Source organism: Ylistrum balloti, unplaced genomic scaffold (assembly GCF_031769215.1).
Source record: "Ylistrum balloti isolate Yb309-2 unplaced genomic scaffold, AGI_CSIRO_Ybal_v1 Utg369992, whole genome shotgun sequence".
Classification (NCBI taxonomy): Eukaryota; Metazoa; Mollusca; class Bivalvia; order Pectinida; family Pectinidae; genus Ylistrum; species Ylistrum balloti.
The window spans coordinates 1-110,000 of NW_026782074.1; the positions used below are offsets into that span (position 1 = coordinate 1).

Consider the following 110,000-nt stretch of genomic DNA (forward strand, 5'->3'; position numbering starts at 1 on the left):
AGGAGTAGATGCACTTTGGCTCAAAATTGGCCTCAAAAAATCTTTTTTTTAATTGTTAGAAAATTCTTTAATCATGTACCCATTTGTGTTATTTAACAACTTATCAGTTGAAATGCAGATAAAAATAGGTTCATAACGCGTGTGATGACGTCACAGATTTTTCACAGGGAAGCGCAAGCATACGAAAAAAGTCACGATTTTTTTCGATATTTTATGACTTTGAACGAAAAAATTAACTACCTCCCCAAGGGTGTACCAATTTTATATTTATCAATGAGAACAATTTCCACATTATGTTTGCGATGCTCAAATATTTTTTTGGTACATGCCTGGGTAGGTATTTAAAATAACAAATATCTTCTGAATTTGTAACCACATTTCACGATTTTGGTGAGATTTTGACGTTGCCCAGCGTAACGTTAGCGTCGAGACCGACTACAAGATTGCGGAAGTAAATGGATGCTGAAATAAAAGACAAAAACATGAAAAATGACTTGACTTATGTTTGTTAATAAAATTAGATAATAATAATGAAAAAAAATGTATTTTGAAAAATGACAAAAATATCCATGGTAACAACTCCTAGATTTTGCAATCTCCTAGGCCCGAGTCTAATGCGCTACATTGTACGTTAGTCTAACTCGTACAGAAGATCTTGCAAGTTTCAGCCTACATTTGAAGTATGTATACGTAGAAGAGCTGTCAACACATCTGCACATCTTGTAGAAGTTGTCTACTTCTTTAACAGGTATGTAACAATATTATGTAGAAGATATCCATGTTGTGTATTCGCGACATTGTCGCGATTTGTTTACGTTTGTGCATATGAGCAGACGTCAGATCTGACTTCGAAAAAAAAAATAGTCATTGTAGATATTGCTAGTGTTTTGATAAGTATGCAGTAAGTAAAAATACAATAACAAGTATAAAAAATAAAATAAAACCTTTTCTTTTTTTGTTTGTAAACGGTATTTTCCATAATAACGTTGTCTGAGTCTGCGTCTAAAAATAGAATTTTGCAACCAAACAAAATGCAGGGATTTATCGTCAGTAAAAACATAATGGCAAAACTGTATTTGCTACAGTGTTGTTTTCAAAACATATCACTGACATAAAAAAATTGAGAAGTGTTGCTATTTCAAGATGACTTCAAGTGTCAATTCAGCCACAAGCCATCATAAAATATATGTACATTATACAGAAGTGTGTTTGGTTTTGATTTATGCACTGACTGAAGTATTTGTACTGTGACGTAATCCACACTGTAGTGTAATGGTGAAGGTGCAATGCTCTTGGGATTGTATAGCACTACATACACATTCAAATCGCGGGCACACACCATATTATTTTTTATTCTTATTTTTTTTCTATAACTTTCACCTCAATTATTCTGATTTTAATAGTTCCCTATATTGCATCAATCACAATATCTACTGATAGAATTAATAATTATAAATATTAGAATATTTTCAGGACGTTATATCATGTTGCTACATGTATTGGAGATTTTATCGTCCATGTAATTATCTTTGACGGAAGTAACATGCCATTTCAAGGGCGGTCACTCCGACTTTTTGGGAGAGGAGTTCCGGATAGCACTATGCCAGTGAACAGGTAAGAAAGGTTCCGATGTCATTACGCGCGTAACTTCAAAATAGATATTTTTATTTCTACAAATACATTTGCGGGGATGGAAAAATAATGGCTGGGCAAAAAAGTCCACATTTGCCAACTCGGATACAATATCATGGTAAGGGATTATACAGAATGCATCAACTTTCAATCAAGCTGGCGGTAATGAGAATTTTTTTTTCAAAAAAAAAATAAGAAAAAAATCATGCAGATAATGAAATATTACTTTGACATTATATTCAAGGTCATGGATAAACCCTTAAATAACATCTTCTGATAACCAAAAAGGCCTTGGGTCATGATATTTGGTCAGGAAGTCCATTGTATGGATGTTTGCCAAAACATACAGTACCTGTAGCAATACAAGCCCTTTGGGCCTCTTGGTTAATAAGTAATATGTATTTCTTTTCAAATATTCTCAATAACTTGACAAAAATCACTATGGAAAAAATCATTTAATTTCCAATTTCTAAGTTAATATATTTCCCCCACGATATTTTTCATAAATTGCGCCCTTTTTTCATTATCTGCATGATTTTTTTCTATTTTTTTTTTTTTTTTTGAAAAAAAAATTCTCATTACCGCCAGCTTGATTGAAAGTTGATGCATTCTGTATAATCCCTTACCATGATATTGTATCCGAGTTGGCAAATGTGGACTTTTTTGCCCAGCCATTATTTTTCCATCCCTGCAAATGTTTTTGTAGAAATAAAAATATCTATTTTGAAGTTACGCGCGTAATGACATCGGAATCTTTCTTACCTGTTCACTGGTATAGTGCTATCCGGAACTCCTCTCCCAAAAAGTCGGAGTGACCGCCCTTGAAATGGCATGTTACTTCCGTCAAAGATAATTACATGGACGATAAAATCTCCGGTTATTGAGATGTTAATCTCATGTACGTATTGTGAATTTCTCGTTGCCTGTAATGTTATGCACCAAATAAAAGGTAAATATACACACTACCTACGGATACATATTGTTTTACAAGGAACTTATCATAACTACATTTTTGAGCCAGTTTCCAAGCGAGGGGTCGATTTTTTAAAATCTGGAGTTGCTTGCCTTGTGTATTTTTAATGACCGTGGACCTCGGATTTGTCAACCGGCACATAAACTTGAATTCTGCTGATATTTCGTTTAAATAACGTCAGTTATGAGTGCTAAAACAAAAATCAATGTTTAAAAAATAATATCCTGGCCTCGAGTGCCTGTGTGTGTGAACGGATATCTACATTCTAACTTAAGATAAATAAAAAAAAAGAAAAATTCCACGGTATAACCATCTGAACCGGGACTTTTATTGTTTTTCCGGATTTTAAGGGTTGCTGCCATTTCAGAATATGTGATAGGTCCCTCTAGTGTTTCTGAATCAAAGGGAGATAACTTTGGTACTTCAAAGTTTCCTATTAAATCATCTAGATTACAATCTTTTAAAAAATTCCCATTGATCAGATATAGTCCTTTGTATTTATTTTTTATATGATTTTATTGATAAAATTGCTCGAATGTTAAGTGATGAAGCAGACTACACACACAGGCCGTTGATCCGGTTTATTTTATGTTTGACAATCTTCCTAGCCCATTTGTGATTCCTTAACCTCCGTTCCTATTTAACTCATATCCGTTTGGACGCTAATAGCAAAATCAAAATCATATATATCATTATCTTCTACCAGATTTCAGTTTTACTTCCGGTTCCTGTTCACGCTTTCATTCCCGAAGAGTGTCGTGTTTTCCTGACAATTCATAGTACCTGTATGATTGATATTTCTTTTATCTGTGCAGGGATCGCTGTTGTCTGTTAAGCTATCAGCATTGGTCCTATGTCATCTTTGTGCGATTCAAATCGTCAGCGTTATGTTAAGGCTGCGTTAAAACGCTTTCGTGTTTGCAGACACCTGTTTTATATGACTCTACGAAAACACGTACATTGGTCTAAATTACAGTCCCCTTTTATGAGATTTTTATTTGTTTATAGCATGTAACAAACTGACTCTGAGTCAGTCCCTATTTCTGGATATGCGGAAGCGCTTTGACATTTTGCTTCGTTTGAAATAAATCAAAGACTATGTTGTCACAGCTTGTGGAATTTCCTTTTCTTGGGCGTGCCCGCTTGCCACGCCTTGTTGTCGACAATGATAACACAGTTATCTATTGTACCATCTGAATACCCTATACCACGCCTAAATTATCGATGTCTTATAAGTGTAAGACCATTTGAATTATCTACCTTTCAGAAGAAGTATCCACAGTCTTCCTGATTGAAGAGAACCAATCTGAATCGAAATTAAGTATTAGAACTTCGATCTTCGACAAATTCGCGATCTCTGGCGTCATCGATGTCGATTTTATAACAAAAAATGTATGATATTGCAATGCGATTGACCGAAAACTAGACGTTTGAATGAAAAGAAAGACTTTTTCCGCGTACATTATTAAGACAAGGAAAACGTGATCAAGACTTAAAACACATTGTATCTTTACGAACACATAAAGTGATATTAAGACTAGACAACGGAATAGTGACCCCCCCCCCTGTTCCTGCCACACACATCTTTTGATAACGAAATGCATACTTAACAGTGAAGTATGAAATACAATTCCACAGGTGTTTAAGTAAAGTACTGAATACAATCTTGAAGCAGGTCATCATTGTCCAATCGTTTCTCACGCAGCATCATTATAGTATCATAAAGAAGACGCGAAAATAATAAACACACAACATCTGTTTCCAAGAAAACATATATTTCGAGTCTAAAAAAAACTTCAAAGGACAAACATCAGAACTAAAAATTCCAAAACGATTCCTTACAGAAAACAAGGGCGAAACAGAGGCGCTTGAGATAAACGTTGCAGAGTATGTAACCGGACAAGTGACGCTTAACCAAATATGGATAAATACTAAAACGGTATAAGGAGCTCTACAGAACAAAACTCATGTATAATAAAACCATCAGCCAGACGCAAAGTATCCATGTAGAAAGTCCGAACAAGACACAGCAAACCAGACAAGGATTTCAAATCAGGGTGCTGTAGGGGGTCCGATTTTGTGTAGAATTCACACCCGATCTAAGAAAGGTAAAAACATCAGATTTATCTGACAAGAGTATGGTGTTAGATGTGGACATGTTTTGATGCCAATAGTATTGTTTCTGGTATACGAGTAGTCAACTAGCTTTTGTTGTAAGGTCGGACTTAAGTCATCCAGCTCCGTTAAGTGTCGTAACAGTTGTCGTTTCATCCGATAGAAGGCTTAACATCATCAAGGTCACGAGGACTTGATTGTGCATGCGCTACTCGGTTATTTCGAAATACGACGACTTCCTGGCGAATATACCACTATCGACTGACTGTTCCATCCTGGAAATCTACTTGGAGTCAAGATCGGAACGACTCGAATTGTGCGCAACAAAATCGTCGCATTAACATGACCGTTTCGCTAGTAAATGGTTAATATTTCGTTTCTATGCAGATTTTCTGGGAACACAAATCGTCCCACTGTTTGACTGCCTTGGTACGAAGCACTCCTGAAATGTCAAAACGCGGACGGTGTATTCGTTTACCAGGTTTATCAGTGTTGGGGAAACCGTCGAAATTGTGTCCATTGCTCTTACCTTCGAATTCCGGGAACATTTTCCGTATAGTCGAACAGACCTAGATTTAACAGTCTTGGACAATATTCGGAGATTCTTGTATGCGAAATATGACAGCCAAATCTGCAGTATACCATATATGTACAATATTACAAATCCTCATTTGTCGCAAATACCAAAATGAATGCCACGAAGATTTACAAAATATTTACCGACCGTGATTCAAGTCGAAGAGAAAACAATACACAAATAAAATATCCATTCCAAAATGTTGATGGAGAGTGAAATGTCGAAAATATTTCTTTAGATTATGCTATTGTGTCTATATCTTAATATCGAAATGTAGGCGATTCAATGCATCATTTGAGTCCACACAGGTTAACAAATAAATCATTATTTTCTTCTTCTATGGTATCGTCCACAATTCATGCCATTTTGATGTGAACTTATGATTTTGTTCAAAAGGCGCTATTCATTTTTTTATTGAAAGGAATAAAACCTGGATCCCTCAAAACTGTAATCTAACTCCCTTAAGTTCCAAGTTTTTTTTTATAATATGATCCTCCATTTTTTTCATTTTCTGAAATCGCAACAAATAATCCATGCATTGCTTCCAGCCGCATTATTTCCTCAACGATTTGAAAATGCTTGTTTTTCAGCGCACGGTCAATCCTCAGAATGAAAAAGATTTGACTTATGAACCTTAAGCAGTCGCGATAAGACTTCCTTATTAACACGGAATCGTAAATTATAACCCTGTAATAGATATCATTTTCTTCCCTCACTTCCTGTGTTGTAATTCACTTGTTTCTACGAGGTTGTGATTCAGATGTGTGCCTTTTGTATCTTTGTGATTGCAGGTGGCAGACACTGCTGGCATTTAGTCCCAAAAATATCCTGCATGCCACGTTTTTTATTCATTCAAATAGTGACACGATTCTTGTGAAACCGGTCAAAATTGAAATTACAAATTTTAATGAATTTTGGGGTTCGCCTTCTAAAGTTAATCACTGAAGAGTGCTTGAAAGAATGATGCAATTTGTCTCCACTGTATCTAATTCTAAGTTTGTGTTGTTCACTTCTGTATAAATTCCAAACCTTTAGGTACTGTTTTCACTGACGAGTCCTTGAAGGACAAAACAGCTGTATGAAGCCGTTTATGATTAGACTCTACTGTATCTTTCAGTGTATGGAAACGTGACCCTCCCATTTGTCTTTTGTACAGTTCTTTAAACGGTACTAAAAATGAAATTTTACCCTGTGACATTTTTATTTGTGAATTTAGTAGTCTGTGAGGTGTAATCATCAAGAACATCTCTGTTGATATTTTATCAAATCATTTTCTAGTTTCGTACAAATAATGGGGTAACAACGTCCTCACAATGACTATTACTATGACGATGTAGCAATACTACATGCCATGATCATGGCGTATTGTAAAACCTTTCGTCTGTAACAGTTCACTTTGAACAAAACATATACCAGATATTATACCATACAATCTAATATAAGCCTTTTTTAATGCTGTCTTTACTTCCAAAGTATGGATAACATCTGCATGTAGAGCTGTTAACTATTTTTTTTATAAGATAAATTGTTTTGGTAAACAGTTTCACGCTTGTACTGAACATATGACAATATGATGTAGAAAACAATTGACCACATATCATGCTTTAGCTAATCGTAAGTTTGGCCTCTTCATTTCCAGGAATCCAGATATCATTTTCTTATCACTGATGAAATTGACTAAGAAAATCTTATAGATTATTTTTTAAAAAAATTCCAATTAGATTCTGATCCTACCTTTAGAAATGTGTCACAACCATGCTAACCTTTTCCCTATATGAACCCAATAATCTATTGTTGACAAGGCTTTGACAAATTCCAAGTATTGCTATTTGTCTGTAATTAGGTTTGAAGTTAATATCATTACACACTTTGTAAAAACGTTTCACCATGTGTCTCTTTTATCAAAGTATCATTATTTGTTTCACTGTGTAACATCAAAAATGTAAGCGACACTTCATCATCATAAATCCCTATAAACATCCATTTAGAAATCAGAAATTATCATGTTTCATTTAATATCTTGAAATATGTTAAATTACATTCGCCACAACCCAAATTCATAATATTTCATTTTCGATACTGAATGTACATTGGATAATTTATATATAAACTTTCAGCTTCAACAAACCAGAAGTCTCTGTTCTGTTACTATGGTTACTTTTACTGATATCTTGTACCTTTAAATGACAAATTATAATATATTGGTAAACTTACAACCCAAATAAACATAGAAGCCATCAAAAGGGTTTTAACTATTTCCCCAAAAATTTGTAAATGTGAATTGTTACCATCCCAACCATAATTTTCCAGATGACTAAGGTACTATCATAATTCACAAGCATTACTTGGGGAAAAATAACAAGAAGATCAGCTTGATAGTCTCAAAGGAAACTCAGTGCTGTCAGACAAACATCATCAGTACATTAATACTATATGGCTGTCTCACTATATGTGGGATACTAATAATTACATTATCACTGTGTTTCTGTAACTTTGTGTCACTGCTACAATTAGGTACACATCCAGATGTACAAGTGTTGTCATATTTCTCCACTGTTTTTGACTTTTTTAAATATGAACTTCATGTTACACATTAATTATACACAATATACATGATTTTTATTATTTTTTTTTAACACAGCATAACAATTCTATAGAAGGCTATGACAACCAGTGCAATAATTACACTGTGTCTCAATTAGTTATCTTTGGTCTGAATCAATCAACAAAGTGAATCTTTTCAGTAACGTTTTGATACATACACACAGCCTTCAACTGTCCACATAAAATTACATGTCAATTTTCATTCAGTAGTGCAAAATTTTGCAGTTGCAATTTAACACGACATACAACCTCACTTTCATTCTTCCAATTTTTAAATAATCCTATGATCTTCAATCTTAAAAAATGTGAAATTTGCTAGATACAATGTTGCATCCTAATCTCATAGTGAAAACAGTAAAACAATGTCTTTCTTATGGCTGATTAGAGTTTTTTACGACAAGCCCCTGCCAAGATCAATCACATTACCACTAAATTCAGCAAAACTGGAGGCGATGAGGGATAGAAAATGTGCCACTTACACATAGTCTCTTACAGAATAGGAAACAATAACAAAACCAGATGTAGCTGACATGACTTGACTTCCAATCTCATTTTACAATAGCATCACAGATTATACCCTTGTGAGTGGAATCTTCGGTCAGATTCATATATATACTCAGAACTCAGACTCATATGTATACTCAGAACTCAGACTCACATATATATACTTGGAACTCAGACACATATATATACTCAGAATCATATATATACAACAGATTATCAAGAACATGTTTGTGAAATTTCCATGACCATGGAACTACTTGAATTCTACAAAATGATAAAGCCAAATTGCATTTCTTGTTAAGTAACAAAATTGTGAGTATGCCTGTTCAGTATGAAATGGCATCCATAGAGCGACAACTCCATAATCTGGTTTACGAAGCGAATTAACAGCAACTCTACTTACCTATTTACTAAAACCCACATCTGTGATAAATGGTAAACATATTTCATAATAGTAAGATTAGAAAAGGACTTGTGGAGACATTTATAACAAAATATGTTGAGAGGATATAAACATTTCAGAATCATTTAGATGTGACCACTTGTTATCCAGTGAACTAGCACATTTTGTTTTTTTATTTAGTAAAACCACAATAAGCTTCTAATAATAGATTCTGTATCAAAGGTATGAGGCATTTTGTGCAGTTATATCTACAAAAATAGAAGAAATGTTCTCAGAAAAATAAATAAAATGCTATTCTGGTTAACTTGTATCAAATATTGTTTAAATCAGTAATATAAACAATATTTTTGTCAATAAATGAACTCAAAATATCAAACATGTTAACAAGTCTCACATTCTGGTTGTTCATGGAATACACATCAGGCAACGCTACTATATTTAAAAGCATAATATCATGATTAAGTTGTTGCTAAGTTAATTTTCTATTAAAATATAGCAACTTTATGACATACTAATGGCATGGCATGATATCATGTTATACTGCAGAAAAGTTCAAAAGACAGTGTTAATATATTGTAGCTAGTCCCATTAATAGCCAGTGTCATTTAAGAATGTGCCAGGTTAAGTTGCTGGAAGAAATCCAGAGAAAATCCACTGACCTGTGGCAAGTACCTGGCAACTGTCCCATGCAGGCCTCAAATATGTGACCCATAAGTGGCTAATGCTAAAGTTGGTCTGATGATTTCATCACTTAACCACCATGGCCCCTAAAAGACAGGATGTTTTGCTATTGTTATGATTCATTTTGTTATCAAATATACTTCTGATAATATTCTGAATATAAGAGTCATTGTTTTCACATGAATCTGTCATTCAGTGATCTTAACGACAATATTCACCTTTTATTGTATGATGTACAGTGTATATGTAAAGAGTATGTCTTCATTAAACTCCTTAAAATTAATGAAAAAAATATGATCTGGTACACACATGACTTGACTTAATCAGTGATTCTAGAACAACTTACAAGTATCAACAAAAGCATTGTCAATTTAAAGAATCAACACACAGCTGTGATATAACCTGATCATAGGCAAAAACGTATAAATATGAACAAAAAATTTATAAAATGAATGTTAAGTACATCTTAATCTGTGTTTGTGTAATGATATGCAGACTTATATTTAATGATGTCATGACTCAATTATCTGAACCTGATCCAGAATCTTCAGCTAGTTCAGATGTATCTGTCTTTTCATGTAGTAAGATATACTCCCTAGAGCTGAACCCAAATTTAAGCATGTCTTTCTCAAATAATTCAACATATCGCTGAGGGTCTATTCTTTGATTATTTACATAGGTGCCATTGGACGAGTCAAGATCTATGATATAGGGGGCAACCTTACGTCCTGTCGTACCATCTTCACGCTCAAAGTTCACAAGTCTGTATTGAAGGACAGCATGTTGTTTGGAGCATGAGGGATGATCTGTGGGAATGTCCACCACAAGTCTGTCTCTTCCCATTAAATAGGCACTCATTCTGTGAATGTGTAATACTGGCAGGGCTTCATCTCCCTTAAATGGATACAATCTCCACCGTTTCTTAGGCTTTCTTGCCTCTGGAGGTTGATTGTACTTAATGACTACACCACGGTATGTATTTGTATCCTCTGTTAATTTCCCTGAGAGTTTAAAGTCTGGTTTATCTTTGTCTTTTGGTTCTTCTGTCTTTTTTTGACCCTGTTCTTGTTGCTGACCATACACAAACCCATCATCTTCTGTCCTGAAAGGGTTATTTCCCCTTTGTCTCCTAGCCTCTCGCCTCCTGTCATCATTCCTATCTCTTTCTCGCCTTTGCTCCCTCATTTCATTGTCTCTCCTGTGCCCTCTGGCATCATCATCTGGTTCCTGTTTTATTCGACGATGTGGATCAAATCTTTCTTCATTTCTGTGTTTGTGTTCTTGTTTTCTTCTGTCTCGATCCTCTCTGTGATGTTTCCTGCTGTGAGTTCTCTCTCCTTGTTCATATTCTGGTGATTCTTGTTCCATTTTTATCTTTCGTTTTGGGGGTGGGCTTCTACTTGAGGATCTTGATTCATCAAATTTAGATTTCTTTTTCTTTTTTCCGTGTTTAGATTCCTGAAATGACCAAAAGTAAAATTATGGTCACTTGTCTCAAAATATATTATAATGTTGCAAGTTTACATGAAATTGAATTCATTACTTTCACTTTTGTTTTTTTGATGTGTTAACATTATGTTATAAAAAAAATTATAACCTACTGATAGCAACTAAATTTTACTTAGATAGAAGAACATATAATATCATGATTATTGTAACATGGAGAAAAAAGTCTATTTTAATTCTTTGTTACTCCTTGACCTCTTTGGCCATTGTGATATAATTACTGTTACAAGAATAAAAAATATGTCAATCAATGGTACCCATAAGATAGTCACAGTAATATTAATATTGATATTTATTAATCATGGACCAAAATATTGAGATCGTGCCGAATTAAGTTTATCCTTTGCTAAAAACACCACCAAAAATGTTATCCTTTAAAACAACTTTGTTTTGCCCAATTCTATCCTATTATTTGTAAGGAAAAAAGACCATATTTGATGTCTGTTAGTATTAAGTGCCAAGATGAACTTTCTTCACATGTCAAAACCTACATTTTTTAAAAATTTCTGTTTTAAAGAGTTTTACAGATAAAAAAGACCTTTAGTTCAAATCACATTACATCAACCCAATTTCATAAAAAATCCTGCATTTCAGATATGTTTTTACACATCCCTTTCAAATTATTAACAAAAAAAAAGATTTCTGAAAAAACAAGAACACAGTCATCAAGATCCTCACCCAAGTTTATTTGTAAAATATAAACATTTAAAGTGAGTAACGTGGAAACTAAAGCATTGAAACCATTTATTGTTTATGTTCAGTTTAACATTCAGTTGAACATGATCAATGCAAAATGTATAATAGCCATTTAGTAGCATAATACTGTGAATATCAAAATCAGCTTATTGTACCTTTAAATTCCTTTCTTTTACCCAATGCTAATGTTCAGAAATTACCATAGAGTGATGAAAGAAACCCACCAATCAGGTCACAGAAGCCTCCTGAAGTATGCACAGAATTTGCTGTTAATCAAATTTGGGCAAGGGATTAAGGTAACAAGTGTACCAACCAAGTTTTAACAAACTCAACCAGACCTTCAAAAGATATCATGCAGAAAGCAGTATCTACATGGAAGGACGGAACTCATTTGAATATCACCAACCAACCATAAAAGATACCATTGGTAAAACATTGCTGTCAAGATATGCTGGCTTTAAATAATTATTTCAGTGAGTCAGTCAAAGGAAACAGTACCCCTATACCAGAGGTTGCTCTTAGTCAAATGAAAAGATTTTTTGCATGTTGTTACACATGGGTGTCAAGTGAGTTTTACAGAAAAAATATTATAAAAAAAAACACATTTATAAATTCATGGGCTTACAAAATGTTTCTCAGCACTCACTTGTATGTGAAACTGCTAATAGTGCATGTTCAATACTCACTAAACTCCAACTATGCATTTCAATTCTTTGCACTTGGTCAACTAAAGGGATTTTTTGGGGTTTTCTTAGACATGAGTTTCATGTGCATGGTACAAAGAAAAAAAATTAAAAAAATTAAAGTAAAAAAATACATGAATAAAAGCCTATGTGTACAAAACACCTTGTAGACCTATTTCTCCCTAGGCATTCAGTAAGTACACCAGGCCTGTTTGCCAAATTATTATCTGGCATTATTGTGTCAATTTCGACAAAGCGTATGTCATACATGTAGGTTTCTTGCTGTGTAAACTCAATGATTACTAAAACATTTGAGTACCAAGTTCAAGATTTTCTTTTGGGACTCACTCAAATGTTGAGAACCTATGATATATCTTTGTAATTGTGTAATAGGAAGGAGTAATGAAAAAATAACTGCAACTAAATTGATATTCCCACTAGCTATGGCAATCTGTACTTTCAATATTTACACTACTCCCTCCTTCACAAAATCTTTGACAACAACTACCCAGGTTTGATACTTCAGAGGAAGCATCACAATATGTAATAGCTATTACTCTTTTAGTGGTCGACAACACCAAATCTGTAAAAGGAGGGGGTACTGAAAAATGTACCCACTAGGCATGACGAGTGAGTAACTTTTACAACAAACTTTTTCATCAAAAAAATCCTATAAAAAACTGTAAAAATCTAACTTTATTGCAGCAAGGAAATTGGAAACTGTCCAACAAGGCATGATACTTCGTACTATGATCTTTCATACCCCGTCTCTTTCGTTTCAACCAATAAATAATGCCAATATGTCAGAAGTCTTGTTTTCGAGGGACAATATTAAATCTTACTACTGAAAAATGTATATGGTTTTTCGTGTAAATGTATCTTTTTATAAAAGTGTCTTCATCGCTTTTAATCCTCGTAGTTTATGTGAGAACTAGAAAAAACAAACAAACTTTAAATGACTTTCCCGTATCACAGTCACTGCTGATGTGCTCGAGTTAATTACCCTCTGAACCTGCGGAGAAACTTTACGAGAACAATAACTTAATTGTGTTACCCTTTTCGGACTTCTAGAGTGGGACTGTCGTTTTTGGTGTTTTCGTCGAGTCCTGGTTTCCTCTTCATCGTCACTTGATGTGTAGCTTCTCACCATCCTGCGTTTGTAGCGGAAGTGTACGTAAGTCTAACGCTGTGTTTTCTGTTTCGAAATGCTCTGTTCGAACCGGAAGTATGTTCTTTTGCGATTGTAGCGCCACCACATCTGATATTCTAATTGCTAAACATGATATACATTTTTTCCGGATTTTTCGATGATACGATGATGTCAGATTGGAACAAAGAAAAATCTGAAATGGTACAACAATAAGAAAAAAAATTAAATCATCAGCATGTCATTAGATAATTCAGTGGACATGTTAGGTAGCTTCAAGTTAATCTAAGAACGGCATTGGCTACCTCTGTTGATATATCTTCTGCTCTGCTGCACTTCGCCACTGAACTATGAAAAGGAAATGCTAGCTAGCCGAGGCTAGTAAGGGGACGTGTGCTCGTTACTTTTACATATACATGCATAATTGGCATATGCTTTGGCAATGAAAATACGCAAATCATCCGAGCTACATTGTTAGTTGATTAAATGGCTCTGTTCTACACGCTTTCCCGTTTTACAAGTTTAATTTGAAAACATCACCAAGAATCTCTGCGTGGTGTAGACTGAGTTATCATGACTCAAGAGTAAGGTCATTCAAGTTTGAAACAAGACTGCTGAAAGCTAAAATTGACGTTACGCATTTTCAAAGAGTTGCGATACATCACAAAGATAATGATATATTTTTTTCTCACTTTGTATTTCGAAAATTGACGAGGTAAATGATTTAATGACACATGAAACATATGTCAAAATTAAATGACTGGTTATGATTTAAAGTAACGTTTTGATATAAAGAGACGTCATGATACAAATATGACGCCACAAATTAGTTTCATAAATTAGAAACAATGTCATTTTGGACGATCGCTGACCAGTTATTTCCCATGGGATAGGGAAATAAAACTTACAAAATAAGTCACTATTCATTTCTCCAATCGATTACTACCATGCGTAGTCATATAGACTGTATCTCCTCTCCCGTGTTGGTTGACAGGTTTTCCGTCTCCGCGACGCCACCCTCTGCCAGGTATCGTCTCACCGGTATTCTGGCGATGATAATGATGATGATGATGATGATGATGATGATGACGTTGTAAGTATTTAATTTCTGCCCTCCTTTTATACACATTTTCACGCTGAAACCACCGGGCCCTCGGGCCTTCTCAACTGTATATAGCCACCGAAAGTAAACTATGACAACTAGCGCTAATGTAAGTTTGAAAACTAGCTGTTAGTAAATGTAATAAGTCATTTGATGCATAAACTATCATTATCTTCTGAACTGTCCTTCAGCTAATTAACTAACATCAAGTCTAAAGATACTAGTCTAAATCAGCCTAGCTCACGGAAATTTTCCCCAAAGACTAATATAACTGAATGTCGGCATTACCATTTCAGAAAAAAAAATCTGCATTAAATATTTGGCTTATTCCATATATTGTAGGATTATTGTGCCTCTCTATCTACCAATCACATTTAAACTTACACACGATATTTGTAACTATGAGTCGACACCGGAATGAAATGATATCTGAAGACGGTAGTATTGACAGGTTTCTGAACAAATTATAAGCAGCAAAGTAGTACACAAATGTTAAAACACCGTCGCATGGAGCTGGTTAGAATACAAAACCATCGTCCTAAGAAAGGGTGAAAATATCGCTATTTCCCTCACCTTAGCAGAAAAGCCCACTATTCATGACGTAACCACTGCGTGAGACATTGCATCATTCTGTGCACTTCGACAAAGGAAACAAGAGACAAGGGTCAGTATAACCTATTGACACCATATTCCGTCTACAGCCTTGCGTTCACCATGGGTTTCACATTTCATATGTTTAAATTACGGGGAAGTTTTATGGTCGCCATAGTGATATCACTGAGAAATATTCTATTTCTTTGAGCGACATCAAGCTGGACGTATTTGATGCTCGTTAGTTTCAGTTTACCTGTTGGTTCCGTTGTCGTATACCTTGTTCTCATTTGAGAACGTGACTTACTTGGATTGACCAAGGTTTACATGGCGGGTGTCGTCGATGAAGCAGAAGACGCTTACTCTTCCGAAACATCTGGTATTATTCTATTTGTACTTTTCAGGAGTCTGTGTAAATCTTTCTTTTGTTCATATTTTGCCCTAGTTTTATGAATTATAATTATGTTGCCATGTTGGTATTTTGTTGATTTTTTACCAATATCTGCTTAAAATAGGTTGGTACATTTTAAAAGTATTCAATGTAAAATATTATTTGATGTTTGGGGCAATGCGGTCAAGAATTGTGTAATTTGCACCTTTGTGGTTCAAAACAGTACAGTCACGTCTCGTCCGCTGTAATATAGAAGATAGTTTTCTTGAGTTACTGACCAGAAGTTTAAAAGTTTGCTTTAGCACAATTCAGATGCTCAGCCTGTTGTTCAGATGGCAGCAAGTGTGGTATCCATGGGATACATTTTTTTAACCTCAAACACTTGGGTTGCCGGAGTTGTCTGACCGTTTTTCCTCTTTCATATAAGTTTTTTTTTCCATTTTTGAATTTACTGTCCCACATGTAAACATATTTTACCAACTTTGAATTTACTGTCACACATGTAAACATATCTTACCAACTTTGAATTTACTGTCACACATGTAAACATATCTTAATAACTTTGAATTTATTGTCTCACATGTAAACATACCTTACCAGCTTTGAATTTACTGTCCCACATGTAAACATATTTCAATGATGGCGGAGGCGCCATGTCTGCTGTACAACTGCATGCTTATGTTAAACAAAGCGAGTTTGAACAGCGTATTTCAGATTTACGTTTTTTCTTAAACTTCATTTTATTTTCTTCGCATGTGTTTTGTTAGCACATATGTTTTGGTATTTACTGTATGAGGTTTGATTTGATGTAAGTTAAGCATGTCTGTAGAATGTTCTTAAATGAGGTACAAAGTTGATACTTTGTAGTATCATTATAAACAAGATAAATAAAAACATGACTATGTTTATTCCGACTGGGACGACTTGCCTTGTTCACCTTTCATTGTTATGTATTTAGGCGATTCAATGATCGAAAGGGTAAACAAATACAGTTATAATAAACAGGTCATTCGGGTCATGCTTTTAACAAAAGAGACGATAAAAAATATATATAAATTTTATTGAAATATCATTTAATGGAAATGAAAGCCACTTTGTTATAAAATATAATGCTGATAATTTCATTAATTGAGAATAACAACGATAACCAATTTTCTCAGTTTTCAAATGTTACGTCACTTAAACTCGTTTCGGGTCCTTCGGCTTGGTCGCCGCTAGGAGTCGAGTGGGCAGTAGATTTCGACTGCAGAATCTCAAGGATGTTTTGAACATTCTCTCTGCAAATAATAAAAAGACAAAAAATAACATTATAATAACAACGACATATGCACATTAATGGAAACTGAGAATGCCCTTTTCAGGTTTACTGGATACATAAAGAAACAAAATGAATTGAGACCGAAGAGCGATATTTCTAAAACCAAAATATCTGGCTGGTTGTCTTTCATGTGATGAGGTTTCTGGCTCAGGACAAAACGCATTCCTGAGTGAAATGTTTGACCAATGCAATCCTTGGTTATAATTACTGTCGTTTTCAATTTCTACCACAGTTGTCGTTCCTTGCAGTCACGATACACCTATGTGAATAGCCATGGACTTTCTTGTTTGACTTCAAGATCATACATATTCATAATGTAAAAAGATGGCGGCGATTGTTAACTACAGATAAATTCAGTTAAAAAAACATCTGTGTCATATAATCCCTATGAATGACATCCACACTATGTGCATCATTTACAACGTTACTACTCACCAAATGAAGGCTTAATTTATGTAGATGTTAAATTGTCTACAGGTAATTAGAATTTACGTATATTTTTTTCATATACAGAAAGGAATTAAAGTTCCAACGCAAAGTACATTTATTTACATATTGCATAAAGTCATTCCCATAAAATAATTCAAGGTATTCGTAAGTGAATTGGACCTTGTTTGTACTACAATGTAGAATGAAACAATGACTATATTGAATACTAAAAAAGCTTTTTAACGCATAATAGCAACTGTGTTCTTAAAAGAACCCAATTAAAACCGAGAAAATACCAACGTGTCAACATAATACGATCAAAAGAAAGATTTACACGAACACTAAAATGGAAAAGTACAAGGAGAACGAGACCAGGTGATCCGGAAGAGTAAACGTCTTCTGTTTCCTCGACGACACCCGTAATGTAAATTTTGATACGTTTTAAAAGGATATTGAAAAAATGTGAGCAGTTTACAGAGGTATTACGTAGGGTACAACAATGCATCATGGGCGAAATCCTGACACTTGAAAAGAGGTTTAACACATAATGACTCACTGCAACTTGAGTAGGGCTGTTTCCTGGCGTGCCAGTCTGTTGTGTACAGTGAGTACATTGAGTTTGTGTGACTGAAGGGAGTCCCAGATATCCTGAATGTTTTTGTTCATTTCGTTCAATGGCGGGGTTTCCCAGCGCTCCAGTACATGTTTTATATCACAGATATCCTCGTAATCCTTATAGTAATTGGTACGGTGATCCTGTAAATATGAATATTCACGAAAAGTTTGACTATGTCTTTAATGTCCCTTTAGAAGGAGACAGGAAAAAGAACCTCAATTCTGGAGGGGGTCCCATATTTGTTTACCAACTGCAAACATACAGTGGAATGCAGTATGTCTTATTCTTTGTCTCTCTGATGTTCCCTAAATAGAAGACACCAGGGTGCCCCATAATTAGTTGTATCTTGCGACATGTAACGTCAGACATATTCTGAAGAATCTATTCTCTATCACCTGCCCAGGTTAGTCGTAAAGGTGGACATCTTAAAAGCCTTTAATGTCTCGATGTTGATTTGGATCGCCAAAGATACGGTTATTAATAAAGTTTTTCAAAGACAATTTAAAAAAAGAGATTGTAACATGTTATTATATATGATCGCATAGTGACATATTGACAAAGTAGATCGGTACCTTTCCAAGTATGAAACTGTTGAGTTCCACTCGAGCGACTATCCACGCCCTATTGACCTCTAACCCTCTTTGTGCGTCTTGCTGCACGTGCTGGTATGTGTCGCTGAGTTGAGCAATGAGGATATTAAGCAAGACAACACAGCACGTGAACAGAAACAGGACCATCAGGAGGCAGCTCATTGGTCTGACAAAGGATATAAAACCAAGATAGTTTATATGTGTGGAGTATGGAATGCATAATGTATCTCGTACTTAAACTGTCTCGTGGAGTATGGAATGCATAATGTATCTCGTACTTACACTGTTTCGTGGAGTATGGAATGCATAATGTATCTCGTACTTACACTGTTTCGTGGAGTATGGAATGCATAATGTATCTCGTACTTACACTGTTTCGTGGAGTATGGAATGCATAATGTATCTCGTACTTACACTGTTTCGTGGAGTATGGAATGCATAATGTATCTCGTACTTACACTGTTTCGTGGAGTATGGAATGCATAATGTATCTCGTACTTACACTGTCTCGTGGAGTATGGAATGCATAATGTATCTCGTACTTACACTGTCTCGTGGAGTATGGAATGCATAATGTATCTCGTACTTACACTGTTTCGTGGAGTATGGAATGCATACTGTATCTCGTACTTACACTGTTTCGTGGAGTATGGAATGCATAATGTATCTCGTACTTACACTGTTTCGTGGAGTATGGAATGCATAATGTATCTCGTACTTACACTGTTTCGTGGAGTATGGAATGCATAATGTATCTCGTACTTACACTGTCTCGTGGAGTATGGAATGCATAATGTATCTCGTACTTACACTGTCTCGTGGAGTATGGAATGCATAATGTATCTCGTACTTACACTGTCTCGTGGAGTATGGAATGCATAATGTATCTCGTACTTACACTGTCTCGTGGAGTATGGAATGCATAATGTATCTCGTACTTAAACTGTCTCGTGGAGTATGGAATGCATAATGTATCTCGTACTTACACTGTTTCGTGGAGTATGGAATGCATAATGTATCTCGTACTTACACTGTTTCGTGGAGTATGGAATGCATAATGTATCTCGTGCTTACACTGTCTCGTGGAGTATGGAATGCATAATGTATCTCGTACTTACACTGTTTCGTGGAGTATGGAATGCATACATGTGTATCTTGTACTTACACTGTTTCCGTTGACCGATTTCTATAAGTTGGTGTAAGATACATTCATCACTGGTTTTTGATTTAATGTATCCAAAGAAGAAATCAGAACGTTACTTTAAAGATACAAAATACAAGATAGGGTAACGAGTAACGGGAAAATAACATAAAATGAAAATATGAAATATTTATAAACTTACGAAAGCTCGGTGTATTCAATAATTCTTTCAGCTTCGATAAGTATCCGGACGCCAAGGAAGAGAATGTTCCAGAATGAACTGTAAATAGATTCAAAAGCTATTGAACAAGGTTAAGACTACATTGATGTGACGACTGTAAGTAATAAATACTAAGAAATTCAAAGATAAGGAGATAGATTGTTGTTGTTGTAATTTAGTTTGTACATCATGTATTGATTATCTAATATATCATATTATGTCGTAATATTGCAATCAAACTCGGCCAATAACAATGGATTTGTCGATTTTCCACTGAAACTGGCCAAAGAACTTATTTTAGCAATTCAGTAAATTGGAAATTAGGAGAATACCGATGTTGTTCCCCAAGCAGCAGACATCTCTACATGGTCTCAGTGATCACTTATCGTGTATCTTTGTGTGTGTTGAGCGGGTCCTTACCACTTGTGTCTCTGTGTGTGTTGAGCGGGTCCTTACCACGGGTCAGTTACCTTGTGTCTTTGTGTGTGTTGAGCGGGTCCTTACCACCAGTCAGCTACTTGGTGTCTTTGTGTGTGTTGAGCGGGTCTTTACCACGAGTCAGTTACCTTGTGTCTTTGTGTGTGTTGAGCGGGTCCTTACCACGAGTCAGTTACTTTGTGTCTTTGTGTGTGTTGAGCGGGTCCTTACCACGAGTCAGTTACCTTGTGTCTTTGTGTGTGTTGAGCGGGTCCTTACCACGGGTCAGTTACCTTGTGTCTTTGTGTGTGTTGAGCTGGTCCTTACCACCAGTCAGTTACCTTGTGTCTTTGTGTGTGTTGAGCGAGTCCTTACCACTTGTGTCTCTGTGTGTGTTGAGCGGGTCCTTACCACGGGTCAGTTACCTTGTGTCTTTGTGTGTATTGAGCGAATCCTTACCACCAGTCAGCTACTTGGTGTCTTTGTGTGTGTTGAGCGGGTCTTTACCACGAGTCAGTTACCTTGTATCTCTGTGTGTGTTGAGCGGGTCCTTACCACCAGTCAGTTACCTAGTGTCTTTGTGTGTGTTGAGCGGGTCCTTACCACGAGTCAGTTACCTAGTGTCTTTGTGTGTGTTGAGCGGGTCCTTACCACGGGTCAGTTACCTTGTGTCTTTGTGTGTGTTGAGCTGGTCCTTACCACGAGTCAGTTACCTTGTGTCTTTGTGTGTGTTGAGCGAGTCCTTACCACTTGTGTCTCTGTGTGTGTTGAGCGGGTCCTTACCACGGGTCAGTTACCTTGTGTCTTTGTGTGTATTGAGCGGGTCCTTACCACCAGTCAGCTACTTGGTGTCTTTGTGTGTGTTGAGCGGGTCTTTACCACGAGTCAGTTACCTTGTATCTCTGTGTGTGTTGAGCGGGTCCTTACCACCAGTCAGTTACCTAGTGTCTCTGTGTGTGTTGAGCGGGTCCTTACCACGAGTCAGTTACCTAGTGTCTTTGTGGGTGTTGAGCGGGTCCTTACCACGAGTCGGTTACCTTGTATCTCCGTGTGTGTTGAGAGGGCCCTTACCACGAGTCAGTTACCTTGTGTCTTTGTGTGTGTTGAGCTGGTCCTTACCACCAGTCAGCTACTTGATGTCTTTGTGTGTGTTGAGCGGGTACTTACCACCAATCAGTTACCTGGTGTCTTTGTGTGCGTGAGCGGGTCCTTACCACGAGTCAGTTACCTTGTGTCTTTGTGTGTGTTGAGCGGGTCCTTACCACGGGTCAGTTACCTTGTGTCTTTGTGTGTGTTGAGCTGGTCCTTACCACCAGTCAGTTACCTTGTGTCTTTGTGTGTGTTGAGCGAGTCCTTACCACTTGTGTCTCTGTGTGTGTTGAGCGGGTCCTTACCACGGGTCAGTTACCTAGTCCACCAGTCAGCTACTTGGTGTCTTTGTGTGTGTTGAGCGGGTCTTTACCACGAGTCAGTTACCTTGTATCTCTGTGTGTGTTGAGCGGGTCCTTACCACCAGTCAGTTACCTAGTGTCTTTGTGTGTGTTGAGCGGGTCCTTACCACGAGTCAGTTACCTAGTGTCTTTGTGTGTGTTGAGCGGGTCCTTACCACGGGTCAGTTACCTTGTGTCTTTGTGTGTGTTGAGCTGGTCCTTACCACGAGTCAGTTACCTTGTGTCTTTGTGTGTGTTGAGCGAGTCCTTACCACTTGTGTCTCTGTGTGTGTTGAGCGGGTCCTTACCACGGGTCAGTTACCTTGTGTCTTTGTGTGTATTGAGCGGGTCCTTACCACCAGTCAGCTACTTGGTGTCTTTGTGTGTGTTGAGCGGGTCTTTACCACGAGTCAGTTACCTTGTATCTCTGTGTGTGTTGAGCGGGTCCTTACCACCAGTCAGTTACCTAGTGTCTTTGTGTGTGTTGAGCGGGTCCTTACCACCAGTCAGTTACCTAGTGTCTTTGTGGGTGTTGAGCGGGTCCTTACCACGAGTCGGTTACCTTGTATCTCCGTGTGTGTTGAGAGGGCCCTTACCACGAGTCAGTTACCTTGTGTCTTTGTGTGTGTTGAGCTGGTCCTTACCACCAGTCAGCTACTTGATGTCTTTGTGTGTGTTGAGCGGGTACTTACCACCAATCAGTTACCTGGTGTCTTTGTGTGCGTGAGCGGGTCCTTACCACGAGTCAGTTACTTTGTGTCTTTGTGTGTGTTGAGCGGGTCCTTACCACGAGTCAGTTACCTTGTGTCTTTGTGTGTGTTGAGCGGGTCCTTACCACGGGTCAGTTACCTTGTGTCTTTGTGTGTGTTGAGCTGGTCCTTACCACCAGTCAGTTACCTTGTGTCTTTGTGTGTGTTGAGCGAGTCCTTACCACTTGTGTCTCTGTGTGTGTTGAGCGGGTCCTTACCACGGGTCAGTTACCTTGTGTCTTTGTGTGTATTGAGCGGGTCCTTACCACCAGTCAGCTACTTGGTGTCTTTGTGTGTGTTGAGCGGGTCTTTACCACGAGTCAGTTACCTTGTATCTCTGTGTGTGTTGAGCGGGTCCTTACCACCAGTCAGTTACCTAGTGTCTTTGTGTGTGTTGAGCGGGTCCTTACCACGAGTCAGTTACCTAGTGTCTTTGTGTGTGTTGAGCGGTTACTTACCACCAATCAGTTACCTGGTGTCTTTGTGTGCGTGAGCGGGTCCTTACCACGAGTCAGTTACTTTGTGTCTTTGTGTGTGTTGAGCGGGTCCTTACCACGAGTCAGTTACCTTGTGTCTTTGTGTGTGTTGAGCGGGTCCTTACCACGGGTCAGTTACCTTGTGTCTTTGTGTGTGTTGAGCTGGTCCTTACCACCAGTCAGTTACCTTGTGTCTTTGTGTGTGTTGAGCGAGTCCTTACCACTTGTGTCTCTGTGTGTGTTGAGCGGGTCCTTACCACGGGTCAGTTACCTAGTGTCTTTGTGGGTGTTGAGCGGGTCCTTACCACGAGTCGGTTACCTTGTATCTCCGTGTGTGTTGAGAGGGCCCTTACCACGAGTCAGTTACCTTGTGTCTTTGTGTGTGTTGAGCTGGTCCTTACCACCAGTCAGCTACTTGATGTCTTTGTGTGTGTTGAGCGGGTACTTACCACCAATCAGTTACCTGGTGTCTTTGTGTGCGTGAGCGGGTCCTTACCACGAGTCAGTTACTTTGTGTCTTTGTGTGTGTTGAGCGGGTCTTTACCACGAGTCAGTTACCCTGTATCTGTGTGTGTGTTGAACGAGTCCTTATTACGAAACTCTTACCTTGTGTCCTGGTGTGTATTGAGCGAGCCATCGCCACGAAGCGACAAAAGAAACGAGCCACTAAAAGCCAAGAGGATCACCGTAAACACGATGGTGAACTGGATGAAGTCATGTGCTAGAATTCGCCATAGGATCTGGGCGTATGCACCTGTCTGTCTGCAGAAATTGAAAATATTTTTCATAGAATAAGAGCAATCAAATGTATTCAAGATAGGACCAGGTATCAGAGTAATATAAACAGCAAACTTTTTTCTACAATGTAGCTAAACCTAAATCACATCTTTACCGTTAAATTGTTTTTACTGAATGGTCTATGGTAACCTCACATCCTTACCGTAACTGCCCTATATTATTTTAATGGCAACCCCATATCTTCACCGATAGACTGCCCTATAGTGTTTGGTCTATGGCAACCCCATATCTTCACCGATAGACTGCCCTATAGTGTTTGGTCTATGGCAACCCCATATCTTCACCGATAGACTGCCCTATAGTGTTTGGTCTATGGCAACCCCATATCTTCACCGATAGACTGCCCTATAGTGTTTGGTCTATGGCAACCCAATATCTTCACCGTAAGACTGCCCTATATTGTTTGGTCAATGGTAACCCCATATCTTCACCGATAGACTGCCCTATAGTGTTTGGTCTACGGCGACCCCAGCTCGTCACCGTTAGACTGCCCTATATTGCTTGGTTAATGACAACCTCATATCTTCACCGATAGACTGCCCTATAGTGTTTGGTCTATGGCAACCCCATATCTTCACCGATAGACTGCCCTATAGTGTTTGGTCTATGGCAACCCAATATCTTCACCGTAAGACTGCCCTATAGTGTTTGGTTAATGACAACCTCATATCTTCACCGATAGACTGCCCTATAGTGTTTGGTCTATGGCAACCCCAGCTCTTCACCGATAGACTGCCCTATAGTGTTTGGTCTAAAGCAACCCGTGCTCTTCACCGTTAGACCGCCCTATAGTGTTTGGTCTATGGCAACCCCATATCTTCACCGATAGACTGCCCTATAGTGTTTGGTCTAAAGCAACCCCATATCTTCACCGTTAGACTGTCCTATAGTGTTTGGTCTAAAGCAACCCGACATCTTCGCCTATGGACTGCCCTATAATGTTTGGTCTATGGCAACCCCACATCTTCACCGTTAGACTGCCCTATAGTGTTTGGTCTAAAGCAACCCCATATCTTCACCGTTAGACTGTCCTATAGTGTTTGGTCTAAAGCAACCCGACATCTTCGCCTATGGACTGCCCTATAGTGTTTGGTCTATGGCAACCCCACATCTTCACCGTTAGACTGCCCTATAGTGTTTGGTCTAAAGCAACCCCATATCTTCACCGTTAGACTGTCCTATAGTGTTTGGTCTAAAGCAACCCGACATCTTCGCCTATGGACTGCCCTATAGTGTTTGGTCTATGGCAACCCCACATCTTCACCATTAGACTGCCCTATAGTGTTTGGTCTAAAGCAACCCCATATCTTCACCGTTAGACTGTCCTATAGTGTTTGGTCTATGGCAACCCCACATCTTCACCGTTAGACCGCCCTATAGTGTTTGGTCTATGGCAACCCCACATCTTCACCGTTAGACTGTCCTATAGTGTTTGGTCTATGGCAACCCCACATCTTCACCGTTAGACTGCCCTGTAGTGTTTGGTCTATGGCAACCCCACATCTTCACCGTTAGACTGCCCTATAGTGTTTGGTCTAAAGCAACCCCATATCTTCACCGTTAGATTGTCCTATAGTGTTTGGTCTATGGCAACCCCACATCTTCACTGTTAGACCGCCCTATAGTGTTTGGTCTATGGCAACCCCACATCTTCACCGTTAGACTGTCCTATAGTGTTTGGTCTATGGCAACCCCACATCTTTTACGTTAGACCGTTGGTCTATGATAATCACACCTGGTTTAATACTCACCTGAAGACAGCAGCGTATTTGAAAATGCGGAGCGTCCAGAGCAGAAAGCCTATGGAAAAGACTGGCCACTGTTCAGACCTCTCCGTGAATCTGAGAGGTACCGCTGTTGCCAGTAAGAGGGACGATGACATATCTATCCAATTAAAGGCGTCCGTCCAGTACTCTAGTCGTTGCCTGTAACGCAATCCAACATTTGTCACTGAGTATTTCGCTATTGTTTACAAGTCGGCATTTTCTTGTTATTGTAGGGTTGGTAGTCAGGCAATGATGTCCATCGAGAAATTATAATAAAACGATCAAACACCCAACCATTGAAGTGATGTTCGCGGTATAAGCTTATGACATATAACGATATTTTAGCAGGTATCATCACGGAAATGAACGGGGACAAATATCTGCAAATTAATGCATGAAATTTTCTATCTTCTCAGCAATACATACATCAATATGTATATATGTTTATATTAAGAAACTGATCGATTTAGTTAAAAAAAACTTTAACTATATTATAATTTCCTAAATGAACACCAAATGTACATACTTTCGGAATTGGTTTGCCTCCTGAAAGATAGTCATTAGTATGATGGTGACAGTCCACACCTCACAGACACCTCTCCCAATCTGGAGTGGCAGATCGTATTGAAGTGGGTCGGGACACATAGCGGCCACAACAGCCGAGAACGTCATCGTAACCAGGGTGACGAAATACACCAGCGAGTTCATTCTTGAAAAGTAAGTAGATTGATCTTTAAGAAAAGACAATAATTCAAACCTTTCCGGTCGTGTATAAGATGAAAATATATGTTAATTTATCATCGGAATGCATGAACCTAATTGTTAAAAAAACACGTCTAACAGGGTTTTTCATGTTTTTTACTGTTAGATTGAAAAAGAAACCAGAAATTTGTATATTTATCTTTCTATACAATCTTCCCTTAAAACTCCCCCACAGTTTTGCATAGTTCCATTGATAACCTTACCTAGAGGCCTTTAAGAATATATCAACTGTTGAAACAAAAACGACCAATGTTCTGCCGTTACATTATCGGACGCTACTCCTTTAAGAACGAACTTACCTTGATTATCTAAAACAAGCCGAATAATAACACTGAACCAATTACAGACAAACACTGTCGACACTGAACCAATTACAGACAAACACTGTTGACACTGAACCTATCCTTGTACAATCAGGGACACACACTGTCGACACTGAACCTATCCTTGTACAATTACAGACAAACACTGTTGACACTGAACCTATCCTTGTACAATAAGGGACACACAATGTTGCCACTGAACCTATCCTTGTACAATCAGGGACACACAATGTTGCCACTGAACCTGTCCTTGTACAATAAGGGACACACACTGTTGACACTGAACCTATCCTTGTACAATAAGGGACACACAATGTTGACACTGAACCTATCCTTGTACAATCAGGGACACACAATGTTGACACTGAACCTATCCTTGTACAATCTGGGACACACACTGTTGACACTGAACCTATCCTTGTACAATAAGGGACACACAATTTTGACACTGAACCTATCCTTGTACAATAAGGGACACATAATGTTGCCACTGAACCTATCCTTGTACAATCAGGGACACACACTGTTGACACTGAACCTATCCTTGTACAATAAGGGACACACACTGTCGACACTGAAGCTATCCTTGTACAATAAGAGACACACAATGTTGACACTGAACCTGTCCTTGTACAATCAAGTACACAATGTTGCCACTGAACCTATCCTTGTACAATAAGGGACACACAATGTTGACACTGAACCTATCCTTGTACAATCAGGGACACACACTGTTGACACTGAACCTATCCTTGTACAATAAGGGACACACACTGTTGACACTGAACCTATCCTTGTACAATAAGGGACACACACTGTTGACACTGAACCTATCCTTGTACAATCAGGGACACACAATGTTGACACTGAACCTATCCTTGTACAATAAGGGACACACAATGTTGCCACTGAACCTATCCTTGTACAATCAGGGACACACAATGTTGACACTGAACCTGTCCTTTTACAATCAGGGACACACACTGTTGACACTGAACCTATCCTTGTACAATAAGGGACACACACTGTTGACACTGAACCTATGCTTGTACAATAAGGGACACACACTTTTGACACTGAACCTATCCTTGTACAATAAGGGACACACACTTTTGACACTGAACCTATCCTTGTACAATAAGGGACACACAATGTTGCCACTGAACCTATCCTTGTACAATCAGGGACACACACTGTTGACACTGAACCTATCCTTGTACAATAAGGGACACACACTGTTGACACTGAACCTATCCTTGTACAATAAGGGACACACAATGTTGCCACTGAACCTGTCCTTGTACACAATGTTGCCACTGAACCTGTCCTTGTACAATCAGGTACACAATGTTGCCACTGAACCTATCCTTGTACAATCAGGTACACAATGTTGCCACTGAACCTATCCTTGTACAATAAGGGACACACAATGTTGACACTGAACCTGTCCTTGTACAATCAGGGACACACAATGTTGCCACTGAACCTGTCCTTGTACAATCAGGTACACAATGTTGCCACTGAACCTATCCTTGTACAATAAGGGACACACAATGTTGACACTGAACCTGTCCTTGTACAATCAGGGACACAATGTTGCCACTGAACCTGTCCTTGTACAATCAGGGACAAACACTTTTGCCACTGAACCTATCCTTTTACGACAAGAGACAAACACTGGCTCTTACATTGAACATTTCCTTGCTTGAAATTTAGAATTTAAATCATACGTTACTCAGTAAAACCTTCCATTGTTAAAAGCTGAAGCAGTCACTGAAACCAATATTTTCCAAGCTACCAAGCTAAGGTTGTAGACACTTCTGGTGGACATAATCTACGGGATGTACCGTAACTTGTATGCCATTTAATTGATATAATTTATGGCGATGTTCAGAACATACACATGTATTTGACGTCCTTCCGAAATCGTTCAATGATGAAAATGATTAAATGTATTGAATCAGTGGACCAGCGTACCTCCCCATCAGGTTCGTTTCTTTTGACATTTATCTTGACAAAATAAGATTTCCTCAGTCACCTCCTCTGTTTCAACAGTTAAGGCCCTTACGATCACTGACAAGTCCTAGACGGATGAAACAGCTGCATGATGCAGTTTCAATGCTTGATTCTATCTAGATTTAAAGATGTTTGGAAAACTGTTATTTACAGTGTAATCAGCGAAATAGTAGCGAACGAAAAAAACAACCCTCCTAATCAATAAAACAAGGCCAAATCCCGAAACAATGATCATTCGATATTTTAGGTGAATAAACACTGATCAGTTTGACTTTACAAGACAAAGCACTGTCAAAGTATTAAGATCAACAATTTCATAAATTTGTCACACAGTCACACAAACGACAATCTATTCTGCTTACAGGTGTAGCTCTTCAGCAGCCGTATATTCATTCGTTTACAATAAAGAATACGATCCCCGGGCTATTAACAAATGACAAATCAGAAAATTGTACGATTCATACTTGATGTAAACTTACTCGAAGCGTAACCTAGCATATTCTTTCCACTTTCGCCGGATAAGAAGACGGACCACGTCGTGGTAGACAATATTCTGAAAAAAAGGAAAATCACGTCTTATCATGTAAATTATGAAAGTAACGACATTTCTATTGATGAGTGATTGACAATTAAAAACATGAAATCTACAGACGATAAATCACAAACACGAAGGAAACGTCTTACCTTATTACCTCCCTTGGCTAGAATTTGGAGTGGTGACTTAGAATTTCTGTTAAAACCTTCCTGTAGAGGTGACCTACCCTCCTCGTCCCCATCCAGCACCTGATAGTACACGCGCAGGTGACCGCTTGGACTTCGACGGTCAATCATACAATCTAATACCGATAAAACTGTTTTCTGTGGAAAAATTATAGAATTAGTATATATATTACCAGGGACGTATAATACATATTGATAATTAGTATATATATTTTTATCTAATGATATAATTAGTATCTTATTGTGTTCTATTACCAGGTAAAATTACTTAATAAGAATTGTTTGGTTTTTGATATCACATACACTACATTTCTGTAGTTGACGTTTCCCATTTTAAGGTAATCAGGATAATTTTACCTGCATGTTTTTCTGTAAAAGCGTGTGAAAACTGAACTCCGATATCTTGTGTCCATCACTGGTATATAACTGCCTCACTCTGAAGACAGTAACAAACAATGAATGGTGCTTTGAAAAACGATATCTAATACACAGTGAATTTAATTTCCATAAGCCATATTTTCCATTGTTCTGCTGCTGATTTCATCGACAATAGATACTAATATGTCAATTAAATCATAGCATTGTGTCATCATTAAGTAGTATAAACGTGGAGTTTATCGACATAGTGATTTGGAATTGCTTGAGAACAGTAAATGATCTCTAACTGTATTTGTTAAATCTAAGTAGAAAACACTTATGACCTCACACACACTGCATTTTTATAGCTGCGATGTGAAACGTTTTATAATGATTTCCTGTCTACAAACTGAACGACAATCGTGCGTTATCGCACAACGAAGGGTAAATAAAAATGATATTTGAACCAAACGAGATGTCTTGTTATTGTCTTTCTATGGTACACATCCATATAATTCAATGATAATTTTCAAATATTATTGATTTAATTAAAAAATAAGTATTTTTCAATGTGTTATTGCGTATCGATATCGGTTTTTTTTTAAAAATGAAATTGGTATCAGAATCAATACGTGGTTGATACTCTCAGATAAAAGGTTTACATACGGTTTACTCACTCGCTATTAGGCATGTACAGTATCAACAAAGATGCCACCTCGTCGTTACCGTTCTCATAAGCTATCGTATACGGCATGATATTGTCATGGTCTCGTGCATTCGGCCACGCGTCATGCTCCAGCAGTTTTGTACACACACCCTTGAAGTTCTTCTCCACGGCGTAGTGTAAGGGTGTCCGAAGGTGTTGGTCGCTGGCGGAAGGGTTGGCTCCTCTATGGAGAAGGGTGTTGACTAGCATCTGTACCTATAAGATTGTAAACAAAAACAAACAAATGAAAAATAGCAAGAGAATAGCACATTTTCATTCAAATTTATCATTAGATACTGTAAATCCAAATAATGAATTTAACTGTGTTATACAGCTGTTTCCTCCCTCCAAGACTTCTCAGTGATGCAAAAGGCCTAGATATCAATACTTGTTAGGTGACTGAGGCACATCCGAAGCGATCGAAAAAAAAGTCAAAATCAAGACAGAGACATTATTGATATTTACAGATATACGCAAATTATGAAAATAAGATAAAAAATAAATAATTAATAAAAAAAATACATTTTCGAAATTTACACCGCCTCGGAATTAAACATCAGACCTTTATATATCATGTTTGTGGTACTCACTCTTGGTTCATTTTCAATGGTTGACACCACATGTAGTAAAGCTCTATCTTTGTTGCCTTCACGCGCTATAATCCTATCTATGAACACCTCTATTTCCGCTTCCTGTTTTCCAATGAAAAATAGTTTGGTCTTCTCTGCAACCTTCATGAATGGAAGCGTATAGGCAAGTTCATATTTATAATAGGACAAAAAGTAGACTGTCTTTAGAGACACATATTTTTCTTTATATTTTATAGGATAGGAATTCGATTGAAACTGTAAACTACTGAACAGATGTTTCTTTACTCTGCGTAAGACATACAGTCAAATCAACGTTATCAAACAGTTGAGATACCTTCATTTAAATTGAGAGAGAGAATGGTGACATATCTCGTACTTCTTCAAGAACCTACCTCCCGTTGAAAGGAGTCGTCCGTAGCAACATCCCCGAGATCTGCCGCCATGGATGTCTGGGAGGCGCTTGGTCGTAACTCATCCAATATACTTCCATCATCATTGAGGACTGAACGAATATCAACATCAAGGCTACATACATATATATCCATGATGAAATAGCATCTAATGTTAAATATCTATCACAATTTTCACGAATATCATTATTATAGTGCGGTGACGTTAGCTTTAGTGCTTAAAAGTGTTACTAACTGTAAGATGTATGTAATATTTGCATGATTTTTAATTTGCTACCGAAGAACATTTGTTGAGAAAATTTCGTCTGCGTGATATGGTTTTGAAAGTGGGATATCAAATATATTACCAAGGATTCTATGAGAATAATTAAGTCTATCAGTATGTCATTTTTTTATCATATAACTTAATTTTGCGTCGATGACATTTAACACATTTCCTACTCTTGGTATACTGATGCAGTTTGCTACACACTCTGTACCTATAGAGTCAAACTGCTGTAAGGGAATGCTGAGAGGCCGTCTGTGTTTCCGACAGTTCATCCTCATTCTTGCATCATGGCCTCCTTCGCTGATTGCTCGTCGATGACGTCTCTTCTGCGACTCAATCGTCATCGTCTGTAAAAATACACAAAATATCATTTTGAAAAGAACATTGAGCAATTCGACATATTTGGAATTGTTTTGATAACTTCAGAAAGGAGAAGACAAGAGTGTACATTTTGATCACATACTCTTATTCCTGACTCGTGTGGTTAGAACAAATTACACCCCCTCCCCCCTGCTGCAGAGTTTGCCATATCACACATAAATAAATAACATTTTTCGTATGAACTTAACAATAGATACACAATATGCCGAAGAATGAATGAATGACATTCCCTTTAATGTTCATTTCTTAGCAGCAAGACGTTGTTTCACAGCACTGAAAACAATTTTCTGTTGTATTAATAATAAAACAGTGATTACAATGGACAGTCAATGTGTTATAAACATTCCAGCATGTTCGTTAAAGAAGAAAACTCGATTGTAAACACAACCGTCGTTTTTAGCTCTGAAGTATCGCCATGGTAACCACACCGATACAACCTGCCTTACAAACAAAGTTATCGATTAAATCTGATAGTGATATCTTAATAAGGCTGGACTTTATTATGGATCATGCAGAATCTGAAATACAGCTGAGTTACTGTGCTTACTAAACTCACGAAAACAATGCGTTTTATGGGTAGGTGTTTATGATGTAAGGGTTTACGTATGAGGGTATACATGTTGAGGGTATACGTATGAGAGTATATATGTTGAGGGTATAGGTATGATGGTATACATGTTGAGGGTATACGTATGATGGTATATATGTTGAGGGTATACGTATGAGGGTATATATGTTGAGGGTATACGTATGATGGTATACATGTTGAGGGTATACGTATGAGGGTATACATGTTGAGGGTATACGTATGATGGTATATATGTTGAGGGTATACGTATGATGGTATATATGTTGAGGGTATACGTATGAGGGTATATATGTTGAGGGTATACGTATGATGGTATATATGTTGTATATAGGGTATACGTATGAGGGTATATATGATGGTATATATGTGTATATATGTTGAGGGTATACGTATGATGGTATATATGTTGAGGGTATGAGGGTATACGTATGAGGGTATATATGTTGAGGGTATACGTATTATGGTATATATGTTGAGGGTATACGTATGAGGGTATACATGTTGAGGGTATACGTATGATGGTATATATGTTGAGGGTATACGTATGATGGTATATATGTTGAGGGTATACGTATGATGGTATATATGTTGAGGGTATACGTATGATGGTATATATGTTGAGGGTATACGTATGATGGTATATATGTTGAGGGTATACGTATGATGGTATATATGTTGAGGGTATACGTATGATGGTATATATGTTGAGGGTATACGTATGAGGGTATATATGTTGAGGGTATACGTATGAGGGTATATATGTTGAGGGTATACGTATGATGGTATATATGTTGAGGGTATACGTATGATGGTATATATGTTGAGGGTATATATGTTGAGGGTATACGTATGATGGTATATATGTTGATGGTTTACGTATGAGGGTATATATGTTGAGGGTATACGTATGATGGTATATATGTTGAGGGTATACGTATGATGGTATATATGTTGAGGGTATACGTATGATGGTATATATGTTGAGGGTATACGTATGATGGTATATATGTTGAGGGTATACGTATGAGGGTATACATGTTGAGGGTATACGTATGATGGTATATATGTTGATGGTTTACGTATGAGGGTATATATGTTGAGGGTATACGTATGAGGGTATATATGTTGAGGGTATACGTATGATGGTATATATGTTGAGGGTATACGTATGACGGTATATATGTTGAGGGTATACGTATGATGGTATATATGTATGAGGGTATATATGTAGGGTATAGGGTATACGTATGATGGTATATATATGTATGATGGTATATATGTATATGATGGTATATATGTTGAGGGTATACGTATGATGGTATATATGTTGAGGGTATACGTATGATGGTATATATGTTGAGGGTATACGTATATATGGTATATATGTTGAGGGGGTATGATGGTATATATGTTGAGGGTATACGTATGATGGTATATATGTTGAGGGTTTAGGTATGATGGTATATATGTTGAGGGTATGAGGGTATGATGGTATATATGTTGAGGGTATACGTATGATGGTATATATGTTGAGGGTATACGTATGATGGTATATATGTTGAGGGTATACGTATGATGGTATATATGTTGAGGGTATACGTATGATGGTATATATGTTGAGGGTATACGTATGATGGTATATATGTTGAGGGTATACGTATGATGGTATACATGTTGAGGGTATACGTATGATGGTATATATGTTGAGGGTATACGTATGATGGTATATATGTTGAGGGTATACGTATGAGGGTATATATGTTGAGGGTATACGTATGATGGTATATATGTTGAGGGTATACGTATGATGGTATATATGTTGAGGGTATACGTATGATGGTATATATGTTGAGGGTATACGTATGATGGTATATATGTTGAGGGTATACGTATGATGGTATATATGTTGAGGGTATACGTATGATGGTATATATAGGGTATGTTGATGGTATATATGTATATGGTATATATGTTGAGGGTATACGTATGATGGTATATATGTTGAGGGTATACGTATGATGGTATACATGTTGAGGGTATAGTTATGAGGGTATATATGTTGAGGGTATACGTTTTAAGGTATATATGTTGAGGGCATACGTATGAGGGTATACATGTTGAGGGTATAGGTATGAAGGTATACATGTTGGGTAGGGTTGGGTGCTTTTATTTTGGTACTATAGGAGAATAATGATATTTTATACTTATAGAAATTGAAGGCTACTGATAACCTTTGATGTGATGTGCTTCAAATTTGTATAAATCGAATGTAAAGACAGAAGAAATTCACAACAAATATGAATTATGAAATTTCCTCCTGTCACGAGCCGGTGTATCAATGTGTTTGATAAATGTCGGAATCAAATTTTGATAACTTTAAAGCCAATCATCAGTAAATGTTGCTTAATGTTTTAATGTCTAATATATCCATTCTATATATAATATATATATACGTATCTATGATGATATATTATATCATTGTCCATTATATAAATGATGTATGTTATATCTATGGCATTTATGTGCTTAGTGTTGCCTCGTATATAAAATAAATGTATTGTTACCAAGCCATGTAACCATAAATGCTGTTTGTTAACAATGTCATACATGTGTTTTTGATTAAACACAAAATCTAGTATTTTATAACCACAAAAACGAATATTTGTACGTCAATTTTTCCTTTTCATCGGCAAGTTTCACAATAAATAATAAAGCTTTAATATTTTGCATTATCATTAATGGCTATGAAACAACTAGAGATACGTCATTTTCAGAACGTCCATCCTACACTCTATCTCGTTCTCGTTACCTAACATTTTAATTTTCAACAATAAAATACCAACCTTTTGTTTATCAATTATATATTATCGTATAATGCAATATACATTGTACCCTGTACACGTGATAACAATAGTAATGAACGTAAGTATAGATATAAGTATAACAAGGTGTGATCAGCACCGTCACTTTCTGGTTTTGCTTCACTCTGTCGAGCCGCGAACTTTGCTAGGTATATAGCATGTCACGGAATTATAGGCGTTGGCTGTGAATTCTGTAGATAAACTGAAAATTCATAAGGATAACCTAGTTCGATAACCATTATCCTGTTTCCGCTTGATGGTCGATCAAATGCTCAGGGTCAGAATGTCATGTCTATACAACATAATGGTCACGTGATGTCATGTCTATACAACATACGGGTCACATAATGTCATATCATTTACAAAATACTGTCCATTTAATATGTCTCTAAAAGATATTGGTCACATTATATCATATCTGCATAACACATTGGTCACATAATATCATGTCTGTATAACATACTGATCTCATAATGTCATGTCTATATAACAAACTGGTCTCATAGTGTCATGTGTATATAACCAACTGGTCACATAATGTAATGTCTATATAACATACTGATCTCATAATGTCATGTCTATATAACATACTGGTCATACAATGTCATGTCTATATAACATACTGGTCTCACAGTGTCATGTGTATATAACCAACTGGTCACATAATGTAATGTCTATATAACATACTGATCTCATAATGTCATGTCTATATAACATACTGGTCACACAATGTCATGTATATATAACATACTGGTCTCATAGTGTCATGTGTATATAACCAACTGGTCACGTAATGTCATGTCTATATAACATAGTGGTCACGTAATGCCATGTCTATATAACATAGTGGTCACGTAATGTCATGTCTATATAACATACAGGTCACATAATGCCATGTCTGTATAACATACTGGTTACATAATGTCATGTCTGTATAACAAACTGGTCACATAATGTCATGTCATGTCACTTCATATATAACATATTTGTCACATAATATAATTTCATGTCACGTCTATATAACATACTGGTTACATAATGCCATGTCTATATAACATACAGGTCACATAATGTGATAGCATTTACAAAATACTGTCCATTTAATATGTCTCTAAAAGATATTGGTGACATTAAGTTATATCTGTATAACACATTGGTCACATAATATCAAGTGTATATAACAAACTGGTCACATAATGTCATATGTATATAATTTAGTGGAAACGTAATGTCATCTCTATATAACATACTGGTCACATAATATCATGTGTATATAACAAACTGGTCACATAATGTCATATGTATATAACATAGTGGTCACGTAATGTCATCTCTATATAACATACTAGTCACATAATGTCATGTCTATATAACATACAGGTCACATAATTCCATGTCTATATAACATATACGTCACATAATATCTAGTGTATACAACATACTAGGTACATGATGTAATGTCTATAAAACATAATAGTCACATAATTTCATGTCGTTATACTACAGTGGGCACATAATGTCATGTATATATACGAAAGGGGGCCGCACGTGATGTCAGTTAGCCTTAACTGGCACTGTCATTGTCGATGTTCACCTGCTATATATAATCACTTTTGTACATTTGTAATAATCACCTTGTATCTTCTAAACATACTGGTTACATCATATGAATTGTCACAATTTATTTGCTCTCTTTCGCATGTCATTGTTATCAAAAATTAAAAGTTACTTAATGGATACCGGATGATATTATTGGATAAAAACTACATTATTAGATTCTGGTTTAGATCATTAATTTAAGTACCATTCGGCATTTTCTGGTTCATAACGGAAATCGAAAGTGAAAATACGATTGAGCGACAGTATAATTTTGGAGAAACAGGAACTAGAAGAGAAAGCAGATATACATTCTAGTAATTTAAGAAAATTTCCGGAACTGAGCTGCTATTGAAAAAGTTGTCCATCCGTAAGTAGAGCTTATCTTTATACATTTTCCAACCTTTTTATGGTTTTTCGAGTGCTTATCTTCACCGTAGTGGTCACATAATGTCATGTCATGTAAGATAACATACTGGTCTCATAGTGTCAAGCACGTGTATATAACATACTGGTCACATAATGTCATGTGTATATAACATTGGTCACATAATGGCATGTCTGTATAACATACTGGTCACACATATGTCTATCATGTCATGTGTATATAACATTCATGTTATATATAACATACTGGTCACATAACATAATGTCATGTCTATATAACATACTGGTCACATATAATGTTATGTTATATCATGTTATATAACATAACATACTGGTCACATAATGTCATTTCTATATAACATACTGGTCACATAATGTCATCTCTATATAACATACAGGTCACATAATTCCATGTCTATATAACAAACAGGTCACATAATGTCATCTCTATATAACATACTGGTCACATAATGTCATCTCTATATAACATACTGGTCACATAATGTCATCTCTATATAACATACTGGTCACATAATGTCATGTCTATATAACATACAGGTCACATAATGTCATGTCTATATAACATACAGGTCACATAATGTCATGTCATGTGTATATAGCATACTGGTCACATAATGTCATGTCTATTTTGTATAACATACTGGTCACATAATGTCATGTCATGTGTATATAACATACAGGTCACATAATGTCATGTCTATATAACATACTGGTCACATAATGTCATGTCTATATAACATACTGGTCACATAATGTCATCTCTATATAACATACTGGTCACATAATATCTAGTGTATACAACATACTAGGTACATGATGTAATGTCTATAAAACATAATAGTCACATAATTTCATGTCGTTATACTACAGTGGGCACATAATGTCATGTATATATACGAAAGGGGGCCGCACGTGATGTCAGTTAGCCTTAACTGGCACTGTCATTGTCGATGTTCACCTGCTATATATAATCACTTTTGTACATTTGTAATAATCACCTTGTATCTTCTAAACATACTGGTTACATCATATGAATTGTCACAATTTATTTGCTCTCTTTCGCATGTCATTGTTATCAAAAATTAAAAGTTACTTAATGGATACCGGATGTAATTATTGGATAAAAACTACATTATTAGATTCTGGTTTAGATCATTAATTTAAGTACCATTCGGCCTTTTCTGGTTCTTAATAGAAATCGAAAGTGAAAATACGATTGAGCGACAGTATAATTTTGGAGAAACAGGAACTAGAAGAGAAAGCAGATATACATTCTAGTAATTTAAGAAAATTTCCGGAACTGAGCTGCTATTGAAAAAGTTGTCCATCCGTAAGTAGAGCTTATCTTTATACATTTTCAAACCTTTTATGGTTTTGCGAGTGCTTATCTTCACCGTAGTGGTCACATAATGTCGTGTCATGTAAGATAAGATACTGGTCTCATAGTGTCAAGCACGCTTATATAACATACTGGTCACATAATGTCATCTCTATATAACATACTGGTCACATAATGTCATGTCTGTATAACAAACTGGCCATATAATGTTATGTCATTTCACTTCATATATAACATATTTGTCACATAATATAAAGTCATTTCACGTCTATATAACATACTGGTGAGAAAATGTCATGTCTATATAACATACTGGTGAGAAAATGTCATGTCTATACAACATACTGGTCTCATAATGTCATGTCTATACAACATAATGGTCACGTGATGTCATGTCTATACAACATACGGGTCACATAATGTCATATCATTTACAAAATACTGTCCATTTAATATGTCTCTAAAAGATATTGGTCACATTATATCATATCTGCATAACACATTGGTCACATAATATCATGTCTGTATAACATACTGATCTCATAATGTCATGTCTATATAACAAACTGGTCTCATAGTGTCATGTGTATATAACCAACTGGTCACATAATGTCATCTCTATATAACATACTGATCTCATAATGTCATGTCTATATAACATACTGGTCACACAATGTCATGTCTATATAACATACTGGTCTCATAGTGTCATGTGTATATAACCAACTGGTCACATAATGTAATGTCTATATAACATACTGATCTCATAATGTCATGTCTATATAACATACTGGTCACACAATGTCATGTATATATAACATACTGGTCTCATAGTGTCATGTGTATATAACCAACTGGTCACACGTAATGTCATGTCTATATAACATAGTGGTCACGTAATGTCATGTCTATATAAAATACAGGTCACATAATGCCATGTCTGTATAACATACTGGTTACATAATGTCATGTCTGTATAACAAACTGGTCACATAATCTCATGTCATGTCACTTCATATATAACATATTTGTCACATAATATAATGTCATGTCATGTCTATATAACATACTGGTTACATAATATCATGTCTATATAACATACAGGTCACATAATGTGATAGCATTTACAAAATACTGTCCATTTAATATGTCTCTAAAAGATATTGGTCACATTAAGTTATATTTGTATAACACATTGGTCACATAATATCATGTGTATATAACAAACTGGTCACATATTGTCATATGTATATAATTTAGTGGAAACGTAATGTCATCTCTATATAACATACTGGTCACATAATATCATGTGTATATAACAAACTGGTCACATAATGTCATATGTATATAACATAGTGGTCACGTAATGTCATCTCTATATAACATACTAGTCACATAATGTCATGTCTATATAACATACAGGTCACATAATTCCATGTCTATATAACATATACGTCACATAATATCTAGTGTATACAACATACTAGGTACATGATGTAATGTCTATAAAACATAATAGTCACATAATTTCATGTCGTTATACTACAGTGGGCACATAATGTCATGTATATATACGAAAGGGGGCCGCACGTGATGTCAGTTAGCCTTAACTGGCACTGTCATTGTCGATGTTCACCTGCTATATATAATCACTTTTGTACATTTGTAATAATCACCTTGTATCTTCTAAACATACTGGTTACATCATATGAATTGTCACAATTTATTTGCTCTCTTTCGCATGTCATTGTTATCAAAAATTAAAAGTTACTTAATGGATACCGGATGATATTATTGGATAAAAACTACATTATTAGATTCTGGTTAAGATCATTAATTTAAGTACCATTCGGCCTCTTCTGGTTCATAACAGAAATCGAAAGTGAAAATACGATTGAGCGACAGTATAATTTTGGAGAAACAGGAACTAGAAGAGAAAGCAGATATACATTCTAGTAATTTAAGAAAATTTCCGGAATTGAGCTGCTATTGAAAAAGTTGTCCATCCGTAGGTAGGGCTTATCTTTATTCATATTCAAACCTTTTATGGTTTTTCGAGTGCTTATCTTCACCGTAGTGGTCACATAATGTCATGTCATGTTACGCCTTTATAACATACTGGTCTCATAGTGTCAAGCACGTGTATATAACATACTGGTCACATAATGTCATGTCTATACAACAAACTGGTCACATAATGTCATGTCATGGCACTTTTATATAACATACTGGTCACATAATGTCATGTCTATACAACAAACTGGTCACATAATGTCATGTCATGGCACTTTTATATAACATACTGGTCACATAATGTCATGTGTATATAACATTGGTCACATAATGGCATGTCTGTATAACATACTGGTCACATAATGTCATGTGTATATAACATTGGTCACATAATGGCATGTCTGTATAACATACTGGTCACATAATGTCATGTGTATATAACATATTGGTCACATAATGTCATGTCTATATAACATACTGGTCACATAATGTCACATTTAATGGTTTTGCGGGTACGTATCTTCACCGTAGTGTTATATAACATTAGTCACTATATTATGATCATGTATATTTTTATGTATATAAAATGTTCTTTACAATTGTCGAATTTACAATAACGTTTACCACTATAATGTCATGTCTATAACATAGATCATACTACAGTGTCATGTTTACATGTTTACGTTTAGGATGGCTGTGTCGTGTTTATGTAACATTGGTCACGTAATGTCATGTCTATATAACATCGTGTACGTAATGTCATGTCTATATATACGGCTGTGTCACATAATGTCACGGCTGTGTCTACGTATAACATACGGCTGGTCACATAATGTCACGGCTGTGTCGTGTTTACGTAGGACGTTTGTCACGGCTGTGTCGTGTTTACGTAGAACATTACAATTGCGTTATTGTGGTAAGAGAGCGATTACCGTAACGTTGTCTGCTTTCAGAGAATGTTCATCACAGTATTGTCGCGTGGACTTAGAACATGGCTGTGTTGACAGAGAAAATTACCACTACAATGTCGTGTTTAAATAGAACGATTACCACAATATTGTCGTATTAACAAAGAATTAATTAGCAATTTAGACTCCAGAAACATATACGTCTAGATACTTGTAGTGTAATTCTGTCTTTTGAAATTCACAATGACTGGTGTTATTTTTAGAAACCGCAAACCTCATGTGTGTGGGTATCCTAATACTTGATTTTAGAAAAACGGGAAACCGAAACAGAAAATAGATATATATTCTGGGAATCTGAGAAATTTCTGAAAATTGACCTGCTATAGGAAGTGTTGTCCATTCGTAAGTAGATTTTATCTTTAAACCTTTTTGAAACATTTAATGATTGTACGAGTTGTTGTGTCTGCTGCTAATAAGATGTTCCTACAGGTAGGGACAGCGTGCTAAACCACAGGGGTAGACATAACACAACCAAACACGTGGTGTCCATGTTGACGAACTGCTTTTTATTACACAACATACAGGATGTATCACTACGCCAGGCGATTATAATATTAGTGACGTACATTGCAGATTATTATCCGGAAATACATAACACGAGTATTTCACAGGAGTGTTTACAGAAAACGATTAGCAATACGTTGTCATGTTTACTCAGAACATTGTCGTGTTAACAAAACATGATCACCGCCAGTGTGGCATATTGACATAGAACGATTACCACTACAGTGTCGTCATTACATAAATCAGTCCAGTCTTATAAACAAAAAACACCAATAAATATTTGTTGCTAGCTAATTTCTATCGAATAAACCCGACAGATTATATCCCAGACAAACAGCAAAGATTTAGTTTCACCTCATAATCTATTATACATTAATAGAACAAATGTTATATTCTAATTATACGCTACAGATATCTACTAACTTGCTCACGTCTAGGGTGTGTATGTTGAGACTGCTACCGTGTCCCTAAGGGTAACATTTCCAATCAATATCTGAAAGGCAGCAGTTAATAGTTTAACGAATTGAACCACATTCATAAAAAAAAACAAAACATGTAGGAACAGTGTGTACTAATTTGAGTATGTTATTCAAAAGTTCATTTTTTTTAGAAACTTAAAAGATAAATAAAAATGACTCAACTTGTCTTGGTTACCCCAGTAAATATTGCTCGAAGCGACTTTTAACTTGCACTAAGGCTTATATGTATAACGTACCCATCCGAAAATGCAATAAAGAGATCAGCTAAAATCTAAGGTATATTTTTCATATATTTTAAGGAAATATAATACTGTTATTGAATCATAATCTTGGTATGAGCACTTTAAACAAAGCCATTTTCCATCTCGGGAAAAATCTTATTTGTTAGTACCTATCTAGAAAAATAATTCCCGTACGAATTTAAAGGAAAACAATGCAGCTAATTAGGCAATTCAAACATTATGTTAAAGAGTAGTTGTCGTACTTCAGATCATTTCAGATGGCCTCGACACAGAAATTATTGGTGGTGGCCATCGACTTCGGGACGACATATTCCGGCTATGCCTTCTCCTTCTACAATGAGTACAAACTGAACAAGAATGCAGTGCACACCACTCTTTGGCAGGCGGGAGAAGGACTAGAAAAGTCTACTAAGGCACCAACTTGTATACTGTTTGACTCCAGGCAGCGGTTTCATTCCTTCGGATACAATGCTGAAAACACTTACTCCAGGCTTTCGGATGAAGCGCAAAAACAATGCTTCTTTTTCAAAAGATTCAAAATGAGCCTTTTCAAAAACGAGGTGAGTATTTAATTTCACAAACATTTTTGACATCCTTTCTTGCCATGGTATTCATAATGTAAATACATGTCATACTTGTGATGTTGGCCTTTCAAATCAGAACGTTATCTAAATGTACATTTTCATCGTCTTTGTAAACTCGTGTCGGCCGAGAGACGACCTCGTTGTACTTCCTACTAAGACTGCTTGGAAGCAAAGACCAAATCGCGGTATTGTCAAAAACGTATTAGTTATCAAAAAGATAGCTCGGAAGAAAAACATTCAAAATGTTGCAAATACAGCAGATTTGTTTTTTATTTAATTTTTTGTTTGTTTGTTTGTTTCTTTAATAGTTGTAATATCCACAAGCAGAAGGCACGTTAAAAGTTAGTTTAACCGTTAGTTTGTTTCAATCCTCGGCCTTAAATGTTGCAGAAGCGAGGCAAATCATGTCAATTTTCTTTTCAGAATCTGAATGAAAGGACCATGATAAAAGATGTATCTGGAAAAGATATGCTGGCAATGAACGTATTTTCAGCCGGGATCAAGTACCTTCGGGACCACTTCCATGAACTGTTGCAGGAAAGGTTTAGCTCTGTATTAACAGAAGATATACATTGGGTCCTAACAGTGCCCGCTATCTGGAATGAAGCTGCAAAACAGTTCATGAGAAAGGCTGCTCTCAGTGTAAGTTGTAGCTGGTGATGAGGTAATGGACATGATTAAAGCCCTACATGTGTTTGGTATTGTTGTTTTGTTACAAGACTATACTATAACTATGAGATACGTGACAGGAATATTTTCATAATTTCTATCTGAAGTACACTATCACTATCAGATACATGACTGTCTAGAATATTTTCATAATTTCAATCTGAAGTATACGCAACGAAAAACGAAAGTTGTGATGCTTAAATTTTATTGTGAACCACTCAGTAATTTCCAAGCAATGCAGGTAGAAATAAACAAAAATAATTAAAAACAAAAACAAAAAAACAAAAAAACAAAAAACAAAAACAAAAAACTGTGGTCTTGGGGTCATGTCGTTTTCCTGAATATATACTTAATTAATAACAATAATGTGTCTCCTCTCTACTTTAGTATCAGTGTTTTGACACTTTAAATTAGTAACAAAGAGGTATTCACTGAAAAAAAAACAACTAAATTGAACAAACTTATTTGTTTTAGTATCGAATGTGACGACGATGAGCGTCAGCTACAGCTGCATGTCTGCGCATGACCCGAATGAATAGTCTTTTGCTCTAGATATTGATCTTACCATTTTGTATGTAGCAACAGGCTACGCCATGCAAACATTAAGACCAAACCGAATATTATACAATACTACTCTATGTTGTTCCAGCATACTTATGAAATAAAAGTTGAATGACCTATATCACACTTCCCCGTTAAAAGTATAACCCCTTTTCAATGCTTCTTCAGGCTGAGATAACTGAAGCTCGCCTCACGTTGGCGCTGGAACCAGAAGCTGCTGCGTTGTATTGTAAATCCAACATTCACCAGCTGGGAAAGTTCGACAAAGGCAATACTTTCATGATTGTCGATGCTGGAGGTAATATATACATTTTAATATATACATTGGTAAGCAGTTTCTTCACCGATAGCACTTTGGTTTCGTCTATAACATGGGCAGAGACGTACTGGTGGAAGTGCTTAAATCTGTTTGGTTAGCTGTTCTTCACCGATAGCACTTTGGTTTCGTCTATAACATGGGCACGTGATGTACTGGTGGAAGTGCTTAAATCTGTTTGGTTAGCTGTTCTTCACCGATAGCACTTTGGTTTCGTCTATAACATGGGCACGTGATGTACTGGTGGAAGTGCTTAAATCTGTTTGGTAAGCAGTTTCTTCGCCGATAGCACTTTGGTTTCGTCTATAACATGGGCACGTGATGTACTGGTGGAAGTGCTTAAATCTGTTTGGTAAGCAGTTTCTTCGCCGATAGCACTTTGGTTTCGTCTATAACATGGGCACGTGATGTACTGGTGGAAGTGCTTAAATCTGTTTGGTTAGCTGTTCTTCACCGATAGCACTTTGGTTTCGTCTATAACATGGGCACGTGATGTACTGGTGGAAGTGCTTAAATCTGTTTGGTTAGCTGTTCTTCACCGATAGCACTTTGGTTTCGTCTATAACATGGGCACGTGATGTACTGGTGGAAGTGCTTAAATCTGTTTGGTTAGCTGTTCTTCACCGATAGCACTTTGGTTTCGTCTATAACATGGGCACGTGATGTACTGGTGGAAGTGCTTAAATCTGTTTGGTTAGCTGTTCTTCACCGATAGCACTTTGGTTTTGTCTATAACATGGGCACGTGATGTACTGGTGGAAGTGCTTAAATCTGTTTGGTTAGCTGTTCTTCACCGATAGCACTTTGGTTTCGTCTATAACATGGGCACGTGATGTACTGGTGGAAGTGCTTAAATCTGTTTGGTTAGCTGTTCTTCACCGATAGCACTTTGGTTTCGTCTATAACATGGGCACGTGATGTACTGGTGGAAGTGCTTAAATCTGTTTGGTAAGCAGTTTCTTCGCCGATAGCACTTTGGTTTCGTCTATAACATGGGCACGTGATGTACTGGTGGAAGTGCTTAAATCTGTTTGGTTAGCTGTTCTTCACCGATAACATTTTGGCTTCCTGTTTAGATTTCCTCTTTCATTTGTACCTCGGAAGTGTAGTTGTAAAGGCTTTATAAGGCTTATGTCAGGGATTAAACTTCTAGAGGAGGTTCAACAAAGAATTTTCATAGGTTTAGAATATAAGTATACACTTGATGCCCTTTTAAAAAACATTCGATTAGTGTGAAATATGAAATTTAACGATTTATTAAATTTATGTAGCAGATCATTCAGTCAAGATTTGTACGTTCTTTTGTCATTTCTTTTTTCCCCAGATAGGTTTTTAGATTTTAAAACTTCGGGGACTTATCATCACTGACGATAGAGCCCTAAAACAACAAATCAACTGAATGATGCAGATATTATTGAGTTCTTCTGTATCTTATACTATATTTTCATTCTGTTCAGTCATATGGCTGACAATCGGGTTAGTCGTTTGTAATATTTGTTTTGCATTAAGAACATTGTCTATTTATATTCCCAGGAGGTACTGTAGACGTGACTGTGCACAAGGTTCATCTTTCTGGTGTGCTTAAGGAAATCCATTCACCATCCGGAGGGCCGTGGGGAGGGACAAAAGTAGACGATGCATTCCAGACATTTCTTTTGAAGGTCTTTGGAGTCGGTGCAATCAGGAGAATGTCAAAAACCGAAACTCTGGAGATAGAGAGGGAATTTGAAATTTTCAAACGATCTTTCGATCCAAGCGCAACAATGTCGTCTGTAAATATCCGGATTCCATATTGTTTGAGAGAATGTCTAGACGAATCCAAAGCACGTTCGCAGTCTATCAGGATACGGGGAGACAAAATGATTGTCCCACACCATACTGTGAAGACCTTCTTTCAACAACCAGTCCAAAAGATAGTAACACACATCAGGGAACTGATAAATAAACCAGGTGTGTCGTCTACCAAAGATATTTACTTGGTAGGAGGTTTTTCAGAAAACAAGCTTCTGCAGAAGGAAATAGCACAACAATTTCCATACATTCATATACACACACCGACGGAGGCAAACTCGGCTGTGATCAAAGGAGCTGTCATCTTTGGTCACGATCCAGACATCATTGGGTGGAGAATTTCGCCATACACATATGGCATAGGGAGTTGTTGTACATTTGACCACCATAAACATCCAAGGTATAAACTACGAATACTCGATGGGGAAGAATACTGTTCAGACATCTTCACAAAGTTTATAACCATTGGCACAACCATGAAGAATGGTCGGGCAACGCCCTATCAACGTTTCTGTCCAGTTTCACGTAACCAAACGGTCATGTCCATCGAAGTTGTAACATCACCCTCCGAAGATCCAACTTACACCACAGAATTAGGATGTCAAGTCCTTGGGACCATAAAGGTAAGGATTCCTGACCTTACGGGTGGAACACACAGAGAGGTCAAAGTCCGCATGATAATGGGAGGTACGGAATTACAGGTGGAGGCAGAGGATGGGAACACTGGAGCGACATATGCTGCCAAATTTGATTGTCTTTAAACAGTGCTAAACTGTTTAAACCATTTCCAAAAAATGTTATGGAAAATATACGGTTGGGAACATGTATGTAATATATAATATATATCATGATAATACAATGCCTGACTTTAAATTGGCCACCTTGTTTACTGTAAGTAAACATCAGTATTAACATGAAAGTATTGTGGATTTAGTTAGAAATGGTTTCGTTTTAGGTTGTTTTAAAGAACTATAATCACTTGTAATATACTTATTTTGTCATAAGTGTGCAATAGAAAACAAGAATGATTCTGGATTTACCAGATTACACACTTGACGCTACATAGAAAATCTGTGTATTATTTGTAAAAAAAAAAAGGTGTTAACTATAAAATATATTGCTGTTTCATACAAAATTTGTTACATTGTGTTTTCCTTACATGAATCTTTGGTTTGATTTTAAACTTTCATGGAGAATTTGATCATCATCATTTTATATACTGTTTTAGTATAAAGTACATTTGTACATCTGCTTATCCTATATGGCAGATTCAACATGGTGTATATTCATATGAGCCAAATGAACTAGCTCCTATATGACACTGCGAGACAATATGCCTAAGAAACCTCCACGGTACTTCAGATGTGGAGGTAGGATATTAAGACAATATTCCGTATTCCATACCTAACGTGGAAATTCTTCATGATGTACAGTAGTCCCTCCCTTAAAGTCCACTCACAGGACTTAAATCAACTTAATGGGGCAGTCTTTCCAGGGAGATTTGTTATCAATGAGGACTATAAAAAAACAATTGATGCCATATATACATTAATTTGCTATTTTGTTCTTGCGAATCCATTTATTATATAGGAAATGGAATCCGATACAAACTTTAGAGACCTATATTTTGGTACTTAACCTTGATGTTAAATACATGTATCAGATAAAGTCAAAACTCCCTCTCATGATCTGTCTGTATTACCAGAAGCATGTGTGAACTATTCAATGCTATCTGCTCTTGAAAACTCAATCTTTCTGAATGTTAGAACCAAAGTCAATAAGAAGCTATGATGAACCCATTTATGTGTACAAAATACAAGCCTACTCTGATGTGTGTTTTCAAAACATGGTGTTCATCATGTATGAAAGATACAACTAACCAATTATGGAAAACTAGGAAAGGCTGGACTTCAGCATTGTCAGTACTGGTTGCAGTAATCCATTTTTTTATAATGGCACAGCATTGTCTGTCTGTTATAAATATTCATTTGTCTGGAGATCTCCTTTCACAGTTGTAAACTATCTTTTTTCAAACTTGGTAGGCTTAATAACCATAACATGAAGTTGTGTGTTTTCTTTAATGATTCAAATGTATTTAAAGTTACAGTGCTTTGTTGTTTTCATATATGAATCTTGCCCAGAGGTCATCTCCCTCAATTTTCAACAGATTTCTTCAAAACTTTGTAGTCTTTATATCTATTGACTTGAAATGTGTTTTCCTAAACAGCAGCTTGATTCAGCATTTTTCAACATTTAAAATTTGTACTGCAATCTTTCCCTCTGTTTTTTCATTATTTTAATTTTGTCAAGATAACCTTCCTCAAGGATTTTTGCCTTTTGTTCTTTTCAGTATTCTAATCTTGTCCAGATATCCCTTTATTCAGTTTTAAACTAATAAACAAGAGGCTTTTAGGGCCTGTATTGTCCCACTTGGCTTTGCTTAGCTAAAATTGCTTCATTAAAACTTTAGGAAAAGGAATTCTAAATATCCAAGAAATCCCAGAGGGATCTTGGTGCCCACCATTGTTTGATCTTTATTTGCTCTTTGAAAGCAGGATCCTTTTCCTTCTTTTCTCTTCTCTGGTTTTGCTGTCAATGATAAGAAATTTGAACATTTGTCTGCAGAAATAGCAATGAAAATCTTTACCTGCTAAATCAGAGATGGTTTCCTTAAAGCCATTTTGTTTTTTCTGGTCAGTCCCAAAATCAAACGGGCATAAGACGAGACCAAAAGGAACATACATATAAAATATGAGAGAGATCCATTTTGTACTACTTAAGTAATAGGGATAAAAATCTTTACTAGGTGAAGTTCAAGATGGCTGCCTGTCGGTAAGTCCTAAACTCCAACAGGTACAACTAGGGACAAAGAGGAACCAATACATGAAATTTAACAAATATCTATTTCTCAGGAAGCAGTGATAACAAACTTTCAAAATCAAAATCCAAGATGGCCACTGTGTTGAGGGTGATGGAAGAATGATGAAAGATTAAGTCCAGAAGTGTATTGAAGTGCTCTTGTTTATTAGTGTATGTGTGATACATGCAGAGAGTGTTCTCTAATTTGTATCCGGATACTGATTCAGTATCAAGATACAGAAACGGTTTACATACCATTTCTAACATGGATGACTGATCCATAAAAAGACAACAAAAAGGGCAACACGTATTTCTGCCATGTAAACACATAACCTGTCTAAAGCTTTTGGGCATAAATGATGGCTTTGGATATAACTCATATTCATATTTTGCTAATTCAAAATATGAGTATTTACTAATATAATTATTTTGATATTTTTTCAGAAATTATGTATTATGGTTCACTCTTCCCTTTGTCAGATATGATTTCAAATTAGATGTAATTTTGACATCATGCATGAAATCATACTACTAATAAATACACATAATGAAGTTACAAAATACAAAAGGATATTGATGAAGTATTGTTCACAATGTCCTTGAGAGAAATCTATCCAGAACTTCTCAAGAAATAGCGATAACAAACTTTCAAAATCAAAATCAAAGATGGCCAGATGTTGGCCATTTTATTTTTCTGATCAGTCCAAAATTTAGGTGGATTTTTGCTTTTTTCCCCTCTTTGGCCCTGCTCCTGGGTGCCAAGACCCATTGTTTATACAAATTTTAATCCCCTCCACCCAAGAATGCTTCAAACCAAATTTGGGAAAATTCAACCATTTGTACAGGAGGAGAAGGATTTTAGACTAAGCTCTATTTGTTTTTTCTGGCCTCTACCCTCCCAACACAGTGGGCCAAGAATGAACATTTATACAAAATTGAATCCCCTTCAACCAAGAATGCTTCAGATCAAATTTGGGCAAAATCCAATCATTCCTGCAGGAGGAGTGGGATTTCAAATATTTCATCTATTTGCCCTATTGGGTCCTTCACCTCCCACCCAAGGGTTCTGAGACCCATTTTTTACAGATAATTGATTCCCCTTCACCCAAGAATGCATCCAAACATATTTTGTCAAAATCCAATTATTCTTAAAAGGAGAAGTAAGAATTTTAAGAATTTGCTCTTTTTCCCTATTGGGCTCCTCCCCTCCTGCTCCAGGAGGCCAACAACAACTGTTAAAACAAAATTCATTCCCCTTCAACCAAGAATGCTTAAGACTAAAATTTGGGCAAAATCCAATCATGCATACAGGAGGAGTAAGATTTAAAAGAACTTTAAAACTTAACTTTACTTTAACTTAACTTTAAAAGAAAATTTCCCCTTTTGGCCCCTACACCTTAGGCCCGTGCAGTCTGAAACCAACATTTATACAAAACTGATTCCCTTCCCCACAAAGATGCTTCTGAGAAAACTTATCAAAATCCATTGTCTTTAATGACTAGTAGTGTTTTGTAGAAAAAAACCGGTGGACAGCCGGACAGCCGCAGTATGCCTTCCGGCCAGGAAAGCTAAAACTTGGTATGATAAAGCAAATAGGCACTTCATATCATTTTTTTATGTCTTGATATTATGACTTGGCATTTCCATATTTGTATTGTTTGTGATGAATTAAATCAGTAATATGACTTTGGTGCATATTGTTCTACCCAATGATACTCTTGATGACAAACTCTCTGACCAAGACATACATCAACGTTTTGTGAGGTGTGCACTGGAACTCTGCATCCATGCTGGTCAATAAGGTAAGTAATGTATTAACCTTACTTTCCTCAAGCTCCAACACAAGACAATTTTACAGCCAGATTGTACAGGGATTGTGTGGTTGGACATGTGCAAAAAAATCTTATTTCACATTGGCGTGCATTCTGACCCTACACTAGATAAATATCTTATATTTGGTGTTAGGGCCAGATCAGTAAACTGTATTTTCCTGACTTGAATAACAGACAGTCAACAAGTCATGATAAAAAACTTGAGACCTGAGAATATTTAGAAACATGGATGATTATAATTAATGACAGAAAAAATACTGTTAAAACCAAAGTATCAGTCTCCATAACCTCTTTACTAAACTTCATAGCATGACAGAAAATACATTTCTAGAGAGAGAATAACTGACTTCAGAATTGTATATTCAAGCAATGAGATGAAATGGCTTATTGACTGCATTTTCATTGGAAATGGAGCCTTTTTTAAAAAAGAAGGATCCTCTGTCAAACAAAATCATATTTCTTTTCAAGATATCTGAATAAAACTTATGTACAAGTAACTCATGATAATGAAGTAATATTTCAGATTGAATCCTGGCAAGATAATACATTAGTGAAGATTGAACGATCCTTCATTTTCAGAATATACGCCAGATAGATTCGGAAATAAAAATACGCTCACAACTGTCATTCCTTTTAAAACCACACATATCTATTGACGAAATGTCTCATGGTAAAGTTCTTCAGTTCTTTTGCTTCCTTTTTAAATCCTTATACAAATTTGCTTTCTTAAGAGCTTTAGTCCGCCATGATAAACGTTCACCAACTAGTGAGATATCTTCATCAAACTGACATTCTAATCCTCTAATGCATGGGCGCTCTTCATCTTCTGTTACATTGAAAATGGTTGGACGAATTATTTCTGCATCCCGATGTAATTTCTTTTGTATTTCTTCCTTGCCATCTGTACTAGCATCAAAGTTCATCACAAAATAGCTGTAAGGGCAAAACAACACAATTTTCAACTAGAAAAATGAAATTTGTTCTGTAAGAAGTGACGAAGATGTAGGACGATTTGATTAGTCCACCCTCTGATGATGGTGGGCTAAAAACAGACTGACAATGACTTTAAAAGTGTCAATACAAGATTCCAGATTACGTCTTAAAGGGATATTCAGCACAAATTAGCTTTCTGGCAGTTTTGTACTTTGTTTGAACTCTTTCTTATCACTTCAGTCTACCATTGCCAAGTACTGGGTAAATATAATTTCTGCTGGGATTGGAATTTCATTGCTTTGTTTTGCTTATTTCTTGTCAATTTTAAAATATATAAAAGTATGTCACACTGTTTGGCTAATAAAAAGTACACCTGTTGTGGCTCAATCATAGCTGAGCCATTGTTTTGTCAATTGATCAAGCAAAATTCTATAAAAAATTTCTACAATTGAATATCATAAGTTTGTTTATGTGGTGAACTGAGGCATAGAATTTGTATCGTAAGATATGTTAATCCTTATAATATATACAGAATATCCCTGTAATCATCCATGATACTATCGTAAGTTACAATATAGTTCCAACATCAAAGAAATGAAAGTTACAGAAAAACTAAAGGATGAAAGTCTCATTCTGATTTCTTATCAACGAAAACCAAAACACAAAATTTTGTAATCTTCATAATGATCAACAAAAAGTCAGGATCTGATGGATTTTTTAAAGTATGCATACAAGTTGTTATAATCAAAGACCTTGAGGTCATTTCAAGAAAGTCTATTTCTACAAAAAACAAAAAATAAAAATCTGTTGTATGTTAAGACAATTACTTTTTATTTTGGCTTCACATAGTTTTCAGGATGTCATAAACTCATGTGTATGTGTAGGCTACCCTTGCAATTGATTTTAAATGAAATGATTTTCACCATGTTCCACCCAGAGTTTCTTTTTCAGAATTACCAATACAAAAAACACAATGTGTTTTTCTTTTGAAGAAAGTCAGGAAGTTTAGCAAGAATAGTATCTGAATTTTCTTTGTTTAAAACTTAAGTCACTAATATTCAATTTTACAAAAACAAATTCAATAATTAATAGGAAACATTGAAATATTTCAAACATAAGTATATTTTATAAACCTGGCTGTATGCTTTCTGTACTTACCTCCCAGTGGTGTTTCCTGAACCATGTGCCTTCATTTTATAGGGCAATGATTTAGTTCCCAAGTTTTCTATCTTTCTGACGACACCTTCTTGTTCCCATACAACTTGACAACTTCTCTTCAAAGCATTAGCAAGGCCTTCCTGTAAAAGAAGATAAGAGTGAAAACTATGACATTATTAAGATATATATGGCACTGTAAAGGTTGTTATTTTTCATTGGTTCTGTATTTAGCTATTAGAGTTAATAGCGAAACAGCTTTTTTTAAAAGAATTGACAGAAAAAAACTCAGGAACAAATTCAATGAAAAAACTTGTAAAAGAATTAATAAAGAGAACCATGAAAAGGGAATTACATGCAACTGAGGAAACCTTTAGTATTTTAACTGGGTTTTCCATAAAAGCCGGACGCCGGCCAATTTGACCGGCTACTTTGATCAATTGGCCGTCTACACCAATCCAGTTCCGTAATAATGTTCCGTACACGACTACACGTATACAGCAGGCCAGCCTCCTACTCTTATCACACAGTCTACTACTAACAAAATTATGGAAAACCCTGCTTTAATACAGAAAACCTCAGAAATCAATCAAGAAAACCTTAAAATTCATAAAGAAAACTTTTAAAGAACTAGTACTGAAACCCATGAAAAAAAGAATTAATAGAGAAAATCTTTATAGGATTCATATCGTGGAAAGCTCGAAAAAGGAATTGCCTAGGTAATTGAGAAAACCTTTAGAAAATAAACAGAAAAGACATTGGAAAAGAAATTAACAGTGAAAAACATTTGAAAATCAAGCGAGAATTTATAGAGAAAACATTGAAAAGGGAATTAACAGAGAAAACATTTGAAGTTTTAATAGAGACTGCATCACTACAATGGTATTCAATGCTTTTTACAAATACATTATTGTTAATGAGAATAAATTGTTTGCAGGCTTTAACAAATTTGACCTCTGCAACCTTTAACATGGTTCAAGGTAACTTTTTCCCCAAACAGTGTTGGCCTTCACAGCAGGAACCTACAGCTACCAGTCAAATATCTTAACTCTAGGTCTTTGACTCTGACCCTTGCAACCTTGAATATTGGTCAAGGTAATTTCTTTTCACAAACTTTGCTATTGATAAGTTGTTTGTAGGTTTTTACATGAAAATCTGTTACAGTAATTTCTTTTCAGAAACTTTGTTTGGTTTTATCCTAGAAACCTATCAGCCAAACATCAAGATACTAGACTTTTTGGTCACTCATACCATTGACTGTGAAAATTCTAAAATTGCTGATAGGTAGGAAAATAACATTTTCTGGTGGCTGGTAAATGAAACCATTTGGATATGCTGCAGCAGACTGGCAGTTCTAAAAGAGGGTGAGAGCGGCCATAACTTCTTGTATTGCACATTATGCCCAAGTGTTGAAGTGGTTGTATTATTAGAACTTCCATTATATTACTGTTTATGGTGGACGAATGGGTGGATGGATGATAAACAACCTGACCATGACTGTGGGACAAGTTGAAGAGCCCACGATTTAATAATGGTGGGCTGTAAATCTGAGTCAATCCATCATTTAATGATAGTGGATAAGAGCAAATTCTTTGTTTCTTGTTGAATAACAATTATACTCCATCTAGTGGGGTGAAAAATTTGATGCAAGAATGAAAAATACCAAAGTTTACTAACTGAAGAAGAATATATATACGGTTATTCATTGTGAAACAATGAACTCATTCTATTTAACACATTATTTCATACTTTGGATGGCAGTTTGAATGATTTGCCCCTTGTTCTACATCTGATATGCGTGCTAAATTACTTATATTTACCATTTGGGATATATAATAAGTACAATTGCAATGGATTTCACCTGTGTTTAAGTATAAACTAATGTAGATTTAATGGCATTACGATCTTTTCATTAGGTTTTGAGGGACTGAGAAGGTAATCATGGACAGGCATAGGACAGGCTAATATTGTTTTTAAGTTTCAGCAAATGACACAAAACAAACTCTTGTATCTTTGAATTAAAACATTCAAAACACAATGTTAGTGTATCTCAAAAAGAGAGGTCGAAAGCGGATTTTTAGCAATAGGTACACAGCCTATTCCGTGGAGTCATATCAATTCAAAGCGCAAAAGTATGTCTATTTTCATGCTTATTGATATTAATACCTTCGGCAGATTCTTCAAAATAAGGGCCAATTCGTATCGCGGCATCTCTCTTATCTAATATTCTTCAGCAGTTTCAAGTCCTATCCATGCTTTGATGTCCTTCCCACATCATCTAGACGCTTAGTTTTAGTATTCAATATAACATCTTCATTTCAAACGTTTATGCGACCCAGTCCACCGGCCTCTATCAACATGGCTTCGCTAAGATTTGGACAAGGGGTAAGAGTTTGGAGTTTTTCCGCTGACTACTATGTTTTATTGCTCACAAATATCATACAACATCAAACTTATCTCATTGTTTTTTAACATTGCTATGTTTGGAATCTTATACACTCAAACTGGTTCGGGAATATGTTCCCAAAAGTTTGACCTTGTACTTGGCTAATGGTTACATACAATGTACATGTACAGACAGTACAGTCAATATAATATATTAAACTATTGAAAGTCTAGCAACGAAATTGAAAACACGAAAAATTGCATGGATTCTAAAGTGAAAAAATGTCACTCCAACAACTGAGGTTTGCAATATGGTAGAGGTTAAAAACAATGATTGAATAGAAATCGTAATCCCTGCAGGTAATGGACCACCGGCAAATCTGGCGATATAGGCAGATTTGGCTTTTAAGTCAAATATGACTATACGTTTATAGGGTAAAGGTTAACATACAGGCGAAGTCCTGTCACATTTCTTTTCTGCAGACCGAAAAATGAATGGCTGATTTTGTAATTCATTGAAATGAAAGTGTTTGTCATATTTGTTCAATTTCAGGGGATTTGTTGGAACTTCATAGTTACACATTTTCAATAATTTCTTTTCTGCAGATCGAAAAATTAATGGCTAATTATGTAATTAATTGAAATGAATGTATTTGTCATATTTGTTCAATTTCAGGAGATTTGTTGGAACTTCATAGTTACACATTTTCAATATCCATGTACACTCGCAGTTTAGTAACATACATATATCCAATATGATGGTATTCAATTTGTTTTATGAGCACACCTTATCGCGACTAAGTATGGCTCAGTTGTTTACATTTGCTCACTATATGTAGAGTCATATTTGACTATATAGCCAAACTCGCCTAGATTTGTCGGTGGTCCAGTATCTGCCCTTTAACCAGTACATGTGTTTGTATCACCAACAGGTGAATGTTTTTTTTTTATATTAGACTATATAATTAGTGTAAGGAAGATTGGGGATTGAGAGATTAGGCATGTGAGGTGGAGCATGATTGGAGGGGATGGTGGTTAGAACTTTGGAGGAAAAAAAACATGACAGTATTTAGTTTGATCTGAATTGTGTGTTAACTATAAATAAAGTTTGATTTAAATAAACTGAACAGCAAGTAGTCAACCCTTTTGCATATGTCTGGGCGTTTAATTAACAGCTTATAATGATAAGATTGCAGGTGTATGGAGACCTACATACATCATAAGGGCAGTAAACTGGATTAATTTTTTCATCCAAATCATTGTCAAGATAAAATGTGTAGACAATAGATACAATATTTACGAATGAGGAGGATACACTGGAACATAATTCAGTTCTTATAATACAACCAGTAGAAAATTTTAGTGTGATGTTTTAATAACAGCACCTTCATCAGACAAATGACCAGTTTGAAGAGTAGTAGCACTGATGTTAATGATGGTAAGGAATCGACCATCATTCCATATAAATTATGGTGATGTGATGATAAATATTTCTTGAAAAATAAAAGTTAAGTGCTATTTCTCACATGCTTTGATAAAAAAGCTCCATGTCAAAATTCTCTGACATCCAAAAGACTTTCTAAAATTGTTGTCTTTTGGGATGGTATGTAAAATATAGCCTTTGAGGGAAATCTTGCTAGAAGATGTACTATATGGATATCAGGCATGTAGGTAAAACTATTGAAATTCTTTGGAGCTAATTTATTGAGTTAATTATGAATACCCACTATTCCTTTTTTTTGTTTGAATTTTCAGGTGAGACATTTTAGCTCATCAGTTATGAGAAGTCAGCTGATAAAGGTAAGTACATACTGGTATTACACAAGTAATATTAGTCTATCATAGCATTTTCTTTAAAGAAGTGGTAATGACAAATGTTTATAATCATTAAATTCTAGTTGTAATTCATACAAAATTTGAATGCCCATGGTAAAATATGTACTAGCACCAATAAAGAGATATTCTTTGCTCTATGAGTTGAATGTAAGTCGGAGGTCATGTGTTCGATTCCTAGCCCATACTGTAGTCTTAACATTAAAATAATAACAGCCTCTTTTGTTAAACAGTATAAATCAATTAAACATCATTTACCATGAATAATGCCATAATCTTTATAATTTGTGTGTTAACTTTAATCTCTCTCCTTGTTTGGGTTTCATGTTCTATATGTAATGTTGTTAAATAGAAAAGTTGGTTGACCTACAAATTATCAAATATTCCAGTTTTTAGAACCAGAAAAGCTCTTTTTTAATATATTCCTTGGTCTGTGTGACTAATTGATGAATTATAGGAAATATATGATCATACTGTATACTTTTTGAAAATAAGTTACCACTGTGCTTTGATTGACAATTGTACATAACTTCTGGAATTAAAGGTTATTATGATAGGTAAAATTTCTGAACATATTTCCAGATATTTATTTGGTGACTTGTAGCAGTCTTAAGTAATTGACATTTTAATGTACCACAGAAGAAAAGGATGATACATGCTTACATTTTGCTGAGAATTGAGGTAAAAAGATATTTGAGGTTCAGATCTATGAGTGCGAGTTGTGGTCAGCAATTATGGTATATATAATAACATTGTAATTTTGCTGTATAATATACGTAAATTTAAACCTATAACTTAATAAACTTGACTTTGTTGTGTATAGCCTCCAGTCCAGGTATATGGTATTGAGGGAAGATATGCTTCAGCACTTTACTCTGCAGCTTCCAAAAAGAAAGCACTTGCCGCAGTAGAAAAGGACCTCACTTCTCTTACGGTAAACATAGTTGTTTAAAGTGTAATTAATCTATACTTCAGATAACATGTTCTAGATAAAACACCAACACTATTGGTTTCAAGAGTTGCAAATGTGCTTCAAAAACTCAAAATTTTTAGGCAGGGATGTTTTATGAAAAACAAATCATAACTGTTCATTACAACATCAATTATAAAATGGTTTAGGAATTTGATAATTGAGATTAATTTGAAGACATTTAAATCATTCAATATTGATTTTTTAAAATCTAATGTCATAGTTGTTTTACAGAAAACATGTTTAATTTTAGTCAGTAGGTCTTTAAATACTTATTTCACAAAAAATAACCATATTGTTCAAATTTGTAGAAGACATTGTCTGCAGACATCAAACTTAAAGACTTTCTCTATGATCCGACTCAGAAAGTACAGGACAAGAAAGGTAACTTTTGTATCAGTTTGTTGTTTTGATAGGTTTAGGGCCCAGACAAGGGCAACAAAAAATATCATATATATACCTGTGTGTAGTATTACTAAAACTTTTGGGTAGCACAATATGTGTGCATATATAAGCATATTTCATTGCTAAACTGTTTAACTAGGACAGACACTGGTGGAGAGTTTGTAATACTGTACATAACGTTAGGCCCTACCTTTGCGTTGGCAATCACTGAAGGCCTCAAACAAGTTCAATATTTTATGTATTTTAAATAGTCAACATAATTTAAAAATATACATCCATAATACAAAGTAGTATTTGTGCAAAATCAAAATTCATTAAATGTTATGCTGACATTCTTGATAGACAATAGTGGTCACCATATCATAAGAAAGGGTGAGACTGATAATTCGGTGTGGTTTATATGTGTACCAAATCGAAAAAATTACTAAAACTGGCCCTGCGGCTTATATACTGGTGCAGTTTTTAACCCAGAAAATATGTCATATGAAAATATGCCCGCGAAAATAAATTAGAGTTCATACTATCAGAATGGACTTTCCTAAAAATGATGATGAATTGCTCAAAAACGTTTTAGCAAGGCAAGGAATTACTGATCAGTAAAAGATGATGGCCCATTTCACGAAAATTGAAAGTATTTCTATAGTTTTTTTTTCTAAATAATAGACTGTCAAGAAATAACAGGTTTCATTTTGCTCTTCATCATGTCTGAAATGTTGAGGAAGAAACTATGTAAACCCCAAAAAGGATGTCTACTTGTGTATTGGCAGAAATTAACAATGACATGAAGATGTTGAGTGTGGATTGAGACTTATGGCTCCAAATTCATGTTTATTAAAATTGTCCCATTTATGTTTATGAAGCATGCAGTATCTTTGAGTCTTACAATTATTATTATTAACTAAATGCTAGTTAAGTGACATGTGTATAGTATCAGTTGCTTATGATGACCATTCACAACCCACTACCTGCAGTGTTTACCTTCAATGTAAAGAGCGACCACAAGGAGTGATAAATCATTAGTTAGGCATATGCACTGTACAATCTCACAATGTGTTTGAATAATTCACATTGTAATTAAAACAAGAATAGAACAAATTCAAACTATCACTAGACAGAAAACAGAAAATGATTGTTTTTGCTGAAAAAAACATGTGTCGGAACTAACCACCTCTTTTGAACTGATCAAAGGTCTATTATACATAGTATAAAATTTTGGAGAAAACTAATTTTGTTAAAATTGGGAAAGCTTTAAAATTTCCTCTTTGTAGAATTTCATAAAGACAAATGTGATAAAAGTTTATGACTATAGGAACAAGATATTTCATCAATAAAACATCTTTTTTTTTTATCTGAGATATAAGATTGTAGTTTTTATAAATATATATACATGTAGATATATTTTTTGTAAAGTATTTCAGCATCCATATTTTTGCTTTTCAGCTCTTCTTCAAGTTGTGTCGGAGAGGGGAAAATTCTCTGAAATGACAAAAAATCTATTTGGTATGTACATACTTAATGCCATTATAGTGTTATTTAGCAGAAAAGTTGCCATTTCTAAAAGCTATATTGTCAGCTTGTTCTCTCTGTGTTTGGACTATGGAAATATTCCGATAGTTAATCATTATCACTAATATAAACTTATTGGCTCCATACTCCTGAAATGTATTTGTTGCAAATTCAAATTGGTTTGAAGAAGTTAAGATGACATGAAAATCATCTCTAAATCATTGTTTACCTCAAAACTAAAACCATGTGTAGTAATTTGTCCATTTTACTGTGTAATAGTCTTAACTTAATTTCTAAAGTAGCGAAACCCTGTGACGTGTAATTTTTTGTTTTTATGGAGCTTAAATTAAGTCTGTCTCTAATTCTTGGTTATCAGAAACAATGGCAGAAAATGGCCGTCTTAACAAACTAGGAGCTGTCTCAGGCTCCTTCAACACCATCATGGCCGCTGAGCGAGGAATAGTTTCTTGTACAGTAACAGTAGCAAAGGTTTGTAATACGTTCTCTTTAAAAACATGTTTATCATCAGAATATATTTATATTGAGATATTGCAAGTTGGACTACCTGTCTGTCATAACATATTGCATCAGGGTTTTGTATCGTATACATAGGTTGATGGCTTTTAAGATTAAATGTGGACCCAGTTTTGTATCATATATCTTTGAAAAGGTAGGGTCCTTTTGAATTTTGTGCTTTGCCAGGTAAAATGCAGTAAAATAGTTTTGTTTAATCTCCAGTTATTGGTTGCTCTAAAATCAGTATATTCTGATACAAGCCTAGGCAATTGATATTGATGTACATTTTGCAAAATTGAGTGATGTCTTTTTGTCATATCTTGGAAATCTTAATGATAGCAGTATGTTATTCATGGCATAATAATTTTTCATTTTTGTTCTTTTATAGTCTTCATGATATCTTTTATATAGTCTTCATGATATCTTTTATATAGTCTTCATGATATAAAAGAATTCAGTCTTAAAACAGATTGATTAACATTTTCAATTGAATCAATTTTTGGTCAGGTACAGGCATGGATAATGTACTAACTTGTTATGGTAAGCTTTGTAATTAAAAAAAAAAATATGGTATTTACAGACTCTGGATGCTTCTACTCAGAAGGAACTTACAAGTATTCTGGATGGGTTCCTTAAGAAGGGTGAAACTTTGGATCTAACCATGAAAGTAAGTTTAAAATACAACTACCTAATGGTAAATCCAGGTCCAGTGGTAGAGTCAGCTGCTTCTTTGCAGTACTTACATGACTCTACAATCCATGTGTTACAATTCAGTAATAGTGTCATTAATTTATTTAACAGGTTTATATCCACTATTATGGTCTTTAGCAGACAATATAGTGTTATTTGAATGAATGGAAATTGTAGGTTGTATTGTGACTGCAGGTGAGGTAGGCTACAGTAGATTTAGAAAACATATTTTCTTGGACAAGGTGAAAGGGCATAGTGTCACCCACCAACTTTTCATAGTAAGATCCTCTGCTTGCTTCTATCGTGGCCAACTAGAGTGTTTTATGTCTAAGCTGATAGATTGTTTTGCATTTTTTATAAATATGTCTTCAAACTTTATTGATATTATTAAGTGCAGAAGTTGTGTATTACAATCATATTTTGGTAATGCTGACCTTCAATTCTGGATATTAGGGTCAATTAATTGAAAATATGACTTGTCAAGATTGTCAACAAAAGAAATATGGATAAAATTAATGCCACACTTTTAAACACAACACATTTTGTTGATGAAAGTCTGTGATGGTTTTTTAACAAAGTATTGCTTCATGGCACCAAAAATAAATACCCAGGAAACAGTTGTGGCTTGCTTTAAAATACATGGTTAATCATCATGATATTTCAAAATAGATGGTTAATATATAATTGGTCAGAAACAGAAAGGGAACTATCAAATTTGGCATTCATCACAATGAAGTAAATGTGCACGTTGTTTATAAGACTGAAGAAATCTGGTAATGTTCAGAAATATTTTGTTTTATTTACCCGACAGTAAAAATTTGCACTTTTCAAATAATGTATCACTGTATTTATTTTTTACTTTTTTTTCTATTTCACCAGGTTGATCCATCATTGATAGGAGGTATGAGGGTAGATTTTGCTGACAAATCTGTTGACATGGCAATGTCATCCACACTGGGGAAGTACACCAACATAATTAGCCAGGCGTTGTAACACCAGCAACTATAGACTAATTTCGAGTGTGTTGTATGCTTGTTGAACTGAAAAAGTAATATTGGAAGAAACATTTCCAGTGCTATTTGAGATATGTGTACATTTTTAGATTCTCAATGATTAAACATTATTGTAAGAAAAATTGTGTTTGTGTCACTGTTTGAAGAATGGAAACTTTTCATCAGTTTGATCAATGTATCTTAAGTCTTACAAAAAATTTGTCAGCAAAGACATATATCTGCTCATCATTTCATTGCTACACAGACTTCTTTTAATGCTCTTAAATGTTAATAAATCTAATATTAGATTCAAATAAGAGGTCCATAGGGTCACCTGGTTTTGTTTGGTTGAAATTTTTGATCAACACTAAAGGTAAAGGATTCTAAAGATTTATATCTATTTTCTGTATTAGGCATCTCTTCTCTGCCCCAAGTCACCTCACCTAAGGATTTTCAAACCAAAATTGTACAAACTTATGTCATTTTCACAGAAGGATTTTGAAGAAATCATTATAATTTACCCTTTTGGGCCCAGTCCCTCGGGCCCTTGTGGACCAAGACACATCATTTATGCAAAACTTGTTCCCTTTTCCTAAAGGACACTTCTTCTCGAAGGATGATTGACCAAATTTAGTTTAAAATTTTAAAAAACTAAAAAAGAAGGACTTTAAAGCTATTTCAAGATTTCCCCTATTTGCCCTACTCCTGTGCTTCTTGAGTGTCAGATCAACTGTTAATACAAAAGTAAGGAGTGACTGACACCCGAGAATGCTTCACACTAAATTTAGATGAAATTCTGTCATCTCAATAGAAGAATTTGGATAAATGAAAGCTATTCCTCTCTAATTTCCCTGTAGATTCCCATATTGGGGACCCACCCCTCTACTTCATGGAGGTTAAAGCCACCTTTCATAAGAAATAAATTGGGTACATTTACGAAAGGATGCTGTTAACATAGTTTTGTTTAAAATCCTATCATTTATGAAGAAATATTTCTTATTAAGAATTTGCTATGTACCTCCCATGGGAACCTGCCTGTCAGGCCCCTGACACTATGCTATATTAGTGCACTTTTCAATGGATGTTTCTGATGTAGGGAAAAATTCCTGGCTTAAAAGCAGAAGGATATAATAAATTTTTGACATAATCTTTATTGGGCTAAGGCCTTGGGGGCCAAAATATCTCCCCTTTATACAAAGTTTGTTTCACCTTCCCTGAAGATGCTTCTAACCAAACTGGGTCAAAATCCTGTCAATGCAACAACTGAAGAAAGATTTTGAAAATTGCTTGATATATCTCACTTGTATGAGGTCCCGTATTTGCCATACATAACCTTTTAGAACCCACCCCTCGTTCCTCAGGGAACCAAAAACTCCCAAGAATGGTGAATTCGTGTCACCTTCCAAAAGAATGCTTATAATTGAATTTGGATATAATCCTATCTTCCAACAGAAGAAGCATTTCAAAGAGTTTGCTATATATACTCGCTCTCGCCATTATTTTCGCGTAATTATTTCCCCTTTCCATAGCAATGATTTTAACATTAAAACAGACAAACTCATTTCTCCAGAAGTAGAAGGATTTTAACCCATTAGGCCCCATCCCTCAGATCCCAGGGGTTTTAGACGCTCAATTTATACCAAATTGATTTTTCCTTCACTAAATGATATTTCTAACCAAAGTTGAATAAAATTCTGTCATTTCTATAGAAGAAGAAGGGATTTAGTAATGTGTGTACCAGGGTATATCCCCTATTTGGTTATAGCCCACTTGGCACATATTCTCGGTATTGTGTGTCATCTAGTTGTTAACTTGTTTGCTGATATTTAGACAACAGGTATCTTGATGGGGTGCTATAAACTCCCCCTTAGGCCAAATTAATGGCATGACCTACATTCAAGGTAGGAACCAAGTATGCCTGTATAAAAAGAAGATATGAACGTAATTTCACTGTCGGTGTCTGATCGTCCGTCCAACGTAAAATTTCATTTGTTGGAGATCTCTCTGTTCGCCTACCAAACTTGTTAGGAATAATCAGAGACGTATATAACACGTGTTATATATGTCTCTGGAATAATCAACATTACATGATTGAAGAGTTACTTCCACTTGTTGATTTCATAATGATGCAAATGTTGTTCCAGTGCCGACAGATTTCAGAAATGGAACCAAAAGCAGTAATTAGGTCACTTCGTCCATATGAATGTGTGGTGTCATATTTACGCGGAATATACTGATGAAAATAAGAAAATTATGTCAGTGTACATAATTTAACGATGAATAATTTTTTACTTTCTTTCGTTTCCAAACCAAATCGAAAACGTTCTGGGTATCTGGAAGAATGGTTCTGACTTTGTATTTTATTTTCACGGCGACCGTGACAAAGTCACAAGTTAGAATATAACCCTTCGGACTGCTCAGAGAAGTCATTCTCTGGCAGTGGAAAATTACAATGACAAAGAGCGTCAGCATCAAAGAATGTTCGACATGCTATTTTTGTTGGTTTGAAATTTTACTGACAATTGCTACACTGTATATATTAATATGCACTGGTGATGACATAACCAGCATTACACAAACCTGTCACAATAGCCTTGCCATATGCAGTGGAAAGGAAGTGAGATATTTAATAAGATGACCAGTCTTTTTATTGTTTACCACGTATAAAATTTCAATGCACTACATTTTCGAGTTTTTTATATTGATAAAAGTAGGTAAAAATACTATTGGAAACTGTCGAATAAAGATATTATTACAGTCGGGCTTTCGTGATTTTACAAGCTTAAATGACCGACAGTTAACCAAGTTTTTTTCCAAATGTGTACATTCGAGCCAGCTGGTGAGTTAAAAACTTACACACGGTCATAGTGACACGACAACTAAAATTGTTACACACTTTTCCAGTGGCAAAACAACAAAAAATGATACACACTGTTCCAGTGACAAGACAACAAAAAATGATACACACTGTTCCAGTGACAAGACAACAAAAATGATACACACTGTTCCAGTGACAAGACAACAAAAATGATAAACACTGCTCCAGTGACAAGACAACAAAAAATGATACACACTGTTCCAGTGACAAGACAACAAAAAATGATACACACTGTTCCAGTGACAAGACAACAAAAAATGATACACACTGTTCCAGTGACAAGACAACAAAAAATGATACACACTGTTCCAGTGACAAGACAACAAAAAATGATACACACTGTTCCAGTGACAAGACAACAAAAATGATACACACTGTTCCAGTGACAAGACAACAAAAATGATAAACACTGCTCCAGTGACAAGACAACAAAAAATGATACACACAGTGACAAGACAACAAAAAATGATACACACTGTTCCAGTGACAAGACAACAAAAAATGATACACACTGTTCCAGTGACAAGACAACAAAAAATGATACACACTGTTCCAGTGACAAGACAACAAAAAATGATACACACTGTTCCAGTGACAAGACAACAAAAATGATACACACTGTTCCAGTGACAAGACAACAAAAATGATACACACTGCTCCAGTGACAAGACAACAAAAATGAAAACACTGCTCCAGTGACAAGACAACAAAAAATGATACACACTGTTCCAGTGACAAGACAACAAAAAATGATACACACTGTTCCAGTGACAAGACAACAAAAAATGATACACACTGTTCCAGTGACAAGACAACAAAAAATGATACACACTGTTCCAGTGACAAGACAACAAAAAATGATACACACTGTTCCAGTGACAAGACAACAAAAATGATACACACTGTTCCAGTGACAAGACAACAAAAATGATAAACACTGCTCCAGTGACAAGACAACAAAAATGATACACACTGCTCCAGTGACAAGACAACAAAAATGATACACACTGTTCCAGTGACAAGACAACAAAAATGATACACACTGCTCCAGTGACAAGACAACAAAAAATGATGAACACTGTTCCAGTGACAAGACAACAAAAAATGATACACACTGTTCCAGTGACAAGACAACAAAAAATGATACACACTGTTCCAGTGACAAGACAACAAAAATGATACACACTGTTCCAGTGACAAGACAACAAAAATGATACACACTGTTCCAGTGACAAGACAACAAAAAATGATACACACTGTTCCAGTGACAAGACAACAAAAATGATACACACTGTTCCAGTGACAAGACAACAAAAATGATAAACACTGCTCCAGTGACAAGACAACAAAAAATGATACACACTGTTCCAGTGACAAGACAACAAAAAATGATACACACTGTTCCAGTGACAAGACAACAAAAAATGATACACACTGTTCCAGTGACAAGACAACAAAACAAAAACTGGTTAATTTTTGTTTGGGTTTAAATGAATACAAGTCAGTTTAGAAGCAGAATGATGTAACATTTTCACTTAATTCAACTTATGAGATTTAATGTAGATTTATCTGAGTATTGCAATGTGTAGTTTTTATGTCGCAAAAATCGATTTTGTGTATAAGCTATGACGTAATTTTTTTATTCGATAGGGGAGGTAACTCAATTGAATTGACACCAATGCAAGGGAGATAACACTGAATTCACCAAGATGGCTGCCACCAGTTCTAAATAGAAGTTTAAACAGCTGAACGGACCGGCTCTTCAGAATATAACGTCTTCATGCAGTTTTTAATTAGGCATTAGGATGAGGTAAAGTTTTCAATAATTTTGATTCTCACAGAAAACTATAACATGATAAATAAATTTACATGGAATAACAATAACTGGAGTGTGTCGAGCCTTGTTATTAACAGGGACGTATATGTCAGTCATATACGTCCCTGTTATTAACTACAAAAGCTTTTACATGTATAAAGTTATACTGCTATTGTATTACCATACTCTGTATATCGGTATATTAATTCGTACATAAAACGTTGGACTCCAGTACTATGCCAGGACTGATCAATGGCGATCATGACTGGAACACGTACAACGGTTAAAGATTAAAATGACCGTTAGACGATTTTTGTTATCGGGCTGGTGCCTTTGTTCTGGGGCGTATGCAAGTGTAGGTGAACAAAAGAAAACAAAGCTATACTAATACTTCAAGTTTCTGAATCCACCCGACACACGTACATTTTCATGGCATATGCATTCATATATATAATGCACAGTACCTTGCATTTGGTGGTAAAAAATGGGAGCAGAGAGCAATGGTCAATCCTGATTACAAAATTGATAACGTAATGTTGCTCATCATTAGTAAAAAAAAAAAAAAAACTTCTAAAACTGTTGGTAACCTATTCTCTAATGTCACTTAACAACATGTACAGTACAGTTTATTGGAATACTACATCATGATGAATTGATGCATCATGGGATATATTTTTAATATTGAGACAGATGATGTACTGAAACTCCACTGAAAAATCCTCAGAAATATGTCACATTGATGTGCTAAGTACAGTTAAGTGATGAAGTACTTTTAAAAGATAACTAAAGCTAACAGATTTATGTTGTAATGCCCTGTCAGTTACAAGACTATTCATGTATTCATCCTCTCATTCTTGAGTTACACCAGTCCAGAGAACTGATAAGTACTTAAACTGCAAAATGCTACAAAATGTAGCTTAGAAATGGGTATTATTTATAATGCTTTCAGTATTTAGAAAAAAAATCATACTTGATATTGTTGCACAAGTTAAAGTAGCAAGTGAAGCTTGAGTGGCCCTGCATGCAGAGACCAGTTGTAAAGCAAACCCTATACATAACATATGTGTTAAGAAAAGTGTGCAAATTTCACACAAAATATCGGCCATGAAGTTGTTGTACAGAAGTGGTATTCCCAGTAATTTTATGCCTGCTCCACATGGCTTTCCATAATTCATATCATTTATTAGATATCAATTAAAAAGGCCTGTCATAATCCTATTCCCCCTGTATGAATGATTGGATTTTGATCAAATTTTCTGAAGCATCTCTGACTGAAGTAGAATAATTTTTTTGTAAGAAGTTGGTTTTGGCCCCCCTGAGTTAGGAGAACCATGACCAAAAACGGGAAATAGAGCAAATGAAAAAAATTCCGATGAAGGGAAATCAACAGTGGGTCTTGGCCCTTTTGGCAGGGACGGGCAGGGTCCAATAGGGGAAATAGAGAAATTTCTTTAAAATCTTTCTTCTGTAGGAATGCTTGGATTTTGATCAGGTAAATTGATATCTTAAATATAGATCAATCACCTATCTATGTGGCTATTATTTTCAGTGTAAACATTTGAATAATGGGTGAATGATGCATACCATTTAGGCATCTTGTTTATTTTAAAAAACCTTAAATGTTTTAAGAGTCTTGTGATATAAATTGAATACTTATGTTATTTGTTCTCTGTTAATTGTTTTTTAATTTCAAATTTTCAGCAATACTGATCATTGGATTTTTGATGATCATGGAAATCTTCAACATTTTGATGAAGAACACTGTTCAGCTGATAGAGCCACGCCAAACAATATACAGAAAAAAATCCATGATATCAGCAATTTGGAATGTGGCTTTCATTGCTTCAATTTACAGATAAAAGGAAGCATAGGGAAAATGCATAGTGAAGTGGTCACATGTAAGGATTCTAAAATTCCCACAATGTTCAAAGAGTGTCTTGGTGTTTTGAGTGTAAGACCAATCAAAAGATCACAAAAGAAAAAAGGATCTACAAATTCTGTGGTGGCCATTGAAAAGTTTTCGAACATGTGTATGGACAGTACTGCAACTGATGACTTGATGAGCAAAGATAAAAATACTAAGACAGACTGTTTGAAAACATCTGTAACTACATCAGCTGTAAATGGATGTAACAACGTTTGCAGGTCTGACAAAGTGGACAATGTTTTGCAAATGTCTGAAATTGACTCTTTCAACAATGAAGTTTCCTCATCTTCTGATTTTCACCAAGGTAATTCACCTTTTAATTTCAATATCAATGAACCAAACAGCCTTAATTCTCATGACATGGTTGATGAATCTTATCAGCACATTGAAAGGATAGAAGACACACCATCGAATTGCGAGAGTTCAACTGTATCACCTGCACAGCCATTACTGGCAAATGAAGACTCCCTTATAAGATATTTGGCAGATGTATCATGGGTAGATTTAAAGGAAAGTAACACACAGTCAATGTCAGTAGGATTAGAGACAAAATGTGCAGTTAAGTATACAGAAAATTTGCTACATTCAAAGACTCAGTCAAAGGCAAAAATGAAAAGGAAGAACACATGTGACTCTATGAACTTAAAGAATGGTAAAAACAAGGCAAAGAAAAAAACAGTGAAGATGACTGGCATTGGATCGCCATCAAAATCAAAAAGTGCAGAGGAATGTACAGTAAGTTTGTTACGTCTGAAAACCCAATCAAAAGTAAGAACAAAAAGGAAGAAAACTTGTGACTTTGTGAACTTGAAGCAATGCAAAAGCAAGGCACCTAAGACGACAGTCGGAAAGAAAACAGGCATTGGTTCTTTATCTAGGTCCAAGAGTGCAGAGAAGTATAACATAAGTTTATTATGTCCACAGACTCGCTTGAAGGTGCCACGAGCAACAGAAAGAACAGAGACAGACATTGGTTCTGTTGACTCTCTGAACATGAAGCAATGTGGAAACAAGACACCACGGGCAATAGAAAGAACAGAGACAGATTTAAGTTCTGTTGACTCTCTGATCATGAAGCAATGTGTAAACGAGACACCACGGGCAACAGAAAGAACAGAGACAGACATTGGTTCTGTTGACTCTCTGAACATGAAGCAATGTGTAAACAAGACACCACAGGCAACAGAAAGAACAGAGACAGATTTAAGTTCTGTTGACTCTATCAACTTGAATCAATGTGTAAACGAGACACCATGGACAACGGTTGGAACTGAGACAGACGTTGGCTCTGTTGACTCTGTGAACTTGATGCAATGTGAAAACAAAATACCGAAAGGATCACACAATTTTCCTATGGACACATGCTTAAATAATTCCACATGCTTGTCTCGTAATCAGTCTAAATCAGTCCTACTTCCATATGAAACATCATTCCTACTTCCAGATGGAACTGCAATCAAAACTGAGCCGTCTAATGATGCTGAATATTCTTCTAGAGATCCTGGTAGTCAAGTCAGAATCAAAACTGAGCCTGAAAACAATGCAGAATTTTCTTCAACTTTGTTTGGAAAAACAGACTGGATAAAATCTGAACCATTAGATGATGTTGTATATAATTCTACAGAAGATAAATGTATAAGCCACTCAACCTATTCATCTAAATCATCTAGTTCTGGTCTAGAATCAATAAACTGGTCTCCAATAGCAGATGACTTGATGACAGGAAGGAATAGGAAACGTAAACACACCTCTGAGACACCAGAAGGTAGATCTTTGTCTAAAGAAATAATTTCTCTTGAAAAATCAGATTCACAACCATTACAACAGTCGCAAGAGGAGATTGAGTCCATGTCATCAGCATTTTCCTTGCAACAGAAAGATTCCCTTATCCCTTTTAAAATTGCATCTGTGTTCTCGCTTACATCACATGATCACAACATGTCAATGCAAGATATTGCCAACACTCATGAAAAAGATGAGGTATGTAAGAATATCAAATTTTCCAAAAAATCAGTATCAGAAACTCATTCTGATATCTTAAATGATAAGAATCTAGATGCAATTAAATTGCCAGATGAAATGAAGGCAGACCCATGTCTCCTTTCTCCTTGTCGTGTTGTGTTAGAAAAAAAACCATTGAAAAATGGCAGAATGGAAGGCTCAAAATGTACAAAAAGTTGCAGACATAGGTTCCTGTCAAGACAAAGGACTCCTTGTAGTGCACAGGTGAAAAATTGCAGAAAAGCTAGTATAAAGGAAGAAACTTCCAACCTGGAACCCAAAATTTATGCAAAAACTGGATCAGACAGTGTGGGTTTGAATTCTCTTGGCAGTCAGTCTGCTTCCACCACCTTAGTTAGAGAACACACTGCACATTCAGATATTCAGACCAATGTATCACCTTTGGTAGTTCCATGTGAATTACCTCCACAGACACTAAAGCAGCCTCCTAGGGCCAAGAGGTACTACACGATCAAAGTCCAAGGCAAAAATGTACGAATACCTTTGGTAGGATTGGATGGTTTGCCTACTGTTCGCTACATTCAATCTCTTAATAGACCAATGACTTTCCCAGGTATGCAATTGCCCATGGTGTCAACTGCAACAAAGAAACCGCCAGAACGAAACACTAAACTGTCATATCTTTCAGAGCTGAAAAAATATGTTGTTGTTAAGACGATGGAAGTTCGCAGGGACTTGATGTATAGTATAGCAGCAAAATCATATGGCACGTTTACGCGATCCAGTTCAAAATAAACCAGTTGCTTGGAGAAGAAAAGGAAAAAACAATATATGTCACTTGTAAAAATTCCACGAAAATTTACACTTCTCATTGCAATTCTAGTGCATAATAATGTGTTTATTTGTGAGCTAATATAAATAATGCATTGGCATAGAAATAAATTAAAAACTGCCTTTATTATGTTAGGCCATAAACTATACACATTGTATAGACAGTTTGGTGTTGCTACCATTTTATTTTAAGTGATATAAAAAAGATCAACATATATCTTTGGTTAGCTCTGTAAACTGTTTTCTAAAACAAAATCCAATTTAATCAGATCTCTCATTTCACTTTGTGTTCTATACATGTTGTTACCTTATACAAAAATGACATATTATGGTTTTAATTAGATTAAATGACATCATGCCCTAACAGTATTGTTTGCTTATCAAGAACACGAGTAGCTCACACTCAGTATGAACAGTGGCGTGCCAATAATATATGCTTGTATGCCTAAGCATACGCTCGAAACAGCGATTATTGTTAACAAAAATTATTTTGTCATTTTTTCATTTATGTTAATTAAAATGTGTTGGTGTAAATGGTAAAAAATATTCGTGATTAACTGAAATCTGACAGCTTCAGCCTCCCCCTCCCTCTTGGACCCGTTCTTGAAAGCATACACTTCTAAAAGAATTTGCTATGCCACTGAGAAGTAATTCAGCAGCTAGTAAATGGATGAATGACTTTGTGATGCGATCTTTTCAGTAGTTTTTTTGGGAGGGACGGGTTTCGGGAAATTAATTGTACTTACTACAGGATCCTTTGTCATTGCATAGGTTGAAAAATGTTTGTATGCCCCATTTTCAAAATAATAATAATTCTTTGGCTCTTTCAGACTTCCAGTCAACAAGCCATATTGGGAATAGTCCATTTAGTTAACTGTAGAATGCTTTTTTCTATAATATCAACACATTCAATGAGAGCATTGGCAGTTTTTAACACGTGTTTTATTGATGATGCTAGTCAATCTGTAAGGACTTTGGAAGGTTACTTTAAACTCTGTTTTGTGCTGTATGACTGCCATGTGATCCTTAATACAGTGTGAAAATTGGAAATGCTCCTGTAAATACATCGGGTGATTTTAAAAGATAACACTGTGATAAGTAATAGTGAAACTTCCCATGTTACAGGATGCATAAAACACACGATGGGATTTTATTAAATGAAATAATAGATTTATTTCATGATATCTTAAGTTGTACGTTTTTATCTGTATATTTTCCTTCCATTAAACTCTTGTGTTTTGACAAAGTGCCTAAAAGTGTTAATGAATGTTGTTGTCAGTGAGGCATTTAAGGTTATTGTATTGTGATAATACTTTCCTGGTTTATACTGTATACCACAGACTGCCACATGGCTTAGAAATGTACCAGAAGTATGATGGAAATGCATCTTTATATATTAAAAAAAAAATGTGTAAGCACACAGATATCGCTAGTTTCTTTTTATTGATGTTAAAGAAATATGTACATTTCTTATATTCCATTATCTTTGCTAGTAAATATCTCAGTACCAAGGGACAATACTCTTGTAATCCAGACCACAAGTAAATGTTGCCCGTCTCCTTTTATCCCACAAGACTAGTCATGGTTAATCTGAAGTTTTGTTTCGATTGATATTTGTCACCGTCAAAATATAATATAAAAATGGTATAATTCCGACACAGTGTTTAAACATCACTAGAATTTTGTTGACATAATACATCAGTATTTTGAAATGTCTTAAATGTTAATGTGTAGTGTGTGGTGTTGTTGAATATTAAATGGGCCTTCCCGAATGGTTTGAAGTCGTTTTTAATTCCTTAGTTCCTGAGGTTTGCTTAACCTCTATACAGGAGTTAATTCCTTGAGTCGTGGCATGGTCAAGAATTTATGGTGGTACTCGTACTTGACATTGCTTTTTTGGTCATCTGACCCAAAGGGTCAAGATGACCTATAGCCATCGTGCTTCGTCCGTCGCCGTCCGTAAACTTTTCATTTAAACAACTTCTTCTCAAATACTAGAAGGTCTAGGGGGCTAATACTTGGCACAGAGGATACTGGCATGGAGCTCTACCAAGTTTGTTCAAATGAATGACCTTGACCCACTTTAAAGGTCACAGGGGTCAAATATGTTAAAATCTTTAAACAACTTCTTCTCATTAACCAAAAGGCTCAGAGTGTAGATATTGGGCCTGTGACATGCGGGGATGAAGTGCTTCTAAGTTGTTCAAGTGAATGACCTTGACCCACGTTCAAGGTCACAGGGGCCAAATATGTTAAAATCTTTAAACGACTTCTCAATAACCAAAAGGCTCAGATTGCTGATATTGTGTCTGTGGCATGCTGGGATGAAGGGCTATCAAGTTTGTTCAAATGAATGACCTTGAACAACTTTCAAGGTCACAGGGGTCAAATATGTTAAAATCTTTAAATAACTTCTCAAATACTAGAAGGCCTAGGGGGCTAATACTTGGCCCATAGCATGCTGGCATGGAGCCCTACAAAGTTTGTTCAAATGAATGACCTTGGCCCACTTTCAAGGTCACAGGGGTCAAATATGTTAAAATATACAAAGGACTTCATCTCAATAAGCAAAAGTCTGTGAGTGCCGATATTGGGTCTGTAGCATGCTGGGAGGAAAGGCTACCAAGTTTATTCAAATGAATGACCTCAACCCACTTTCTAGGTTTGGCTTGCTTTTTGTCCGATGACCGTTAAGGCCCATGGGCCTCTTGTTTGTTATCAGGTACATGAAAGTTACGAAATTTATTGAATTAAAAGACTAGTTCATTTCGCCATCACGATTTCAACACTTTTCTATCAATTTTGACTTTTTGCAGTCGCCCCCTGTTTTAAAATTTAAGCTCTTGGAATTGTTGATGAGTCCTTGCAGGACGAAATAGCAGTAGGAAACAGTCTGATTCTTGTTTTTGGTCTGCTGGTTCTTAATTCTACACTTACAATCATTAAGACTATCAGTTGACTAGGTTAGAAGCAATATTGATAATATACTCGATAATAACATATCTGTATGATTTGAATGTGAATCAAACACCAAAGATATATACATTACAATGAATTGCTGGATAGCGTGTTAAACAAAAAGCTGGGTATTGTTCTTTATAATCATGGTTATGAAAGTTAGTAGAAAAATCAACGGTATTTCGTCATAGACCAAATTAGAACATTTTTATTGGTAATTATTTTTTTTACATAAATCAAGGTCATCCGGTCAAGTATTAAATGAAGATTTGCTGAATGATAACGATATGAAGCAATATTACGAGTTAAAAAGGTTTTAACAACTTTGTGCTTTCCGTTTTACAGAAACACTTTTCAGAGAACACGAGAAAAACAACTTAATCTTCTGCTATTTCTGTATGAAAGTTTTTTTTATTATACTGTAAAACCCAAAAATAAGACGGGTTTTAGAAGTAATCAAATGCAGGTTTATATATGTAGGAAACTACAGGCTTATTTTCAGTATAGGTATTTTTAGGTCGGCTTATTTTCGAGGTTTAAGGGTTCTTTGTTATCTATAATTCTAAGCAGCAGTGGAGCACTTAATAAGATTGTACAAAAGATACTTAAGTGAATGACACGTTTGAATACAAATTTAGAAATGGATACAGTAGAGCCAGATAATTAGTTAAGCTTGTATAATGCAGCCGTTTCGTCCCTTGAGGGCTCGTCAATAATGCTAAGGGCACAAAGTTTGAAACGTAGGAGGAGACTGAGGAAAATTTTAAGCGTAAACAAGTTTATAAAATCTAGATAGGAAAGTGCACTTGTTCCATTATAAAAATATAGTAATTTTCATGTATATTATAATTTCAGACGAACGTTAAGCACACGTGTATATGAAATTTTGTGGATTTTTTTACTGGTGTACAGTTTGTGATTTTATTCAATCATCCCTTTCAAAGGAAATGGTAGCCATCAGACCTTCATACATCGTTTTCGACCATAAGGGCAGAACATTTTATTGTTGTTGTTGTTTTTTAATGATATAATTTTCTTGTTCAAAATCAAATTAAATTTCTCATTAAAAAATTTATCGAAACCTGAGGCTTTTCGCTATTAATATATATCCTTTAAAATTCTAATTAAATGATTGTTCTAGTACACTTCAACATCCATCATTATTACGGTATAATCTGGTTTTTAACATGCTAAGCTGTAAAATGTTTTTTTTCATTATTGTGAGATGTTACATAAAGAAATGTTACATATTTACAAAATGTGCCATGCATACCTCTAGATTCGGCGACAACATTAGTTCTAGTTACGAATTCGAACCAAGTCACAAGGGATGAAACTATGTCACACTTTCATCGTGTGAGTAGCAGTTTATTGATCTTGTAATTTAGAACAAAGTCAATTCTTCTAGATCAGCCGATACCTTAATATAAACAATGAAAATGAACAATTTGTGACACGTTTGATTTTACGATAGTTATATCTCTATTTACTTTGAATATCTTATGTATGATAATATGAAATGCTGACCCTGCATTAGTTTAATCCGAACCGAGACATCTTCTCAAACATAAGGATTATCATCAATATTTTCAATGGTAATGCATACTGATGTGGTCCGTTGTTGTACACTTTTGGAACGTGACATTACTTACTTGAATTGACAAAGATTTAAATTGCGGCTTTCGTCGAAGCAGAAATAGAAGACGATTACTCTTCCTGATCACCCGGTCTTATTCTCCATGTACTTTTTCATGAATCTTCATGTAAATCTTTTTTGGTTCATATTTTGCCATAGTTTTAATGAATTAGAGTTTGGATTATGATTATGTTGACCTGTTGGTATTTTCAACGGTCTTTACATCATCATTGAGCACCTCCGATTTAAGTCAGTCATTACTATATTGCCCCAGAGCAGAGAACTTAATCCTCCTTACCAACCCACAGTCATCGTTGTCAGTTACCTCCAAAGAATGCTAATCAGATTACAAAAAAAGAAAAATATGGTTTAATCTAGATGCCTGAATTTCTGTCTCTGTATTCGGTTCAGTATCGCATAGATATGTTCGTCAACATGTTGACTGATACCTTCATATGTGTCGAGTTCATCGCCTGCTGGTTAATCCTCTGCTGAGATGGTTTATACTACAGGTATGTCAGTGTATGTGGTTCGGCAACTGACCGACAAAATCATAATACAGTTTTTCAAAAGATGCGGGTTGACAAAAATTCTGGGGAAATTTTATGGTCGCCATAGTGGTCTCATGGGGAAATATCATACCTCTGTGTGACTATTTATTTACAAGGCTGATGTCATCGACGATGTAGCAGATGTCTTTCCGTTCCGAAACACACGGTTTTTATTCTCCTTGTAGTTTTGCAGGAGTCTTCGTGTAAATCTTTCTTTTGTTCATATTTTGCCATAGTTTGACGGAATTTTAGTTTGGATAATGATAAAGTTGACATGTTGGTATTTTCTTTTAGTACTTAAATCATTTATTGAAATTCATGACTACATTTAATATTTGGCTAATTCGGTTTCTGGAAGGTTTTAGCAGTACAATAGAAAATGGCGTTAAATAAAAGACAATTGTTACAAAATTTGAGACTGTTGATTAGAAAAAAATATTCATTAATATAGATGCATTATATACATCAGTTACGTCTTTCCGATAAATGGTATAAACTGATTTACAGTCAGATATATCTTCAGCATATATATTTAGGACACGACAGCCAGGAATTGTTGTACGTATCTGAGACACGTTATATATAGATATTTACTATGTAATATATGTCTGGTGTGCATCCTGTTTGTATTGTAATGTTATTTGTATGGTTTACCTAAGGATCTTAGTAGGTGCGGTCAGCAGTATGATATTACTCTGTATAAAGATTGTTCGTCAATTCATAACTTATTGCCGAAGCCTAGATTCAGATGAAAAACTCCCATCCTTTTATCCCACGGACATGATAATTAACACTTGTTTTGTACATCCGTTTGTATCTTTTTCTTCCAATCACAATTGTGCATTGTAAAAAACCTATTGGGACAAATGTTTAGTATTGCACCAAGATCAAATTGGTGTTTTCATTTTGTGCTGCACTCTTAATATCATTAGTCAATATATACTACAGGAGTATCAACCCCGCCTGTGGCAAAAAAACACTACAACACAGAAGAGCACATCAACGTTAATTAATGCTTTTACGTTTTCTGTTGTTAATTTACGTACGTCTGCCAATTTTATTCTCATTGTTCAATGTTCTTGTTTTCAGGTCATCCTCTGACCCATACAGCTGTACTTCTATTTTCAAAATCAATCACTAAAAAACATCTTCATTCCTCATTTCTATTCAGTACGGATGTGATCCTATTTTGATATAATGAAACAACTTATTCCGGATTAATTTTATCAATCTTTTAGTAAAAGAATCAATGGTGTTTATTCTTCTTGTCCCATTAAATAATTATGGAAGTATAGTTATTGAAATGTTGAGAATTTCTCTAAAGCCTTGACGTAGACAAATTTTATAGTGTAACTGAGATGCTATTCAAAAAGCAAACCTTGGATAACAATCGATATAAACAATTTAATGGCAGACGCATTGTGGCACAAATGGATTGTTCGCTTCGGAAATGTCTGTCAAGCTTGAACACCACATTAACGTTAAATCAATTTTTCGGAAAGCGTCACCAAAACATGTTTGATATACATCATTTCATGTCAGGCGTTGTACTTCATAGCTTGATTATTTTTGTTGTTGACAGTTTAAAATTATATTATCCAGATACAAAAATATAGATTTTTGTCGAGTATTTTCCATAGGAATAAGCTAATGAAACTAGATCACTAGGCGTTCTGACAGTAATGGAAATCGCGATTATAGAATATGTCTTACACGATACACTCTTTGTGTAGGCTTCAGCGCCATACACACTCAAGTATAGAAGTATATACAGCTTCATACCCCGGTAGATTATAAAGCTGATGGTTTAAGAGACGAATCTGGTGGAAATGTAGCGACGAAATACACTTTATGTCCAGATTACAGATTCGTTTATTCTATCAAGTTTATTAGTGATTTCAGATTTCCCATGGGAACGGATCCCTCCCACAGCAATGTGGTAGATCTTTAGTCAGCTAGAATTGTCTCCAGACTGCATTTGTTTGATATGTTTTAAACACCTTTGCCATAAAAGCTTGGTAATATTCATTACAAACTGTACATCACAAGTGAATATACTTAGTTGTAATAAAACAATGACTAAACTTTTAAGTTTACTGTAAACGACAATGGTGTATATTATTCAGTACAACCATAGCAATGTTATTTATATATCAAACTATAGAACGCAATGGGAATAAATGAGACATATGAGCGAAATGAAAAGTCTTTTATGAAAACATTTCTTATTTATTTAAATATTAACTAACATGTAGAAACACAGCGATATTTTTATCAAGTGTTAGAGGTTGAATATGTCTCATCCCTTAGACTGAATGCGTTTATCGTCAAACTCCACATCATGGTTTGAGAGACATTATTGCTAATGTTGTTTGTATACAGCCAGGAGAGGAAGAAGAGACATGGTTACTATAAACTTGTATACATATGATATAGTCAGTAAGAGTAACCTATGTACTATTATTACCACAAAGATATTTATTTTCACTGGATGTTCAAAACATTGAGAACAATGAACTTTAATTTCGTCATGTTAAGTTGATAGTTACATTGTGAGAGGTTTTCACGCGTACAGCTGTTCTTGTAGATAATTCTCCACCAAAATATACTTAACACATTTAGAAGTAAAGGTTAGTGTATCTTACCTATTACCTCAGCAACTGGAATATACTACCGTCATCTAAGCAAAATCGCAATTCAAACTAAAAACCTACCGAAGAATGTCAAAACAGACACACGTTTACACGATAGCCCTTTACAAGAACATAAGACTCGGTGTTCTGGAAATGTAAACATTCTTTTTGCTTCCTAGGCTTTAAAAGTTAGGTCCTTAGCGTCACGGACGAAACCTAGAAGGATAAACAGCTGTGTGATGTAGTTTTATTCATTGTTTGGCTCTGCTGTACCTCTCTCTAAATTATGGAAATGTGCTATTCACTTGTGTGTCTTTTGTCCAACGACGACACCTGCCATGTTATTGAAGGTCAATTCATCTAGTCACATTCCAGAAATGGAACTGAAATAATGACAATAAAATCAACAAACATTCTTACACACCTAGCTTCATATTTCACAGGGATATAGACTATTTGTGGGAATGAGCTGTAAGTTTGACTTCTAACACGAAATCGTGATATTGGGAACAACCGTCATTATATCGAATTAAATGTGACGTGTAAACACCACAGATCGAGAAGGAGGTTTGTTACTATCAGGGAGAGTGCATCGTCCCTTGTTGGTTGCAGTGTAAGAATGGTACAAACTTATTTTGATAATCTTTAAGGTTCCCTTCTCAATTCTCAATAGTTTTTGTATTATTAAGTTTCCTTTCCCAGTTCCGACTAATATTGGCATTCCTTAGTTTCAGTTCTCTATTCCATTAATTTTGATATTCTTTAGTTTCGTTCTCAATTCTCATTAATTTTGGTATTCTGAAGTTTCCCTTCTCCATTTTCACTTATTTTGAGATTCTTTAGTAACTTTCTCAATTCCTACTGATGTTTGGTGTTCCTCAGTTTGCCTTTTCAATTCCTATTATTTCAATACAAACAAATCTATGAAACACCTTTATTCAGTGTTCAGCTTTATTCTTTCCTGAATTAATTTGAACAATGTTAAACATGCTCAGTCCATTTGTATGATCCTTTCAGATCTCTGGATGGTACGTTAGTCCTGAAGGTTTGTCTTAACTCTGCATGTCATGTCTCAATTAACGTAGAAAAATACAAATCCTATCTTTATGAATGATAAACGAAAAAGTGAATGAAGAGTAAAACGCCATGAGTAATTATTCCGAGTGTAATCGATCGACAGCAATTACAATGTCAGATTTCACTTTCTATGCAACGCGTCAAAGAGTTCCTGAAGGAAATTATTGGAGACAAATTCGAATTGAAAACTTACGAACCAGCGGATTTAGACAGTATCCCGTGCCAATTGTTGCCTTGATGAGATAAATATTTATTCGCCTTTGGTATAGTATATCTTGTCTTATGATACACCTAGGACGATAAATGTAAATACACGTGGATTTAATTGTAAAGAAGTGAATGCTACCTTTAAATAGAAATCAAGAATTGGATGTAGTATAATCAGATATTGAATGAAACTGCATCATGCAGCTGTTTACTCCCTCCAGGAATCCTACATTTCACCAAGAAAGCGTGTAAATGGATCAGTGTAACTAGAAAATATAAAGTTGTAAATTGAGAGGATATCGGTTTTGGCCCTGCCCTGAAGATAAAATTTTCGATTTGGTATTATGTTCTTTTGCAGTGACAATTACAATATATCTCATACTGATTTCAAACGTTAAATAAACAGACAATAGTTTCATCGTAATAGGAGGGTAAAATCCATGCCTATTAAGCTGTAATTCGAGGGACATTCAAACTATATTTTGTTCAAGAGCTGTAATGTTCAACATCTATCCAAGGGTTTTATGAGATGAAATATTTGTAAATAAATAAAAACAAATAAATACATGTAAATAAATAAATAAATAAATAAATAAATAAATAAATAAATAAATAAATGATCAAGAAGTAATCTGTTTATGCAGTTCACTGTAACGGTGTCAAAAGAAGATTTTGCTCTTTCGGTGTTGTAATGCAAAACCATTCATTCTTAAATAAATAGATAGATAAATAAAAATAAATAAATAAATAAAATAAATAAATAGATAAAGCTTTGCATGTTGAAGTCGACATCACGTCATACTACCTGTTGTCTACGGTGGATAAGTAATTTTTTTGTTGATAAGTCAGGTCGTATAGTGACGTAAACAATCAGCTTAGTGTTCACGTAACTAGATAGGTATACACAAAATATTTGCTGAAAATTGATCGCGACATATCCGTTAAAGACTGTCAAACGACTAAACAATGTAACGTTAGATGGTATCCACGTCACTCGTTTAGTATAACCGATCATTTGTTAAATAGTATCAACACTATTGCGATGGTTTTACACAACATTTACACACACAAATGTACTTTTAATTCTAGCATATTGAGCTTTTTTTTTACAACCATTCCCTGTAATTATCAACCACTATGAACTTATCGATTTTCTATATTTGCTGGCATATGCTTGATTGGAAAACCGTAAATTAGAATGTTTGCATTGTCGTGATAAATAGTTTTAATGAAGCTATTGAACAACCATAATGTACTACCTGTAATTTCGTATGTGATTCAAGTCATTTTCTTCATGGTTTGGTTTGTCAATGCAAAATTATTCCCAATAATTGTTAATATTTGTTTGAATATATTACATTTACGACATAGAAAACGTAAACATAAATTATTCATTCTTAATCTGCCTGCGTTTTCAATCAAACATTCGATGCCATGTCTAAACGACATCCAGTAAAGACTAGTATCTAGAGTGGGTGGGAACTTTATAATGACATCGCACGAAAAATGGCGGCGGAACGGAAGCGCTCCAATATTGTATTTATTGTTCTTACAACCTTCGAAAACGAACCACTGCGTTATTTTTGCTTTCTATCCATTAAAATATTTCTTTATAAATTTTCTCATCCTAGTAACCTGTTGTCGGGAATGTTTCTTGGTTTTACTCTACTCCTCATTAATATTCATGACCTCAGGTCACGGATAGCCGCTCTCTATTCTAGCAAAACGTTAATTTTACGAAGCGAAAACACTCGCAATGAAATTTGATCGACAAAAAACAACTAAATGTGATATTTTTCGACAGTGCATTTATTCTCTCTTAATGATCGATATTTTGTTCGATACAGAAACTTTCGATCCGATATATCTATAGAACGTAAAATACCGGTTTTCGATACATATTCAAGAGTTAAAGTTTTTCGTTTGCTGCTCATATTTCGAAGTGATTTGCCAAAATATTGATAATATGCCTGTATTGTGTATACCAGTGACGTAAATGAAATCAATCTCAATATAAAAAGCATGGTGAATAGTGTTTACGTGCCATCAGCTGTTTTCGTTCACGTGGCGAGAAAACGTGACTCCGAGGCAAATGACTTGTGGTCAAAACTGCCGTTTAAACGAAGTTCGATCGCGAGTTTGGGGACGAAAAGGGTGGCCGCTGGTCGCGTTAGACAGGTGGCCGTTAAATTAGGTGTCATTAATGAACAAAAACGATTGAGAGGGTCTGAAAACGGCAGTTATAAGCAGGTGGCCGTCTAACTAAGGTGACCGTTATGACAGGTTGGACTGTATCTTAGGACCAAGATACTATATTGAATGGGAATTTGTCAGAGATAATAACTGCAACTGTTTTTTTTATGGGAAACTGTTTTGTTTGAAGAAAGATATCATCACCCGGCGACCAATCAGACATATAACAAAACTCAATTTTTCTGTATGAAACAAGAGTTAATTGACTCAAAATCCAGCGAATATATAATGGTATTCAGTTTTCCCTGTATGAAACAAGAGTTATCCAGCGAATATACATATGTATTATGTAATTCAAATTTCCATGTATGAAACAAAAATCATGTTGACCTCACGACGCAAGGAACATATTGGACACGTGATGGAATAAAAAAAAAACCTTTGGTATGAAACAAGTGCTTATTGAACTCAACACCCAATGAACTATCAAGCACATGATTGAATTCAACCTTTTCCCTATATGAAACAAGAGCAAATTGACATCTCCCTCCAATAGCCTATATGAGACAAAACGATTATGAAATTGAAATAGCCACAATGTAGGAAACAGTAGCAGCATGTTCAGGTAGATAAAAAGACAAGAGGCAAGACATTTATATTTGCTTTGTTAAAAATAAAAGTTAGCAACTCCTTCCCCCCACTTCTAGCCCCCCCCCCCCCCCCCCCCCCCCCCCCCCCACCATCACAAACTCAAACTCCGTGCAAAGCCTCCTAATGTGTCCTTAGGATTAGCTCTCTTCTATTACCAAATAACACATTTATCTGGATTTATAAAGAACTATGACAGCCAGCTTTCTCATGAAAAAAACCTGATGATGGCGCCTCATCCTCACTATCTATACTCTACTACAGACTAATGTCGCGAGCTAGGTAAAACCCCGTATACTAATTGATAATTAGGCGCGGACTGATCGATAAGTTCATACCAAAGACATCTTGCATAATGACAAATCTGCGCATGCGTTGGCGTAGGAGTGGATAGGAATCGATATTGCAGTTCTACCTTATTTGAATCCATCCTTGGCGAAGGCACTATCGAGAGAGCACTGCTAGTACCAGCTCTGGGAATTTAAAGGTTATCAAAACATCACAGGAAAGAAGGAGACGACGAAAAGGGTAAGTAATAGGTTTATTATATCCGATTATTTCCCTGCTAATTCTAACAAACATAGGATGATTTTATTTGATATACTGATAGATATCATCACTCCCGAATCTATCGTGATGTAAAACATGATACACCGTGTATGTAATGTGAGAGTAAAGGAAAGACTACAATTAAATAACTGGATATGAAAGTGATGTGATGTGTTTCTGTCAGTTTGGATGTAGTAGTAGGATACAGCAACGTAGCGGGATAGGCTACGCATCATTTCACTTGGGATAGACTTGTTTATTCCATCAAACCCAGAACGCGCTGTTGGGCACTGGTTCTGGTCGTGGTTTTAGTGTCTATTGGAAACTAAGATATAGTATGCTAACTTACTAGCAACTACAATCTATAACGTGTTAATACTTAATGCATCGGGAATCATCAATTTTTTGTGCTGTACCAAACCATATAGTTCAACTGTATACACAACCCATGATAAAAAATACACCACCCCAAGTACCAAGTACCATATGCTGGGAAGGAAAATGTTAATGAGAACACCGATACTTGAACACCTTGTATCAAAACTAAAAATGGATAAAACGAGGCCAAAATTAAACCACTTAAATATTAACATGAAAACATTTATTTTTTTAAAATCAGAATAACGAAACTTAGAAGTTCTAAATTGTCAACGTCTTTTCCTTCAATGACGAAAACATGTAATTTACAAGTGACGTCACTGTCTCAAATAATAACCAGGCAAATGGTAAAGAAACCACTAGGCCTACTAAAATATCGAACACATCTAACTTTATATCGTACAGTTGAGTGTAGACATCCTACTGCACTACTAGAGCACACAGTAAAGACTAGAAGTTAACGAGAAATAGACTACAGGTAAACTAGATGTGCACTATACAAAGAGTTAGCATTAGGTCACGTTAACGAGGCATTGCTACTGTCTCTACGATATTGAAATCATCATCGTTCAGATGTAGATACAGAACTCTGGATAAGATAGGGTTATCATCGTCCAGTTGTAGATATAAAACTGTGGTTAAGATAAGGTTATCATCGTCCAGGTGTAGACATAAAACTGTGCTTAAGATAGAGTTATCATCGTCCAGATGTTGATACAGAACTGTGGTTAAGATAATGTTATCATCGTCCAGATGTTGATACAGAGCTGTGGTTAAGATAGTGTTATCATCGTTCAGATGAAGATATAAAACTATGGTTAAGATAGGGCCAACATCGCCCAGATGTAAATACAGAACTGTAATTAATATAGGATTATCAACGGCCAGATGTAGACATTAAACTGTGGTTAAGATAGGGGTAACATCGTCCAGATGTTGATACAGAACTGTGGTTCAGATAAGGTTATCTGTGGTTACAGAACAGATAAGGTTATCAGATGTTGATACAGAACTGTGGTTCAGATAAGGTTATCATCGTCCAGATGTAGATACAGAACTGTGGTTAAGATAAGGTTATTATCGTCCAGATGTAGACATAAAACTGTGGTTAAGATAGGGTTCTCATCGTCCAGATGTTGATACAGAACTATGGTTAAGATAAGGTTATCATCGTCCAGATGTAGACATAAAACTGTGGTTAAGATAGGGTTCTCATCGTCCAGATGTTGATACAGAACTATGGTTAAGATAGTGTTATCATCGTCCAGATGTTGATACAGAACTTGGGTTAAGATAAGGTTATCATCGTCCAGATGTTGATACAGAACTGTGGTTAAGATAGTGTTATCATCGTCCAGATGTTGATACAGAACTGTGGTTAAGATAAGGTTATCATCGTCCAGATGTAGACATAAAACTGTGGTTAAGATAGGGTTCTCATCGTCCAGATGTTGATACAGAACTATGGTTAAGATAGTGTTATCATCGTCCAGATGTTGATACAGAACTTGGGTTAAGATAAGGTTATCATCGTCCAGATGTTGATACAGAACTGTGGTTAAGATAGTGTTATCATCGTCCAGATGTTGATACAGAACTGTGGTTAAGATAAGGTTATCATCGTCCAGATGTTGATACAGAACTGTGGTTAAGATAGTGTTATCATCGTCCAGATGTTGATACAGAAGTGTGGTTAAGATAAGGTTATCATCGTCCAGATGTAGATACAGAACTGTGGTTCAGATAAGGTTATCATCGTCCAGATGTTGATACAGAGATGTGGTTAAGATAATGTTATCATCGTCCAGATGTTGATACAGAACTGTGGTTAGGATAGTGTTATCATCGTCCAGATGTTGATACAGAACTGTGGTTAGGATAGTGTTATCATCGTCCAGATGTAGATACAGAACTGTGGTTAAGATAATGTTATCATCGTCCAGATGTTGATACAGAACTGTGGTTAGGATAGTGTTATCATCGTCCAGATGTTGATACAGAACTGTGGTTAGGATAGTGTTATCATCGTCCAGATGTAGATACAGAACTGTGGTTAGGATAGTGTTATCATCGTCCAGATGTTGATACAGAACTGTGGTTAGGATAGTGTTATCATCGTCCAGATGTTGATACAGAACTGTGGTTAGGATAGTGTTATCATCGTCCAGATGTTGATACAGAACTGTGGTTAAGATAGGGTTATCATCGTCCAGATGTTGATACAGAACTGTGGTTAGGATAGTGTTATCATCGTCCAGATGTTGATACAGAACTGTGGTTAAGATAGGGTTATCATCGTCCAGATGTTGATACAGAACTGTGGTTAGGATAGTGTTATCATCGTCCAGATGTTGATACAGAACTGTGGTTAAGATAGGGTTATCATCGTCCAGATGTTGATACAGAACTGTGGTTAGGATAGTGTTATCATCGTCCAGATGTTGATACAGAACTGTGGTTAGGATAGTGTTATCATCGTCCAGATGTTGATACAGAACTGTGGTTAGGATAGTGTTATCATCGTCCAGATGTTGATACAGAACTGTGGTTAAGATAGGGTTATCATCGTCCAGATGTTGATACAGAACTGTGGTTAAGATAGGGTTATCATCGTCCAGATGTTGATACAGAAGTGTGGTTAAGATAAGGTTATCATCGTCCAGATGTAGACATAAAACTGTGGTTAAGATAGGGTTCTCATCGTCCAGATGTTGATACAGAACTGTGGTTAAGATAATGTTATCATCGTCCAGATGTTGATACAGAGATGTGGTTAAGATAGTGTTATCATCGTCCAGATGTTGATACAGAACTGTGGTTAGGATAGTGTTATCATCGTCCAGATGTTGATACAGAACTGTGGTTAGGATAGTGTTATCATCGTCCAGATGTAGATACAGAACTGTGGTTAAGATAGTGTTATCATCGTCCAGATGTTGATACAGAAGTGTGGTTAAGATAAGGTTATCATCGTCCAGATGTAGACATAAAACTGTGGTTAAGATAGGGTTCTCATCGTCCAGATGTTGATACAGAACTGTGGTTAAGATAATGTTATCATCGTCCAGATGTTGATACAGAGATGTGGTTAAGATAGTGTTATCATCGTCCAGATGTTGATACAGAACTGTGGTTAGGATAGTGTTATCATCGTCCAGATGTAGATACAGAACTGTGGTTAAGATAGTGTTATCATCGTCCAGATGTTGATACAGAACTGTGGTTAGGATAGTGTTATCATCGTCCAGATGTAGATACAGAACTGTGGTTAGGATAGTGTTATCATCGTCCAGATGTTGATACAGAACTGTGGTTAAGATAGTGTTATCATCGTCCAGATGTAGATACAGAACTATGGTTAAGATAGTGTTATCATCGTCCAGATGTTGATACAGAACTGTGGTTAAGATAGGGTTATCATCGTCCAGATGTTGATACAGAACTGTGGTTAGGATAGTGTTATCATCGTCCAGATGTTGATACAGAACTGTGGTTAAGATAGGGTTATCATCGTCCAGATGTTGATACAGAACTGTGGTTAGGATAGTGTTATCATCGTCCAGATGTTGATACAGAACTGTGGTTAGGATAGTGTTATCATCGTCCAGATGTTGATACAGAACTGTGGTTAGGATAGTGTTATCATCGTCCAGATGTTGATACAGAACTGTGGTTAGGATAGTGGGTCCAGATGTTATACAGAAATGTGGTTAGGATAGTGTTATCGTCCAGATGTTGATACAGAACTGTGGTTAAGATAGGGTTATCATCGTCCAGATGTTGATACAGAACTGTGGTTTTGATAGGTTTATCATCGTCCAGATGTTGATACAGAAGTGTGGTTAAGATAAGGTTATCATCGTCCAGATGTAGAAAAAAAACTGTGGTTAAGATAGGGTTCTCATCGTCCAGATGTTGATACAGAACTGTGGTTAAGATAATGTTATCATCGTCCAGATGTTGATACAGAGATGTGGTTAAGATAGTGTTATCATCGTCCAGATGTTGATACAGAACTGTGGTTAGGATAGTGTTATCATCGTCCAGATGTTGATACAGAACTGTGGTTAGGATAGTGTTATCATCGTCCAGATGTAGATACAGAACTGTGGTTAAGATAGTGTTATCATCGTCCAGATGTTGATACAGAAGTGTGGTTAAGATAAGGTTATCATCGTCCAGATGTAGACATAAAACTGTGGTTAAGATAGGGTTCTCATCGTCCAGATGTTGATACAGAACTGTGGTTAAGATAATGTTATCATCGTCCAGATGTTGATACAGAGATGTGGTTAAGATAGTGTTATCATCGTCCAGATGTTGATACAGAACTGTGGTTAGGATAGTGTTATCATCGTCCAGATGTAGATACAGAACTGTGGTTAAGATAGTGTTATCATCGTCCAGATGTTGATACAGAACTGTGGTTAGGATAGTGTTATCATCGTCCAGATGTAGATACAGAACTGTGGTTAGGATAGTGTTATCATCGTCCAGATGTTGATACAGAACTGTGGTTAAGATAGTGTTATCATCGTCCAGATGTAGATACAGAACTATGGTTAAGATAGTGTTATCATCGTCCAGATGTAGATACAGAACTGTGGTTCAGATAGGGTTATCATCGTCCAGATGTAGATACAGAACTGTGGTTAAGATAGTGTTATCATCGTCCAGATGTTGATACAGAAGTGTGGTTAAGATAGTGTTATCATCGTTCAGATGTAGATACAGAACTGTGGTTCAGATAGGGTTATCATCGTCCAGATGTAGATACAGAACTGTGGTTAAGATAGTGTTATCATCGTCCAGATGTTGATACAGAGCTGTGGTTAAGATAGTGTTATCATCGCTCAGATGTAGATACAGAACTGTGGTTCAGATAGGGTTATCATCGTCCAGATGTAGATACAGAACTGTGGTTAAGATAGTGTTATCATCGTCCAGATGTTGATACAGAGCTGTGGTTAAGATAGGGTTATCATCGTCCAATTGTAGATACAGAACTGTGGGTAAGAAAGTTATCATCGTCCAGATGTAGATATATAAAACTGTAGTTAAGATAATGTTTTCGTCGTTGATATGTAGACATAACACTGTGGTTAAGAAAGGGTTATCCTCGTTCAGATGTAGGTACAGAACTGTGGTTAAGATAAGGTTATCATCGTCTAGAAGTAGATACAAAACTGTGGTTAAGATAGTGTTATCATCGTCCAGATGTAGATATAGAACTGTGGTTTAGATAGTGTTATCCTCGTCCAGATGTAGATAAAGAACTGTGGTTTAGATAGTGTTATCCTCGTCCAGATGTAGATATAGAACTGTGGTTAAGAAGAGATTATCATTGTTTAGATATGAGAGCATGTTCCATTTATTGAGCAAGGTTGATCATCTGGCTTCAGCCAACTGTCTGGTTTTTATGTTCTCGAAGAAATCTGACATCGTCATATTTCCGTCACCAAAACGACTGGACGCCCCCATCACTATGTGACAATTTAAATCCAAGTTTTGTTTGTAAAAGTCATTGTTGAATTTTAAAAGCACCAAACGACGGTGTGTACGTGTCCAATCAATACTACTGTAACGATGACGTCATTTGAAGATAGGATTTCGTAGGGGCGTTGTACTACAAAAACAGTGGTTTTGGATTGGTCAAGTAGCTTAAAGGCACATATGACTTCGCTGTGTAACTTTCGTGATCTGTTCTTATATTTTTCGCTGTCGATAAAACTGGAATGAAATACCTTAGTAGCTGTTTAGAGTAAAGTTGTTGACGAGATTTACACAGTAGTAACACAAGCACACGTCGCTTTGCTGATTTTTTCTCGTGTGATGTATGAATTTGAATATTAATTCCACTCTTTTCGCTTCACTGAAACAATAAAACATGTCTGTTATGGTTTATTCAGCTTTAAAATAAGCTGACTTTTATTCTTACAAAGATTGCGGTATTAATCTGTCGTGATGTGTTTTTTTTATTCTAGGCAGTGCATTTTCGTTTTTACCTCAAACAGCATGAAACTACAAAATGCGCTATTTCTATTTGGCTTCTTCCAATCTCCCTTATATTCCACTTTCAAAATTTGACATTAGGAGCGTATAAAAAAAAAATTTTACAAAACACTTTGTTTTTGGAAATACAAATAGCAGATTTAAATACAAAAAAAAAAAAAAAAAAATTGAAACTTATCCATCATAAAAAATGTTTTAAGTAGGCTTGCTTCTACCGACACTGACGTCAGACTTCTATGTTACAGAGATGTATCCGTGCTTCCATCTCTAGAGACCGTTCCGCTAGACGATATAAGCCTATTTAGCATTGTTTGTTTACTTTGTACACGGTTACCGATCTCACTGATAAGAACTAGTCCTCCCACACGTGTACAAATACAATAGTATTGATCGACTGTCGTTTTTTTTAATCCTGTACCACTGCCATTAAATCTACCACTATAGTTTGTCACTATTGCAAATAGTTCGCACATTTTATTTTTTACTCAACGCTGCAAAATCGTTAAAGAGAAATATTGCATTTGAAGAAAAAAGTTATTGATATATCTAATGAATATTTTATTTATGTTTCGAGATCTGTTGCCTATATGTTGATTTTAATATGAAATAAATAACCTCGCAGATACCAAGAGTCAGTTTGACACAATAACAATACACATCTGTTAATTTCCTGCCACCCCCGTCTCGACAGATATATGGCTCTCTTAGTTACTCTGACGCTCAGAGGTGTACCTGTCACTATGATTTCGCATTAACTAGACCGGGACTTCGATTGAATAGATATGAGCGAGTTCGATCAATATATCCAATTTATTTATTGTGTAATTACAATGTCATCTGTTACGTTAACCAAATGCGTATCCCTATAGACATATGGTCACGTGATTAACTAGACAGTATATACATCTCAGAAACCTAAAAGATGTAATCTCGTTGCAATACAGATAAACGTATTGTACTCGTTTGTCACGAAAAAAATTAACATCACAAAGAACATTTATCGACGCTGATTAAGTTATTTGAATAGATCCATATCATGGGAAATACGTCAATGAGACGGCAAGAATAACGACTCATCGTTGTAAATGACTGACACAATTAAGGTTCAATGATATAAATAGCACTTTGAGTTCTCTATTGATTGAATATTGGATTGAGCAGACCCTGCTCACCATCAGTGATCGCCACTCCCCCCAATAATGGCGGTTCATTAGAGTATGACATTTCTGTCCTATTTCACAGCCTTTATTGACCATAACATTGCTAACTAGAAATTGTTGTGAACAATTTGGCGGGCTTTTCACTTCTTTGGCGACAAGCTGACCGGAAGTTGACATTTATCCTGATAACGATGTATGGGAAAGATTCCTTGTTTGTTAGTCTCTACAACATATCCAAAGGTGAACTTTGAATCTTGAAACGTTAAGGAGATATAACTACATAATAACGAAGAAATACACTTTTTAAAGGTTCAAACATATTTGACCCCTGTGATCTTGAATGTCGGTCAAGGTTATTCATATTTGCAAGCCTTATAATGTAACATCTGATAATCAATATATCACCAATATTAGTTCTCTAGACCTTGTGAGACTTGACAAGAAGATTGTTGAACACTGGTACCCTATTTTGTATATTTGAACTTTGACACCTTTGGGAAACCGGAAGTCGACATTTTGAGGGAAGTTTTCCTTATGACAATCACTAGGAAGTCTCCACAGAAGGTTTATAATCAATTTTCATCATTGTATGCCTTCTATAAATTGAGATACTTTCATTTAACGATTTTTAGTTAATTGACATCTGTGACCTTGAAACTGGGTTAAGGTCATTTATATTATCGAACTTCGTTGCCAGTTATATATGCTTCATATGTGTGAAATATAGAGCCTCTAGGCCTTTTAGAACTTGAGAAGAAGTTTTTCAAAGATTGGTACCCTTAATAGCAATTTTCAACTTTGACCCCCTACCGCAAACCGGAAGTTGAATTTTGAGGTACGTTTCTCTTATATCACTCGACAGGAAATGTCCACAGAATATATTTATGTCCAAAGTTGAAGACTTTGGGCAGCTTAACAATGGAGAAATTACCATTTAACGATTTTTACATAATTGACCCCTGTGGCCTTGAAAGTGGGTCAAAGTCATTTATATTAACAAACTTGATAGATAATTGATCAGACATCTTACACATGAAATATCAAGACTCAAGGCTTTGCAGAACTTGAGAAGAAGTTTGTCAAATTTGGTAACTTAAAATAACACTTTTGAACTTTGACCCCTACCGAAGACCGGAAGTTGACCTTTGATCCCAGTTTTTTTCTTGTGAAAAGTGTTTTCTTATTATTTTATATAATATTATTAAAACTGAGGTCACTAGCTGAAACAGTTCTTCAGTTACGGCATTTTAGGTAAAATCGGATATGACGTCATGGCGGCCATTTTGTTTTTCCGATGGATTTGAATATGTCACTAAATGGTAGGAGACATCTGGGGAAATATTCTCAGTAACAATTTGATCAAATATAGCCCATCAATATTGATCTAGAACGAGTTTTTCCTATTTGTCGGCATTTTTAAAAGATCAAAGGAAATTTTCAAAATGGCGTACAGCGGAAATGGTAAATGTTTCAGAAGAACTGAAAACATTAAATTCATCGGAAGGACGTTTTGCATCGATCTGAAGAAGAAAATTTCATTAAAGTTCAAAATTGAAAAAAATTAAAAAATTTGTTAAATTTTGAAAAGTTTACCCAACAGCGAGCTTTTTTATTCGACATATTCTCCGATAACATGTCATGACAACAATTTAGATAAGGAAATTCTCTACAAATAATATAATTGCACAAACTCTGTATAATCAACGGTCTTCGAGATATTGCCGTTTTAAAGTTTTTAACTTATGATGTCATGGCGGCCATATTGGATTTTTGACCTACTTAAAAAATCAGCATCGTCACCTTCCTGTATATACCTATAACATAGTCAATACATATTAGGTGTGGTCTTTACTGTTTAAAAGATTACGAACCCACAAAGTTCGGAAGAAAAATAATAATAATAATAATAATAATAAGAAACATAACAAAAACAATAGGTCTTTTCACCAAATGGTGAAAAGCCCTAATAACAATAACCCGAATAAAATTAGATATAGCTTGTATATAGCAACCGTATTAAAATTGATAAGACTGTGTGGGTATGATTGTTATATCTGTTGAGCAAGACCGAAGATTTCTTTTAAAATTTTCCATCTTCACTACACAACAATCTTTCCAGAGAAATACATTCATGGTCGTGAACCTGAAAGAAAATAAGATTTATACCAACTGATGACCTGTCAGTTACCATTGTGTTCCACCGGCTATGTAGCTCCCGCTATATCTTACCATGTCCACTCCCTATCCAAACAGGTTCCCCCTCCCTTAATTTCGGGTCAAATTCGTAGGTTTACTTGTAAAAAAAAATCTCAGCTGCCATACAGGTTTGTTATTTTGCTATTAATTAATGAATTACTGAACCAAGATTTGTTTACAGAAATCATGATCACAATCGATTGCCAACATGTACAAATTTGTGTATGACGGTTTTTTGTAACAAAGCTCGAAACGAATGGAAAAAAAATACACTGAAATGAGTCGTATTAAGTAATTCGGAAACGAAAGTATGATATACATTAACATGTAATCTTTTCTAGGCAAATCTCTTGTTGCTTGTGCACCGAAACTCCAAAGAAATTTTACAAAATGTCAACAGTAAAATAGAGCCATATATATATAAAAACTTGACAATTAGGAGAATCAGGTATTGGAAGCGGGCATCTGTTGTGACCGCCATCTTGATATGTCCTCTTTCTACTGGAAACATGATGGCGAGGCATTTCCGGTCTGTTGAAGCGATGGTTTGAAGTGAGGGAATTTCAATTTTGCATTATTCTTCTGTAAAAAGATGCCGTGATGATGGAAATAAATAGAAGGGGTGATATCACACATCATATATCAAATTCAATATATAATCAAGAGGTAAAAACACGAAACAGTGAATCGATTCCAACCAAATACCAACGGCCGGTTGTTTTGTTACCCCGCCTCACAAAGGAAGAAAAACGTTTTATCTGAACGAAATCGCTATCATTTGCTACATATCAAAGCGCACGAATATTCTCCTTATGGGATTTCACCGATAATGATGTACGTAATCATATAAATCATTAGCATGATGTAAGAAATTAGTTTTTAAAATTACATTGAGCAACTCACGTGCTTCTTATTACACTCTTCTCAAACAACGCCGGTCCATATTGTGGTATTACTGGATTGTTTTTATCTTTGATGTATTTTTAGAAATAGTCACAGATTTTGACGTAGTAATGTGTGCTAATGGTAATATGGCACACCTTTTCAGATTAATGATCAGTGCCCTAATTAAGATCAGTGTTAAATCAACCTTTTACATATCATTTGGCTCAGTTAAATGCCTCCTTTACATATCATAAAAATCGCCTTTTTTCAAATTTGAAATAGAGACGTAAATTATTACGATGATATTTTAACACTCTTAAATCAGACCATAGAAAACTAAGCATGAATACTTATCATTTCTGAGATAATTATACCAACAGTAAAGGTTAAACTACATGATATACTCTTCCGGAACACCTGGTCTTATTCTCCGTTTACTCTATGTAAATATTTCTCTTGTTTATATTTGGCCATAGCTTACATCTTGTTTTTTTTCTTGTTGTTTTATTTACGACTTATAAGCTGTTTTGCGATGACATGGCCTATAAACAGTCTTGATAATCACGTTGAGAACTTAACAGAGATTTGATTTGAAGAAATTGCATGCTTATTTTTGTTACCCACAGTAGGGAAGTAATTCGCCTGCTTTAAAGAGATTCTAGAACACTATTCAGAATAGTAATTAAATTGTAAAAATCAATGTCATGAATTTATCGAAAATGTGCAGATCTGAAATTGAGGCTGACATAAAGGTTTTAAGAATAGATTTTTTTTCTCGGTCATCAATCATGGCTGAGATTGGTGTGGTAATGAATTTTTAATGGTAACATGATATTATGTCCATAATTAATTTTGTCTGGTTATTGCGCGCTGTCAATTCGTCTATTGCTAAAATATACAGTATCACTAAGGTGATCATAATGCCAAAGAAGGGGCTCATGTCCGTTAGCCGATAGGACTGGACACTGTCCAGCAGCTGAAGCTAGCTTACGTATGACTCTGAATTAAGTTCACCAAGTGATTGGTTACTCGTGTAGCTAAGACTCCCGGTAAAGGTTTTAATACAGAATTGAGATGAAAATATTTATCCTTAATGCATGACCATCCACAGACAATGTACCAATACATATATGGTCATTCTCTAGCTTTCATACTCATATCAAACCCTGTATATCTCGCTTTCACTCTCACCATCATGCCCGCATATCTCGCTCCCACACTCACCATCACGCCCGCATATCTCGCTCCCACTCTCACCATCACGTCCACATATCCCGCTCCCACACTCACCATCACGCCCGCATTTCTCGCTCCCACACTCACCATCACGCCCGCATATCTCGCTCCCACTCTCACCATCACGCCCGCATATCTCGCTCCCACACTCACCATCACGCCCGCATATCTCGCTCCCACACTCACCATCAGGCCCGCATATTTCGCTTCCACTCTCACCATCACGCCCGCATATTTTTTCTCGCTCCCACACTCTCAATCACGCCCGCATTTCTCGCTCCCACTCTCACCATCACGTACGCATTTCTCGAACCCACAGTCACCATCACGCCCGCATATCTCGCTCCCACACTCACCATCACGCCTGCATATCTCGCTCCCACTCTCACCATCACGCCCGCATATCTCGCTCTCACTCTCACCATCACGTACGCAAATCTCGCTCCCACACTCACCACTCACGCCCGCATTTCTCGCTCCCACTCTCACCATCACGATCGCATTTCTCGCTTCCACTCTAACCATCACGCCCGCATATCTCGCTCCCACACTCACCATCACGCCCGCATATCTCGCTCCCACTCTCACCATCACGCCCGCATATCTCGCTCCCACTCTCACCATCACGCCCGCATATCTCGCTCCCACACTCACCATCACGCCCGCATATCTCGCTCCCACACTCACCATCACGCCCGCATATCTCGCTCCCACACTCACCATCACGCCCGCATATCTCGCTCCCACACTCAACATCACGCCCGCATATCTCGCTCCCACACTCACCATCACGCCCGCATATCTCGCTCCCACTCTCACCATCACGCCCGCATATCTCGCTCCCACACTCACCATCACGCCCGCATTTCTCGCTCCCACTCTCACCATCACGCCCGCATATCTCGCTCCCACTCTCACCATCACGCCCGCATATCTCGCTCCCACACTCACCATCACGCCCGCATATCTCGCTCCCACTCTCACCGTCACGCCCGCATATCTCTCTCCCACTCTCACCATCACGCCCGCATATCTCGCTCCCACACTCACTATCACGCCCGCATATCTCGCTCCCACTCTCACCATCACGCCCGCATATATCACTCCCACTCTCACCATCACGCCCGCATATCTCGCTCCCACTCTCACCATCACGCCCGCATATATCACTCCCACACTCACCATCACGCCCGCATATCTCGCTCCCACTCTCACTATCACGTACGCATATCTCGCTCCCACACTCACCATCACGCCCGCATATCTCGCTCTCACCATCACACTCAGCTTAAGTTATGTGTCAAAATTACTGATTTCAAATTTAACTATAAATGGATAAAAAGAGGACTTGCCATATTTTAATTTCATCGTACTTCCGATATTTCTATATTTTTCGATCGGTAAATTAGCTCATTCGTGCCCTTTTTTCTCCAGGATAGGTTTGAAGTGCACAAGAATATTTGTTTTTCTAAGTTAATACCACATTTAGTAGTACATTGAAGTCTATTTTTATGTGTTTTGTAAATGCATGCTTTCTTTGAAGTCTGTATTGAAACCCTTTCTAAACAAGGTGACATGTTTGATTAAACATGGACTCTTGTTGAATAAACTTTGAAAAAGTCATCGTTTAACTCCGATTTCTATGTTCACATTACATCACCATCCCAGTTTTTCTCTAGAGACTAATTGAAATAGTTCTGAGACTCAGAATCAAAATCCACAATTATACCAATACTTATATATAAATCAAATTGACATTACAACGCATTTCTACTGTTATTTTTGGTTTAGAAATAAAGCAGGCAATTTTGTTTTAGCTGATTTAAACAATACATAACGTGGGAAGATGTTCTAGGAACAAGATATAAATACATGGAATGAAAAAAACGTAACGTGATTATAAGTCCATCCAACACATAGAGTCACGGGAACTGTGTCCCGTGTCGAGGCACATTAGTACTGACATTTGACGGGTCATGGGTTCGAAATCGATATTGCAAATTTCCCTAAGGAGGGTTGGCTCAAAACACATTACACGATTAATAATTTAACTTAGAACACCAGATACTGGAAAGAACAAGTTGTAATCACATCAGATTCATGCCTGTGCTTGATGAAAGCACGATGTAGCCTCGAGATTTTGTACTCATACATTTTCTATGAATTCCTACAGCTTTCTTGACGGATATAACAGGTCTTATTAACTTATAACATCATATGATCGTAACAGTGTTACAGTTTAAAATCATATCAATCTAACAGCATTGTACACTTATAGAAACAGGTTAAAGCCACTCATTCCAAAGAATGTATTGCTATTTCCAGACTTTGTCAATAACAACACAACGGACTTTTCGAAACGGAGCCAGGGCATTACGCGACATCATAGTACAGGTATGACGATAATTAGAAAGTTCGTATAGTTTGTCCAGAATATGGTAGTATGTCCCACTCAGCACTACTTGTTTTCAGTTCGTACTATTATGTACTATTTATATAGTAAAAAAAAGTAATCTGAGAAACAATGAAATCAATACCATGCGTTGGTATTTATATAAAAGCTGTTGATATTGACATTTTGTAAACATACATCCATTTACGATTTTTGCCGATCCTGAGTCGAAAAATCTTTGAGACATTTCCGTCAGCGATGTTGACTATAAACACGAATATGTCCTGTCCAGACTTATACCGGCATTCTGCCTGTGATATGACGTCACGAAAAGCGCGCAGCACGAACGCGCTGACTACACCAGTATTTTTGGGGGTTGCAGATTGGTTACGTGGATTTTTTTCTTGAACTTCGTATAAAATCGGTTTATATTTTAAGTGGGACCCACTTTCAGCGTAAATTTGGCAAATAATGCGAACATGGGGCTTTATTGGGGCTTGTGGTATGAACTTATTACACCGTATCACGATACTACGAGACGGTTAAAAGGAATTAGGAAGTCTCAGTGTTTGATAAGAATATATAAAATATCATTGAAACATGCGGGGCTATAGCACCGCTTTTTTAACACAGTTATAGTTCTTAATATACTCACGAGTCCTAGACGAACGGAGTAACTGTATGATGCAGCTTAATCAATCATTTACTATACCGTATCTGATTCTTAATTAGAATTGAAATGTGGTATTCACCTGTAGAGCTTCAATACACTCTTATAACGGACGATGTGACAAGGAATTTATTATCGAAATAACACGACACCGAAATTGGCCACAGACAATTACGGAACTCTGAAGTTTACAACAGACAGATATGTGACAGATATGTTCACTACAGGTAAATAAGTGACACTGAAGTTCACTACAGGTAAATAAGTGACACTGAAGTTCACTACAGGTAAATAAGTGACACTGAAGTTCACTGAAATTCAAGGGGGAGTTTTACGCTAGTCAAAGCCATTGCGAAATAGTGTATATTTGCGTTTATACAAGCTGGATGTATAGCTTGCTTGTTGGTGCCGTTGTTGTATACGTTGTTCTTCATTTGAGAACGTGACATTATTTACTTTTATTGACAAAGCGTTACATAGCTGGTGTCGTCGATAAGACTTATGTTTACTCTTCTGGAACACCTGGTCTAATTCTACTAGTACTGTTTCTGGTGTCTCCGTATAAATCTTACCTTTGTTCATATTTTGCGCTAGTTCTATTGAATTTGAATATGTGAATTATGATTCTGTTTACATATTGGTGATTTGTGTTGTTTTGATAGATATGTTTCTAAGACTTGAATATAGTAACAGTAAAATGAGAATACTTAGAACGCCAATCCGTTTACCTATCATTCGGTAAGTAACTTTCGAGAGTGTTTCCATGTTCTAGATGTTCTCTGATGTACAATGTAGTTGTAAGACGAACGAACCATGAAATAATGCATTCCTAGTATTTTTGAGCCAGATTTTGGCCCAGAATGATATAGAATAACTTGGCTCTATGCTAAGATCTAAAAATTATCTAATTTACTTATATGATCACTAAGGTTCAGAATTCCCTTTGCTCTATAGTAGCTATATGGCAACCCAGCCCCAGCATTCAACACTATGCTTTGCGGGAAACCCTTCAGGGACTCGATCGATATCCCATCATGTCCTGGTTAGTCCACATAAAGAGACTGAACCATTACAGATTCTTGCCGTATGCTTCTTCACCCACATCAAGTTCTGACAATATCCGCCCTTTCAACATTATGTCTGATTGTGCATTGCTTCGGTAATGGTAAACATTGGTCTTAAGATGGCTCTTATCTTTTTGTTTTTACTTCCTACTTGTTATTAAACCTCATGGAATGGCTATTGATTATTTTCATCAAAGATGACATTGTCAAGACGAGAATGACCTGAATATGTTATCTGATGTAGGTACGATGACAAACCGACGTAAACTGTTTCCTAATGTCCTCAAGGAGACTGGATTTTTTTAAATGATATTTTCACAGAGTTTACCTCCAAAAAGTCCTTGGGTTCTATATATACTGAATCTTCCAATGTGATAATTTAACAGTCGCGGAATACGTAAACAGTTTTCAATCTTGGATAAATAATGACATTATATATATACTGCCAGGAGGATTCGCTTCCATGTTACATGTGCCAAATGAAATTACTTGCCATCCAATTGACTACATTTTGACAGTTAGAAAAGCAATTTCTGTAACCATGGCAACTATATACTGACATTGCCAGTAATTGGCTCTCTCATAACAACCACAAGGAATGGCGAATTAATGCTTTATGGAACAATATGAGCGAAAACAAAAGCAGCGTCCACACACACTTACATACTCTTGCTTTTAATGTCCCTACATATTACTATAGATCTGCTTATCAGTAGAAAGCAATATTATTTGTAACTAAAGTTATTACAGAAAACAGCAGATCCGTCCCGGTTACACACCTTAGTTTTTTAAATTCAATTTGAAAGGGTAGTGTACTTGTTTGTATCCAAAAACTCTGGGTAATTAATGCCACCAACAGAGATATACTGTTTATAAATATATTGAAAAACTATCATTATATACGTTTCAATGACATTTCTGTTACATGTACCATTGGAACCTAAATATTTGGCCCACCTGTACAAATACATTATTTCATCAAGTTGTATTATTAAAATCCAACAGTATGGTTATCATAGGGTGTCACCTGTTCATCCAAAGTCGACAATTCTATTTGTATGTATGTATGGAAGAAATGATGATCATTTCAAATGCGCGGGAAAGAAATGGTGATAATTTCAAGCACGTCGGAAAAGCAACATCGTACGCCACGCCCACACCACACGACTGAATTTTAACCGTTCGAATCGATATCACCATGTAACAATAAATCACGTGCGTGTTAAATTGTCACGAGGCAAAATATTTGTCAGTAATCATTAGATTTGATAATCCATCTCACTTTAACTAAGATGCGTTGTTAATTCATCAGATTAATGTCAGCAATATGATGTGTTCATACGGATTATTGAAATATATTTTTTAGAAAACTTTCAGGGTGGTAGCTTCTGTTCTCGTTTTAATGTCTATTACTATAGAATATTTTTCTTTCGTTTTATCTGTTTTACATAAAATCACCTTGAAGTCAAACCTGTTAGTATATTCTGCCGAAAGGTAATTCTTTTACACGTGTGAGTAAGCGCAGCATTAAGGATTTTAATTCAGGAATTCGGATTCGTTATCTAGACTTTATAGATAATAGGGTAATAAAGAAACAAATTCATAATGACAATTGAGACGTAAAACAAACATGATTATAACACTGTGGATGCTGTGACATTGACCTGTGAATGAACTTTAGTCAGGTCTTTCATAACATTAAACATCGTTTATAGCACAGTTGGCATTTAATTATCACAGAGTTTAATTAGAACGTTCACAGTTTCTCCGTAAAGAAATCAATATTGATCGATTTTTTCATGAACTAAATTCAAAGAATGGCAAACGTCACAAAACCCCCAATTCATAAACTTTTCGGATATAATAACCATTTAAACATTTTTTTATTTCCCCGAGAACAAACATCTCGTTTTGAAGCTATACAATTATTTAGGTTTACTATCAATGAAAAGGGTAAGGATCCCTCCTGTTTATATTGTATCCCTAAACTTCACAAAAAATCATATAAACAACATTTATTGTGATACTATATAATCTCAAGAAGAGGTATGTGGATTTTTAAGCACTGCGAAGAGCTTTATGCCAATTTTCAACACCTTCTAAAAAAAAAAAAACCGAGCAAAAGTCCTGAAAATCTCATTGTAAATATTCTATTTCTTTGTGCGATATGAAGCTGACGGGTTTGTTGATTTGCTAGTTTACATGTTGGTGCTTTGTTTGTGACATAACTTGGATCGATCCAGGTTTATATGGCGGGTGTCGTCAATGAAACAGAAGACTCTAACTCTTCCGAAACACCTGGCTCTATTCGCCTTGTATATGTACTTTTTTATGAGTATCCGACTAAATTTTTCCTTTGTTCATATTTTGCCCTGGTTTTACTGAATTTGAGTGTGGATAAGAATTGTGTTGACATTTTGGTTATTTCTTTTCACAACTAGTAAAAGACAAAATTAGCTCTCTATGTATATCAATGGACATTGGCAATGCCTTTTTGTAGCATCTGGTTCGGATGAGAAACAGAATGAAATTTGACGAAGGTATCAGTCCCTGTGTCGTCTTAAAGAAAAAGGTAAATTCGATGAAAAATTGATATATCCAGATCACATACTATCAATCCGACCGCAACAATAGGAAACCTTTCTGAAGATCCTCTGATCCTTCTAGGGACCTTGACATTTGGTTGAAGCAGCATGCCACCAGGACCTGTATTAACTCGCCCTGTCCTTGCTACATGGGTAAGGCAATCTAACGGGGAATTTATGAGATGCCTTATTATTGATTCTAGAGGGAAGCAACCCAGATTAAATGCAATGTAAAATTCCCAACAACGAAATAGTTGGAGAGACATGTTTCTCTTCCATGTTTTAAAACTAAAATCATTAATCAGGGTTGCATCGCATTTTCTACTAGCTCTAATGATAAGAAATCATAATGACAAATGGCATTTGCAAGTGGATTGCTAATTACTTCATGCTGTATAATGGTAGAAAAAACAGCAATTTGTAATTGACAACGAAGGTGAAAATAAGAGCAGTGTCGTTTCTTGGAAATTGGCAAAACTGCATGAAAGTGACATGAGTGCAAGTTGACGAGATGTGAAAAACTATTTCGACCCTCCCTTAAATACTTTGTTTGTGAACCGTTAAAATTGATGTTTCTTTTGCTTCATAGCCTCTGGTATGATTTCTAATGTAAACTTGGCAACACAATTTCTGTCAAAGTGTGAGAGGGAACCGAATTGGTATCCAAATGTTTTTCTTTTTTCGTATCAATTTCCTTGAAATCTGCTTTGCATTCTACTTGTTGCGCGATACAAATTTTCTTTTAACGTTATTTCATCCTTTATTTCAACTGTTAAGTTTTGAAAGACAGATTCATTCCTTTTACTTAATTTGTACAATAACATATGCTGACAACGCACCCTCTTTGTAAAGTATCGGCAACGCTATCAGGTTTACCACTGTATATGATACTCTATGCATATACGTAGGGTAATTATGGGTAACCACACCATCAGATCGTCATTCCACATTCCCTGTGTGAGTACAGGTAACCACACCATCAGATCGTCATTCCACATTCCCTGTTTGAGTACAGGTAACCACAACATCAGATCATGATTCCACATTCCCTGTGTGAGTATGGGTAACCACACCATCAGATCATGATTCCACATTCCCTGTGTGAGTATGGGTAACCACACCATCAGATCGTCATTCCACATTCCCTGTGTGAGTACAGGTAACCACACCATCAGATCGTCATTCCACATTCCCTGTTTGAGTACAGGTAACCACACCATCAGATCGTCATTCTACATTCCCTGTGTGAGTACAGGTAACCACACCATCAGATCATGATTCCACATTCCCTGTGTGAGTATGGGTAACCACAACATCAGATCGTGATTCCACATTCCATGTGTGAGTACAGGTAACCACACCATCAGATCGTGATTCCACATTCCCTGTGTGAGTACAGGTAACCATACCATCAGATCGTGATCCACATTCCCTGTGTGAGTACAGGTAACCACACCATCAGATCGTGATCCACATTCCCTGTTTGAGTATGGGTAACCACATCATCAGATCATGATTCCACATTCCCTGTTTGAGTATGGGTAACCATACCATTATATCATGTTTCCACATTTCTTGTGACAGTGCGAAAGAGTTTGTGTCAATAACACTATCTATTGATTGGTTTCTGACATACAGTACCTATCCATTATCAAACAGACATAAAATCACTGCGGAACGAGCTGAGCAGAAAATGGCAAGCTTTGATCCTTCATCATCATGCCGTTACCACCTTTTAACATTTTATTTCCGACCTGGGAATCTAAACATGTACGATTGTCGCCATGGCAACAAATAAGGTTGTCTCTTTTTTCCACATTTTTCTCGTTGTCGTATAAAGTGCATCGTGTTATATCCCGCGTTATTGTGGATTTTTTTTTCTAAATTTGAAATTTCGTTGTTTCGTTTGCTGTTTCCAGACATTATTATTTTGATTTCTGCGTTTACTGTGAAATTGAAATGTTAAGCTTGCTGCTGGTGTTTCCAGATCGCGGTGTGTGATACTGCGTTTACTGGCAGCAATCAATTTTCAAAATATGATTCACAACAACAAGAGATAATTAGCTCAGTAACACTACCTTCTGATAAACAAAGGATGAAAACTAATCAGATTTACAAACATCTACCAGGTGCAGTAAACTGATCACTCACAGTTTAATTCTGTTATTACAATTTACCTTACCGCCTATCAGTTAAACACAAACGTTATACAAACTACATGGCGTGCATGGTAATGGAGATTCCTACCATGTATATTTAACATTAAACACTTTTCGCGATTTTGTCTTTGTTGAAGATCAATCTACTTGTGTTTACTACAATTAAATCATCATCATCATCATCATCATCATCATCATCATCATCATCATCATCATCATCATCGTCGTCATCATCATCATCATCATCATCATCATCATCATCATCATCATCGTCGTCGTCGTCGTCGTCGTCGTCATCATCATCATCATCATCATCATCATCATCATCATCATCATCATCATCATCGTCGTCGTCGTCGTCGTCGTCGTCATCATCATCATCATCATCATCATCATCATCATCATCATCATCATCATCATCATCATCATCATCATCCAATATTTATATTTATTTGTAACAATTAAGCTGCTCCTACTAACACATTAGTGACGTCACGGGGTATCGCTGTTCGCAATGTGCATTTGATTTGTTCTGACAACATGTGTACTAATACCTCGCCCTCGGGATCTACTAGACGGACACCCGGGAAATTCATGCACACACTAATTGCGCTTGACTGCGATGGCGTATGATGCTTTAACACACATTAGGGCTGGTAAATTAAATTAACGCTTCGATGTCGCTTTTTTAATTTAGAAAAAAAATCAATTCAGTGTAAAACAAGAACTTTACTGGTTGATAGACAATAGGACCAGGATTGGTAGACAATAGGACCAGGATTGATAGACAATAGGACCAGGATCGGTAGACAATAGGACCAGGATCGGTAGACAATAGGACCAGAATTGATAGACAATAGGACCAGGATTGGTAGACAATAAGACCAGGATCGATAGACAATAGGACCAGGATCGGTAGACAATAGGACCAGGATTGGTAGACAATAGGACCAGAATTGGTAGACAATAGGACCAGGATTGATAGACAATAGGACCAGGATTGGTAGACAATAGGACCAGGATTGATAGACAATAGGACCAGGATTGCTAGACAGTAGGACCAGGATTGGTAGACAATAGGACCAGGATTGGTAGACAATAGGACCAGGATTGGAGACAATAGGACCAGGATTGGTAGACAATAGGACCAGGATTGATTGACAACAGGACAAGGATTGATTGACAAAAGGACCAGGATTGATAGACAATAGGACCAGGATCGGTAGACAATAGGACCAGGATTGATTGACAACAGGACAAGGATTGATTGACAATAGGACCAGGATTGGTAGACAATAGGACCAGGACTGGAGACAATAGGACCAGGATTGGTAGACAATAGGACCAGGATTGGTAGACAATAGGACCAGGATTGATTGACAACAGGACAAGGATTGGTAGACAATAGGACCAGGATTGATTGACAACAGGACAAGGATTGGTAGACAATAGGACCAGGACTGGAGACAATAGGACCAGGATTGGTAGACAATAGGACCAGGATTGATTGACAACAGGACAAGGATTGATTGACAATAGGACCAGGATTGGTAGACAATAGGACCATGAATATATGGCTGAGATACTTGAACGATTTTATTAAACTAATGAAACAAAAATGATATTATCAATATCATATTCGTCAGCATATGTATCATATTTGATATGATATACAGTATACCACACAAAACGAGATGTCAACCAATTGACGGCGCATCAAGTGACAACTTTCGATATATCTTATACATAGCAAATATTGTATGTTCCCTGTGACCTCTATATATAGATGAACGGAAAATATAGGTTAAATCTAAAATTGGTGAACTATAAATGCCAGACGTCCAAATAAGAGTGGTCTTTATTTCTTCAGTGATCACTAATCCCGTTAAGATTTAAAACTATCTGATCTGCTGGTTGCGTCTGAATGAGTATAAGCGGCGATTCATACTAGTGTACCTTCCTTAGAATTATCATCAGTCATCATAGGTAACGGTTTGATACGATATGTTGTGTGACGCAGTCATCATTGGCCTTAGGTGTACACAATCTGGGGAAGAGCCGAGAACTCAAGGTAACAAGTTCGGAACAGTCACTTTTGACACCCGTATTTTGACCGATTTTAATGGTTTGGAATCCAAGTATGTACTTGTCATAGCTATGATGACAGTGGACGCAAGAAATATGTACTGTATGCCTGTAACACAAGCTCTGGCAGGTAGACAATGGCTGTTGCTACATCTCTTCCTTAAACGCAGCAGGGGCTGTAATGTTACACTTCATTCTTACTGCAATTTCACAAGTCAGATTGCAGGAGAGACATTGCTTGTAAATAAAGTAATTGTTTTAGACAGCTGTCGACAGTTTAATCCTTTGAATTAAGGTGAAAGCAGATGTACGAGGTATGAAGGAAATAAAATCACTGCTCACTTCAGTTTAACGGGCACCATGTTAATAATTTTATCAGGAGTAGAGTCATGAAGACATTTATCACACGAAATAAGTACACGGAATCAACACATTGAATGGTATAATGGCGGTGACACTGACTGATTTTTTTCTGTCTCCTTTGTCTTTCTCCATATTTCTTCGCTGTTTAGCTGTCAGCCATTGTTAACATGTTTTAACGTTTGCTATATTCATCCTTATGTGTTTTACAATCTTGATGTGAGCAAAATATATCAACTTTAATTATGGGAGCCTATTTAGATCATAATGCGCTATATCTGCCGTCGGACTAAGCAACATCTCTATACTGTTTGTAAAATTGAGATACTCGTTATTTTGTCAGATGTAATGAATCATCAAGTGTTGCCCGAAAGGTCGTCAACAAATTAAGAATCATAATTGGTCAGTATAACCACTACCAAGGTCGCCCGAACTGATAGATCTCATTGACGCCACTTGGTATCCGGTGTCGTGCAGCATGTGCGTGATGCACGCACGATCATTCGTTGGCCTGACAAGGATATAGAATACCTGGGTCACAATTAATACGTATGTTAGGGCACTTCAGAAGGTTATGATGTCGATTAGTGACATCTGATTACAGACTCAACGTCAAGCACGCTCCCTCATTCTGCCACGTGCTCCGGATACAATGACGAGATTCAAATTATCTTTCATATTCATAGATTGCAGTCACGGGCCGATTTTCTTTTCCCAATGACGATACCTGAACCGATAAATGTAGCTTTGTCTTAGTAACAACAGAACAACAAATTAGAAACTAAATGGTTTGCGACTGTTTTTGGAGAAAACAATTCCATTAGCAAATGACCTTGATCGATAATAACAAGTTTCAATTGTCATTATTATCTACCCATTTCTCTAACACATTGGTCGGCCACGTGTATGTTAACTTCTTAGATTACAGTCAATATAGACTGTAAAGCTTTACGTAATTTGGAAGATGTCATTAATATATATATGTTCGATATAAAGGTTGAACTCACAGTGTCTGGTGTAATATATATACAAGCCTGGATACGAGCCGTCTGTGGACCGATAGCCAGGCTAATCATGCCTAACAATAAACTTCTCTGTGACGTACATGGAGCAATCTTATACCCACGTGGAAAATCCTTGCTGTCGGGTTGTATGGATGGTGTCTTTATGTAGAGTGTCAGTAAAATTTGTAATGCCGATGCGATCTATTTGTGTCCTTATGTTTCAGTGTTAATTTCCGCAGATTTCGGGGCCGTCTTTGTATGCAGAGAGTCAATAAAACTCCCTAAATTTTGGGTTCTTTACACGACTTTAAAAAATTCAAAAGTTGTAAGGGCCTGTACATGACTTTTTGCACAGAACAGTAAAATTCCCAAGGTTTCATGGGCTTTGCATATCTTTCATTAGTGGAACAGTACATTTGCGACGATGTCGGGTGCTTTAGGCTTCTTTTCTTATTTGTCTAGCGATGTTTCAGGCTATAGATGTTTATTATCTACTGGGATTGCGGAGATTACTGACATCCTCGTTTGGCTGGTGATACCATGTTTCCCTCAGTTTTAAATGTCGATATCGACTGCTTCCACTTAGTATGAACTTTCCATAGTGTTGTTCTGGCACAGTTTTGCGTCGGTTTGCATCAACGGATTGTACAGACATTTAAGTAAAACTCACCGTTCCGTAACGATGATTGTACAAATGATATTTAAGTGAACAGCACCGTTCAGTAGCCCTATTCATTAGTCAAGGACAAAGGAGTGGCAAAGGTATCTATTTGTAGATGGTTAGTAGTTGTTTAAACGGGTAAATGAGTTATTGCCCCTCTTCCGTTTTCGTATGTGTTGTATAAATAATGTTTTATCTATGTT

The 110,000-nt window shown here is 36.1% G+C and overlaps 6 protein-coding genes across 6 annotated transcripts; 3 read left to right on the forward strand and 3 right to left on the reverse strand.

Moving 5' to 3' along the window:
* Positions 1-8,523: 8,523 nt before the first annotated feature.
* LOC132547975 (smad nuclear interacting protein 1-like) lies at positions 8,524-13,563 on the reverse strand. The gene is made up of 2 exons (XM_060211790.1): positions 13,429-13,563; positions 8,524-10,947 (listed from the first exon to the last, which is right to left on the reverse strand). Exons 1-2 carry the CDS (start codon positions 13,522-13,524, stop codon positions 10,009-10,011), a joined length of 1,035 nt encoding a protein of 344 aa, XP_060067773.1. The 5' UTR covers positions 13,525-13,563; the 3' UTR covers positions 8,524-10,008.
* Positions 13,564-16,699: 3,136 nt separating this feature from the next.
* On the reverse strand, positions 16,700-32,051 carry LOC132547979 (uncharacterized). The gene is made up of 14 exons (XM_060211795.1): positions 31,919-32,051; positions 31,422-31,531; positions 31,030-31,170; positions 30,411-30,655; positions 29,734-29,812; positions 29,341-29,514; positions 29,136-29,209; positions 26,082-26,264; positions 25,541-25,714; positions 23,598-23,753; positions 19,902-19,979; positions 18,541-18,724; positions 17,909-18,108; positions 16,700-16,882 (listed from the first exon to the last, which is right to left on the reverse strand). Exons 1-14 carry the CDS (start codon positions 32,049-32,051, stop codon positions 16,762-16,764), a joined length of 2,052 nt encoding a protein of 683 aa, XP_060067778.1. The 3' UTR covers positions 16,700-16,761.
* Positions 32,052-43,344: 11,293 nt separating this feature from the next.
* Positions 43,345-47,814, forward strand: LOC132547982 (heat shock 70 kDa protein 12B-like). The gene is made up of 4 exons (XM_060211798.1): positions 43,345-43,647; positions 44,095-44,313; positions 45,070-45,199; positions 46,751-47,814. Exons 1-4 carry the CDS (start codon positions 43,345-43,347, stop codon positions 47,767-47,769), a joined length of 1,671 nt encoding a protein of 556 aa, XP_060067781.1. The 3' UTR covers positions 47,770-47,814.
* Positions 47,815-51,971: 4,157 nt separating this feature from the next.
* LOC132547978 (small ribosomal subunit protein bS6m-like) lies at positions 51,972-56,048 on the reverse strand. Its single transcript, XM_060211794.1, has 3 exons — positions 55,954-56,048; positions 53,791-53,930; positions 51,972-52,632 (listed from the first exon to the last, which is right to left on the reverse strand). Exons 1-3 carry the CDS (start codon positions 55,996-55,998, stop codon positions 52,380-52,382), a joined length of 438 nt encoding a protein of 145 aa, XP_060067777.1. The 5' UTR covers positions 55,999-56,048; the 3' UTR covers positions 51,972-52,379.
* An 85-nt stretch (positions 56,049-56,133) lies between these two features.
* LOC132547974 (ATP synthase subunit O, mitochondrial-like) lies at positions 56,134-63,227 on the forward strand. The gene is made up of 8 exons (XM_060211789.1): positions 56,134-56,172; positions 57,928-57,972; positions 58,829-58,939; positions 59,287-59,359; positions 60,821-60,880; positions 61,263-61,375; positions 61,983-62,069; positions 62,972-63,227. Exons 1-8 carry the CDS (start codon positions 56,146-56,148, stop codon positions 63,083-63,085), a joined length of 630 nt encoding a protein of 209 aa, XP_060067772.1. The 5' UTR covers positions 56,134-56,145; the 3' UTR covers positions 63,086-63,227.
* A 4,458-nt stretch (positions 63,228-67,685) lies between these two features.
* On the forward strand, positions 67,686-74,274 carry LOC132547971 (uncharacterized). The gene is made up of 2 exons (XM_060211786.1): positions 67,686-67,772; positions 69,480-74,274. The coding sequence occupies exons 1-2, from the start codon at positions 67,768-67,770 to the stop codon at positions 72,460-72,462; spliced, it is 2,988 nt and encodes a 995-aa protein (XP_060067769.1). The 5' UTR covers positions 67,686-67,767; the 3' UTR covers positions 72,463-74,274.
* Positions 74,275-110,000: the final 35,726 nt, after the last annotated feature.

Bases quoted from the DNA above. Each gene is read 5' to 3' on its own strand.
- LOC132547979 (XM_060211795.1), bottom strand. From the start codon at position 32,051: ATGACGATTGAGTCGCAGAAGAGACGTCATCGACGAGCAATCAGCGAA. The intron at 26,265-29,135 runs GTAAGTTTACAT...TTACTTTTCAAG, and splicing joins TATGCTAGGTTACGCTTCGA to AATGAACTCGCTGGTGTATT. The intron at 16,883-17,908 runs GTGAGTCATTAT...TATTATTTGCAG, and splicing joins ACAGCCCTACTCAAGTTGCA to AGAGAATGTTCAAAACATCC.
- LOC132547975 (XM_060211790.1), bottom strand. From the start codon at position 13,524: ATGGTGAGAAGCTACACATCAAGTGACGATGAAGAGGAAACCAGGACT. The intron at 10,948-13,428 runs GTAACACAATTA...TGGTCATTTCAG, and splicing joins ACTCTAGAAGTCCGAAAAGG to GAATCTAAACACGGAAAAAA.
- LOC132547982 (XM_060211798.1), top strand. From the start codon at position 43,345: ATGGCCTCGACACAGAAATTATTGGTGGTGGCCATCGACTTCGGGACG. The intron at 43,648-44,094 runs GTGAGTATTTAA...TTTTCTTTTCAG, and splicing joins TGAGCCTTTTCAAAAACGAG to AATCTGAATGAAAGGACCAT. The intron at 45,200-46,750 runs GTAATATATACA...TTATATTCCCAG, and splicing joins CATGATTGTCGATGCTGGAG to GAGGTACTGTAGACGTGACT.
- LOC132547978 (XM_060211794.1), bottom strand. From the start codon at position 55,998: ATGCCGCGATACGAATTGGCCCTTATTTTGAAGAATCTGCCGAAG. The intron at 53,931-55,953 runs GTATTAATATCA...CTTCTTTTACAG, and splicing joins TTTTGAAGAATCTGCCGAAG to GAAGGCCTTGCTAATGCTTT. The intron at 52,633-53,790 runs GTAAGTACAGAA...TTGCCCTTACAG, and splicing joins TCAGGAAACACCACTGGGAG to CTATTTTGTGATGAACTTTG.
- LOC132547974 (XM_060211789.1), top strand. From the start codon at position 56,146: ATGGCTTCGCTAAGATTTGGACAAGGG. The intron at 59,360-60,820 runs GTAACTTTTGTA...TTTGCTTTTCAG, and splicing joins GAAAGTACAGGACAAGAAAG to CTCTTCTTCAAGTTGTGTCG. The intron at 62,070-62,971 runs GTAAGTTTAAAA...CTATTTCACCAG, and splicing joins CTTTGGATCTAACCATGAAA to GTTGATCCATCATTGATAGG.